Source organism: Crotalus tigris, unplaced genomic scaffold (assembly GCF_016545835.1).
Source record: "Crotalus tigris isolate CLP2741 ecotype Arizona unplaced genomic scaffold, ASM1654583v1 scf7180000017794.702064, whole genome shotgun sequence".
Taxonomy (NCBI): Eukaryota; Metazoa; Chordata; class Lepidosauria; order Squamata; family Viperidae; genus Crotalus; species Crotalus tigris.
Window position 1 is genome coordinate 579,827 of NW_024096641.1, and position 122,238 is coordinate 702,064.

The following is a 122,238-nucleotide window of genomic DNA, read 5'->3' on the forward strand; positions in this document are numbered from 1 at the left end:
CTATAATAATATGTCTCAACCTCAGTAAATTAAAGATGTATAAACTTCATGGCTGGCTGGAGAATTCTGGGAGTTGAAGTCCATACATCTTAAAGTTGCCAAGGTTGAGAAACACTGAGGAAGTGAGGAACAAAGAAGAGGGAGTCAAGCTATTCTCCAAAGGCAGGACAAGAAGCAACAGATGGAAACTAATCAAAGAGAGAAGCAACCTGGAACTAAGGAGAAACTTCCTGACAGTTAGAACAATTAACCAGTGGAACAACCTGCCTCCAGAAGCAGTAAATGCTCCAACACTGGAAGTTTTCAAGAAGAGATTGACAACCATTGGTCTGAAATGGTATAGTGCTTCTTGCCTGAGCAGGGGGGGTGGACTAGAAGACCTCCAAAGTCCCATCCAACTTTGTTACTTTGTTATTCTGAAATGCAACTTGACAATTCAGAGATGATTTTTGAAGATGTGCTCCTGAAACGGAGTAAACCTAAGCAGGATGTTTTTAAAGAGGTCTCATAAATTTGACAGTGGAATTGCAAATTCATTACCTCTTTCTCACATTCCCTCCATCTACTACCGGGAAATGAAAGGAGAATAACAACTGTGCAAGATTGTAGCGTAATGCTAGATCCAAAATGCTTCTGCGTCACGGGGCAACTATCTAGCAAATAGGCAGGAAAATAAACTTGTGCTTTTGAACAAGATTCTTAAAAAGGGACAAGTCACTCAACGAGACACCATGAAATACAGGAGGTCCTCAACGTACGACCACAGTTTAGCCCAAAACGTCTGTTCCTAAGCGACACTGTTGTTAAGTGAATTTTGCCTCATTTTATGACCTTTCTTGCCACAGTTGTTAAGGGAATCACTACAGTCGTGCAGTCAGTAACACAATTGTTAAGTGAATCTGGCTTCCCCGTTGACTTTGCTTATGAGAAGGGATCACATGACTCCGAGACACTGCGACCGTCATATATATGAGCATCTGAATTTTGATCCTGGGATCCTGGGACACAGCAACGGTCATAAATATGGGCCAGTTGTCAAGCATTTAAATTTTGATCCCATGGGGATGTTGCAACAGTCACAAGTGTGAAAAACTGTCATAAGTCACTTTTTTCAGTGCTGTCGTAACTTTGAACGGCGACTAACCAAATGGTTATAAGTCGAGGAGTGCGTGTATTCTCAGCCTGCCAGCCAAAAACGTGACTTTATGACGGTCATTTTGATTTGTTATTTTGTAAAGATGCCGAGAAGCAGTGCTTTTTTTTGTCATAGAACGCACCGGAACAGAATTCCGGCACCTTTTTTTTGATGGATTTTCTAAATTTTAAAAGTAACTTTTGAAAATTTGATGTTTGGTCCACATGGGCTTGAATCATCCTGTCGAGAGTAGCAAATCGGCGGCGAAATCATTAAAACGGACTGCTTGTGTGTAGAGTCCGATGCATGCATACTTTGTCCGCGCTGCTTGTGATGGCGCTGCTCGGCTTGTGGCACTGCTCAGCTTCTGATTGGTCGTGTGGTTGTACATTGAGTGCTTACTGCGGGCGACGACCATTATGTTTTGTTACACAACTGATGTGTGGGTGTGTGTACAGGGATTGACTACGTGTGAAAGGTAAATAATCGTTGGTGAATTGAAAATCTTTTTTGGTGTAACATTTACTATGAACATTTGCCTTAAATACAATAGTTTAAATTTATGTTAAGAGCTGAATATATTATTTTTTAATAAAAGATTAACAATATCTTAGTTCCGGCACCTTTTTTCTTACAAAAAAAGCACTGTCGAGAAGCTACTGTAAGAGCTTCTCCGGAAAAGCCATTGCCCCCCAAATCATGACTAATACTCCTATTTATGATTCTATTTATGAAATTATTTTGCTCTCTTCTGGTCTTGAGAAATTGATAGGAATTTGGACCGATGTAACCGTGCTGTAAATCCCTCTCTAGACCATTCTCCGCTAGCAAAGCCGAGATCCGAAACTTGTTTTCATGGCAAGGATAAAAATATTGTCCTCCATACCTTCAGGATCCAGCTCTTGATTTCAAGTCTGAACATTTTCCTGTCTTTGAACTGCAATCCGGGGGGGGGGGGGTGAGTCATTTTTGCAAATACATTCACCTTGCACTGAAATTGTATCTCAAAAATTTGCCTCAATAGATGGCCAAAGACACACATAACAGATACAAATATTAGGGAAAAAGATATAACGGATACAAACTTGGGGGGGGGGAATAATCTTTATTTTCAATTTTGCCCAGTGGACTAATTTTCTTTACAAATCATTGCCCTGAATATAAATATTTTTTATACGTTATATCATGACCCAACAAATTTGATATTATTTACTTTAAAAAAAAAGTTTGTAAACTGCATTGTAAAATTCAGAGAAATGTGCCTCTTGAACCTTAGATTCATGTTTACTTTTTGGGTTAAAAAAAAGAAAGAATAACTGCTATTAAATGCAAAAAAACCCCACCCACAGTATCTCTTTTTTTTATTCTTAGCCCAGCTATTATGATGGAGCGATCTTGGAGTGCAGTCCCTTACAAGGTCTCTGGAAAAAGTTCAGAGAAGAACAACTAAAATGATGAAAGGCCTGGAGACTAAAACATACGAAGAACGGTTGCAGGAATTGGGCTTGGCTAGTCTAAAGAAAAAATATATATATATGGGTGACATGAAAGCAGCATTCCAGGATCTGAGGGGCTGCCACAAAGAAGAGGGGGTCAAATTATTTTCCAAAGCACCTGAAGGCAGGACAAGAAACAATGTTTGGAAACTGACCAAAGAGAGAAGCAACCTGGAATTAAGGAGAATCTTCCTGACAGTGAGGACAATTAACCAGTGGAACAGCTTGTCTCCAGAAATCATGGACGTTCCATCACTGGAAGTTTTTAAGAAAAGTCCAGTTACTTGTCTGAATGGTATAGGTCCTCCTGCTTGAGCAGGGGGCTGGATTAGAAGATCTCCAAGGTTCCTTCCAGCTTTATTCTATTCTAAATATGAGTCAGCAGTGTGCTGCAGCTGCCAAAAAAGCCAACACAGTCCTAGGATGCCTTAATAGAGGGATAGAATCAAGATCATGTGAAGTGTTAGTATCCGTTTACAATGGCTTGATAAGACACACTTGGAATATTGCATCCAGTTTTGCTTGCCACGATGTAAAAAAGATGTTGAGACTCTAGAAAGAGTGCAGAGAAGAGCAACAAAGATGATTAGGAGACTGGAGGCTAAAACATACGAAGAACAGTTGCAGGAAATGGGTTTGTCTAGTCTAGTGAAAAGAAGGACTAGGGCAGTGATGGCGAACCTGTGGTACGGGTGCCAGAGGCGGCACTCAGAGCCCTCTCTGTAGGCACGCGCACCATCGCCCCAGTCCTAGGCCTTCAGCTGGGTTTTATAAAACCTTTTCACTTTAGGCCTCCGCCGCCGTGTGGGAAAAAAAAGCCGCCGTGTGGGAAAAAAAAAAGGTTAAATCAATCAGTCAATTTTAACTTCTCGCAGGGAAAAAAAGATCTTGAAAAGTTGGAATTGATTGTATTTTTTAGTCCTACCCAGTCTGCCGTTACCACCGCAGCCACGCCCACCCAGTGGGCCACACCCACCCAGCACCCAACAATGCATTAAGTAGGTTTTGGGTTGCAGTTTGGGCACTCGGTCTCTAAACGGTTCGCCATCAATGGACTAGGGGTTCCAATATCTCAGGGGCTGCCACAAAGAAGAGGGAGTCAAGCTCTTCTCCAAAGCACCTGAAAGCAAGACAAGAAGCAAGAATGGACACTAATCAAGGAGAGAAGCAACCTAGAACTAAAGAGAAATTTCCTAACCAGTGGAAGCACTTGCCTCCAGAAGTTGTGGTGCTCTAACACTGGAGAATTTTAAGCAGAGATTGGACAACCATTTGTCTGAATTGATACAGTGTTTCTAGCTTGAGCAGAGGGTTGGAGTAGAAGACCTCCAAAGTCCCTTCCAACTCTATTATTGTGTCAAGAGCTGACCTCCAACAACTTTTACAATTTACCCAAGTATTGTGAGGTCCTTGGTGCTCTTTGAGCTTGGTGGTTTTCTTGCAGACATTTCATGCTGGCACTGATGATATTGCCTAGTTTGGTAAAGAAATGTCTGCAAGAAAACCACCAAGCTCAAAGAGCACCAAGGACCTCACAATTTTCTTCTTCTCCTTCTCCTTCTCCTTCTCCTTCTCCTTCTCCTTCTTCTTCTTCTTCTTCTTTCTCCTCCTCCTCCTCCTCCTCCTTCCTTTCAGCGGAAACAAACGTGTCTTTTAAGAATCAATCAGGGCATGTCACTGTATGCCATTTGCCGTGATTTCATGTTGCTGCTATTTTTAGAGTGTCAAAAGAATGACACTTATTTTTTTTAGGCTCTTCAGTAGGAACTGGTGGATAGAAGATTAGGGAAGGGGGGGGGGATTGGCACGCGCGCGCGCGCGCGCGCACACACACACACACACACACACACACACATGTATCCATAAATACCATTCTCAATACATTCTTTGACTAAATCCTCTACTGTCTTTATCTGGATTTGTCTTCTTGGATGACCAGGAATAGAAAATTCCATCCAGCATTAACACAGCGATGCTGTCAACCACTTCCTGTCCTCTTGGATTCCGCTGAAATTTTCATGAAGGGCTTTTCAGAAAACCAAAAAGAGGGCTTTTTTAATTATTATTTTTTTTAAAAATCCTGGATTTCTTTAACTGGCAAATGAATCAGTTAGCCTCATCGCTTCCTGCTTTGAGAAAATGTCCCAGATAATCTCCTAAGTGACAGTCCTATGTTGTAAGCTGTTCAGAGATGTTGGACATGAGATGGGTGGCAAATATTTTTTATAAACAAGTAAATAAATTCCTACACGATGAAGGGAAAGCAAAACGCCACAAAGCAAAAACTTGAGCTGGTTTGACAACTTTTAACTTGGTTTTAACTTTTTTTTTCTTCCTGAGAGTACAAATTTCCTAATAATGCTGTGAGCTGTTAGCCACCATTTTTACTTTTTATGATTGCTGATGGAGCAAATTCAGAATTGAAATTGTGAAGACTGATGCCTATTATATTCATTTTAATTCTATTGTAGAATAGAATAGAATAGAATAGAATAAACAGATTGTAGAATAGAATAGAATAGAATAGAATAGAATAAACAGATTGTAGAATAGAATAGAATAGAATAGAATATGGAATGGAATGGAATGGAATAGAATAGAGTAAAATAGAGTAAAGTAAAGTAGAGTAAAATACAACACAACACAATACAATATAATAAATACTTTATTGGCCAAGTGTAATTAGACACACAAAGAATTTGTGTCCAGTACAGAACAACAGAGTAATAATCGTCATAATATGATACCAATAAGAAGTATGAAGTATCCTTTTATTGAGTTTTTGTTTTTCATTCCATCACCAATGAATTTGTTTGGTGTATTTTGATATCAGTTGTGCTCCACCATGAGTTTTTGGGGGACTGGCAGAGTATAGATATCACAGATAAATAGCAACCCGAAATATATTTTGCTGTGTTGGAAGGTTATGATCCATTTTTTTTTTACTTCTTTTGGGTTCCAAGAATCCAAAAAGGAGATTAAAGCTGCCTCTTGTGTTTTCATAGCTAACTTTGTGTTGGGAGACTACAGCAGAGTTTTCCCATTTCAGCAAATGTAAGATATGTAGACTTTAGCTCCCAAGATCCCCCAGCCAGCACTGGCTAGGAAATTCTGGGAGTTGAAGTTTACATATCTTCAAGTTCTGAGATTAAAAAATATTGAAAGCCTTTCTTAAACAGGAAATCAAGGCAACAAATGTTGTTGTGGTTTTTCAGGTGTTAAGTGAGCTCCTACTTTTCACAATGCCATGGACCACAGCACGCCAGCTCCCCCCCCAATCCACCACTGTCACCTAAAGTTTGCTGAAATTCATGTTCATTGCATCAATGACTTATCTAACCACCTGTCTAACCTGAAGGCAGGACAAGAATCAACAGATGGAAACTAATCAAGGAGAGAAGCAACCTAGAACAAAGGAACAAAATCCTGACAGTGAGAACAATTAACCAGTGGAACAACCTGCCTCCAGAAGTGGTGAATGCTCCAACACTGGAAGTTTTTAAGAAGAGACTGGAGGGCCATTTGTCCGAAACGGTATAGGGTTTCCTGCCTAAGCAGGAGGTTGGACTAGATGACCTCTGAGGACCCTTCCAACTCTGTTTTCTACTCTACTCTACTCTACTCTACTCTACTCTACTCTACTCTACTCTACTCTACTCCATTCTATTCTATCTTCCATTATTGTTCCATTATTGTTATTCTATTCTGTTCTGTTCTGTTCTGTTCTATTCTACTCTACTCTACTCTACTCTACTCTACTCTACTCTACTCTACTCTACTCTACTCTACTCTACTCTATATATTCTATTCTATTCTGTTCTGTTCTGTTCTGCTCTGCTCTGCTCTGCTCTGCTCTGCTCTACTCTACTCTACTCTATTCTATTCTATTCTCTGCTGTCCCTTTTCCATCTTCCCCAACGTCAGGGTCTTCTCCAAGGAGTCCTCTTTTCCCATTTGGTGGCCAAAGTATTTGAACTTCAGCTTCAGTCTCTGTCTTTCCAAAGAACAGTCAGGATTGATTTTTCTTTAGGATCAACTGATTTGATCTCCTTGCGGTCCAAGGGACACTCAAGAGACTTCTCCAGCACCACGATTCTTGCTATGATTAAAAACTTCCGTAGCCCCATGAAGTACTGCTGAAGCCGGAGAGAGAGAGATATCAGAAATATGGTGCTGCATCGTAAAAACTTAATATTCATGTTTATCAAGGAAGTAGATCTATAGTTAGAACACAACATGAAATCCTTGCTTGCTTAAGGAATAACCATATTACCTTGCAGTTTAAAATCCAAAGAGTTAATATTATTTTAATACAGGTTATTCCTCAACTTACGATCACTGTTGAGTCCAAAATTTCTGTTACTAAGAGAGAGAGTGAATTTTGCCCCCATTTTATGATCCCATTTTTTGCCACTGTTGTTAACTGAATCATTGCAGCTGTTCAGTTACCACATGATAATTTAGCTCTTCTGGATGTGTTCTTTCCGCACAGTAAGAAGAAGATCAACAAAGGCCAATAATCCTTAAAACAAATTTGATAATAGTCCCGTGGATTTGATTTTTGTGTTTGCATTTCATGATTCCCCATTAGGGAAATCTCTGCACCAGAAAAGCGGTGTAGGAGATAGCAATAGCACTTAGACTTGTAGACCGCTTGACAGTACTTTACAGCCCTCTCTAAGCGGATCAGCATATTAGCCCCAACAATCGGGATCCTCATTGTACTGACCTCGGAAGGATGGAAGGTTGAGTCAACCTTGAGCTGGTCAGGATCGAACTGCCGAACGGCTGGCAGCCGGCAGGAAGCAGAATTAGCCTGCAGTACTGCATTCTAACCACTGTGCCACCATGGCTCAAAGATGACCAGGCTGAGCCCAGAGCTGTGTGTGTCTTGAGTCCCTGCGTGCCCAGCCTCCTTGAATTCTGTTGACTCTTATCTCCCTCCAATTTGTTTGGACCATTAGTCATTCAGATCCTTGTAGAGAGCTTCAGCTTGTAGTAAACCTTTATATTAATTTGAACTGCCTGGATCTTCTGATTTCTCATGGATTATGATCGCTCAAAAGACAGGTTTCATATAATCTGTTCAAGACGTGTTACTGCTTGAGCTGGCCCGTCTGTCTGTCTGTCTGCCTGTCTGTCTGCTGCAGTCTGAAATCAACGTGGAGATTAGGCTGTCCCTTCACCTCTTTTGAAGCCCTAAGCAGTTCCACCAAGTGAGAAGAGCAATTGAAGTTAATTAGGTGATTTTTTTTATTTATTTAAAACAAGAAATATAGGCCTTTGTAGATCAACTTGGGTTGTCAGTCATGCTAAGGAATGTACAAGGTTTTGAGGCTGAAATGATATAAAACACCCATAAGCAGGAAACTAAGCAACTTTGGTGTAATGGTTAAAGATGCTGAGTTCAATTTATTTATTTGTTTGTTTGCTTGTTTCCTTCATTATTTTTATCGTTAATTCAAGGTGACGAACATACGTAATGCTCCTTCTATTTTCCCCCAACAACAGTCCTGTAAGGTGGGATGGGCTAAGAGACAGTGACTGGCCCAAAGACACCCAGCCTTCGTTTCTGCCTATAGCAGGACTAGAACTCACATTCTCCTGATGACTGGTCATCATGCCTAAAGCGGGAACTCATTGTTTCCTGGTGATTGGCCCAAAGTCACCCAGTCATCTTTCATGCCTAAGGCAAGACTACAACTCACCATCTCCTGGTGATTGGCCCAAAGTCGCTTTCATGCCTAAGGCGGGACTCGGACACCCAGTCTCCTGGTGATTGGCCCAAAGTCACCTAGCTGGCTTTCATGCCTAAGGCGGGACTAGAACGCCCAGCCTCCTGTTGATTCGCCAAAGTCACCCAGCTGGCTTTCATGCCTAAGGCGGGACCAGAACTCATAGTCTTCTGGTGATTGGCCCAAAGTCACCCAGCTGGCTTTCATGCCTAAGGCGGGACCAGAACTCATAGTCTTCTGGTGATTGGCCCAAAGTCACCCAGCTGGCTTTCATGCTTAAGACGCGACTAGAACGCCCAGCCTCCTGGTGATTGGCCCAAAGTCACCTAGCTGGCTTTCATGCCTAAGGCGGGACTAACCCGATTGTTCAGTGAATCTGGCTTCCCCATTGACTTTGCTTGTCAGAAGGTTGCAAAAGGGGATCACGTGACCCTGGATCACTGTAACCATCATAAGTATGATCTAGTTGCCAAGCATCTGAACTTGAATCACACGATCATGGAGATGCTATGGAAGTTGTAACCGTGAAAAATGGTTATAAGTCACTTTTTTCAATGCCATTGTAACTTTGAACGGTCACTAAACAGACTGTTGTAAGTCAAGGACTACCTGTAATCAGAGAAAACAGCTCCCTGGATGAAAACAGCTCTCTGCTACCTCTAATAATGACACAAATTCAGAAACATCACCAAGAGGAATTAAAAAGAGCTCCTCATGCAGTCTGAGAATACAGAAAGGCAGCAAAGCAGAAAAGCAAAGAAAAATGATTCTGTAACTGAAGTACTTCTGAAGACGCCATCCTGAGCAGGCGTCAACCGTTTCTTGAGTTTCTTAAATGCTGAAAGATTTTACCAAGTTATAAAATATAAGAAGTGGGAGAAATTGTCTTTTTTATATACTATTTTATTAATTTTCCAATTTTACATTTGCGTATTTATAAAGCAACGTGGTGACTGGGTTAATCAATAGTTCAATAACAAAATCTTTAGTGCAAATCTCAGGTTACAACATCAGATATTTGTTCTCTTTTTCTCTTAACATTTACTGTCTCGTATTCAAGCTAGTACATTTCTAATTATATCAACAATAAAAATTATGTAAAATTAATAACAGGATATGGATTGTTTATGAAGATTGAATGTAATTAAGATATGTATAAGCCAAAAATGTATTGATAAATGAGAAATTGTCTTTTCAATTTGTTATATTATAAAGGCAGTCCTGGACTTGACTTATGACCACAAGTGAGCCCCCAAATTTCTGTCACTAAGCAAGACAGATTTTAAGTGAATCTTGTCCCGTTTGATGACCTTTCTTTCCATAGAGGTTAAGTGAATCACCCAACCCTGTTTCAAACTATCTTGTCACCAGGCTCCTCTTTGTACAGATGGTCCTCGACTTACAACACAATTAAGCCCAATTTTTTTTGTTGGTAAGTGAGGCATTTGTTAAGTGAGTTTTGCCCCATTTTACAGCCTTTCTTGCCACAGTTGTTAAGCGAATCACTGAAATTGCTGCAATGGTCATAAGTGTGAAAAATGGTCATAGGTCACTTTTTTCAGTGCCGGCGTAACTTTGAATGGTCACTAAACGAACTGTTGTAAGTCGAGGACCATCTGTACCGCAAAAATCCAGACACCCCTAGAGAGCAGCAAACTGACAGTCTTCCGTGTCTCTTGCTGACCTCTAGTGGTCACTGGAAAAAATTGCAGCCCAGATCCTCACACAGTAAATGAGTCCAAGCCATGTATGCACAAACATCAATCTCAAAGGAGGAAAAATTGTGTTTTGTGTGTGTGAAAAATGGTCACAGGTCATTTGCAGCACGGTTGTAACTTTGAATGGTCACTAAATTTATGGCTGTAAGTCAATGGCTACCTGTACTAATGTTGTGAGGACAATCAACCAGCGGCACAGCTTTGCCTCCAGAAATTGTGGGCGCTCCATCACTGGAGATTTTCAAGAAGAGGCTAGAGTCTAGACAGTCACTTGTCTGAGATGGTATAGGTTTTCCTGTTTGAGCAGGGGGATGGACTAGAAGACCTCCAAGGTCCCTTCCAGCTCTATTCTATTCTATTCTATTCTATTCTATTCTATTCTATTCTATTCTATTCTATTCTATTCTATTCTATTCCATTCCATTCCATTCCATTCTATTCTATTCTATTCTATTCTATTCTATTCCATTCTATTCTATTCCATTCTATTCTATTCTATTCTACTCTACTCTACTCTACTCTGTTCCGTTCCGTTCCATTCCATTCTATATCCTATCCTATCCTATTCCATCCCAACCCACCATTATTCTATTCTATTCTATTCTATTCTATTCTATTCTATTCTATTCTATTCTATTCTATTCTATTCTATTCTATTCTATTCCATTCCATTCTATTCTATTCTATTCTATTCTATTCTATTCTATTCTATTCTATTCTACTCTACTCTACTCTACTCTGTTCCGTTCCGTTCCGTTCCATTCCATTCTATATCCTATCCTATCCTATTCCATCCCAACCCACCATTATTCTATTCTATTCTATTCTATTCTATTCTATTCTATTCTATTCTATTCTATTCCATTCCATTCCATTCCATTCTATTCTATTCCATTCTATTCTATTCTATTCTATTCTACTCTACTCTGTTCTGTTCCGTTCCGTTCCGTTCCATTCCATTCTATATCCTATCCTATCCTATTCCATCCCAACCCACCATTATTCTATTCTATTCTATTCTATTCTATTCTATTCTATTCTATTCTATTCTATTCTATTCTATTCTATTCTATTCTATTCTATTCTATTTCCTTTCATTCTATTCCATTCTATTCTATTCTATTCTATTCTATTCTATTCTATTCTATTCTATTCTATTCTATTCTATTCCTTTCAAAGGGATCCATAAAAACCAAGACTGTGAAACAGAAGAAACCACTGCTGATGTTAGAGTGGGGTCCAGAACCAATAAAGCTTAATAAAAGTTTTGCCGTGCTCTTGTGCTCAAAATACCCCGTTCTATGCATTGTTCAAGGGTGCCCCCTATAGTAATCATCACAAGATAACCGTCTTCGCCATAGGTTGATTCTTGAGTTTTAAAAAAACCCCACAAAACTCTCTCGGCTTCATCACCGCTCTGCAAAATTGACGTCTCACTTGGAAATCTCCCACCCCCACCCACCCAAAATTAAAAAAAAAAGAAAGAAAAGCAGAAAGGGAAAAAAAAAATCCTCTAAGAAAACAGAACAGTCCTTGGTTTCCTTCCTCAGATTTCAAGGATTGTGGCTCAGCTTCTTCGCACTCTCTCACCTCAAATATGCAGGAATACAAGGTCAGTGGCCAATTCTCTCTTCGCAATTTAAGGTTTTTGAAATTTGGCTTGGCGATGTGGCTTTCTGGGTCTGTGTGGGTATTTTTTTTTTTTCAGGATGCCTTGTCGATTTGGTTGGGATAGGATTAGAGTCGTGAACTCTTTTGACTCGCTGGCTTTTATCCCCGTAGGAGTGAAAGGATGGAGCTATAAAGCAAGGAAATTCATTTTTTTAAAATAATTTTTTATTTTTTCCAAACTCTCCCCCATACATATACCGTGATATTTATCAGATGTTAACATACATTCTTTTTACATTCATATATAAGATACTTTTAATAAAAAGAAATAAATACATACACATGACTTTTGGTGTTGCTCGCCCATTTCCCCTTTCATTGTATCCACACTCCTTCTTCTCTACCTTCTTTCTCCCTTTCTTCTCTTCCCTACTTCCCTCTTCTTCCTCTCTTCTTCTCTTTCCTTCACCACTTCTCCCCTCTTCTCTTCTCCTCCAATCTTCCTACTTCCTTCTCCCCTCCTTTACTCTTTTCTCTCTCCTCTCCTTTCTTCCCTCTCGTCCCTCTTCAGATACAATTCAGGGGTAATGTCCGAGCAACTCCTCTCTCCAAATTTCAGCAGGGAAATTCTTGATGGGAAAAGAATTATCTCCTTTGCTTGAAACGGGGCTGCAAACCTCCTGCAAAGCTTGTGATTTTTTATTATTATTATCGATCATCGCACAGTCAGCCAGATGTTCAGACTGGATTTGGCATTTTGTCTACCTATCGAGTCCTTACCCAGGACCTGGGATAGGCAGATGTGGATGTTTGATGGTATTACAGATATCGTCGCAGGATGGAAGCAGTTCCTAATAAGGACGCCTTTTGCAATTGACTAATAGCGAATTTGTCAATGCCAATGGTGTTCAAGTGGTGCTCCAGTTGTTTTGGGATTGCACCCAAGGAGCCTATGACTATTGGTACTACCCTTGCTTGCTTTTGCCACAGTCTTTCTATTTCTATTTGTAGGTCTTTGTATTTTGTTATCTTCTGCAGTTTTTTCTCGTCTATTCTGCTGTCTCCAGGCACTGCCACGTCCACTATCCAGAATTTTTTGTCTTTCTTATTGACAATTGTTAAGTCTGGGGTGTTGTTGTTGTTGTTATTATTATTATTATTATTATTATTATTATTATTATTATTATTATTATTATTATTACCAAGATGGTCAACGCACCTAATCTTATGGGGCTGTGGCCACAAGAAACTCTTAAAAGAGGTTTTTTTTTAAAAAAAAATCTTTTAATTTTTTGTACTGTTTTAATGGTTTTGACGGTTGTTATTGTTTTAAAACGTTTTCGAGATTTTAACTGTAACGTATGGGCTTGAATTGTGAGTGTGCTGTGTTGAGATGGGTGGCTATAGAAATCAAATAAGCAAATAATTAAGTAAGTAACCAAATCGTTAAATTAACTCTTAAGGCACGGAGGTTGTGCAAGTCCCCGTTTTATCAATCCTGGTGAGGGTTTCAAAATCTTTAAGGTACAGGTAGTCCTTGACTTAAGAATGGTTCGTTTAGTGACTGTTCAAAAATAACGGCACTGAAAAAAAGTGACTTAACGACTATTTTTCACACTTACGACCGTTGCAGCATCCCCCCCATGGTCACGTGATACAAATTCAGACTGATTCGTATTTATGATGGTTGCAATGTCCTGGGGTCATATGATCCTCTTTTGCAACCTTCTGACAAGCAAAGTCAATGGGGAAGCCAGATTCACTTAACAACCGTGTTACTAACTGAAGCAACTGCAGGGATTCCCTTAACAACTAATAATAATAAAAATAAAGTTGGAAGGGACCTTGGAGGTCATTGAGTCCAACCCTCTGCTCAGGCAGGAAACCTTATACCATTGCAGACAAATGGCTGTCCAGTCTCTTCTTAAAAACTTCCAGTGTTGGAGCATTCATCACTTCTGGAGGCAGGTTGTTTCACTGGTTAATTGTTCTAACTGTCAGGAAGTTTCTCCTTAGTTCTAGGTTGCTTCTCTCCTTGATTAGTTTCCATCCATTGCTTCTTGTCCTGCCTTCAGGTGCTTTGGAGGATAACTTGACTCCTTCTTCTTTGGGGCAGCCCCTGAGATATTGGAAGACTGCTATCATGTCCCCCCTCGTCCTTCTCTTCATTAGACTAGACATACCCAATTCCAACAACCGTTCCTCATATGTTTTAGCCTCCAGTCCCCTAATCATCTTTGTTGCTCTTCTCTGTACTCTTTCTAGAGTCTCAGCATCTTTTTTACATTGTGGTGACCAAAACTGGATGCAGTATTCCAAGTGTGGCCTTACCAAGGCATTGTAAAGTGGTATTAATACTTCACGAGATCTTGATTCTATCCCTCTGTTAATGCAGCCCAGCACTGAGTTGGCTTTTTTGGCAGCTGCAGCACACGGCTGGCTCATATTTAAGTGATTGTCCACTAGGACTCCGAGGTCCCTCTCACAGTTACTACTACTATTGAGCAAGATACCCCCTATACTATACCTGTACATTTGGGGTTTTTTTGCCTAAATGTAGAACCTTACTTTTTTCACCGTTGAATTTCATTTTGTTAGATAGCGCCCAGTGTTCAGATCTGGGCCAAGAAAGGTCATAAAATGGGGCAAAATTCGCTTAGCAAAGATCTTGCTTAGCAACTGAAGTTTTGAGCTCAATAGTGTTGTGTTCTTCATTCATTCAAGCATTTCTAATTCTTTATGATCCGATGGAGGTTTTGTTTGGCAGAGTTGTCTGCCAGTAATGGTTGCTTTGTGGTCTTGTAAGCCGCGGCTCGTATTATCAAAATATTCTGAAAGTTGCTCTGAATTTTGAGGTGGAAACTGGGAGGACAGAAAAATCCCCAGCTCTATTTAGATCAGACATGTCAAACACAAGGCCCGGGGGCCAGATGCGGCACGCAAAGTGGTTTCATGTGGCCCACGAAGCCATCCTGGAAACAGTGAGGCAATGGCCCCCGCTGCCTTGGCCCTGGCCCAGGCCGGCCGGGAGCCAATGTACAATTTTGTGGTGGCCATCTATGCTGAAACACATTCAGTCTTAGCTCCAAAAACCCCTCCCCTGCATGGCCTGAGAGGAACAGTGAGGCTCCTCCAGTGGACCATGCCTTGGCACTTGCTCCAGTCCCACCCCCTTCTGCCAGAGACCCTCAGATCTATCCCACTCCTGCCCAGGCCCCACAGGCCCCCTTGACGCGGTAGAGCTGGCCACATCCAGCCAGTAGGCCACACCCACTTCATCCACACCTACCCAGTAGGCGACACCCACCCTAGCCACACTCACCCGGCCCCCTGAGGGCAACCACAATGCTGATGCGGCCCTCAGTGAAATTGAGTTTGACACCCCTGATTTAGAGGATGAATAGGACGTGTTGACGTATGTGTGGCCATCTTTCTTAAAAGGTGCTGCTGTCCTTGAATGTGATTTAAGTGAATTAATATGGAGTGGGTTCTTTGCCAACTTCTTTCCATACTTGGCATCTTCCATAGATGGGAGCAATTTGAATTTCCTACCCAGGACAACTTAGGAGGGGGGGGGGGTCTGCAGGGGTGAAAAACCCAGGATCCTTTTGGATGTGAGTGCTTCCATGCATGTACAAAAGATTCAGAGCTTCAGTTGCGATGTTGCATCTCGCGTCTTGTGAATTATGACCGCCATCCACCCACAATGCCCCTGGAGGAACTTCTGGAGGAAGCTTGCTGAGATGGATCTAATCTGAGCATAGGTTCAGGCAATGGGTGGCGTTACAAAGCTAGGACACCATTGGTGGAGTGGGCTTTGGATATTTTTTTTTTAAATCAAAGTTGAAATTTGGGAAATTGCACGAAAAGGAATGTGTGGGGTTCCAAGAGCTCCAAGAAAAATCAACTTAATTGTCTGCTTTACCTTAGACCAGGGTAGGCAACCTTGGCTCTTTTATGACTCGTGGACTTCAACTCCCAGAATTCCTGAGCCAGCATGGCTCAGCATGGAAACCTCTCCTTTTTCCCTCAGCGTGGCTGGCTCAGGAATTCTGGGAGTTGAAGTCCACGAGTCATAAAAGAGCCAAGGTTGCCTATCCCTGCCCTATATCAGGGGTCCTCAACCGTGGCTCTTTTATGACTCGTGGACTTCAACTCCCAGAATTCCTGAGCCAGCATGGCTCAGCATGGAAACCTCTCCTTTTTCCCTCAGCGTGGCTGGCTCAGGAATTCTGGGAGTTGAAGTCCACGAGTCATAAAAGAGCCAAGGTTGCCTATCCCTGCCCTATATCAGGGGTCCTCAACCGTGGCTCTTTTATGACTCGTGGACTTCAACTCCCAGAATTCCTGAGCCAGCCACGCTGAGGGAAAAGGAAGAAGTGTCCAAGCTGAGCCATGCTGGCTCAGGAATTCTGGGAATTGGTCCATGAGTCATAAAAGAGCCAAGGTTGCCTACCCCTGGTCTAGCCTATCAAAGAGAAGGATTAGGGGAGATGGGATAGCCGTGTTCCAATATCTGAGGGGCTGCCAGAAAGAAGAGGGAGTCAAGCTATTCTCCAAAGCCCCTGAAGGCAGGACAAGAAGCAACAGAATGAAACTAATCAAGGAGAGAAGCAACCTAGAACTAAGGAGAAATTACTTGACAGTAAGAACAATCGATCAGTGAAATAGCTTACCTCTGAACATTGTGGGTGCTTCATCACTGGAGATTGTCAAGAAGAAATTGGACAGCCATTTGTCTAGAATGGTATAAGATCTCCTGCCTTGAGCTGGGGGTTGGACTAGAAGACCTCTGACGTCCCTTCCAGTCCTATGGTTTTATGTTTTATGCTTTCTCTCTCTCTCTCTAGAAGATATATAGGGGGAGAGATCTCTGGACAAATCCAGCCAGGCTCGGATTCCATGACATTTGAGAGGGATCAAATTAAGTCTGAAATTGCTGAGAAAGCAAATATTAGCTGCCTCTTGGGAGAAGCTAAATTGCAACCGATATTTATTAAATCTTTCTGACAGTCCTGGGGCAACGGTGTTAAGGAGTGAAGAAAGGCGAAAACGATGCTTGAGGGGCGACGTTTTTCTACACAACTATTTCAAACGTTTTGATAATCCCACCCCAGACCCTCCCTGCCATTCATGCCCCATCACACATGGCAGATCCAGCTCAGGCTGGATCAAGACACCTGCAGAATCTCCTTTGAGAATTGGCAGCTTGCTCTGATCTCTTAAGTCCTGTGTCAGCTGCCTGGCCAGATGAAAATTCTTTCTGTTTGAACTGATAACCTCTCCCTTTCTTGAAAGCACCAGAGGGAAACGATTTGGCAGCCCCTCTCTTTCTGCCCAGCCCACCTGACAGCGTTGTTGTTGTGGGGAAAATAGAAAGAGGAAGGAAAGAAGGAAAGGAGATGGGAGAAGGAAGGAAGGAAGGAAGGAAGGAATAAAGGAGGGAAGGAAGGGGGAAAGAAAGAAGGAAGATGGTAGAAGGAAGGGAGGGAAGGAAGGGGGAAAGAAGGAAGGGAGGAGATGGGAGAAGGAAGGAAGGAAGGAAGGAAGGAAGGAAGGAAGGAAGGAAGGGGGAAAGAAGGAAGGAAGGAAATGGGAGAAGGAAGGGAGGAAGGAGGGAGGGAAGGGGGAAAGAAGGAAGGAAGATGAGAGAAGGAAGGGAGGGAGGAAGGAAGGAAGGGAATGAAGGGGGAAAGAAGGAAGGAGATGGGAGAAGGAAGGAAGGAAGGAAGGAAGGAGGAAAGAAGGAAGGAAGAGATGGGAGAAGGAAGGAAGAAAGGGAGGGAAGAAAGATGGGAGAAGGAAGGGAGGGAGGGAGGGAGGAAGGGAGGTCAGAAAGGAAGAGGGAAAGAAGGAAAGGAGATGGGAGAAGGAAGGAAGGAAGGAATAAAGGAGGGAAGGAAGGGGGAAAGAAGGAAGGAAGGAGATGGGAGAAGGAAGGAAGGGGGAAAGAAGGAAGCAAGGAGATGGGAGAAGGAAGGGAGGAAGGAGGGAGGGAAGGGGGAAAGAAGGAAGGAAGATGAGAGAAGGAAGGGAGGGAGGAAGGAAGGAAGGGAATGAAGGGGGAAAGAAGGAAGGAGATGGGAGAAGGAAGGAAGGAAGGAAGGGGGAAAGAAGGAAGGAAGGAGATAGGAGAAGGAAGGAAGAAAGGGAGGGAAGGAAGATGGGAGAAGGAAGGGAGGGAGGGAGGAAGGGAGGTCAGAAAGGAAGAGGGAAAGAAGGAAGGAGATGGGAGAAGGAAGGAAGGGAGGGAGGGAGGGAGGGAAGGAAGGAAGGAAGGAAGGAAGGAAGGAAGGAAGGAAGGAAGGAAGGAAGGAAGGAAGGAAGGAAGGAAGGCTGATATGTTGGCTGCTTTGAGTTTATAAAAATGGTAACCACCACAGCATATAAATAAATCAAAATAATTAAATTAAAAATGAAAGCCGGCTGGGTGGTTCCACCTTAGGCATAAAAGTTAGCTGGGTGATTTTCGGTCAGTCACTCATTCTCAGCCCAGCCTACCTCACAGGGTTGTTGTGGGGAAAACAGGAGGAAGAAGGTGTACTGGACAGGTTGGCTGCCTTGAGTTATTTGTAAAGTAATAAAGGTGGGACACAAACAAGCACACAGAATCCTTTGCGTTTGTAGCTTCTCTTCTAATGGAAAGAAGATTGCAAGATGGGGACTAGCTGGGCCAGCCTGATCCAGGGCTGCCCCCTTTTATGTGTACCTGCAAAGAGGCGGGGCCTTGTGCACATCCAAAGGGGCATGAAAATATACCTGTCGGAGGGAAACTGGGCAGTTAAGAATGTCAGGAGTGTAATTCAGGGCTCCAATTCAAGTCAGGGTTGCACAAGAACAAATAAAAATGAAACTCAGAGGAAAGGAGACTTATTTATTCCCCAAAGCAAAGAGATTTATCCATGGGGGCAGCTACAAAGAAAAGGTGTACACAGAGTTTGTTTTATAGCCTTCGTCATTCTGATCCTCTCCCTTCCCTTGACCTCTGTGGCCTCTACAGATCCCAGGGGGCAAAATACTCCTTTAAGTTTGCTCTAACTAAATGCCCATTTTCTATTTATGCAGGTTGTCCCGCTGGGCCAGAATTATTTTTGGATTTCTTTCCTGGTGCTTGCAAGTTTTATCACCTTAGAGGTGTGTGCTCAAGGTAAGGAGCTCTCCCAACTTCCTGACTGAAAGTCGAACGTTGCAACAATGATAAATGGACGTGTTTGTCCAGAAGTGGGTTTGGATCGTCTCTCTGTGTCTCGTTCTTGAGTATGGTACCGTGTTGTCTCAATTGTCATGCGATATGATGATTTTAGAGTTGTGAATCTTCGCTCAAAATGGGCAGCAAACAAGGGTATGTGAAAATGTGGCATGCAGCCTTGGTAGAGAGGATTCCAGGTTAATTTAAGCTTAATTTAAAGTTATTTAAGTTTATTCAAGGCTCAGCAACAGCTGGAGTTTTTGAACAAGCGTGCTCTTCATTAAAAAAAAAATGGGTCCAGGATTATAAAAAACTTATTTGCTCCATCATCCAGTTTTATAATTTTGGGAATTGTGAACTACAGTAATTGGGTAGAGTTTCCCCATCTTCCCCCCCCACCCCCCATGTTGTGTGTTGATGGATTATACGTTTACAGCTGCTTTTAATTAATTATGGTGTGGGGTGGGGGATGCAGCAAATGAGCATTGGGGCACCAATCCTTGTCCCATTATAGAAGCCTGACCTGGAGGGGAAAACATTCTGATTGTTCTCACTGTTATTTTGCCTGACTATTTGGCCCATTTCTTTATTTAGTGATGGATGTAAAGGAAAAGGATGCAGACCATTATTTGTCCCTGTACTCAATTCTCTACATATGTATGTGTATTTCTCCTTCTGCTTATATTAGTGGTTTTCTCTACTATAATCTGTGATTCTTTCTTTCTTTCTTTCTTTCTTTCTTTCTTTCTTTCTTTCTTTCTTTCTTTCTTTCTTTCTTTCTTTCTTTCTTTCTTCCTTCCTTCCTTCCTCTCTCTCTCTCTCTCTCTTTCTTTCTACCTACCTACCTACCTACCTACCTACCTACCTACCTACCTACCTACCTACCTACCTACTTACCTACCTTGACTCTCTATCTATCTATCTATCTATCTGTCTGTCTGTCTGTCTGTCTGCCTGCCTGCCTGCCTGCCTGCCTGCCTATCTATCTATCTATCTATCTATCTATCTATCTATCTATCTATCTATCTATCTATCTATCTATCTACCTACCTACCTACCTACCTACCTACCTACCTACCTACCTACCTACCTACCTATCTTTAAGGCAGCACATTGCCGGCTCATACTTAAGTGGTGGTTTTCTAGATCCCTCTTACAGTTGCTACTACTGAATCCTGGTACCACCAGATACTACCTGGAATATTAACAAATAATAGAGAGATTTTGCTGAGAAATCCTCCTCCTCCTCCTCCTCACAAACAGGTCTGGATGTGCAGATCATCTTTTTATTTAGGAGGAACGTTCAACCAAGTCCCACCTAAAATCTAATGTAGCACAGTGTGGACAAGGCAAGGGCTACATCTTTGAGAGGGAAAAAGAGGAAAAAAAATAAATTCCAATGTACATTTCTCTGAGTGCCTTGTACTCTTTTCACCCCTACTATACCTATTAGGGGATCTTTTCTTACTATCGCAGTCAGAAAACCAGGAAAAATAATAATAATAGTAATGATGATGATGATGGAAGGGACCTTGGAGGTCATCTAGTCCAACCCCCTGCTCAGGCAGGAAACCCTATACCATTTCAGACAAATGGCTGTCTGGCCTCTTCTTAAAAATGTCCAATGTTGGAGCATTCATACCATATGATGAAAACACCTACCAAGAATGGACTTTTCGATGGGATACAGCCTATTTTAATTCCAACGCTCGGATTAATTAAAAGCTCAAATTTGGCATTCAGCCGTCAACATTCTTGTCAGGCTGTTGTGTGGCTCCTAGAGCGACCACCAAGATCTGGGATGGAGAAGAAGAGCTGAAAACAACTTCTGGCTTTATTAGCCCAATAATCCTGTCTTTGTCTCCGTGCCTTGGCCCCATGAAAAAGCCTGCCTGTTTGTGTATGTCGTCCTTCACAATCGAAGCTTCGCTCTCCAGCTTTGCTTGGTTAAAGCTGCCTCTGAATCCCCGCATTGTTTTCCCATGCAACATAATTTCCTTCCAGGAAGCTAGAAGACTATCTCCCAAAGGTTAAAGGTCACAGATGTGGAAGGGACTGTGGTCCTTTGGAGCCATTGTTGGACTCTGACGGTTGGGTCACCCTGATTGCATTTCAGGGATGACATTTCTGACATTTGGTGGCTGTGTTGTTCACTGAGGCTGGCGGTTAATGACTTGGGTCTTGCAAGTGGGCAGCCCATAAATAGTCAAGAGGAAAGCACGATCCTTCAATCAGAATAAAACAAAACAAAGTCCTTTCTCTTCCACTTTTCTCCACATCTTTCTTTCTCTTCGTTGAACTTTGGGTTGTAAGCTCCTCCAGACAGGACCAATCTCTTTCTGCTCAGTAAAGCAGCAAGGACATTCATTTTTTGGTAACCAGCTAGGTATGTGTAACTCCATGGTGGCAAACCTATGGCACGGGTGCCAGAGGCGGCACTCAGAGCCCTCTCTGTGGGCACACACGCCGTCGCCCCAGTCCTAGGCCTTCAGCTGGGTTTCATAAAACCTTTTCACTTTAGGCCTCCACCGCCGTGTGCAAAAAAAAAGAAGGTTCAATCAATCAATCAATTTCAACTTCTCGCCGGAAAAAAAATCTCACAAAGTTGGAATTGATTGATCGAACTTTTTAGTCCCACCCAGTCTGCCATTACCAGCACAGCCACGCCCACCCAATGGGCCACGCCCACTCAACGGGCCACACCCACCCAATGGGCCACGCACACCCGGCACCTGACGATATATAAGTGGGTTTTGGGTTACAGTTTGGGCACTTGGTCTCTAAAAGGTTCGCCATCACTGATATAGGATCTCCTGCTTGAGCAGGGAGTTGGACTAGAGGACCTCAAAGGTCCCTTCCAGCTTCTATTCTATTCTATTCTATTCTATTCTATTCTATTCTATTCTATTCTATTCTATTCTCTATTCTGTTCTGTTCTTTCTACAATCTATTCTGTTCTATTCTATTCTGTTCTGTTCTATATTCTATTCTGTTCTACTCTGTTCTATTCTATTCTATTCTGTTCTGTTTTATTCTACAATCTATTCTGTTCTGTTCTGTTCTGTTATGCTCTGTTCTATTCTATTCTATTCTATTCTATTCTATTCTATTCTATTCTATTCTATTCCACTCCGTTCTGTTCTGTTCCATTCCGTTCCGTTCCATTCCATTCTGCCATCCCACCAAAAAATCCATCCATGTTTTCTGCTTCCACTTGTAAAGCTAATGCTGGTTCTCTGCAGGGTCAAACCGCCTGAAGCTGACGGTCCTTTCGGAAGACAGATTACAAATGAAGTGGAAGGAATCCGAAGGAAACACCAATGGCTACAAAGTTCGTGTAAAGCCAATGGCAGGTATATACGAAAGAAATCCAGCTGAGCTTCTTCCAGAAATATACCAATCTGAAGGGGATTCATGTCACTGGTTTGTAACAAATAAAAATAATCTTCAGCTTACAACTATTCTTTTAGTGACTGTTCGAAGTTATAACAGCATGGAAAAATGTGTCTTATCGCCGTTTTTCATACTTACGATTGTCATGGCATTGCCCCGGTCATGTGAACAAAATTGGCAATTGGCTCATATTCATGACCGTTGCGATAGGTCATAAACTAGGGCCAAATTCACTTAGCCACCGTCTCGCTTAGCAGCAGAAATTTTGGGCTCAGCTGTGGTCGTAAATCGAGGACTACCTCTTTGATCTGAATAGATTCTCTAGGCCTGGATCCAGTTCCGGATCTCCGTCTTCTTATTTATTTATTTAAAGGATCCAAGTTGTCCTTGGTGACTCTCTTGCTTTAATCTAGTTCAGTGTTTCTCAAACTTGGTCCCTTTAAGACCTTTGGACTTCAACTCCCAGAATTCCTCAGCCCCCATAGCTGGTTGGGAGTTGAAGTCCACTATCTTAAAGTCACTAAGGTGGAGAGATACTAAAGCAGTTGCTGGTGAATCACGCTCAAGGATGCTAGCATAGATAGAAGCCAAGCCAATTATTATCTGACTTCCGATTTTAGATTTATTTCTCGTGTGGTCCAAAACTGAAAGTGCGGGACTAGGAGTGTTAAGGCCTAGGTTCTAGATCAGTGGTTCTCAACTTTTTTAATGCCGCGACCCCCAACCGGTTGTAAGTCGAGGACTACCCAACCAGTCGTAAGTCGAGGACTACCCAACTGGTCGTAAGTCGAGGACTTTCCCTGCCCGGGAGCACTGCGCATGCGTGGTGCCGCCTCCTGCACTGACCGAGGTGTAGCTGGCAAGTGGCAGAGACGGAGCAGGCCGACCACCGGCTGGGCCACCAGCTGGCCCAGCCCAAGGGAGGTAAGGCACCCGCCAGGCCCCACGCGCGCCAGCAACCCTCCCTGTGCCCACCAGCCTCCCACCTCCCACCCCTGGCCCTCTTTTACTTACATTTTTAGTAGTTGCTCAGCAGGGAGGGGTGGAAACTTCCAGACAGCTCACCTTCGTTGCAGACAACTTGCAACACCGTTTGCAGAATGGAATTTTTGGCGGGCTCAGCAGGGTAGAGACAGGCTGGACAATTCCTATTGGCTTTCAAAAGCCAATAGAATAAAAGGGAATAGCACAGCTAAGGAAAAGGGGGAAAAAATGGCGGACTGCGTTGTTTGGCGACCCCCGTGAAATGGTCATTTGATCCCAAATGGGGTTGCGACCCCTAGGTTGAGAACCGCTGTTCTAGATCTCCTTCAACCAGGGAAGCTTCTTGGTGGGACTTTGAGCCAATCCTTCCTCCTCAGCCGAAAAACCAGGGTGACACCCACACAAAAGAGGCAAGGCTTGGGTAGCACCAAAACCACAGCCTCACCCCTTTCTTTCCTGTATGCACTAAAGGGGTGGAGCTTCCATTGCAATGTTCCACCTACCATCCTCTGCTTAAAGAGAACCGTGCGTTTTTCAGCCTTGGCAACTTGAAGAAGGGTGGACTTCAACTCCCAGAATTCCCCAACCATCTGTGGAATTCTGGGAGTTGAAGTTCAACCATCTTAAAACTGCTACAGTTGGGAAACACCGTCAAAGGACATACAAAATACCTAAGGGAATGAGAGGAATAGACACAAAGTTTTTTTTAAAATTGCACAATTATCCAGCAATGAAAATCTGATTTTAAAGAATGAACAGCTAGATAAGTGAATATTTATAACAATAAGGTGACCAACCGTCCTCCTTTAGGAAGGACAGTCCTCCTTTTGTAAGTTCTGTCCTCCCTCAAAAAGTGTCCTCCTTCATGTCCTCCTTTTTGATATTTGAAGACTAATCTGCAGGACTTTTTTTTCCCTCATAGAACGCTCAGAACGGTGTTCCGGCACCTTTTTTTGATGGTTTTTTTTTCAACTTTTGCATGAACTGTGCTACTCCCCCTATTGGCTTTCGAAAGCCAATAGGAATTGTTGCTGAGCACGCCAAAACACCCAGCTGGCAAACTTTGCACATGCAAGTTGTCTGTATTATTGTTGCAATGGATAAAATGTTTCTTTTATTTACAATATTTTTTCTTCAATTTATTTGTGTCCTCTTTTTTATTGTAAAAAAGTTGGTCACCTTAATAACAAAACACTTTTCTTGTGGCCATCTTTATTTAAAAAAAAAACGTTGAACTTCCTTTTAGAATAAAATTAGCATTCATAGTTAAATTCTCATTTCAGATCTCTGATTCCACATCTGACCTTCGATAAATCTAAACAGACTGTTATCTCTTTTTATCTTTAATTCAGATACATTTGGAAAATATGCAGAGATATCATTCTGGATTCTTAAGCCAATTACAGATGTGCAAAATCAGATCTAAACCTACTCTGGTTATGTCCCTGAGGGTGGCTGTAGCTTTCCTATGAAGCAGATTCGATGTGAAATTTAATTCTAGTTGGTTAACCAACCAATAACACATTAGGAACTGACAAAGCAGTGAAAGGCCCTCATAGTTTACACACAAAGCTGAATTATACAAGGAGAATGAAGACAGAGTATGCCTCTATTTAATTTAATTCTAAGTCAAATGGTCACCAGATTTAATTTTAGACTAGCTACAGAGTTTCTGGAACAGGCAAGTCTCACATCCCATCCCATTTTTCTTATAATTTGCCGATTTGCAATTGTTTGGAAAACTTGTTCTCTCTGAATCTATAAACTAGGAAAGCAGTAATTGTTCTCAGTGACATAGAAATATTGAAGGAAGATTGTATAGATACGAGATAGATTCATAGCGGGAAGAGAGACATTTTAGTCTATGACAAGCAAAAATCAGAAGGAATCTAGAACAACCTAGAACAAAAGAGAAATTTCCTGACAGTGAGAACAATTAATCAGTGGAATTGCTTGCCTCAGGAAATTGTGGAAATTTTCAAGAAGAGACAGGACAGCCATTTGTCTGAAATGGTATAGGGTCTCCTGCTTGAGCAGGGGGTTGGACTAGAAGACCTTCAAAGTCCCTTCCATGTTATTCTATGTTCTATCTACTCCAATTGACAAATTGTATTAAATGGCATAGACTTTAACGAGCTCATGGACGCTTATGCCTTTTAATAAAATTATTTAGTCAGAAAATATGATACAGTACTAGTTTGGGATGGATTCATGGTGTCTACGGGTTGTCCACACTTAACCAACAGTGGCTTAGCAACTGTTTGAAGTTATAATAGACATCCAAAACATACTTACAGCCTGATTCTGGGGTTCCGATGGTGGCACACAGACACACACACATGGGCACACACACAAACCCTGTGTGATTGCATTTTGGCACTTGGCCACCAGTTTGCTTTGACAGCCAGTTGCCCCATTCCGTGATCACATGAAATAATTTACATGAAAGGAGGGAAGGAGGGCAGTGTGATCTTTTACAATGGCTGGTTGTGTGTATGTGTGTTTGTGTGAGTGTGTGTGTGTATATGTGTATGTGTGTGCTTGCTTTACCGGCTGTAAAGTACCCATTCTGTCTCCATTGTAAATCCAAGTGGTCGTTAAGCAACTGCTAGTAAGTCGAGGACTTTGATCTGAGGCCCTGACATGTAAAGTACTGTTTTGCAAATTCCTGATGGATGTTTGAGCTACTGCTAGGGCAGTGATGGCGAACCTTTAGAGACCGAGTGCCCAAACTGCAACCCAAAACCCACTTATGCATCGTCGGGTGCCAGGCGGGCATGGCCTATTGGATGGGCGTGGCCCATTGGGTGGGCGTGTCTGGGGTGGTAATAGCAGACTGGGTGGGACTAAAAAGTTCAATCAATTCCAACTTTGCAAGATCTTTTTCTTTCCCGCGAGAAGTTGAAATTTATTGATTGATTGAACCTTTTTTTTTTTACACATGGCAGTGGAGGCCTAAAGCAAAAAGGTTTTATAAAACCCAACTGAAGGCCTAGGATTGGGGCGATGGCGCACGTGCCCACAGAGCGGGCTCTGCATGCCACCTGTGGCACCCATGCCATAGGTTCGCCACCATGGTGCTAGGGTCTTGGTGACCTTGTTTTCTTGTTCCTGTCCTCCACCTATTGTAGGTGACCCTGAACAGGAAGTGATGTTGAAAACCAAGATGGCAAAAGCAACTGTGGGTGGGCTGAGTCCCACCAAAGAATACACTCTGCAGATCTACATCCTTAATGGCTCCCAGGAGGCCCTCTTTGTCAAGAGGAAATTTGTGAGTAAGTGCGGTTTCTGCTTCCTTCTGGTACGTGTAGTTTACTGTTGGCCTGGCTGGCTTTGTAGGTGTTCAGGGCTTGCTATGGGGTCCTTGGTGCAATCTGAGCTTGGTTGTTTTCTTGCAGACATTTCATTACCCAACTATGTAACATCATCAGTGGTAGAAGGGAGTTGGGGAGAAGGAGGAGGAGGATTGTGCAGACCTTGATGTGATCTGAACGAAGTTGTTTTCTTCTAGATGTTTCATTATCCAACTAGGTAACATCATCAGTGCTAGAAAGCAGTAGTGTTTGTAGGGAGGAGGAGGAGGATGAGGAGGGTTGTGTGGACCTTAATGTGATCTGAGCTTAGTTGTTTTCTTGCAGATGTTTCATTACCCAACTAGGTAACATCATCAGTGCTGGAAGGGAGTGGGATTGGATTAACCCTGTTCATATACTAACTAAAGCAGTGGTTCTCAACCTTTTTAATGCCGCGACCCCCAACCGGTCGTAAGTCGAGGACTACTCAACCGGTCGTAAGTCAAGGACTTCTCAACTGTGCAGCACCGTTTGCAGAATGGGACTTTTGGCAGGCTCAGCAGGGCAGAGACAGCCTGGACAATTCCTATTGGCTTTTGAAAGCCAATAGAATTAGACTCTATTCAAGAGAGTCTATTCTATTGGCTTTCAAAAGCCAATAGAATAAAAGGGAGTAGCACAGCTAAGGAACAGGGGGAAAAAATGGCAGACTGCGTTGTTTGGCGACCCCCGTGAAATGGTCGTTCGACCCCAAATGGGGTCCCGACCCACAGGTTGAGAACCACTGAATTAGAGGTTTGCTCTGTCAGTGTTGGTTGGGATGTTCTTGCTGATTCCTTGATCAGGCTGTTGTTTATTGTTTGTTTGTTTGTCAATAAACTGCCAAGAACACTCCCACCAACACTGACAGGGTAAGTCAGGACATCCACCTGATCTGCTTGATCTCTGGACTGTCTCCATTTTCATCTCATTTTGGCTGTTACAGTCGAAGAACTGAAAAACCAGTCCCAGGCCAGAAGCCACAGGAAGCACCCCACCAGTATGCCGGAGAAGGGAGGAATCCTCGCAGTTGAAGCCACTTCACCCACACTGGATGTAACTTCAACTTTGATAGGTACGAGCAGGAGTCACGGGAGGGGGCATATGGGAAAGAGGGTTGAGCTCATGAAGATAAAGAACCGTTTCCTATTCAGCCCCATTCCTTAAAAAAAATTTTTTTTTTTATTGAGTCTTATAGGGTTGGGGATAGAATAGGATCAGGATAAGGATTAAGGTTTAAAGTGGGGTTGGGATTAGGATTGGTGATCAAGTAGAGTTTCCTGTTTCCTGTTAGAGTTATAACAGTTGAGCAGTAGAGCACATGGTGACTGTACCCTTTGTTTGCTCTGTGGTGCTATATATAAACAGAATTTCTAACAATAGTATGTATGGAGAAGATGGATAGAATATGTTCAGAAGAAGTATGGAACTACAAAGTTTCATTTATTTTATGAGTAATAAATTTGTTTATAAACTTATGATGTTAAAGTTTGAAGAGAGTTAAGGGTTAGTATGATTTTGGTTTTTGTATAATTAGTAAACTTAAATAGATTATGTTTAGTATATTTGTATAACCCTGTACTTAGCTCTGGGAAGTCAGGGGGGGAGGGGGGTGGGGGAAGGATGGGTTGAAATTTTAGTAATTCAGATAAGTAGAAATAGTTTTTATTGTATATAATATTGAGGTTTCAATTTGGAGAGAGGAATTGCTTGGGCATTTCCCCCGGACTGCATCCGGAGTGAGAGGATAGAAGAAGGTGAGAAGTAAGTAGGAAGGTGGAGGAGAGGGGATGAGGGAGAAAGAGAAAGAAGAGGGAAAGAGGCAAGTTGGTTAGAGGGTGGATGCGGTTTGGGGGGAAATGGGTGAGCAATACTGAAAATGGTGTGTATTAATTTGTTTTATTTTTTATCTGAAGTATTTTTAAGATTGTATTGTATTGCAAAATTGAAAATAAAAATTTTTTACAAAAAAAAAAAAAAAGAATTTCTAACAATAAATACTCCTGCCTTGAGAAGGTAGTGGACTAGAAGACCTCTGATGTCCGTTCCATCCTAATGATTCCATGATTCTAAGGCTGAATCTCTTTGAATGAACACGTAGATTCAAGATTAATGTTCCTTCTCTTGATGATCTAAAATATAGGAAAAGTTGAGCCAGGGAAGAAAAGGCAAAACACTCCTCTTTTGAAGCCAGATGATTATATGCTCAACGCCGAGCCAACATTGACACTGTCAACCTTGCCAAGTGTAATAGAGTTTGAAGAGGATTTTCTGGCCCGAAGGAAAACGAGCAGCGACAGCTTCAGGAAAGGTGAGATATCTTTCGCAGAGACACTGTTAGCACCACTCTTTCTGCAAAGTTTCACAGCCTCTGTTGGCTGCTTGGTCATCATCAAAAAAAAGCTTTGGTTCTCCTAATTGCCTTATCAGCTAATCATATGTCAAGCCAGTGGTGGCGAACCTATGACACCGGTGCCAGAGGCAGCACTCAGAGCCCTCTCTGTTGGCATGCGTTCCACTGCTGCCAGCAGCAGGTCCATCAGACCGCCACCGTTGCCCAGAGCAGGAGCCCCACCCAGCACAAAGGAGCAAAGCAGCCGACTAGCAAGCTTGAGTAGAGGTGGTAGAGCAGAGGTCACCAACCATTGTCAATTGGTGGACTGGAAGAAAAGGGAGGGGGAAGCATTTTACATGCGTGCATGCACGCATGAGGCCGTGAGCCCGCATGCGCTGCAAATGGGCAGGGCTAGTGCCTGCGTAATACTCACTAGCCCTGCCCCGCTTTTGCATGGTGCAGTGCCTTGTATCTCCCCCCTGTGGTGCGGTGGCAGCCATTTTTGTGCCTTGCAGCATGGTGGCCCATTTTTGTGCCCCTGGTTTTTGCGTGCTAGAGGTGGCACTCAGAGGCGTCTCCCTGCCCCCTCCTCCAAGGGCACCACAATGCTGATGCAGCCCTGGCACTTTGTGATAAATAAGTGGGTTTTGCATTGCGGTTTGGGCACTCGGTCTCTAAAAGGTTCGCTATCACTGTGTCAGGCTGTTATGTGCTCCTGGCTACTTTCCTTCGTGACCTGAGGCAAGCTCGCCTGGCCAATAACCAGCCAAGACACAGTGAAGGCCTTTGGTTTCATTTATTGCAATAAGCGGGGAGAGAAGCTATCAAAACTTGGTTCTCTCCAAAGTTTCAACCCAAAATATTCCCTTCTTTATACAGCCCTGTCCCGCCTGCCACACCCCTCCTCTTTTCTTTTCAACTATGACCTGGATGACTAAGAATATCTATAGACACTTGATTTTTTTTGTGCAGAAATAAACTACCTAGCCAAAAGACACAATTTTCTTAACACAAATGACAACACTCAGACACCATTGGTGGACTGAGTTTTCTCCAAGCACCTTGGCAGTGAACGTGGAAAATCTGGAATTTGGCACATGTTAAACTTGTTCTGACTCGGGAGATAATCACTTTTTAACCATCTGTTGTGCACTTAAAACTATGAGTGGGATCCATCATGAACTTTTGGGGTTTCTCTCTCTCTCTCTCTCTCTCTCCTCCCCCCTCTGTGTGTGTGTGTGTGTGTGTGTGTGGAGGGGGAAGGGCTGTTGCACGGAAGCTAATCCTGCAGATAAAACAATCATATTTGCAGTGTTATATCATATATTTCTAGTGGTAGAGGGCTCAGATATTAAAAAAAGAGACACAGTGACATCTGTACAAAGCTCTTCCAGTAAATGCATTTAATTCCTAGGTCCAGGCACCAATTTTAACCTTATTACATATGACAACTGAAAAAAAAAAGATGAATGCCCCACATTAGAGACAGTGAGATGCACAAATTTGAAAGGCATATTTTGTGATGGGATCTGACCTGGAGAGATCGGGGAGATATTTTAGCCTGAAGAGACAGCCAATACGTGTTAATTTTGCATGATGGGATGTCGTTCCCTTTCTAAGGGGAAAAAAACCAGGGTGGAAATAGATTGGAACGCTGATGTAATCCTGGCATACGGGCAGGATCGTGTTCCCAAAAGACAACCTGGAGAAGCAGATAGGGCTGCTTTTAATGGATCCAGTTAAAGAGGCAGCTGCTTTAATGAGCCCATGCTTTCCAGCAATTGTGTCCTTCCAAGGCTCATCTGAAAGAAGTCTAAAATAGTTGTCAATCACCCTTCAGAAAGAAAAAAAATAAATGTTCTGGAGGTCCTCATTTTCTAGTTAGTTAGAGCCAGACTGCTTTTTAGAAGGCCAGATCCTGAAGTGGAAACTCAAGTACTTTGGCCACCTAATGAGAAGGAAGGACTCACTGGAGAAGAGCCTAATCCTGGGAAAGATGGAGGGCAAGAGAAGAAGGGGACGACAGAGAATGAGGTGGCTGGATGGAGTCACTGTAGCAGCAGGCGTGAGCTTAGATCAGGGGTAGTCTAGCTTAGCTGGCTCAGGAATTCTGGGAGTTGAAGTCCACGATCATAAAAGAGCCAAGGTTGACTACCCCTGTCTTAGATGGACTCCAGAAGATGGTAGAGGACAGGAAGGCCTGGAGGAATGTTGTCCATGGGGTTGCAATGGGTCGGACACGACTTCGCAACTAACAACAAAGGGTTTTTACAGAAGGGGAATCAAAATGGTGGGTGCAGTTGGGCAATCAAAGCCCCGCCCTTTTTTAAATAATGCCAACCACATTATAAAGAGGCAGTTTTCACCCCCCAGTCATACACTTTATCCCATCCCTCTGCTTTTTCTTTCCTGAAGAAAAGATAACAGAAATACAAAAATGGATCACCTATCAAAGTCAGCATTTTTTTTTCAGTCCTTGACTGAACCATTCATGCAGTGATTGTGCAAAGTTATGGCAGCATTGAAAAAAAGTGACTTATGACTGGTCCTCGTACTTATGACTGTGGCAGCATCCCGACAGTCAAGGGGTCAAAAATTGAGTCCTTGGCAACCGGCATGTATTTTCAGTGAGTGCAGCATCCTGAGGTCCTGGGATCACCTTTTTTGTGACCTCCCAAGTTGGCTTTTGACAAGCAAAGTCAATGGGGGGGGATCTGGATTCACTTAACAATTGCAGTGATTTGCTTAGCGACCATGGCAAAAAAGGACACAAAATTGAGTACGCCTTCATCATTCCATTACCTTTCTTAGCAACGGAAATCATTTGTGGTCATTAAGTTGAGGATTACCTGTATTTTGGACCTGGTGTTTGAATCCTCACGAATAATTTCAGAATAAGTTCTCTCCTTTTAATGCTGTAGACATTTCAGCTATATTTTTAAACAATTAAGCTAGACATGCACGTTCATCTCCTCTTCTTCTTCTTCTTCTTCTTCTTCTTCTTCTTCTTCTTCTTCTTCTTCTTCTTCTTCTTCTTCTTCTTCTTCTTCTTCTTCTTCTTCTTCTTCTTCTTCTTCTTCTTCTTCTCCTCCTCCTCCTCCTCCTTCTCCTCCTTCTCCTCCTCCTCCTCCTCCTTTTCCTCCTTCTTCTCTTCTCCTCTCCTCCTCTTCCCCTTCTTCTTCTTCCTCTTCCTCTTCTTCTTCCTCCTTTCTCCTCCTCCTCCTCCTCCTCCTCCTCCTCCTCCTCTTCTTCTTCTTCTTCTTCTTCTTCTTCTTCTTCTTCTTCTTCTTCTTCTTCTTCTTCTTCTTCTTCTTCTTCTTTCTCCTCCTTCTCCTCCTCCTCCTTCTTCTCTTTCTCCTCCTCCTCCTCCTCCTCCTCCTCCTTCTTCCTCTTCTTCTTCTTCTTCTTCCTCCTCCTCCTCCTCCTCCTCCTCTTTCCTTTTCCTCTTCTTCTTCTTCTTCTTCTTCTTCTTCTTCTTCTTCTTCTTCTTCTTCTTCTTCTTCTTCTTCTTCTTCTTCTTCTTCTTCTTCTTCTTCTTCTTCTTCTTCTTCTTCTTCTTCTTCTTCTTCTTCTTCTTCTTCTTCTTCTTCTTCTTCTCCTTCTTCTCCTTTCCCCTCCTCCTCCACTCTTTTCTTCTCTTCCTCCTCCTTTCTTCCTTTCCCCTCCTTTTCCTCCTCCTCCTCCTTTCTTCCCCCCCTCCTCCTCCCTGACTCTGCTTCTTTTCATAGTTTCCCAGTTCCAGTGTGATACCTCTGCTATGACGGATATCATCCTGCTGGTGGATGGATCTTGGAGTATTGGACGCAACAATTTTGGACTGCTTCGAGAATTCCTGGTGTCTTTGCTGGCGCCTTTCAATATTGCTGAGGATAAGATCAGAGTAGGTGAGCAGCTTCTTTTTACAGGCTTCAAATCCAGGAATGATGTTTTGGAAAAAGTAATGTTTTCTACCAATCAAAGGAAGCAGCAGCAGAGATTCTTTGGAATCTTAAACTCATTTTTTGCGCTGTTAGGATAGCAATGAATTCATTGGTAACTGCATCTCAAGAAAAAGTTGCGACAATAGAAAAAACTTAGGAGAAGAAGCAGCTGTTCAAAGACTTCAAGAACAATTCTTGTTGCTATTTTACATCCTCCATGGATGACCCAGATTGCTTCTTCTTCTTCTTTTTTAAATAATTTTACTGAAATGTTTAATAGCCATACTAAAATCTCAGTTGAAAAAAAGGAAAAGAAAAAGGCAAAAAGTGCACTGAAAAGAAATAAATTATTTTATTGACATTTTAATAAACATAGCAAAAGTAATACAAACTAAACCAGAAAGAAAACAGTGAGAGAAAAAAGAGAAAAAAGTAGAAGAAAGAATTTTGTTTGAAAAAAAAAACAATTGTATTGAAATTTTAATTAACAAAAAAACTCAAATAAACTAAACTAGAAAAGTAAAAAAAACGCCGTGGGAAAAAAACGAAACAGCAGAATTTTAAAAATGATTTTCTTGATTTTCTTGACAAAGTAGAAACTGATATAAACTAAACTGAAAAAAGTGCAGGAAAAAAAAGGGGGAAAATAATTTTATTGATTTATTTTTGTAACAAACATAGCAAATGTTCATACAAATTACACAGAGGACAGAGAAGAGCAACAAAGATGATTAGGGGACTGGAGGCCAAAGCATATGAGGAACAGTTGCTGGAATTGGGTATATTTAGTTTAACAAAGAGAAGGATGAGGGGGGACATGATAGCAGTATTCCAATATCTCTAATATAATATAGGGGTTACCTTGCTCAATAGTAGTAACTGTGAGAGGGACCTTGGAGTCCTAGTGGACAATCATTTAAATATGAGCCAACTGTGTGCTGCAGCTGCTAAAAAAGCCAGCACAGTGCTGGGCTGCATTAACAGAGGGATAGAATCAAGATCACGTGAAGTATTAATACCACTTTACAAGGCCTTAGTAAGGCCACACTTGGAATACTGCATCCAGTTTTGGTCACCACGACGTAAAAAAGATGTTGAGACTCTAGAAAGAGTACAGAGAAGACCAACAAAGATGATTAGGGGACTGGAGGCTAAAACATATAAGGAACGGTTGCTGGAATTGGGTATGTCTAGTTTAATGAAGAGAACGACGAGGGGGGACATGATAGCAGTCTTTCAGTATCTGAGGGGCTGCCCCAAAGAAGAAGGAGTCAAGCTCTTCTCCAAAGCACCCGAAGGCAGGACAAGAAGCAACGGATGGAAACTAATCAAGGAGAGAAGCAACCTAGAACTAAGGAGAAACTTCCTGAAAGTTAGAACAATTAACCAGTGGAACAACCTGCCTCCAGAAGCTTTGAATGCTCCAACACTGGAAGTTTTTAAGAGACTGGACAGCCATTTGTCCAAAATGGTGTAGGGTTTCCTGCCTGAGCAGGAGGTTGGACTAGATGACCTCCAAGGTCCCTTCCAACTTTATTATTATTATTATTATTATGGATCATCGCACAGTCAGCCAGATGTTCAGACTGGATTTGGCATTTTGTCTACCTATCGAGTCCTTACCCAGGACCTGGGATAGGCAGATGTGGATGTTTGATGGTGTTACAGATATCGTCGCAGGATGGAAGCAGTTCCTAATAAGGCTGCCTTTTGCAATTGACTAATAGCGAATTTGTCAATGCCAATGGTGTTCAACTGGTGCTCCAGTTGTTTTGGGATTGCACCCAAGGAGCCTATTACTATTGGTACTACCCTTGCTTGCTTTTGCCACAGTCTTTCTATTTCTATTTGTAGGTCTTGGTATTTTGTTATCTTCTCCAGTTCTTTCTCTTCTATTCTGCATTGAAGCTTGTTTCAAAGAAACAGCTAGCACAAGCATTAAAAGATGCAAATACTGCAATAGCAAGTATAAGCACCAATTCACTGCAAGAAACAAACCAACTAATGTACAGCACAGCTGCAGTTATAACAGAATACCTGGGATGCAAAATCAACAAAGAAGAAAAACAAACAAACAGTGCACCACAAAAATGGAAGGTTAGACTAGAAAATAAGATCAGCAAGTTAAGATCACATGCAAGCAAGCTAGAACAGATGAAAGAAAAGAAGCTGAAGAACAAGAAGACCAAAGAATACCTAATCAAGAAATACCACTTAGAAACAAGGAAGATCAAGGAAGCACTGGAAATAATAAAGCAACAAATAACAGCTATAGCCAGGAAAATCAGTAGATATGAAGCTCGAATTGCAAACTATAGGCAGAACCTCCAATTTCAATCCAATCAGAAACGTTTCTACCAATCCATCAATGGAGAAACTGCAAGGAATCAGTCAGTACCTGACAAGGAAGAAACAGTGCAGTTCTGGAAGCAGATATGGGATAACCCAAAGAAATACAACAAGGATGCGGCTTGGTTAAAAGAGGTGGATGCAAATAAAACAGAAGTTGAAATGAAAGAACTAGTAATAACAACAAAAATGGTAGAAAAAAGAGCAAAGAAAATCAAAAATTGGTCAGCACCAGGTGAAGATGAACTGCATGGGTTTTGGTTGAAACATCTAACTGTTATACACCCACTCATTGCCAAACAGTTCAACAATATACTACAAGGAGGAGAAATTGAAAAGTGGCTAACAACTGGGAAAACCTACCTAATAATGAAAAATCCAGCAAAAGGGGCAACACCAGGTAACTACAGGCCAATTACCTGCTTACCAACAACTTTCAAATTACTAACTGGTGTGGTAGCTGATGCAGTACAACAGCATCTAGTTGAAAACAATCTCTTTCCACCTGAGCAGAAAGGAAACCGCCCCAATAGCAGAGGAACAAAAGATCAACTCCTAATAGACAAAATGATCTTGGAAAACTGCAAGAGAAGGAAGACCAACCTGAATGTGGCATGGATTGACTACAAAAAGGCATTTGACTCTCTGCCACATGATTGGATAATAAAGTGCCTAGAAATAACAGGAGTCAGTAGAAACATCAGAAAATTTGTGCAAAGATCGATGGCACAATGGAAGACACAGTTGCAGATCAATGGTGAGAAGCTGGGAGAGGTTAATATCAAGAGAGGAATATTTCAAGGAGATTCATTATCACCATTACTATTTGTTATTGCACTGTTTCCTCTGTCAACAATACTGAATAACTCAGGACATGGCTATCAAACATCAAAAACATCTGCCAGACTATCCCACCTCCTTTACATGGATGATCTGAAGCTGTATGGAAAAACATCATCTGAAATAGAATCGCTGCTCAACACTGTCCGTATATATAGCCAAGATATTGTAATGGAGTTTGGCTTGGACAAATGTGCCACACTTACTATCAAACAAGGAAAAATAGTGAAAACTGAAGGAATCAAGATGCCCCACGAAAATAACATTAAGAGTCTGGATGAGGAAGAGTACTACAAATACTTGGGTATCCTTCAAGCTGACAACATCAAGCACACTGAAGTCAAGAAAAAGATTAGAGGTGAATACATCAAGAGAGTGAAGAAGATCTTAAAATCCAAACTCAATGGAGGAAATACCATAAAGGCAATCAACACCTGGGCAATCCCAGTCATTAGGTACACAGCTGGAATAGTGGACTGGACTCAAGCAGAACTAAAAGCAATGGATAGGCAGACCAGAAAAATAATGACAATGAATCATGCCCTTCATCCACGCAGTGACATTGATAGACTTTATCTACCAAGGCAAATAGGTGGGCGTGGAATGCTACAAGTACATCAGATGGTTGAAGAAGAAAAAATGGCTTTGGAAGAATATCTGAAGAACAATGATGAAGATGCACTGAAATTAGTATATCAGGAAGGCTTACTAACTACTGGAGAGACCAAACTGGCCTACAGGAAAGACCAAATGAAGAACAGAATAGAGGCATGGGAAGACAAAGCACTACATGGCCAATACATGAAAAAAATAGCTGGGAAAGCAGATTATTATTATTATTATTATTATTATTTAAAAGAAAAAGTGAAAGACAAGGAAAGGGCCTAACCTGCAGCGAAATGAAAAAAGAAAAAACAAGTAGAACAAAATAAATAAATAAATGGAAAACACGAGCTTCCTTTCTGACTCCTTCTCCTTAACATTTCTTCCAGGCTTGTCCCAGTACAGCAGTGACCCACGGACAGAGTGGGATCTGAATACTTATTCCACCTGGGATCAGGTGTCCGAAGCCATTCGGAATTTGCGCTACAAGGGAGGGAACACTTTTACAGGTAAATGAATTACCTGAACTTTCTGGAAGCAGTAGATGGATATTCCCCATGAGGTGGTGGTGGCGAAGGTGGAGGACTAGGAACGATTGGATGTTGACATAACTAGGAATGAGTTATGTCAATAACTGGGAACTAGTTATGTCAACGCCCAACCGTTATTTCGCTCCAGGGCAGCACCATAAGGCAAAATAACTGCTTAACCCACGGGGTGTGTGTGTGTGTGTGTGTGTGTGTCTTCAAACTTGGCCCTTTTATGACTTGTGGACTTCAACTCCCAGAATTCCTCAGCCAGGCACAAGTTTGAAGTCCCCTGCCTTACAGTAATCATTTGGGGTATTACTGGTGGATACTATTCTTGCCAAGCCCTCCACAGAAAAGTGGCCAACAGTGGGAAGGAGGTAGACCCCAAAGTGGGAAGCAGGTAGGCCCCAAAGGCAAGATGGCCGCTGCAACTGCCATCTTGCCTTTATGACAGCAGATGCTGCTGGTGGCCAGAATCAGAGTTTATTCCCAGAGCTTTTAAATCCATTGTCTTCTCTCTCAGCTGCTGCACCCCATCAAAACGGCCCTTCTAGATGTCCCAAAGGTGCTTTTTCAAAAGGCAACTGGCTTTTCTTGTGGGGGGGAGGGGTTCCCAAGAAAACCTGGTTTCTGAAGAACTTGAAGAAGCTTCTTGGATGGGAAGTGAAATGTTTTCAAGTAAAAAAAAGCAAGGAAATCCAGTTGCCTTTTGGAAAAGCACCTTTGGGACAACCACGACCATGCCTGGCTGAGGAATTCTGGGAGTTGAAGTCCACAAGTCATAAAAGGGCCAAGTTTGAAGACCCCTGCCTTACAGTAATCATTTGGGGTATTACTGTTGGATATTATTCTTGCCAAGGCCTCCACAGAAAAGTGGCCAACAGCAGTGTTTATGGGAAGACGGTAGGTCGGAAAGGCAAGATAGCCATCTTGCCTTTCCGACCTACCGTCTTCCCATAAACACTGCTGTTGGCCACTTTTCTGTCTTCCCATAAACACTGAGGAACTCTGGGAGTTGAAGTCCACAAGTCATAAAAGGGCCAAGTTTGAAGACGCCTGGCTTAACCACAAGGCAAGCAGGAAAAAGCAAGAGTGAAATATGTACTGTGGCTGGTATAAGAAGCATCTCTACCAACTGTGGGCATTTGGCTATCATCTGTATCCCAACGTACCATAGACTACATCCTAACACATACACACACACACACACAAAATCCTTAGTTACGGTATATCATGTTGAGAACTTTGGCAGAATTTGAGCTGTGAGGGTAGCATTAAAAACGGTGTGAACTGCGGAGCAAATATATTTCTAGGGAGGGATCTTGAACAACCCACTATTGCAAACATGAAACAGTCCTTTGTCACTGATTGATTGATTGAATGATTGATTGATTAGGTGCCATCAAGTCATTGTCAATTCTTAGCAAACATATATATTTTTTCCCCATGACAATCTGTCTCCAATCTGCACTTTCAGGACTTTTATTTATTTATTTATTTATGAGACTTATATACCGCTTTAAGTGCAAGCACTCTCTAAGCGGTGTACACCAGTAAGCAATGTATATATATATTTACATTGCCCCCAACAATCTGGGTCCTCATTTTACCTACCCCGAAAGGATGGAAGGCTGAGTCAACCTTGAGCCGGTGAGATTTGAACCGCTGACCTGCTGAACACAGTCAGCTAAAGTGGCCTGCAGTACTGCACCCTAACTGCTGCGCTCACCTCGGTGTAACCTTCCAGCTGGCTGCTGTCATTTTATTTTTTCTCTTTTCTTTCACATTTACCCGCATTAGAGCTTTCTCCAAAGAGGGAGGTCTTGATAAACTGTCCAAAACACGATTTGATTTATTATTGTTAATATAATAATAATAATAATAATAATAGTAGTGGTAGTAGTAGTAGTAGTAGTAACAACAAAACAACAACAACAACAATAATAATAAAGTTGGAAGGACCTTGGAGGTCATCTAGTCCAACCCCCTGGCACCTGCAACATAACACCCCGGACTTAACAATTGTCAATAAGAAAGACAAAAAAGTCTGGATAGTGGACGTGGCAGTGCCTGGAGACAGCAGCCTGTCTGAACTGGGCGCGCGAAGCATGCGCTGCCATTTAAAACAAACTTAAAGAGAGACGACAAGCAGTTTGCCTTCTGGGAGGCGTCCAGTGTTAAAGCAGTGGCCATGTTGCTTATTTATCCCCGGCTTGGATGAACCAGGATGAAGACTTGACTTCTGACACTTTCTAAGTATAATATTTTTCCCCTTCCCTTCTTTCTCCATCCAAGGTTCAGCGCTGACTCACGTCCTGGAGCAGAACCTGAAGGAAGAAGTTGGCGCTAGGCCTGAAGCGTCTAAACTGCTCATCCTTTTGACCGATGGCAAATCTCAGGATGATGCCAGCCCACCCGCCCAGATCTTGAAGAATATGGGAATCAAGATATTTGCTGTTGGTGAGTCCCCCAGACCCAGAGTCAACCTGGGGAACTCTGGGAGTTGACGTCCACACGTCTTCCAAACCAGTGGTTCTTAGCCTTTTTGAACGAATCGCCCCCTTGAGCCAATGAGAAAGTTGTCATTGCCCCCCTCCCCCAACATAACCTCTCAATCACAACATAGGAAATAATTCTTCAATTTATGCAAACACTTGTTTTGTTTTCTTTAAAATTGTCATCAGGACATATCGATGCAAATAATTTATTTCCAGTCTTTTCCCCATATCTCAACTGTGTGAAAAATGTTGGTGCCACCCATCACTTTATTCTCAAACTTCGTGATACATGTATTTATTTATTCAAGACACTTAAATGTAATGACCACTGAAAACAAAATTCAATGGCAAGAAAGTGAAATGCCCGAAAAGAAAAACAGTAACATTTAATAATTGAATTACAAGTAAAATTTAAGACGCAAAAAGAAATATAAAAAGAGTAGAGGCTGCTGCGTAACGCGCATGAAGATAAGCGATGCGTATTCACATATGTACGGCGTTCTGTACTGAAGCTAGCTGGAGGAACATTTGAAAACACAATTCAATCCACTAATTGAGCGATCTGATGTTTTTGTACGACAGATATACAGCGATTCACTGTATGAAAAAAGTCTCAAAAGTGTCCCCAAAACCTCTCGCTCCATCGCCCCCATATCCCCCCCCTTTTCATTCCTTCGCCCCCGCGTCACCTCTTTTCATTCCATCGCCCCCCTGAAAAACGAAATCACCCCCTGGGGGGCCATATCGCCCAGGTTAAGAACCACTGGTCCAAACCTTCAGAATTCTGTCTCATGTCAATACCAAGATCTGACCACCAGATGGTGCTGCCTCTCTACTCAAGCTGAAATATTTGGCCTGCCAAGCCGTTATTATATCCCAGCCTTTTCCCAGAAATAGTTTGGACTACAGATTCCATTATCCCTGGCTGCATTGGCCATGATGAATGCTGACTGGACTGCTGTGAACTGTAGTCCCTTGGGTTTGAAAGACATCTGGTTGGGTATAAATATTGAGGGGCTTCACAGGCATCAAATCTACTAAATGAAGTCGGTCCTTGTGTTAGATTTACACATTCTGCTGGGCTGAACTGAAACGGAGTGGGGTTGTTTATGGGTATGGGAACCCTTCGTGCCAGGGAGTTTGACTCAGGCTTTCCCCTTGTGCCACAACAGAGTTGGTGAGTTCAGGACACAGCATGCCACGAGAAGGCAGGAATTGGGCTTTCGTAGATTGTGCTTAAATGTGTGGCTTGTGGAGAAGTCACCCACATTCAAGAGGGAGAATTCTGTAGCACAAAATATCTCCAGGGAAAAGAGTTGTAAAGGAGGAGGAGACGGAGAGGAGAAGGGAGGGGGGGAGAAGGGATGAGGAGAAGACAAAGAGGAAAGAGAAGAGGGAAGGAGAAAGAGAAGAGGAGGAAGAGGAGGAGAAGGAGGAGAGAGGAGAAAGAGATGGAGACGTAGAAGGACAAGGAGGAAGAGAAGAGAAGGAGGAAGAGGAGGTCATGGAGGATGGAGAGGGGAAGGAGGAGGAGGAGAAGGAAGAAAGATGGAAATAGGGAAGAGGAGGAGAGGAAGAAGGAAGGAGAAGGGACAAGTGAAGACAAAGGAGAAGAAGAAGAAGAAAAAGAAGAAGAAGAAGAAGAGGAGGAGGAGGAGGAGAAGAAGGAGAAGAGGAGGAAGAGGAAGAAAGAGGAGGAGCTCAAGGAGAAGGAGAGGGAAAGGAAATGGAGATGAAGAGGAGGAGGAAGAAGAGGAGGAGGAGGAAGAGGAGGAGGAGGAAGAAGGAGGAGCTGAAGGAGAAGGAGAGGAAAGGAAATGGAGACAAGGAGGAGGAAGACAAGGAGGAGCAGGTGGAAGGGGAGGAGGAAGAGGAGGAGGAAGAAGAGGAGGAAGAAGAGGAGGAGGAGGAAGAAGGAGCTGAAGGAGAAGGAGGGAAAGGAAATGGAGTCAAGGAGGAGGAGGAGGAAGACAAGGAGGAGCAGGTGGAAGGGGAGGAGGAAGAGGAGGAGGAGGAAGAGGAGGAGGAAGAAGGAGGAGCTGAAGGAGAAGGAGAGGAAAGGAAATGGAGACGAGGAAGAGGAGGAAGACGAGGAGGAGCAGGTGGAAGGGGAGGAGGAAGAGGAGGAGGAGGAAGAAGAGGAGGAAGAAGAGGAGGAAGAAGGAGCTGAAGGAGAATGAGGGAAAGGAAATGGAGTCAAGGAGGAGGAGGAGGAAGACAAGGAGGAGCAGGTGGAAGGGGAGGAGGAAGAGGAGGAGGAGGAAGAGGAGGAGGAGGAAGAAGGAGGAGCTGAAGGAGAAGGAGAGGAAAGGAAATGGAGACGAGGAAGAGGAGGAAGACGAGGAGGAACAGGTGGAGGGGGAGGAGGAAGAGGAGAAGGAGGAGGAGGAAGAAAAAGGAGGAGCTGAAGGGGAGAAGAAGAGGGAAAGGAAATGGAGGCGAGGAGGAGGAGGAAGAGGAAATGGACAAGAGGAAAAACCAGGAGGAAGAGAAGGGGAGAAAGAGAAGGAAAAGGAAGGGAAAAGATGACAGGGAGGAGGAGGAGGAGGAGGAGAAAAGGAAGGACTGGGAGAAGGAAGGGAGATGGAGAAGAAGGAGAAGAGGAGCAGAAAAGAGAAGGATGAGAAGAAATTGAATAAAGTGGAATAATAACTGAACACAATGGACAAGAATATTTTTTTGCAAAAAACAAAACCACAACCCAAACTGAGAGAAAATGGGTATCAAATGGAGAGGCATTCTCCTAAAAGCATGGCTGGTGAGATGATTTGAAGGGTCCTTGGTGCCCTCTGAGCTTGCTTGTTTTCTGGCTGACGTTGCGTTACGCAAACTAGCTAACATCATCAGGGCTAGTCATGGTTGGATGGTTCCGACGGACGATTGATTGGGGCCCCAGATCAGGATAGTCCTTACAGCGGGGGTCTTCAAACATGGTCCTTTTATGACTTGTGGACTTCAACTCCCAGAATTCGTGCCTGGCTGAGGAATTCTGGGAGTTGAAGTCCACAAGTCATAAAAGGGTCATGTTTGAAGACCCCTGCCTTACAGTAATCATTTGGGGTATTACTGGTGGATATTATTCTTGCCAAGCCCTCCACAGAAAAGTGGCCAACAGTGGGAAGGAGGTAGACCCCAAAGTGGGAAGGAGGTAGGCCCCAAAGGCAAGATGGCCGCTGCAACCGCCATCTTGCCTTTATGACAGCAGGTGCTGCTGGTGGCCAGAATCAGAGTTTATTCCCAGAGCTTTTAAATCCATTGTCTTCTCTCTCAGCCGCTGCACCCCATCAAAACAGCCCTTCTAGATGTCCCAAAGGTGCTTTTTCAAAAGGCAACTAGGTTTTCTTGGGGGGGGGGTTCCCAAGGAAACCTGGTTTCTGAAGAACTTGAAGAAGCTCCTTGGATGGGAAGTGAAATGTTTTCAAGGAAAAAAAACTTTTGGAAAAGCAACTTTGGGACAACCACGACCTGGATGATTGAGAATCTCCATAGACATCCTACCAGATGGGTTCCTGCAGGCATCACATTTTCCATCCATGATACCTCCAGATTGTCACGTTCCTTTTTTTGGATTTTGTTCTAGGGGTGAAAAATGCCGATGAAGCAGAGCTGCGTCAAGTGGCGTCCGAACCCCTTGAGATGACCGTCTACAATGTGGTGGACTTTCCTCTGCTCCGTTCTCTGGTCAGCCGGCTCACTTGGATCTTATGTGCTTGGATCAAGGAGAAGAACCAGAAGAACATAGGTGATACCAATAAAGGAGAATATTTGGAGTTCAGGGTTGAATAATAATAATAATAATAATGATAAAGTTGGAAGGGACCTTAGAGATCATCTAGTCCAACCCCCTGCTCAGGCAGGAAACCCTATACCATTTCGGACAAATGGCTGTCCAGTTTCTTCTTAAAAACTTCCAGCATTGGAGCATTCACCGCTTCTGGAGGCAGGTTGTTCCACTGGTTAATAGTTCTAACTGTCAGGAAGTTTCTCCTTAGTTCTAGGTTGCTTCTCTCTTTAGTTAGTTTCCACCCATTGCTTCTTGTCCTGCCTTCAGGCACTTTGGAAAATAGCTTGACTTCCTCTTCTTTGGAGCAGCCCCTGAGATATTGGAACACTGCTATCATGTCCCCCCTCGTCCTTCTCTTCTTTAAATGAGACATACCCAATTCCAGCAACCGTCCCTTATATGTTTTAGCCTCCAGTCCCCTAATCATCTTTGTTGCTCTTCTCTGCACTCTTTCTAGAGTCTCAACATCTTTTTTACATCGTAGTGACCAAAACTGGATGCAGTATTCCAAGTGTGGCCTTACCAAGGCATTGTAAAGTGGTATTAATACTTCAGTGATCTTGATTCTATCCCTCTGTTAATGCAGCCTAGCACTGTGTTGGCCTTTTTGGCAGCTGCAGCACACGGCTGGCTCATATTTAAGTGATTGTCCACTAGGACTCTGAGGTCCCTCTCACAGTTACTACTATTGAGCAAGGTACCCCCTATACTATACCTGTGCATTTGGTTTTTTCTTGCCTAAATATAGAATTGAATTTCATTGAAATTCAATGTAGAATTTCAATTTCATTGAAATTCCATTGAATTTCATTTTGTTAGATAGCACCCAGTGTTCAAGTCTGTCCAGATCCTGCTGTATCCTAAGCCTGTCTTCTGGAGAGTTGGCTATTCCTGCCAGCTTGGTGTCATCTGCAAATTTGATGAGTTCCCCATCTATCCCCTCGTCCAGATCATTGATGAAGATGTTGAAGAGCATTGGGTCCAGAACAAAGCCCTGGGTCACCCCACTACACACTTCCCTCCATGTAGATGCGGTACTATTGAGGACCACACGCTGAGTACGGCCGGTCAGCCAGCTACAGATCCATCTGGTGGTGATGCTGTCTACCCCACATTTTTCTATCTTCTTCTATCTTGTGGGGTCCTTGTTGCTCCCTGAGCTTAGTAAGTTGCTTGCAGACGTTTCATTACCCAGCTAGGTAACCTCATCAGTGCTAGATGACTAGATGTTGTTACCTAGTTTGGGTAATGAAATGTCTGCAAGAAAAGCTCAGAGGACACCAAGGACTTCCTTGAATATAGGTGAGGCTGACACCATTTCTTTAACATCCTTACCTGCCTGAGTTTGGAGTTCACCCCCTGTAGACTCACTCAGCTGGTCCCAGAGGCACCAGGTCAAAAAAGTCAAGATGGCGGGTGGGGCTATGATGCTGCATATAAAAAGGGGTGGGGCTTAGCCATGCATTTACAACCCCTCCCCCTCCCAAGAATGCCCTATGGGCCTCTTATGCAGAAGTACAATCCACATATTTTTTAATATTGATGCGTTTAGGAATAAAAGTGGCTTTTCATAGCCTGATCATTTTTCAATAATGAGATTCGCTTTTCTCGGAAAAACTTCATTTCTGGCGCCAAAATGGGAACCGTTTTGCATTTTTGCAGCCTACGAACAATTCTTGATGCAGGAGATGTGAAATCAAATTCTAATGTAAAGAGAGAAATAAAGAAAGTTATCATTTACATGAAGTCGTTTTTCACTGGGGGAAAAACACGATGCCATTCTTAACCAATATTTTAGCCTCACTTCAAGCTGTGAATAGGTATTATTCATAGCCATGACGATAAACAGATGCAGCTACCTTGCTTTACTGCTTTGATTTTTTTTAAATGTATATTTTTCTTCCCGTTGTTTTAATCTCTGACTAAGACCTTAGGTTTGAACAGCGTAATTTGTCAACTCATCTAATCAGCTTTACCTTAGGGCCAGTGTTTCTCAACCTTGACAATTTTAAGGCATGTGGACTTCAACTCCCAGAATTCCACAGCCAGCAATGCTGGCTGTGGAATTCTGGGAGTTGAAGTCCACATGCCTTAAAATTGTCAAGGTTGAGAAACACTGCCTTAGGCATATCCAGAACATTTTAAACCACTTCAAATTAAAAATGCCTTGTGCTAAGTGTCAAATCTTTTTTATGAGTTCACTTCAACCCATTTGGGGAACTCTGTCAAGCTTGAAATAGTTTAAACGTTCTCCAAAATGGCCCAAGGAATCCACTGTAGATGGGAAAAAGACAGTTTAGAAGACAAGAAAACAGCTTCAGACTTATATATTTCATATTCAGGGCAAGATGATTTTTTGATTCACTTTGACTTAACAGAATAACAGAGTTGAAAGGGGCCTTGAAGGTCTTCTAGTCCAACCCCTGCTCAAGCAGGAGACCGTAGACCATTTCAGACACACGGCTGTCTAGTCTCTTCTTGAAAACCTCCAGTGCTGGAGCACCCACAACTTCTGGAGGCAAATTATTCCACTGATTAATTGTTCCAACTGTTCAAGAAATTTCTCCTTGGTTCCAGGTTGTCTCTCTCCTTGATTAGTTTCCATCCATTGCTATAGAATAGAATAGAATAGAATAGAATAGAATAGAACAGAATAGAGATACAGAACAGACTAGACTAGACTAGAATAGAACAGAACAGAACAGAACAGAATAGAATAGACAGAGTTGGAAAGGACCTTGGAGGTCATCTAGTCCAACCCCCTGCTCAGGCAGGAAACCCTATATCATTTCAGACAAATGGCTGTCCAATCTCTTCTTAAAAACTTCCAGTGTTGGAGCACCCACAACCTGGAGGCAAGCTGTTCCACTGATTAATTGTTCTGTCAGGAAATTTCTTCTTAGCTCTAGGTTGATTAATTTCCATCCATTGCTTCTTGTCCTGTCTTCAGGTGCTTTGCAGAGTAGGTTGACCCCCCCCCTCCTTGTGGCAGGCCCTTAGATCAGTGGTTCTCAATCTTTTTAATGCCGCGACCCCCAACCGGTCATAAGTCGAGGACTACTCAACCGGTCGTAAGTCGAGAACTACCCAACCGCTCGTAAGTCAAGGATTTTCCCTGCCCGGGAGTGCCGCACATGCATGGTGCCGCCCCCTGTGCTGGCTAAGGTGTAACTGGCAAGGGGCAGCGATGGCGTAGGGCGACCACCGGCTGGGCCACCAGCTGGCCCAGCCCAAGGGAGGTAAGGCACCCGCCAGGCCCCACCCGTGCCAGCAACCCTCTCTGTGCCCGCTGGCCTCCCACCTCCCACCCCTGGCCTGCTTTTACTTACATTTTTAGTAGTTGCTCAGCAGGGAGGGGTGGAAGCTTCCAGACAGCTCGCCTTCGCTGCAGACAACTTGCAGCACCGTTTGCAGACTGGGGCTTTTGGCGGGCTCAGCAGGGCAGAGACAGCCTGGACAATTCCTATTGGCTTTTGAAAGCCAATAGACTTAGACTCTATTCAAGAGAGTCTATTCTATTGGCTTTCCAAAGCCAATAGAATAAAAGGGAGTAGCACAGCTAAGGAAAAGGGGAAAAAAATGGCGGACTGCATTGTTTGGCGACCCCCGTGAAATGGTCGTTTGACCCCAAATGGGGTCCCGACCCACAGGTTGAGAACCACTGCCTTAGATATTGGAAGACCGCTATCGTGTCATATCCTGGTCCTTCTCTTCATTAGACCAGGGGTAGGCAACCTTGGCTCTTTTATGACTCGTGGACTTCAGCTCCCAGAATTCCTGAGCCAGCAGGGCTCAGCTTGGAAACCTCTCCCTTTCCCCTCAGCATGGCTGGCTCAGGAATTCTGGGAGTTGAAGTCCACCAGTCATAAAAGAGCCAAGGTTGCCTACCCCTGGACTAGACATACCGAGTTCCTGCAACCATAGAGTACACCCATAGAGTATAGGTGAATTTGGGGCAGTAGATAAGTTGAGGAAAGCGAACACATAAGTGAAGGAATCCAGTTTTCCCCAACCCTAAATAAAATCGTGCCCATTGCTTGAATGTTGCAGGGGACCCTTTGAAAACCATGCCAGCGAATTCCGGGATCCACTTGAGTCCAACTAATCTCCTATTAAAAGATGTCACTTCCAGAAGTATGCATCTCATCTGGAACTCACCAGTCATAATACCCCAAAGATACAGAGTGGTCTATTATCCTTCTCGAGGTGGCATTCCCAAAGAGGTAGGTTGTCTTATGGTTGACATCTTCAGCTGACCCATCCAAATGGATACTGAGTGATCAATCATAGGTGACCTAGATCAACTTCCTCCAGAATTATCTGTCCCAGCCAAATTTTTTCAACACTTCTGTATTTTCATCCCTCTTGTTGCTGGTAATCCTCTTCTTATGGGGTCCTTTGATGCTCTCTGAGCTTGTGTTTTTCTTGCAACATTTCATGCTGGCACTGATGATGTTACCTAGTTTGGTAAAGAAATGTCTGCAAGAAAACCACCAAGCTCAAAGGGCACCAAGGACGTCACAGTTCTTCTTCTTCTCCTCCTCCTCCTCCTCCTCCTCCTCCTCCTCCTCCTCCTCCTCCTCCTCCTCCTCCTCCTCCTCCTCCTCCTCCTTCTTCTTCTTCCTCTTCCTCTTCCTCTTCTTCTTCTTCTTCCTCTTCCTCCTCTTTCTTTTTCCCTCCTCCTCTTTCTTTCTCCTCCTCCTTCCTCCCTCCTGTCTAGTACTGATGATGTTATCTAGTTTGATAATGAAACATCTGTAAGAAAGTCACCCAGCTCAGAGAGCATTAAGGACTCCACAGTTCAACCCTGAGTTACAAATATTGTCTTCTATTCATCCTCTTCTTTTCTTCCATTCAATTGTTCACACCCTTACGGGCTTCTCAAAGGAGCCATAAGCAATGTGTCCAAAGCATAATTGTCTGAGCCTGGTTATTTGCACCTTGAGTGAGAACTCGGTTGACTTGTTCTGGGATCCATTTTGTTTACTTTCTTGGCTATCCATGTTCTTCTCGGGCATCATCTTCAGAATCAAAGCTATTTAAGTTAAATAATAAAGTTTTGGACCACCACCACTAGAAGGAGATCTGAGGACTGGGTTTTTACTCGGAGTGGTTGTATATTTGGTATATTCTTGTATATTTTCAGGTTATTCTGGATGGAGCCACCTCGAGTGTAGAGCTCCTCAATTTGACACCGCAGACAGAATATCTGGTTTCAGTCTTCCCTATTTACGAGAATGCTGTAGGAGATGGTCTGAGGGGCATCAGTTCTACACGTAAGTCTTGAAGTCCCTTCTTCAATGTTTTTACAATATCGAGCAAAAGCCAAACAGAAACCAAAAACCAGAAAGCCAGCACCATCTTAGGCTGCATCAACAGAGGGATAGTGTCAGGATCATGAGAAGGGACAGCATTGCTTTATAGTGCACTAATAAGACCACACTTGGAATACTGAGTCCAGTTCTGGTCACCAAGCTGGAAAAAAGATGTTACAACTCTAGAAAAAGTGCAGAGAAGAGTAATAAAGATGATTAGGGGGCTGGTGGTTAAACTGTACAATGAATGATTGAGGGAACTCATTATGCCTAGTCTAATGAAGAGAAGGACCAGGGGTGCTGAGATAGCTATCTTCTAGTACTTGAGGGGCTGTCACAGAGGAAGGAAGGAAGGAAGGAAGGAAGGAAGGAAGGAAGGAAGGAAGGAAGGAAGGGAGGGAGGGAGGGAGGGAGGGAGGGAGGGAGGGAACCGACCTAGAATTAAGGAGGAATTTCCTGACAGTGAGAATAATCATCAGTGAAATGGCTTTGCCTTCAGAAGTTGTGAATGCTCCATCACTGGAGGTTTTAGACAGGCATTTGTCTGGAATGGTATAGGGCTTTTCAACCTTTTCACCCATTTTACCACTTTTAGGATATGGCAATATCCGAGTACCACCAGTCACCTAGCAAGGTGTCAAAAACTCCCTCCAAAGGTTTCCATTGTTGTGAGCATTTCTGTTGAGGATTGGCAGTGGGGGTGGGGTGGGGGGGTGTTTGGTTTTTATTTTCCCCGTCTGCTGGGTGGTTGCAGCAAGTTTTGGTCACTTCACATTACCCTGGGACACTGTGACCGTCATAAATATGAATCAGTTGCCAGGCATCTGAATGTAAATCACAAGACCCTGGTGATGCTGCAACATTCCAGCTGATCAGCGCTTCTTCTGGGCTCAGCGGAAGCACCAAGATCAGTGCTGCTTTCCAGCTGATTGGTGCTTCAGGGCTCAGCCTGGCACTGATCCTGGCACTTCCACTGAGCCCTGCAGCTCCAGTCATTTCTTGCTCAGGCTTGTGCGGTGCTGCCACCAGTTCAGCTCATTCCCCTCCCTTGCTACCACTTTTCTAGGATGGTTGCGTACCACCTGCCAGGTGCCAATGTACCACAGGTGGTACCCGTACCACTGGTTGAAAAGCCCTGGTATAGGGTAGAGGTAGGCAACCTTGGCTCTTTTATGACTCGTGGACTTCAACTCCCAGAATTCCTGAGCCAGCATAACTGGCATAACTGGCTCGGGAATTCTGGGAGTTGAAGTCCACGAGTCATAAAAGAGCCAAGGTTGCCTACCCCTGGTATAAGGTCTCCTGCTTGAGCAGGGGTTAGACTAGAAGACCTCCAAGATACTTTCCAACTCTGTTATTCTGAATATACTACCTCAGGCTCAAAAAGATCTGTTTGCTGGCTAGGGAATTCTTGGGAACTGAAGTCCACCCATCTTAAAGTTGCCATGTTTGAAAAACACTGGTCTGGGGTATATATACTCCTGTGATTCTGGTACCCTAAGAACTGTAGCAAGTGTTCCTCACAACAGAATAATTTATTACGATATAAGGCTGTAGATCTCCTCCTTTTGAAACTCTCAGGAAGAAATGAATTGTTTTATGTAACTTACGGTCTCGCAGACACAAACCCGTATTATACCTAAGACCATTTTGATTAGCACTGTTATCACTGCAAAGGCAAGACATCATTGATGGTGTAACTACACTGACTTAGTTAAGCTATTTTTGTTTATTTTGAAAAGTGTGGGGTTTATTGATTGGCTGAAGGCCGTAATAAAAATTCATTACTTCAGGATTTGGTGATTGATTTCTGGTATACGTGCCTCTTCAGCTCTGCTAGAGTACAGAGCCAGGATTTGTCTACTCCCATCGGTTTAAAAATTAGTTTGCAATAGTGGCGAATATCTGTAGCTTGTGTGTTGTTCTGTCCCAGCCTACATGAGCCCTTGCTATGCTCACAAGGAGAATCCCCTCTTCCAAACAAGAAGGCAGGAATCGCAAGAAAAACCAACCCCTTTTATTATTCACAGACCTGAGTCAATGCCCAAGGCAAACAAACACAGGTCACAGAAACTCAATTCCTCAACACGAACGGTTGCCTTCGGCAACTAGCACCTCCCACACCTTCCCCTTTATTATGCAGCCAAGGCGTAGCTTTCCTAATGCTTTCTCCTTTGCCTTTGGAGTCACCTCATTGCATTCCTCTGTCCTACTCGCTTCTCTTGCCTGCGCTTTTGTGCATCCAGGATTTGTCCCAGCTGTTCTTCATCACTGTCCAACTCAGGCTCCCAGCACAGCTGTGTCTCAGCCTGGGTGCGAGTAGAGGGGCCAGGCTCCTCATCAGACTGTAATTCTTGGAGCTCCTCAGAGCCTTCCTTTGACTTTGATGTCACTCCAGGCCCCTCCTCCTCCTCCTCTGATTCCTCAGACTCCGCTGCCAGGTCCACTGGCTGGCGAGGAATCACAACAGGTGTAGGATGAGGGTGAAGGCCTGTTCTCCAAACTCGTGGGTTGGTTTCCAAACATTTCATTACCAGGCTAGGTAACATCTTCAGCCTAGTTTAGGGGATGTCAGTGTTGGTGGTCTTCTGTTTATAAGGGCTTCAGGTGTGGGTGTGTCAAGTGTGGGTCTTGTGATGGGTCAGGTGTGAGTCATCAATGAGTCTCTTTTTTATATAATATTTTTATTAATTTTCTATTTTTACCAATCATAAGTGCTTAGTAAACAGCGTGTTGTCTGGGTCCATTTTTTTTTACTTAACAATACACATTAATTTCCTAATCTCTACCCCTTTTTTTCCGGCCAATGATAAACTACATCCTATATTTGAAATTATTCTATGTCTTCTTTTTCTTTATCCTTCAATATCGATCCGCCCATGTCTACATAGTCCGATATTTTCTTGATCCTCTCTTCTTCAGGTCATTCTTACTGCTATTAATACACACAACATTAAATATATACTTCATCATATTTTTAAAAATATTACACCTAATAAAATAGTTCCAATTTATAGCAGTCTTGTGATTGGTCTGGCATGCCCTAGTAACGTCTGTGGAAAAATGGGAGCATCATATTAGGGCACGCACATTTTGAAAACTATTCCATAAAGCAGCTTTGGACCAGCTCTTTCTCTTCTGCTCATTAAAACAGCCCATTTTTTTCAGACTTCTACATGACTGTACAGGTAGTCCTCGACTTATTTGAGATCTTTCTTGCCATTGTTGTTAAGTGAATCCATGCAGTTTTGAAGTTAGTAACACGGTTGTTAAGTGAATCTGGCTTCCCCACTGACTTTGCCTGTCAGAACACGTGACCCCAGGACACTAAAACGGTCATAAAGGTGAGTCAGTTGCCAAGCATCTGAATTTTGGTCACGTGACCATGGGGATGCTGCAATGGTTATAAGTGTGAAAAATGATTATGTCACTTTTTTCAGTGCTGTTGTAACTTTGAACAGTCACTAAATGAACTGTTGTAAGTCAAGGACTATCTGTATTGGTGTCTCACTGTTGAGCTTGGTCGCTCAACAGTGAGACACTGGTGAAGCGGGCACAGCAGCGCCTGCATTTTCTGCCTTGCATAAGAAAAGCACATCTTCCTTCCCCTGTCCTGACCACTTTCTACGGAGGGACGATCGAGAGCATCCTGTCATACAGCATCACAGTCTGGTTTGGAAGCATCCCTGCTTCAGACAGGAAGGCGGTGCAGAGAGTGGTGAGGACGGCAGAAAAGTTTATTGGCAGTTCCCTCCCTTCCATCCAGGACATAGCACAGAAGCGTTGCTTGAGCAGAGTCCGTAAGATTGTCTAGGACACCACACATGTTCTTCACAACCTGTTTTCCTTGTTACCTTCTGGGAGGAGGGGGGTTCATGGCATCCGGAACAGAACATCCTGATTCAGTCACAGTTCCGTTCCATACAGTATTAACCTTGTAAATTCTCAAGTTTCCTCTTTCTGCTATGTGTTCAAAATGGACATAGATCTCTCTCTCCCCCCCTCTCTCTCTGTGTGTTTGTGTGTGTGTATAGCATGTGTATATGTGTGTTATGTATGTGTATGGATAGATATATACTTTCTTTTGAGAACAGGCAACAGAATTTCATTTTTAACGTGGGCCAGTATGCTCACAATAAAAAAAAATGACAATAAAGGTTATTTTATCTTATCTTATGCGTGAATGGCCTTGGGAGACAGAGGGCAGAGCTGCAGACAGGACAACCTGCATATAAAATATGTCTCAGCCAATAGCAGAAAGGGAGATGTGTGGGAAACATTTAGAGAAGTGACCCTCCATAGTTTTCTGAAGAGTAAAAGGAGGGGAAGGGGAAAAGACACTCAGTCCTGCAACAATCTGTTAATGTAGCCTTACAATTAGGGTGGACCTAATATTCTTGGTTGTGCTTCTCATTGGGACTACCTGGCAGGACTAACAGCGACCTCGTCAAAAGATGTAGCTGCTTTAAAGGGTCAGTTAGCTGCAGTTAATGAGATTGTTAAAGTGGCAGGAAACAATAAGGCTGTCTTAGTAATGCAGTTTGGCATTCATATAAGTCAGTGGTTCTCAACCTTTTTAATGCCGCGACCCCCAACCGGTCGTAAGTTGAGGACTACTCAACCAGTCATAAGTCGAGGACTACTCAACTGGTACAGCACCATTTGCAGAATGGGACTTTTGGCAGGCTCAGCAGGGCAGAGACAGCCTGGACAATTCCTATGGGCTTTTGAAAGCCAATAGAATTAGACTCTATTCAAGAGAGTCTATTCTATTGGCTTTCAAAAGCCAATAGAATAAAAGGGAGCAGCACAGCTAAGGAAAAGGGGGGGGGGGGGAAATGGCGGACTGCGTTGTCTGGCGACCCCCGTGAAATGGTCGTTCGACCCCAAACGGGGTCCCGACCCACAGGTTGAGAACCACTGATATAAGTGCTTCTTCTCACCCAGTTCAAAATATCCATGGACCTTGTCAACCTCACACATACGTTTACGTGTAAGAAACCTACATCAAAAAACTGTTCAAAATTCTTTTCTTTGTAGGGGTAGAAACAAAAAAAACCCCCACATTACCTCCTAAAAACACTTAGAAGTCATTTGTCTATGGAGATTCTCAATCATCCATGTCATGGTTGTCCCAAAAGTGCTTTTTTTAGGAGGCAACTGGACTTTCTTATTTTTCTTTGAAGACATTTTGCTTCTCATCCAAGAAGCTTCTTCAGTTCTTGCATAGCTCTTGCACCACTATGGCAGTGGTGGCAAACCTATGGCACACGTGCCACAGGTGGCACTCAAAGCCCTCTCTGTTGGCATGCATGCCGCCACCCCCACCAGCAGCAGGTCCATCAAGCCACCACCGCTGCTCGGAGCAGGAGCCCCGCCCACCACAAAGGAGGTGAAGCAGCTGACTAGCAAGTTCGAGTAGAGGTAGTAGAGCAGAGGTCACTGACCATTGTCGATTGGTGGACTGGAAGAAAAGGGAGGGGGAAGCATTTTACATATGTGCATGCACGCATGGGGCCACAAGCACGCACGTGCTGCAAATGGGGCGGGGCTAGTGCTTGCATGATACTCACTATTCCTGCCCTGTTCTTGCATGGTGCAGTACTTTGTATCTGCATCTCGCAGCACGGCAGTGACCATTTTTGCCCCTTGCAGCACAGTGGCCCATTTTTGCACCCCCGGTTTTTGCGTGCCAGAGGCGGCACTCAGAGGCAACTCCCTGCCCCCCCCCCCCCCCGAGGGCACCACAATGCTGATGCAGCCCTGGCACTTTGCAATAAAGAAGTGGGTTTTGGCTTGTGGTTTGGGCACTCGGTCTCTAAAAGATTCGCCATCACTGGTCTATGGAGACTTTTTTTTTCTCATTAAACTGAATCGGAATGGCAGAAAAGAAGGATGAAGAATGGAATAAGTTTGAATGAAAAAAGCAGAATGTTTGCATTAAGTTTGGGAAAAAATTAAGTGGGGTCTTTGGCGCTCTTTTGTTTTCTTGTTGACATTTCATTACCCAACTAGGTAACATCATCAGGGCTAGAAAGGGAGGAGGAAGACTGGGGGGTCCTTGGTCCTCTCTGAGCTTGGTTGTTTTTTGCCAGATGTTTAATTACCCAACTAGGTAACATCATCAGGGCTAGCCTTCAGTTTAAGTTTAAAATTGAAAGACTTAAAAGTTTTTGGACAATGACCTCAGCTCTTGTAACCTACATGTGTATCATTTGTATGTTGTGTTCTAGTACCTTTGTCTGCGCCCAGATCTCTCAGAACATCTGAGATTAACCACAACAGTATCAAGCTCACGTGGGAACCAGTTGAAGGGGCCACGCAGTATCTTATCCTGTCTTCGTCAACACCCAACGGTGCTGAAGACGATACAAAAGAGGTAAAGAACTTTTGTTTCAGTCACCTTCACACTGTGCTTTGTGGCATCTTTTGCAGAGCTCTGTGGTGGAATGTTATCAGGAATCCCAGGAGTGGGGAGAGGCTGCCTTCCAGAGTGCAAAGAGACAGTGGAGTGTGGAATATCTGGTGGGCAGAAAGAGGGCAAAGATGACCCCTCGCTAGAAGTTCACAGAGTAGATTTATAGTTATGCAGATAGCTGTTTTAGTCGGGAAGATTCTGTCTGTAGGTGAATGAAGAAACAACTTGGAAGTAAACCCACTGTCGGTCTTGGTTCTTGGGCCTGGGGAACAATAAAGAAGCTACTGGGAAGTAACTCCATCTGCTGTTCTTGGTTCTTGGGCCTGAGGAACAATGAAGAAACTACTCAGAAGTAACTCCATGTGTCATTCCTGGTTGTTGAATCTCGTGAACAATAAAGAAGCTACTCAGAAGTAACTCCACCTGTTGTTCTTGGTTCTTTGGCCTGGGGACAAAGAAGAAACTACTCAGAAGTAACCCCACATGTCATTCTGGGGCCTGGTGAACAATAAAGAAGCTACTCAGAAGTAACTCCATGTGTCATTCTTGGTTCTTGAGCATGGTGAACAATAAAAAAACCCTATTTGGAAGTAACTCCACCCATTGTTCTTGGTTCTTTGGCCTGGGGAATAATGAAGAAACTACTCAGAAGTAACTCCATGTGTCATTCTTGGTTCTCAGACTTGGTAAACAGTAAAGAAACCACTTGCAAGTAACTGTACATGTCCTTCCTGGGCCTGACATCAATCTTGCCAGACTAAAGCAACTATCTGTGTAACTACAGATCTACTCTGTGATCTGCTAGGGATAGTCCACCTTCATCCTCTTCTTGCCTCCTACACATTCCACTCTGTTTGCCCTCTGAGAAGCGACCCTCCCCTCCCTCCTAACTACAGTCCACCACAATCCAGAGACGTAAGACGGAAAATGTACAAGCATGGTAGGATTTTGATACAGGGATAAATTTCAACATTTTCTATGGTGCACATTAAACAGAGTGCAGTCTTATGAAAAGCTCTACTGGATGAAGACCAAGAGATGCTTTCCTTAGTCCAGAGGTCCCCAACCTTTTGGCACCAGGGACCGGTTCTGTGAAGAGAAGTTTTTCCGCAAACTGGAGGGTGTGTTGTTTTGTGTGCTGCCTGCATCTCACAGATGGGGCTTTGCTTGTTTGTGCAGCCCATTTTCTGGTATCCTGCGGCCGGTACTAGTCCATGACCCAGGGGTTGGGGACCCCTGCCTTAGTCTTACAAATGTTGAAAGAAAAGTCTTCATCGTGGTTCAGTCCAAGCTGGGAATAAACATGGCGACTGCTTTAGAAAGAAGGTTGCAGTTTATTAAAGAGGAGAGCCAGACAGAAAGATGGCTCTGGCAGAAAAGAGAGTGAGCACATGCAAGGAGTGGGTTTTATACCCTCTGGAGCCTTTTGTTTGGAGTTGTTTCCTGTTCCTGTTTGATTCCCTGTATCATGATTTTGACCTGAGTCTGAGTGTGCCCTTTGGCATCTGTGGGTTAATCCTATTATGTCCTGTCTTAGAGTTTGGATGGAGTATGTAGATCTTAAGTGTCTTTGTCTTCCTAAGCTTCTAGCTTCAACCTTTCTGATAGTTTACATCTGCATATCTACAGAGCTGGTTTCTGCTTGGGGAAGGGAGACGTGGGGCTATTAAGAAAAACTGGGCATGCTTTTCTGCCAGAGCCATCCTTCTGTCTGCAACCTTCTTTCTAAAGCAGTCACCATGTTTATTCCCAGCTTGGACTGAACCACGATGAAGACTTTTCTTTCAACACAAGACGGGACGATCCATTAAAGTCAGATAGCATGGTTGAAAAATTGCTCTTTATTCCCTGAGATTTTGTAGCCCCATTAGAGACAGTCCTCAATTTACAACCACAACTGAGCCCAAAATTTCCACTGCTAAGCAAAACAATTATTAAGTGAGTTGTGTCCATTTCACAACCTGTCTTGCCACAGTTGCTAAGTGAATCGCTGCAGCTAGTAAGCGAATAACACAGCTGTTAAGTGAATCTGCCTTTCTCTTTGACTTTGCTTGTCAGAAGGTCACCATAGGCAATCACATGACTCTGGGATGCTTGCCAGTTGCCAAGTGTCCAAATTTTTCATCACATGACAACGGGGACGGTGCAATGGCCATAAGTGTGAAGAAAAGCCACAAGCTAATTTTTCAGTGCTGTTGTAACCACGAACGGTCACTAAACGAAGGGTTATAAGTCCAGTACTGTATGTCTGAGTTGCAATGATTCATGTGACCCCATGGTGGGGTTAAAGAGATGCAGAAAATTCGGACTCTGCTTCCATCTGGTGGTCATCTAAATGTTTGCAGCCCAGATGTGCTTATTCTAAGGTTCCAACAGGAGAGAAGCTATGAAACTTGGGAGTTCAACTGTACCAAGGACTCCCCAGTACTCTCAAGATTGGCAAAACACGTTTGTTTCTGAGAACAACAAGTTAAGGAAATGATTCCCTTGTCAAGTTAAACAGCAGTTCACCGAATGCGCAACTAGACAGATAAAACAGTTTGAGATGGGAACAAAATAGAAATGTCAGCTTGTTTCTTCCATCCTCCAGATGTGTTGCTACAAATGCACTTAAGGCAGACTGCACGTAACAGTGTTGCTGGGGTGTTACTGCGGTACATTGCAGAAGATGCTGAAGGAAGCTCGCTTCCTGTGGACCTTTTTTAATGGATCTGGAAAGCTAAGATAGGATCCCCTCCGGCTTTGTTTTCCTCATGAAAACATTAAGATGAAGTCTCTGTGAAGTCACAGAATCTTTTCTTTTCCCCAAAGTTTTCTTGATAAAGTTAGAATCTCTTTATTTGCAGTCTGTAGAGGGATTGCCCATCTGCTCGTGGTTATGCTGATAAATGCGTATTTTTCTTTTTCAATTTCTCAACAATCTCATAGAGAGGCAGGTACACAATGGACAGGTCGTGCACCTTCTGTAGGTTGGATTATCCTTCCTTCCTTCCTTCCTTCCTTCCTTCCTTCCTTCCTTCCTTCCTTCCTTCCTTCCTTCCTTCCTTCCTTCCTTCTTTCCTTCCTTCCTCACTCTCCTCCCTCCATCACTCCCCCTTCCCTTCAATCCTTCCATCCTTCTTTCCTTCCTCTCATGTCCCTCCCTCCTTCCCTTCCTCCCTCCCTTCTTTCCCTCATTTTTCTCCCATTCTTCTTTTCATCCTCTGATCTCCCTCCCTCTCTCCCTCTCTCCCTCCCTCCCTCCCTCCCTCCCTTCCCTTATTTTTCTCCTTCCATCCTTTTTTCCTTCCTCTCATCTCCCTCCCTCCCTCCCTTCTTCCGTCCCTCCCTCCCTCCCTCCCTCCCTTCCTTCCTCCCTCCTCCCTTCCTTTCCTCCTCCCTCCTCCCTCCCTCCCTCCCTTCCTCCCTCCCTCCTTCCCTTCCTTCCCTCATTTTTCTCCTGCCATCCTTCTTTTCATCCTCTGATCTCCCTCCCTCCCTCTCCCTCCCTCTCTTCCCTCATTTTTCTCCTTCCATTCTTTTTCCTTCCTCTCATCTCCCTCCCTCCCTTCCTCCCTCCCTCCCTTCCTTCTTTCTTTCCTCACTCTCCCCTCCCTCCCCCTTCCCTTCAATCCTTTCTTTCTTCCTTTCTTCTCTCTCCCCTTCCTTCCTTCCTTCCTTCCTTCCTTCCTTCCTTCCTTCCTTCCTTCCTTCCTTCCTTCCTTCCCTCCCTCCTTCCTCTTTCTTTCTTTCTTTCTTTCTTTCTTTCTTTCTTTCTTTCTTTCTTTCTTTCTTTCTCCCTCCCTCCCTCCCTCCCTCCCTCCCTCCCTCCCTCGCATCATCCACCAACTATTTCACTCTTTCTTTTCAGCTGAAAGTAGAACAGCCGGAAGTATGGATCAGGGGCTTGACTCCCAGCACTGAATACTCACTAGCAGTTTATGCCATGTATGGAGAAGATGCTAGCAACCCAGCAAGTATTCAGGAAACTACTTGTAAGTCATGTGACATGTTTCTCTGGCTCACAGCTTCACACATAAGAATCTAAGGAAGTCTTGACAGCTTTGATTTGAAGCTTTCTGGTTAGAAAGAAATTGTGTCATCAGGTCCCAACAATCTGTAACTGGAGTCATAAAGAGAGAGAGAGAGAGAGAACAAACCTAGTCTTGCTCAGGAAATTACCCTGAACTGATCTGAAAGGAAATGTTCACACAACATGCTGTTAAAAGGCAAGTCATTACACAGCAGATGCATCTGTAAAAAAAAAACAAAACGTAAAAAGGGTTTAGCATTAACCTTGGTTAATGTGATGGTGGTTTTGAGCATTATGCAAATTCAGTCTAGTTGGTTTCTTTCTAGTTCCCTGAATTGTAGCAAACTCAGAATAGAGAATTGATTCAGTGGGTTTTGTAAACCCAGTTTAAGTGCAGTAACTTGAGAAATGGTAAGCATTTGTATGCAGGGGTGGGTGGTGGATGTTTATGAGAATTATTTAGAAGAGACACAGAGCCTCTTTTCTGAATGATGTCCCATTCACTGACCTTCTTGCCTGAGTTAGATTTATTTATTTATGAGACTTATATACCACTTTAAGTGCAAGCACTCTCTAAGCGGTGTACATCAGTAAGCAATGTATATATATATATATTTACATTGCCCCCAACAATCTGGGTCCTCATTTTACCTACCCCAGAAGGATGGAAGACTGAGTCAACCTTGAGCCGGTGAGATTTGAACCGCTGACCTGCTGAACACAGTCAGCTAAAGTGGCCTGCAGTACTGCACCCTAACTGCTGCGCCACCTCAGCTCTTCTAGATTGGCAATGAATCATCATAACTGGAACTTAATGTGTGGTCCTGATTCTTCACACCTGACAACATGCACCCTTTCTTCCAGTGGCCCTGAGCCCTCCAAGGTATTTGCATTTCTCCAACATCAGCCATATGTCGACCTGCGTCAACTGGGAGGCAGCTTCACAACCTGTGAAAAGTCACCGAGTTATGTATTCCTCCAGTAGAGGAAGCAACGTGGGTGAGGTAAGTGATCATGAGAAGTTAGTTTTGCTCTTACCAACTTAGAGCAAGATCCTTTGTCCGATATATTGTTTTCAAACCCAGGGGATAGTTTATAGTAATAAGACGTATATATCGCTTTATAGCCCTGTCTAAGCGGTTTACCAAGTCAGCTTATTTATTGCCCCCAACAATCTGGCCCCTCATTTTACCGACCTCGAAAGGCTGGAAGGCCGAGTCAACTTTGAGCCGGTGAGAATCAAACTGCAGGCAGTCGGCAGAGTCAGCCTGCAAAACTGCATTGTAACCACTGCACCATCACGGCTCTGAAATATTTTTACTTATAACTTATAAGTAAATAACTAATCAGCAAACAAACATCTTCCAGCTTCCTGCAGTGTCTACCTCCGTGGTGGTGAACCTATGGCACGCGTGCCACAGGTGCATGTAGAGCCCTCTCTGTAGGCATGTGTGCCATCACCCCAGTCCTAGTCCTTCAGTTGAGTTTTATAAAACCTTTTCGCTTTGGACCTCTGCCGCCATGTGCAAAAAAAAAAAAGGTTCAATCCATCAATCAATTTCAATTTCTCACGGGAAAAATAAGATCTTGCAAAGTTGGAATTGATTGATTGAACTTTTTAGTCCCACCCAGTCTGCTGTTACCACCACAGCCACGCCCACCCAATGGGCCACACCCACCCAATGAGCCACACCCACCCGGCACCCAATGATACATAAGTGGTTTTTGGGTTGCAATTTGGGCACTCAGTCTCTAAAAGATTCTCCATCAGTGGTCTACCTCTTCCATTTCAGGTGGAGGTCTCTGGAAATGTCTCCTTTGCTGTGCTGAAGCCCCTCTCCTCACTGACACAATACTTTGTCCGTGTGGTCTCTGTTTATGATGAAGGCAACTCGTTTCCAATAATGGGCAATTTTACGACATGTAAGTACAGAATGTCCCAATCCTAGGCTGCATTCACAGAGGTATAGAGTCAAGAACAGGTGAAATGTTAGTACCGCTTTATAATGTCTTGGTAAGATGTCACTTGGAATATTGCCATGCAGTTTTGGTCACCACAATACAAAAAAAGGTGTTGAGACTCTAGAAAGAAAGCAAAGAGAAACAAAGATGATTAGGAGACTAGATGTTGGAACATATGATCAAACAGTTTCAGGAACTGGGTATGTCTAGTCCAGGGGTAGGCAACCTTGGCTCTTTTATGACTCGTGGACTTCAACTCCCAGAATTCCTGAGCCAGCATGGCTCAACTTGGAAACCTCTCCCTTTTCCCTCAGCATGGCTGGCTCAGGAATTCTGGGAATTGAAGTCCACGAGTCATAAAAGAGCCAAGGTTGCCTACCCCTGGTCTAGTCTAATGAAGAGAAGGACTAGGGGTGACATGATAGGAGACTTCCAGAACTTGTAAGGGTACCACAAAGAAGAGGGGATTGACTTATTTTCCAAAGCACCTGAAGTCAGAAGAAAAAGCAACGGATGGAAACTAATCAAGGAGAGAACCAAGCTAGAACTATGGAAAAATTTCCTGACAGTGGGAACAATTAATCACCTGCCTCCAGAAGCCGTGAATGCTCCAACACTGGAAGTTTTTAAGAAAAGACTGAACAGCCATTTGTCTGAAATGGTATAGGGTTTCCTGCCTGAGGAGGGAGTTGGACTAGAAGACCTCCAAGGTCCCTTCCAACTTTTCCTTCTTTTATTTTGATGGGTTTTGTTGAAACATTGAGGATCGAACCTTAAGTTCAATTGCTTTAGGACAGTGGTTCTCAACCTGTGGTTCGGGACCCCATTTGGGGCCGAACGACCATTTCATGGGGGTTGCCAAACAACGCAGTCCGCCATTTTTTCCCCCTTTTCCTTAGCTGTGCTACTCCCTTTTATTCTAATTGGCTTTTGAAAGCCAATAGAATAGACTCTCTTGAATAGAGTCTAATTCTATTGGCTTTCAAAAGCCAATAGGAATTGTCCAGGCTATCTCTGCCCTGCTGAGCCCGCCAAAAGTCCCATTCTTCAAACGGTGCTGCACCAGTTGAGTAGTCCTCGACTTACGATCGGTTGGGGGTCGCGGCATTAAAAAGGTCGAGAACCACTGCTTTAGGATGATCACTGGAGTATAATACAAAGTATAGAAGCATTCCAATATCATTTAGAATTTGGGCAATTCAAACACCACGGATGTTTTTACCTCCTTCCAGATCCCTGATAGGATAACAGCTGTTGTTTCTTCCTGTATCACCTGATGAAACGTTCTTTTCTTATCCTTCCAGTTTTAAATGGTGACTGATAAATATAGCAAAATAACCAAAATGAATAAAATAACCCTTAGTCCCAATAGTAACACAATGCAAGCCATCAGTATGTAGGACAGTATGTAGGACAGACAGGCTGAAGTCTAACAGAGCATAACCTGATACAGGCACCAGCAGTCAGAAGGCACAATGAAAACTCTTACAATAATAATAAAGTTGGAAGGGACCTTGGAGGTCATCTAGTCCAACCCCCTGCTCAGGCAAGTAACCCTATACCATTCCGGACAAATGGCTGTCCAGTCTCTTCTTAAAAACTTCCAGTGTTGGAGCATTCACCGCTTCTGGAGGCAGGTTGTTCCACTGTTTAATTGTTCTAACTATCAACTGTCTTTGATCTCACAACCCTTGGACATTTTCAACTGAGAAACTGTCTCTTAGTCCAAGCCAAATCCAAAATGCTAGGAGGCTTGGCATTCAGACAAATCAGCCATTAAAAGACACAAAGATATACACAACATATATACAGGGAGGGAGGGAAGGAAGGAAGGACAGATGGAAGGAAAGAAAGAGAAGGAAGGGAAGGAAGGAAGGAAGGATACATATTTTTCATTAAGTACCTGCCAGTTGCCAAGTGTGTGAATTTTGATCACATGACCATGGGGATGCTGCCACAGTCATAAGTATGAAGAATGGTCATAAGTCATTTTTTTTAGTGCCGTTGTAACTTCAAACGGACACTGCCATAACTCAAGGATTATCCATGCCTCTTTCCTTTGGAAAATTAAAAAAAGGTTTTTTTATTTATGTTATTTATTAAATTTATATGCTGCCCACCTCATCACTGTCAGGCGACTCTCTTTTTAATCTCCTTCCTGGAAGTTTTCTTTCTTAGTTTAGACTGTAATTCTGAAACCTTGAATGTATCTGGAGAAACCTATTTCTCCTCGACTTACTGCTTCTTTGAATACCTCACCTGGATTTTCACTTTGTCTGGAAAGGCCAGCTTGAACAGGCCTTGCTAAAGTGAAATAATGAGGCTTTAATTTATGGCTGTACAATATTACACACCGGGCTTTCCCTTCCCGACAAAATAAGCTTGAATCGTTCGGGGTCTGGAGAAGATGCTGGGGAAAGAGGCTGAGACTCCCTCACCATCTGCTCTGCTGCTGAGCTTTTGAGTAGAAGAGAAACGTAGGGCTAAACCTAATATAGTCTTTGCTTGTTCCTCCCTTTCCCCCCCCCCAGTAAAGGTGCCCCCACCGAGCCAGCTGAAGGTCACCGAGCTCTCCAGAAATGAGGTCCAACTGGAATGGGAAGCATCCACCGCTTCTGACGTGGTCCTTTACCAGATCAAATGGAACGTGCTTGGAGAAGACACAGAACAGGAGGTACGAAGCCCCTGGGAGACATCTGGGGAGGGGGTGCTTGAGGGCCTTGCGGATTTTACAGGACATTTGTCAACGCTGCTAACATCGGATGTTCTTGCTTTGACAACATATGGAGTTGCAGCCTTTTTCTTTCTTATGTTTTACTCTTAGAATTAGATGATGCTGGGGCAGGGGGAGGAATGTGATGGGAGTTAGTTAGACATACAATATTGTAATAAGAGATGATAAGGCATGGCGGGATGAAGAACTGGGAGGAAAGCCACCATTTCAAACTAATTGGAGAATGGATTTATGACTGTTAGTTGTAGGAGGGAATTGTGCTTTGATCTATGTGCTGAGGGGAGGGGAAGTCAGATTTTGGCTTGAACTATGTAAGTGCCCAAACGTGTTTGCTGCTCAAAGAGATTCTTTAAGGTAAACAATGCCTCGAAGTTCTTTGAAGAGTTTCATATGTTGGAACTATAACATTATTTCCATATGAGGATTTTCAATTTGAGCCATCCCTGCAGTTCCTTTTCACAGGCTAATCAAGGAACGACCTAATGAATAACCAAGAACTCTCCCCTCAGCACTGATAAGGCGAGTGCTTGTATATAAAAAGAGAGTAAACCCCCCCTTCTAGCACTGATGATGTTGCCTAGTTGGGTCGTGAAACGTCTGCAAGCAAGCAACCAAGCTCAGAGAGTACCAAGGACCCCTCATTTCAATCCTGAACTACAAATACTGGATTGATAGAAGAGAATATTTGTAGATCAGAGCTAAACTGTGGGGGTTTTTTTTTGGTGCTCTCTGAGCTTGGTTGTTTGCTTGCAGACATTTCATGACCAAACTAGGTAACATCATCAGTGCTAGAAAGGAGTGGAGTTGGATTAACACTAGACTAGATCAACAACCAAACCATAAACAACACCCAGTCAAGGAACTACCCCCCAAAAATCCTCCCAGCAGCATTGAGTGGGCAAGCCACTATATATAAACAGAGCAAACCCCACTTCCTTCTAGCACTGATGATGTTACCTAGGTGAGTCATGAAATGTCTGTAAAGAAACCAAGCTCAGAGAGCACCAGGGACCCCACAGTTGTCCTCCTCCTGCTCCTCCTGCTCCTCCTGCTCCTCAAACACCCCATTCCCTTCTAGCACTGATGATGTTACCTAGTTGGGTCATGAAATATCTCTAAGAAATCTAAGCTGAGAGAGTACCAAGGACCTCAGAGTTCTCCTGCTCCTCCTGCTCCTGCTCCTCCTCCTCCTCCTCCTCAAACACCCCATTCCCTTCTAGCACTGATGATGTTACCTAGTTGGTCATGAAATATCTCTAAGAAATCTAAGCTGAGAGAGTACCAAGGACCTCAGAGTTCTCCTGCTCCTCCTGCTCCTCCTCCTGCTCCTCCTCCTCAAACACCCCATTCCCTTCTAGCACTGATGATGTTACCTAGTTGGTCATGAAATATCTCTAAGAAATCTAAGCTGAGAGAGCACCAAGGACCTCACAGTTCTCCTCCTCCTCCTGCTCCTCCTGCTCCTCCTCCTCCTCACACACCCCATTCCCTTCTAGCACTGATGATGTTACCTAGTTGGGTCATGAAATATCTCTAAGAAATCTAAGCTGAGAGAGCACCAAGGACCCCACAGTTTCTTCTTCCTCCTCCTCCTCCTCCTCACACCTCCTCCTCCTCCTCCTCCTCCTCTTCCCCCTCCTCCTCCTCCCAACAAACACACCTTCTTTCTAGTATGGATGCTGTTACCTAGCTGAGTCAAGAAATGTCCACAAAAAAGCCACCAAGGTCAAAGACCACCAAGAGCCCCATAGTTGAACCCTGAGCTACAAATATTCTCTTTGTTAATTTCTTTTTTAAAATAACCCTTTCGTAGAGCAGCCTGAAAACACCTGCCATTCTGCACATCCCATCCAATCTTCTGCTTCACGTTTTAGTATCTGACCTTATCAAGGTAGCTCAATTTCTCCTCCTAAGGCAGGGGTTCCCAACTGGGGGGGGGGGTGCTCGCAAGATGGTGCAAGATGATATTCCAGGGGGTGCAAAAACTTGGGTTTTCAAAATTATAGTGTGTATGCATAATTCGTTGCCATTATTTCAAACTTTTGTAAGGGGTGCGAGAATATATGAGAAGCGTTCTAGGGGTGCAGGGTATAGAAAAGGTTGGGAACCACAGTCCGAAGGCCTGGTGCACAATTCCAAGATGTCAGATGGGCTGTTTAAAATGCCGGATGCTTTGGAAAGAAGGAATTTTTAATCATTTGTAGACAGAAGCATGTGGGAAAAATCCAGAGAAAGAAATATTTTGGGGAATATTAAATAAGGCAGAATATATTTCCCCAAAGGAATAATGGAGAAGATCTTTAAAAAGACAGAAATCAGCCCCCAGAAACTAGCCCCAGCCCCCCTCCCCCAAGCAGAAACTAGGCAGATGCCAGCTTTTAGAAATGCAGATGTAATAATCCATTCAGGAAAGTTAGAGCCAGGAAGCTATTAGGAAGACAAAGACACCTAAAATCTACATACCCCCACCCAAATTCTAAGGACAGGAGACATAATAGAATTAACCCACCAATACCAAAAGGGCACACTCAGACTCTGATCGAAGTACATGACACAGGAAATACAAAGTCTCAAACCGGAACAGGAAACAACCTCAAAAGCCCCAGAAGGTATAAAAACCCACTATTCCCAGCTACATGTGCCCAGTTTTCCCAGAGCCATCTTTCTGTCTGGCTCTCCTCTTCAATAAACTGCCATCTTCTTTCTAAAGCAGTCTCCATTTTGATTATTCCCGGCTTGGACTGGACCCTGATGAAGATTTTTCTCTCAACAAGCATTTGCTGAGGATGGGGCAGGCAAAAGAGCCTTTTGTAGGAGCCCCCCTTTCAGACAATCCTATTTGCAGAGCTGAGGTTCTGCTGCACATATTCCCTCCCCCCCTTTACATTGTTCCATCTGCTTATTTGATGCAATCTCTGGAAAGCACCCAAAGATTGAATGCAATCTTTAGCCAAACAAATCATAGGAAATGATAGATGAAAGTGACAGATCTTGATTTCTATTGGAAAATTACCTGTCAGGAAGGGTTTGTTTTTCTTTGATTTTTTTTCCCCCCAGTCTAAATTTATACTGCCACAGAAGACCCAATTAAGACACGATACAATTTTTTTTAAATACTAATAAAGAACTACGCAACTAAAACATGATTTATCTGTTTTCCTAAAATATTATGCTATTCACAGTCTAAATTTATACTGCCACAGAAGACCCAATTAAGACACGATACAGTTTTTTAAAAAATATTAATAAAGAACTAGGCAACTAAAACGTGATGTATCTGTTTTTCTAAAATATTATGCTATTCATAATAATTGTGTTAGATCAAAAGAATCAGGTAGCAATTTAGTTCTAAAAAATTGCAAAAGCAAAAGGAAAAACAAGGGTCCTCTCTGTCCAAAATGTGGACTTTGCTGTCTTTCAAATGTAGATGCTGAATCTTGTTCTGGTGGGTTTGTTCTCCTGTGTTGTGCCATGTGTTTATGAAGTGGTCTTTTTGTTTCCCCAATGTACAGATCTGCACATGGCTCACTGCATTGTACTGCATATACCACATTGCTCAGTTTGTGTCTGTGTGTTTTGTCTGGGGGGGGGGGGAAACAAGCTTCTGCCTTAGTGTATTCTTGGGTTTGAAGTATGTAGCTGATACTATTTCTTTTTTCCACAGATACCCGTTGCTGGAAACTTGGCATCTTCTGTTTTGCCTGGTTTGAAAGAAAATACCGAATATAAGATTTCCATCTGGGCCTACTACAAAGATGGCGCTCAAAGTGACACCGTTTCCATTTGGCACAGAATCTGTAAGTGAGCAGGGATATACAGCATGCATAATCTAAACAACTGGGGTTGGCTTGTTGTGTAAAGTTCTTAGATGCCACAAAACCAGTACTCTCGGTAGTCCCCCAGTTATGACTGTAATGGATCTGCCAATTACGATTGGGAACTTTAATTTGTGTAAAACAGTTTTACATTTTTTTTTGTAGTGGTTGTTACGTGAACAAGGCAGTTGTAAAATGAATGCCATTGTCATTAAGTGAACACTGCACTCCTTAAGCGAACCCATTTTTCACTATGCTATGGTTTTGCCCAAAGGCAGAAGTAAACACCAGTTTTCGGCAAACATGTTGTCAGTCATGGGCATGTGACGGCAGGAGGCTGCAAATGGCAGTAAATGCAGCCATGTTGAAAAAAGGACGAAGGACAGTCACGTGACTGTCTGAGTGGGCGGAGCAACTGTTGGAACTTCCGATCCATGCTGTCTCGTTTCCCAGGGAGATTGTAACGTCAAATGGTCCCTAAGCAACCGATCATAAGTTAAGGATCTACCTTTATCGAAATGAAAGTTACAGGTAGTCCTTGACTTACGACCACAATTGAGTCCAAAACTTCTGTTGCTAAACAAGACAGTTGTTAAGTGATTGAAACCCACAGTCAAAGTTTCATTTTTTCCCCCCAACTCCAGCACAAAATCCAGAAGCGCTTTCCAAGTAGAAACAAAGTCCATTTAGCTATCTCTGCTCAGTCCATCAATTTTTCCAGCCATTCATCCATTGCTGAAGATACCTTTCCATATATATATATATATATATATATATATATATATATATATATATATATATATATATATATAAATGGAATGAATAAAGCGCGTTCACCAGGAGAGTTTAAAGTTAAAATACTTTAATTAAAGTATTTTACTATATTAAAAGGTTGCCAAGCTTTCGTTGGGAAAACTCCCCAACATCTTCAGGGCTGAGAGACCGTTTCTAACAAGGTGATTCAAACGGGTTCCATAGACGTCTGCACGTGGTTCCTAGACTGTGCTAGCATTCCCTGCTGAATTTTCACCATCATTATTGAATATAATATATATATATATATATTATATATATATATATATATATAATATATATGTAGGTCTTTGGTTGTTCGGGTTTTCTCCCACGTAAAATTGGAAGTGTCTGGCAACGTTTCGACGAAGTCCCATTCGTCATCTTCAGGCTGGTGTTTTCAGCTTCGTGCTTCGAGCTGCTCGAAGCACGAAGCTGAAAACACCAGCCTGAAGATGACGAATGGGACTTCATCGAAACGTCGCCAAGACACTTCCAATTTTACGCGGGAGAAAACCTGAACAACCAAAGACCTACATACAAATACCCGCGAAAACCTCAGAAAAATATATATATATATATATATATATATATATATATATATATATATATATATATATATATATATATATATATATATATAACAGCAAAGTTCAATGAAGATACCTTTCCATATATATATATATATATATATATATAACAGCAAAGTTCCAGAATAATAACAGAATCTTCACAGAGTTCCTCTCTGCCTTGTGTCATACCAAACAGATTCAAGCTGCAGTTATTTTTAGATTTTTTTCTCTCTTATACTTTTCACTTTCCCCAATTGAGTTGCCTTTTCATCTCCTTTAATCGGTCCTCCATCCCAAAGTCATTTCCACATTCTTTTACAGCTGTCAGTAAATTGGACTTGATTAAATCCCCGGTCTTTTGTTCTTATGGATCAGCCTATGAACTGATGGGAAATCCCTTCTGCTTATAACATACAACTCCAGTTTAAAAGCTGCTTTAATTTACTGTGCCATTAATCCTGGAAAAAGCAATTGGTTTAAATTTGTTCCATGCTGTGATGGGATCAACCCATTGTTCCTCCAGCGTGTTCAAGAGCCAAAGATACATCTTGGAAGATTGTTATGTAGGGTATGGAGTTGTTGAGAGCTAATCAAGGAGAATATTTCTAGCTCAGGGTTGAAATGAGGGGTCCTTGCTGTTCTCTGAGGTTGGTTGTTTTCCCTTGCAGACATTTTATTACCCAGCTAGGGAACATCATCAGGGTTAGTAAGGAGTGGGTTTGCTCTCAGTTTATATTCTAGTGGCTTGCCCTGGGATGGTTTTAGAAGTCCTTTGGTTGGGCTGCTTTCTGTTGGCTTCTTTGGCAGTTCCTTGATTGGGGTTATTGTTTACTTGATTGTTGGTCTCATGTTAATCTTTGGAGTTAATCTATGCTGATCTGGGTGCTGATTGTTGGGGGAGAGCGGCTAGGGTCTTTTTTGTTCCTTTTTTGGTTTGTTGAGTGGCTCATTTGCACAGCATATAGATATTGTTTATGTGAGGGTGAAGGTTTGTTCTCCAAGCTTGTGGTTTGGTTTCCGAATGTTTCGTTACTAGGCTGGGTAACAACTTCAGCAGACTTTAGGGCAGGGGTAGGCAACCTTGGCTCTTTTATGACTCGTGGACTTCAACTCCCAGAATTCCTGAGCCAGCCATGCTGAGGGGAAAGGGAGAGGTTTCCAAGCTGAGCCATGCTGGCTCAGGAATTCTGGGAGTTGAAGTCCACGAGTCAAAAAAGAGCCAAGGTTGCCTACCCCTGCTTTGGGGGATGTCACAGTGTCCGTTTTCTTCTGTTTATAGGCGCCTCAGGTATGGGTGTGTCCAGTAAGGGTCTTGTGATGGGTCTTGTGATGGGGAAGTTACATCAGGTCGGGGTCCTTGGGAGGTGAACTGCTGGTGGGAGGGAGGGGGGCTTGCATGGGCTGGTTGAGGGTTGATGCTATCTATGGTTGTCTGTGTGGTTGATTTGGATCCCAAGGAGTTCGTAGGCTGGTTGTAGGTCAATGTATCTGTGGATGGAATTGCTTTGGAGTGCCAGGCTTCAATGAGATGGTAGTGTGGCTGATGATTTTAGTGCTGCTCCAGTCACACTGGTGCTGTTTGGTGTCAGTGTGGGTAGCGACGAGGGATTTGACTGCCAGCCTGTGTTCGTGGATCCTGGTTTTTAATTGACATGATGTTTGCCCCACGTAGAATTGGTTGCAATCCTTACAGTTGATTTTGTAGATTATATTATTTCTTTCATCCTCCTGTATCTTATCTTATTGTTAATGTGTACATGTCATTTGATGGCTAATTTATCGGAGTGCCAGACTTAACATAAATTCCCTAGCGTTTTTGAACTGGGCTTGGTCTAGGAGGGTCACAGTTTCCCAATAGAAACTATGGTTAGGTCTGTCCATATGTTGTGAAATTAAAAGGGTTTTCATCATGTTTTTTGACTGCTAATCGATGTTCATGAAGGCGTTCTGTCAGTCTGCTGCCTGTTTGTCTTATGTAATGGTTGTGGCAGCCATTACACTGTAGTTGTAGGTCACTGGTGGCGAACCTATGGCATGGGTGCCAGAGGCGGCACTCAGAGCCCTCTGTGTGGGCACATGCGCCTTCACCCCAGTCCTAGGCCTTCAGCTGGATTTTATAAAATCTTTTTGCTTTAGGCCGCCACCGCCGTGTCCCCCCCCCAAAAAGGGTCAATCAATCAGTCAATTTCAACTTCTCGCAGGGAAAAGAAAAAATCTTGCAAAAGTTGGAATTGATTGATTGAACTTTTTAGTCCCACCCAGTCTGCCGTTACCACCGCACCCATGCCCACCCAATGGGCCATGCCCACCCAATGGGCCACATCCACCCGGCACCCGACGATGCATAAGTGGGTTTTGGGTTGCAGTTTGGGCACTCGGTCTCTAAAAGGTTCGCCATCACTATTGTAGGTGATTCCTGTTTTTTTATTCTGGGTGTTTTGGTTGTTGATAGTTTCCAAGCCAAGTTCATTAAGCTGGTAGCCAGATGTGGTGATATAATGGCATGTGGAAATGACCTTGGGAGACAGAAGGAAGAATCACAAACTAGACCAGGGGTAGGCAACCTTGGCTCTTTTATGACTCGTGGACTTCAACTCCCAGAATTCCTGGGCCAGCCATGCTTGAGGCTATTCACAAGTGATTCTGGTTGCTCAAGGCTGACAATAGTGATGGAGCTCCTTGCTCTGGAACAGGGGTCTTCAAACTTGGCCCTTTTATGACTTGTGGACCAACTCCCAGGCACGCTGGCTGAGGAATTCTGGGCGTTGAGGTCCACAAATCATAAAAGGGCCAACTTTGAAGACCCCCCCCCTTGCTCTGGAATGATCCGTTTAAAGCAGTGGTTCTCAACCTGTGGGTCGGGACCCCATTTGGGGTCGAACGACCATTTCACGGGGGTCGCCAAACAACGCAGTCCACCATTTTTCCCCCTTTTCCTTAGCTGTGCTTTTGAAAGCCAATAGAATAGACTCTCTTGAATAGAGTCTAATTCTATTGGCTTTGAAAAGCCAATAGGAATTGTCCAGGCTGTCTCTGCCCTGCTGAGCCCGCCAAAAGTCCCATTCTACAAACGGTGCTGCACCAGTTGAGTAGTCCTCGACTTACGACCGGTTGAGTAGTCCTCGACTTACGACCGGTTGGGGGGTCGCAGCATTAAAAAGGTTGAGAACCACTGGTTTAAAGAGACTTTACCTTGCTATGGCCAACATCTCAATTGCAATGGCCCTTTGATCCTTGATCCCAGGGATAGAAGCAGCTGAATGCGTGCAAAGGACTGGCTTTATCCTTCAGGAAAGGACATTTGCAAAAATGAGAGGACAGCTGCCAGCCAGCTTCTATCACACAGCAGAAGCTGTGTTTTTTATAAGGAGGTGAGGGTAGGAAACAGCCTTCCGCCAAGCTTCTTTCTTAATTAATAGCTCCTGACTAATTGGTCTGCTGGCAGGACATGAAATACCTTCCATTTAATAGGCATCTCGGTGCCTCTTGCTTAATCAGGATTGACCCCCCTCCCTCCCATTTTTGTGAACCTGAAACAAGGAGCTGTTCTAAAACCAACAATCCACAATCTGAGACAGCTCTGGTTCGTCAAACCAGTCTCCAGAAATGCCAGGCGAGACAGCAGTTACTCTGGGGAAAGCGAAAAACAAATTAAAGACCAAGTTAAAAGAAGGGGATTCAAGTCAAACCTTCTTCCCGGCAGTAAGAGGCTGTCTAGTTTGCCTAAAACAGCAAAGGTTTTAAGTGGACTGGACTGTTTCCTGATGGGGCTTGTATAGTGGATGCCTGCACTAAGAAAGGGGTTAGACCAGGGGTCTTCAAACTTGGCCCTTTTATGACTTGTGGACTTCAACTCCCAGAATTCCTCAGCCAGGCACGCTGGCTGAGGAATTCTGGGAGTTGAAGTCCACAAGTCATAAAAGGACCAAGTTTGAAGACCCCTGGGTTAGACTACATGACCTGGGAGGTCACTTCCAACCCCCATATCCTATCACTGTAGGGTTTTAATCTGTGCCTATAATGGAACTGTTGGGAAGCCCCCCCCCAAAAAAGATGAAAAAATTTCGTTCAAATGGTCAGGATTGTAGGAAACAAAATTACAAAGGATTTCCCCACTTTTTGGAAGAAATCCATATCACCCAGAATCATATGATTGCTGTGGTATAAAGAAGAGGGAATTAAGCACCTGAAGGCAGGACAAGAAGCAAAGGGTGGAAACTAATCAAGGAGAGAAGCAACCTAGAACGAAGGAGAAACTTCCTGACAGTGAGAATAATTAATCAGTGGAACAGCCTGCCTCCAGAAGCAGTAAATGCTCCAACACTGGAAGTTTTTAAGAAGAGACTGGACAGCCATTTGTCCAAAGTGGTATAGGGTTTCCTGCCTGAGCAGGGGGTTGGACTAGATGACCTCCAAGGTCCCTTCCAACTTTACTACTATCCTGCAAATAGACAGATGTATGTTAGATACATAAATGATAGATAGATAGATAGATAGATAGATAGATAGATAGATAGATAGATAGATAGACAGACAGACAGACAGACAGACAGACAGACAGACAGACAGACAGACAGACAGTGATGTGGTTCCGGCTAATGAAACATTCCAAAGAACTTCCAGGCATTCATTTTCCTAAAAGTCTTTTATTGTTACAAAATGTCGGCATAGGCACAACGGAGGGATGCTAGGATCTAAGTTCTCTTCCTCTGAGCAGTTAAATTATCAGCATCTTCCTTCCCTAAATTAGCCGTCATATCTCACATTATCCAATTAGTGTGAAGGTCAAAGGTTTCCTTCCTCTTTCTTTCCCAGGCTTTACCCCCAACACCCCTTCTGCTCTTTATTAACCCCATATTCACCAGACAATTCTGCATATTGTCAAAAGCAAGAATATATAATATTTGCAGCGTTGACAGTTAGATAGATAGATAGATAGATAGATAGATAGATAGATAGATAGATAGTTAGATAGATAGATAGATAGATAGATAGATAGATAGATAGATAGATAGATGATAGATAAGCTATAGAAAGTCTACACATTCCTGTTTAAAAAGGTCTTTAAGATGTAAAAAAAAATCAGGTCAAGAGAAATCACTGCAGAATTTTTTCCACTTTTAATATAACACAAAAGCTGTACAATTCAACTGAAAATCTTTTAGGGGAAAAATAACACTTAAAATTAGAATAATGTGGCTGCATAAAGGTGCACACTTGTACTTTGTTGAAGTATCTTTTGATTTTATGACAGTATTCAACCTTTTGAGATAGTCAATCTTCTTCAAGCCTGGAAATCTAGATCTGGGGTGTCCAACTTTGGCAACGTTAAGACCTGTGTTCTTCAACTCCCAGAATTCCTTCGCTAGCTATGCTGGAAGTTGAAGTCCCCAAGTCTGAAACCCAAAGATTCTTTGTCACAAGGCAACTGGAGTTTCTTGTTTTTCTTTGAAGACGTTTCACTTCTAAACCAAGAAGCTTCTTCAGCTCTGACTGAATGGTGGGGAACGGAAGGATTTATACTCCTTGCAGACAGCTGGTCATTTGCCTTCTTTTAGAGAGTTGTTGAGGCCACCTGGACGTTTATCTGTGTCATCAGAGTTATCCAGTCAGAGCTGAAGAAGCTTCTTGGATGAGAAGCAAAACATCTTCAAAGAAAAACAAGGAAGTCCAGTTGCCTCCTGAAAAAACACCTTTGGAATAACTATGACCTGGATGATTGAGAATCTTCTTAGCTACAAGTCTCAAAGTTGCCAAGGTTGAACACCCCAGATCATTAGCTATCACAAACAACACTTCTTGGGTTGTTTTTTTTTTTTTTAAAAAAAAACCATTTTATTGAATTGTAGAGTAAAATACAAAATACAAAGCAAATAGCAGGACACAATGGGGAGGAAAAAAGGAGTAGAAAGTGAGGAAAAGAGGGGGGGAAGACACTGACTTCTGACTTCCTCTGTTGCAGTATAGTAAAGCATTAATGTTGAGCTACAACTTTTTACTTTTTCACAATAGTATAAACTAGCCATTTCTGTAACATCAAATCAATCTAATCAGTGAAACCCCAAATCAAAGTTTCATTTTTTTTCCACCTCAAGCACAAAGTCCAGAAGTGGAAAACACTTCTTGGGTTGAAGATCAGATCTGCAAGTTTTCTAGCCTTGAGTCTTTTCAGATCAGTTCTTCTCTTATTGCCTGGTAGATGCTAAGTTGATTTAGTGTTTCATTTCATTGCAGATGCTGGCAGCAAAGTGTTATATATGAGTAGTAAAGGTTATTTTATTCGGGGAAAGTGTGTAGTTTGCTTCTGTCGAAAGAGAACATTCAACGAACTATAAATTATGGTTTTACATCTTGAAATGATTATTATTTTCTGCTGTGAAGGGACACCCCAGCAATTCAAACCACATCACAGAAATCCTTTACATCTGTGAGCCAACTAACCTTTTTGAAATCTTGGTTTGTAGCTCTATAATTATCAATTCCCATCAAGATTGTTGGTCATAACAAAACAAAAACATTATCAGCTTCTGTTTTGGCAGCCTTTGAAAAATGGCAGAGAATCTATCCAAAACTGGGTGAAAGGTTTTTTTTATATATATATAAAAATTGCCTATGGAGATTCTCAGTCATCCAGGTCATGGTTCTCAAAGGCAACTGGACTTTTCTTTGTTTTTTTTTTCCTTGAAGACATTTCACCTCATCCAAGAAGCTTCTTCAGTTCTGACTGAACTGTGGAGGATAGAAGGATTTGTATTCCTCACAGAATTATTATGCAAAATATTTTTATAAAATGATTCTAGAAACCTGACACTCAGCAGGAGGCAGTGCAATTTCAAATTTCTTTTCACGGTTTTTCCCAGGAGAAAGCATGGTTGTTGAAGGTACTCAATAAAAATGAAGCTTGTGAGCATGCTTATTACTCCTTTGTCCTATTTTTCCCACAACAACAACCCCGTGAGGTAGGTGGGAGGATCTGACCCCAAGTCACCCAGCTGGCTTTCATGCCTAAAGCAGGGCTAGAATTTACAGTTTCCTGGTGATTGGCTTCCATGCCTAAGACAGGGCTAGAGTTTACAGTCTCCTGATGATTGGGCTAACTGGCTTTCATGCCTAAGACAGGGCTAGAATTCACAGTCTCCTGGTGATTGGGCTAACTGGCTTTCATGCCTGACAGGGCTAGAATTCACAGTCCCCTGGTGATTGGGCTAACTGGCTTTCATACCTGACAGGGCTAGAATTCACAGTCTCCTGGTGATTGGGCTAACTGGCTTTCATGCCTAAAACAGGGCTAGAATTCACAGTCTCCTGGTGATTGGGCTAACTGGCTTTCACGTCTAAGACAGGGCTAGAATTCACAGTCTCCTGGTGATTGGGCTAATTGGCTTTCATGCCTGACAGGGCTAGAATTCACAGTCTCCTGGTGATTGGGCTAACTGGCTTTCCTGCCTAAGACAGGGCTAGAATTCACAGTCTCCTGGTGATTGGGCTAACTGGCTTTCATGCCTGACAGGGCTAGAATTCACAGTCCCCTGGTGATTGGGCTAACTGGCTTTCATGCCTGACAGGGCTAGAATTCACAGTCTCCTGGTGATTGGGCTAACTGGCTTTCATGCCTAAGACAGGGCTAGAATTCACAGTCTCCTGGTGATTGGGCTAACTGGCTTTCACGTCTAAGACAGGGCTAGAATTCACAGTCTCCTAGTGATATATACTGTATTTAATTTCTGATCTTCAGTTGACTTCTGCTTCAACCTTTAGACTCATTAGAAATTTCTGAATAATACTTTATTCCTTTCGTGTCTATTAAAAAATGGTTGGATCTTGGAGAGCGATCTGAATATTGATTTATTCATCAATCTTGTATGCTGCTCCTCATCAAAGATGACTCTAGGCTGCTTATTTATTGATGGATCAAACTTTATTTATTCAACTTTATTTATCTTATCAAAATATTTTCCCACCAGGACAGAAGTACTGCACTCCTTCTTTCTGCCTTCTTCCTGCTCTTCTGCTCATTCTTGAGCTTCGAAATAGTTTCATGGGTGTGCTTCGCAACCAATTCTCGTTAGCAGTTTTGGACTGGATTGCTTTGAAAGCTGTTCTGATCGCTAGTAAATATTTCTACCACCTGGCTGGAAATATATGTGGTATAGATAAATTAAACCAAGTGGGAAACTCCCTGTGGTGGCAGAAGGAGGGTGGGGGAAGGAGATGTTGTTGGATTTATTGAACTAGCAAGCAAAACCGATCAGCTCATGAAGGACTCTGCAGGTGTGTTTTGAGGGTTTATTACAGTGGTTACAAAACAGAAGTACTGACATTTAAAAATAAAGGATCCTAGCTTCAGAGGTGTTCTGGAAAAAACAAAGAAAGTTTCAGCTACTTGGAGATGACTAACATACCTACTCTATGTAATGGACTTTTCAAAGCTTGGGGTAGAGAATGAATTTGGACTGCAAGGAGAGCCAATCAGCCGATCCTAAAGGAAATCAACCCTGGCAGATCCTGAAGCTAAAGGCTCAAATACTTTGGCCACCATTTAATAAGAAGAGAGGTTTCCTTGGAGAAGACCCTGATGATGGGGAAGACGGAAGGCAAAAAAAAGAAGGGGACAGCAGAGGAGGAAATGGTCAGATAAACAATGAACATGAATTTGGGAAAACTCTTGAGAGACAAAGGAGGACAGAGGTGGGGGGAGCGGCTGGCATGCTATGATCCATTGGGCCATGAGGAATCAGAACAACAAGAGAATGAAGGCTTGCAAAAGGCTGCAGGATAAGAACAGAGGATCTCCTTTATTTATTATTTTATTTTATTTTATTATTTTATTTTATTTTATTTTAATAATAATAATAATAAAGTTGGAAGGGATCTTGGAGGTCATTTAGTCCAACCTCCTGCTCAGGCAGGAAACCCTATACCATTTCAGACAAATGGCTGTCCAGTCTCTTCTTAAAAGCCTCCAGTGCTGGAGCATTCACAACTTCCGGAGGCAGGTAGTTCCACTGGTTAATTGTTCTCACTGTCAGGAAGTTTCTCCTTAGTTCGAGGTTGCTTCTCTCCTTGATAGTTTCCACCCGTTGCTTCTTGTCCTGCCTTCAGGCGCTTTGGAGAATAGCTTGACTCCCTTTTCTTTGGGGCAGCCCCTGAGATATTGGAACACAGCTATCATGTCCCCCCTCATCCTTCTCTTCGTTAAACTAGATATAAAAAATATTTTATTTTTTATTTTATTATTTTATTTTATTTATTTATTTTATTATTTTATTTTATTATTTCATTTCATTTCATTTTATTTTATTATTATTTTATTTTATTATTTTATTTTATTTTATATTTTATTTTATTATTTTATTTTATTTTATTTTATTTTATTTTCTGGGCTGATAACCTGGAAAAGTTGTGGAACTCTGCTATGGGGTCTCCTGCTTGAGCAGGGGATCGGGCTAGAAGACTTCCAAGATCCCTTCCAATTCTATTATTTCATGTTATACTATAGCTTCTAATATCAGCTACTCGGTAAGAGGTCATCTTGCTAAGAAAGAAGTCATGTAAACACAGAAGCCACCCTCTTTCTAACGATTTCTCCTTAATAATGGAAAGTTACTGTTATATTCGGGAGACTGGACAGGATCGATGCAAGGATGCAGAATTCTGTGGCAAGAGACCGCTGCTCCTATCAGAGAGATCAAATATTATGTAACTTTGATGCATAATATTTTGCATCGTCTCAGCAACCCTACGACAGATCATTTTTGCTCCTAGCCACTCTGTGCATAGAAGAACAGGAATAGGAGAAGATTCTAGAAAGACTACAGAGAAGAGCAACAATGATGATCAGGGGACTGGAGGCTAAAACATATGAGGAACGGTTGCTGGAATTGGATATGTCTAGTTTAATGAAGAGAAGGACGAGAGCTGACACGATAGCAGTCTTCCAGTATCTCAGGGGCTGCCCCAAAGAAGAGGGAGTCAAGCTATTCTCCAAAATGCCTGAAGGCAGGACAAGAAGCAACGGGTGGAAACTAATCAAGGAGAGAAGCAACCTAGAATATAAGGAGGAATTTCCTGACAGAAAAATTAGCCGGTGGAACAACCTGCCTCCAGAAGTGGTGAATGCTCCAACACTGGAAGTTTTTAAGAAGAGACTGGACAGCCATCTGTCCGAAATGGTGTAGGGTTTCCTGCCTGAGCAGGGGGTTGGACTAGATGACTTCCAAGATACCTTCCAACTTTATTATTATTATTAAGAGCCCTGCTGGATCAGATTAGGGACAGTTATCCAGCATTGTATCTTGAGTGGTGGCCCGCCAGATGTGTCTAGGAAGCTCTCAGTAGGAGACCAAAGTTGTCTTTTTCTGACACTGTTTCCATGTACCTGGTATCCAATCTAGAACTAAGATCTAACCTAGATCCAATTAGATCCAATCTAGAACTAAGGAGAAATTTCTTGACAGTGAAAACAATTAATCAGTGGAACTGCTTGCTTCAGAAGTTGTGAGTGCTCCATCACTGGAGGCTTTTAAGAAGAGACTGGATAGTCATTGGTCCAGAATGGTATAGGGACTCCTGTTTGAGCAGAGGGTTGGACTAGAAGACCTCCAAGATCCCTTCCAACTAGCTTATTTTGTATTCTGGTACGTAGAATTATGCTGCCATCTGCCTGAAGGCTAGTGGCCATTCAAAGACATATTCTGCAGGAATTGATCCAGCTTCCTTTCAAAGCCACTTACACCAGAAGCCAACATCTTGGGGCAGCATATTACACAAACTGGTGCACTGATGATGCTACCTAATTTGGTAAGGAAACATCTGCAAGAAAACCTCCAAGCTCAGAGAGCATCAAGGACCCCACGGTTGTGACATGTCACATGAAGAAAAAATGTTTCCTTCTATGCCAGACATGTCAAACACAAGACCCGGGGGCCGGATGCAGCCCGCGAAGTGGTTTCATGTGGCCCACGAAGCCATCCTGGAAACAGTGAGGGAATGGCCCCTGCTGCCTTGGCCCTGGCCCAGGCCGGCCAGGAGCCAATGTACAATTTTGTGGTGGCCATCTTGGCACTTGCCCCAAGGCCATGCCTTGGCACTTGCCCCGGTTCCCCCCCTTCTGCCAGAGACCCTCAGATCTGTCCCACTCCTGCCCAGGCCCCCACAGGCACCCTTGACGCGAACAATGTAGAACTGGGCACACCGACCCAGTAGGCCACACCCACTCCATCCACGCCCACCCAGTAGGCTGCACCCACTCTGGCCACACACCCCCAGCCCCCCCCCCCAGGGCAACCGCAATGCTGATGCGGCCCTCAGTGAAATTGAGTTTGACACCCCTGTTCTATGCAGTTAAAAACTTTTGGGAGACATTTGGATAGTTTTGCTATTGTGGGAAATGAGGAAGACTGCTTCCTGTTCACAATATCTTCCCCATGTATTTTCACCCTAGCATCAATCATATTTAAGCAAGTTTTCTCTAAGCTAAAGAGTCCCCACGGTTACATCCTCTCCTCCTACAGAAGATGTCCAAGATATAGACGGATCTGAATCACTGTCTCCATCTCCACATTTCCCATCTAAGGGGGGGGGAGAGAAATGTACCCACTTTTTATTTATGTTCCTGAATTAAAAAAGAAGAAGCAAAGAACTCTGTTTTTTTTTATATAGCCTGCATGGCATCTAAAATATACGATCTAAGAAGAATGGATATAAGGTTCTGAGAAATTCTTTTGCAGGAGGTTAGGGCTCTTTACAGAACTTCAATTTAACAAAATGAAATTCAATGGAGAGAAAAGTAAGGCTAAATTTACACGTGGGCAAGAAAAACCAAATGTACAGGTATATAGATTAGGTGAAACCTGGCTCAGTAGCAGTAACTGTGAGAAAGACTTTGGAGTCCTAGTAGACAATCACTTAAATACGAGCCAGCAGTGTGTGGCAGAAGCCAAAAAAAAAAAAAAAAAAAGCTAGTGGAATCCGAGGTTGCATTAACAGAAGGATAGAATCAAGATCATGTGAAGTATTAGTACCACTTTATAATGCCTTGGTAAGATCAGACTTGGAATACTGCATCCAGTTTTGTGGATCTCCACAATGTAAAAAAGATGTTGAGACTCTAGAAAAAGCGCAGAGAAGAGCAACAAATATGATTAGGAGACTGGAGGGTAAAACATATAAAGAACAGTTATTGGAATTGGGTATACTGTATGTCTAGTTTAATAAAAAGGACTGGGGGTGACATGATAGCAATGTTCCAATATCTCAGGGCTGTCACAAAGAAGAGGGAGTCAAGCTATTCTCCAAAGCACCTGAAGACAGGACAAGAAGCAATGGGTGGAAACTAACCAAGGAGACAAGCAACCTAGAACTAAGGAGAAACTTCCTGATACTTAGAACAGTTAATCAGTGGAACAGCTTGCCTTCAGAAGTTCTGGGTGCTCCATTACTGGAGGTTTCTAAGAGGAGACTGGATATCCACTTCTCTGAAATGTCTCCTGCTTGAACAGGGGGTTGGACTAGAAGACCTCCATGGTCCCTTCCAACTCTGTTATTGTCTTATTCTGTTATTTTCCAAGGCGCCTGAAGGCAGGACAAGAAGCAACGGATGGAAACTAATCAAGGAGAGAACCACTCTAGAACTAAGGAGGAATTTCCTGACACTGAGAACAATTAATCAGTGGAAGGACTTGCTTCCAGCAGTTGTGGGGGCGCCCTTACTAGAGGTTTTTAAGAAGAGATTGGAAAAGCATTTGTCTGAAATGGTGTAGGGTCTCCTGCTTGAGCAGAGGGCTGGACTAGAAGACCTCCAAAATCTCTTCCAACTCTGTTATTCTGTATTCATACTTTATAGATGAAATAAACTCTTGTAAAGAAAAAAAAATCTACCAAGAACATTAAAAATGTTAGGAACACTGGCTGCTGACGTAATATGTGGACCTCCTACGTGGTAGTAGAATGAGTAGATCAGCTGTAATCCTTTGCTTCTCCATGGTGTCCTGGAAAGTATCCATGGCCTGGAGGAAAATATGCTCAATAAACTTTTGGTTTGGCTCCAGTGAAACAGAAACTTCGCACGCAAAAGGAGAGGGACCAGTCAGGTTCAACACAACAGTCTAAGATTTCTCTCAGCTAGGCTGAAAACCAAAAAAGGAAACACCGATGTTTCTATTGTGGGTAAATGTTATCTGAGTGAAGTATCTCCTCTTGGGAAGTGTGTGTGATATGCCTTGTCGGAACGCAAAGTGTAATGGTCATCTTTTCCAAAATTAGACCTAAAAACATTTTGATTCATTGCCCGATTGGATGTACTTTGCCACCCAAGTATTGGTTGTCGTTGTTCAGTTGGTAAGTCATGTCTGACTCTTCGCCACAGCATGCCAGGCCCCCTATTCTCCACAGTCTTCTGCAGTTTGCCCAAATTCATGTTTAATGTGTCAATGACACTTTCTAAACAAGCACAGTTACAGGAACTGGGCATGGCTAGTCTAGCGAACAGAAGGTTCAGGAGAGACATGATAGCAGTCTTCCAATATTTGAGGGGGTCTCACAGAGAGGGAGACCTGCTCCTGGGCAAAAAAGCTATGACAAATCTAGACAGCATACTAAAAAGCAGAGACATCACCTTGCCAACAAAAGTACGTATAGTTAAGGCCATGGTTTCCCCAGTTGCAATGTATGGCTGTGAAAGCTGGACCATAAGAAAGGCTGAGCGCCAAAGAATTGAGGCCTTTGAACTATGGTGCTGGAGAAGACTCCCGCAAGTCCCTTGGACTGCAAGGCGATCAAATCGGTCAGTCCTAGAGGAGATCAACCCTGACTGCTCTTTAGAAGGCCAGATCCTGAAGTTGAAACTCAAATACTTTGACCACCTAATGAGAAGGAAGGACCCACTGGAGGAGAACCTGATGCTGGGAAAGATTGAAGGCAATAGAACAGCGGTTCTCAACCTATGGGTCGCGACCCCATTTGGGGTCGATCGACCATTTCTCAGGGGTCGCCAAACAAGGCGATCCGCCATTTTTCCCCCTCGGGGGGCGGTGCCGCACATGCGCGCTGCGCTTGTGTGCGGCACCGCGCCGCGCATGGGGCAGCACCGCGCGTGGGGCGGCACCACGCATGCACGGCGCGTTTGTGTGACGGGGGTCGCCGTCACACAAACGTTGAGAAGCACTGCAATAGAAGAAGGGGATGACAGAGAAGGAGGTGGCTGGATGGAGTCACTGAAGCAGTAGGCGTTTAGCTTAAATGGACTCCAGAAGATGGTAGAGGACAGGAAGGCCTGGAGGAACATTGTCCATGGGGTTGCAATGGGTTGGACATGACTTCGCAACTAACAACAACAACACAGAGAGGAGGGGGTCAACCTATTTTCCAAAGCACCCAAAAGCCAGAGAAGGAATAACGGATGGAAACTGATCGAGGAGAGGTTCAACCTAGAAATAAGGAGACATGTTCTGACAGTGAGAACAATCAAGCAATGAAACTGCATGCTTTCAGGTGTTGTGGGAACTCCATCACTGGAACCTTTTAAGAAGAGACTGGATTGTCATCTGTCAGAAATGGTGTTGGGGCTTCTGCTTGGGTGTGGGGGGTTCACTATCGATTTTCTCCGTGATAATCTGTAAAAAAAAATAAAATATAAAAAGTAGTTTGTTTTTTTAAGTGCCAAGGAATTTTCACTTGTCCCATTTGTATGCCTCAGTTTCTCCCCTGTCCCATTTCACACAAGATCCTCATATTTTTGTCCCACATTTGATAGTTCATACCAGTTTATTACTTGTTTCCTGCATTTATTTGGAAATTATCCTAGTTGCCTCTTCAAAATGGTGGTGCTGATTGCATTTATGCCCCATCTTTCTGCTTTTCTGCGTGACTTCCAACCTCAAGACAAAATGCAAACATAAAGCATGAGCATAAAATTCATGCAATTACCATGAAAATTATTATCAATATAATTAAAATCAGAAGAGCCACAGGAACAGAACTTCATCTCCAGAGTGCAAGATAGCTGAGTTTCTGGCTGTGCGAAATCCCACAGTGTTCCTTCTCTGAATATTTTTTGGGGGAGTTTATCACTTTCTCATTTGACATTCTGCGCTCCTTGCAAAACCCTTTTTCTATTTTCCAAGGTTCCGGAGGGAGCTCGTAACATTATCCAAGAGAGTATAAATTTTGTTTCACATTTTCCGTGGGGTTATTTTTAATCAGTAGAACATCAATAAAAATGATTTGTATTATTTATCTGGGTCTGAATGTCTTACTGGCTGCACAGTTAATCAGCAAACGTATATTGTCTCCAAACAGATAATGGAAATGGGTCTTTGACCAAAGATCTCTGCTGACGGAGATTAGTAGGAAATATTCTTATATTCATTTCCTGCAACTGGAAAATGTAGCATTTTCAACCACAGAGGGTCAGTGGGAAGAGTAAAAGAGGAATTGCAGAAGGCTTAGGACAGAGATCCCCAACCTTTTGGGCACCAGGGACCGGTTCCGTGAAGAGAGGTTTTTCCGCGGATCACAGGGTGTATGGTTTTGTGTGCTGCCTGCATCCCGTGGATGGGGCTTTGCTTGTTTGTGCAGCCTGGTTGCTGATGTGCTGTGGACCGGTACTGAGCCATGGACTGGGTGTTGGGGACCCCTGGCTTAGGATAAATGAAGGGCTTGTGTCAGATGTGAAGAATCCAAATCATACACTAGCTTCTAATTAAGCTGCCTATACACAAGAACCTAGTTAACTAACAGTCAGGACTAAACTGGCATTACAGGTAGTCCTCAACTTACAACAGTTTATTTAATGACTGTTTGAAGTTACAACTGCATTGATCTCCCTCCGGCCAGATTAGCCAAAATGTATAACGGATATTCGTCTATGTGTTGAAAATGTAAAAAAGAAAAGGCACCTTTTTTCATGTATGGTGGACGTGTAGAGAAGCACAGGTGTACTGGCGTATCGTCTGGGAATGGGCAATAGAAATGACTAGGCAAAACATTCAATACAAACCTGAGACGTTACTGTTGAGTCCTTGGCGAAAAGCAGACGCGAGAAGCAGTTGTAGTTCTCAGGTTTCCTTTTATTCTGTGTTCAGCTTACAAGTGAAGGCTTCAGCAACGCCCAAAAGCTCCTAGCCTCTTATATAGGCAGTTCCCGGGTCAATGTGTTACTTTTCCCGCGCCAGCACCCGCGCATGCGCACAGGCGCTGGCGACAGCCTGTCTGGTCCCGGGCAGCTTGCACCTGCCCGGGACTGCCTGCAAACGCCCCGAGCCCATTTGCAAGGCTCGGGACATAACACCCCTTTCCCCCGGGGTAAGACTACTACCAACATACAATTATTTCTTGATGCAGTGTTCTACTCCCCAGTGCTCCTACTGTTTACTGGCTTTTGTTTGGCCAGCAATGTTATGTAATCCTCTAAGTATTTAGGAGATTTCCTTGCTCTCTGTGACTTTCTCAGCTCTGGGTTTCTGACAGGTGTTCCCTGACTGAGGGGAGACGTGAGCCTGTTCTCCTTATCATGCCTTGGTGCCTTCCGAGGACTGTGCCCCGATGCCTGGCCTGCTTGCTCGCCCACCGGGCTTGTCAGGCCAGGGCTTCTGTCACTTTGTGACCTGGTTGACCTGCCTAGCTGTAGGCCCTCAGGCCCCTTGAAGTGATAGCCACTGCTGGGCGTCTCTATAGAACCTCCTAGGTCCGTCCAAGACCTGTCAGGAGGCTGTCCAATCCCTAAGCCCCGTTCTGTGTCCGGGCTCGTGTGGGTCTCTGTACCTTCCCAAAACTCAGTTACTCCCTGATGTGGGCTAGAGGTGTTGCGGTCGGGACTTGGTTCCTCGACCACCTCCCTGTAAGTTTGACCCCCTGTAGGACTTGGGGTAAGGTCAGGCCAACTCTGGGGATTATGTGCCAGCTCTCTTGCGGGGTATGATTTATTGGGATGCTCCCGGGTATCCTCCCTGACTGGAGTACTGTGCTGTGCAGGTGAATAGTGATTGTACCTCCGGGGTGACTCCCTGGCTGGAGTAGGCGTGAATGCCTGGTAGTTGGATAGGCTCTTAGAATTCCTGTTTGGGGCACTCGTGGAATCTTGGAATGGGCCGTTTGTGGCTCCATGATTGGAGGTGGGCAGCAGCTCGTGCCCCTCCCTTTGCTCTAAAGGGTCCCCCTCCCCCCTGGAAAAGACCCAGGAGTCTCATCTGAAAGGTCCCGCCTAGGGCGGAGTTGGTCGATGTGCCGACACAGGACACGACCGTTGTCCAGGGCTACCTCGTAGGAGAGAGGACCTGTGACCCTGGAAATAGAAGCGGGGACCCATGTATGACCAGGCCCGTAATTGCGAGTCCAAACCGGGGCACCCACAAGTAGTTGTCTAGGTGCCCTAGGATGTGAGGTAGATGAAGGCAGTCTGTCCGGATGCAACCGGTCAAGCTTCGTAGTAAGTTTGCGACCCCCAGCGAAGTTCAGCTGGGCTTCTCCCTGTAGAAGTGGACGGTGTGGTGCGGTAAGAAAGGAGAAAGTCAGCCAACCTGTGATGCCAGTCCCCATAGGTGAGTCTTTTCAAGGCGTCCTTTGTGATGCGGACCATGCGTTCAGCCATACCGTTGGTGGACGGGTGGAAGGGTGCAGACGTGGCATGACGAATCATGTTAGCCTGTAAGAAAGCTTGGAATTCGGAGGAAATAAATTGAGGGCCGTTGTCAGAGACGATGACATCTGGGAGCCCGTGTGCAGCAAAAATCCCCCTCAGTACCTGAATAGTCTTTGCAGTGGTGGTGGATGAGACAGGTACAACCTCAAGCCATTTTGAATGACTGTCAACGAGGACCAAGAAGAACTGGCCCTGAAAGGGCCCAGCGTAATCAATGTGCACCCTAGACCATGGGGACTGTGTTTCCTCCCATCTATGCACAGGAGCTTGGGGCATCTCTGGGCGAGAGCGCTGGCACAGGTGGCATGCATGCACCTTAGCCTCAATGTCCTTATCTAAACCAGGCCACCACAAGTGGCTGCGCGCAAGGGCCTTCATGCGAACAATGCCAGGATGACCCTCGTGGAGGGACTCTAAGATCCTAGTCCTCATTGAGGTGGGAATGACAACTCTGTTTCCCCAAAGCAGACAACCCTGAGAAGTGGACAACTCGTTCCTTTTGGACCAGAAACTCTGAAACTCAGGACTAGGGCAGTGCTCAGGCCATCCAGACAAAACCCAAGAAAGGACACGTGAAAGTGTGTGATCTGTGCCTGTTTCAGCGGCGACATCCCTGGCATTCAGAGGGGACTCGGGCAAGGCTTGGATGGATAGAATGTTGACAGCTGGCGCAGGGTCAGCTTCTACTACTGGCAGGGGCAATCTACTGAGGCCATCAGCATGGCCCATTTCTTTCCCAGGCTTGTGGAGTAAGGAAAAATCATATGCAGACAGAAAAATAGACCACCTAAGCATTCTAGGGGAAAGGATTTGGGGAGTTTGTTTACGTGTGGTAAACAGTCCCAGCAGAGGCTTATGGTCAGTGAAGACCATGAAATGCCTGCCATACAAGAAATCATGGAATTTTTTAATTCCAGCAACAACAGCCAGAGCCTCCCTGTCTATCTGAGCGTAGTTGCGCTCAGCAGAAGACAGTGTTCTGGATTAATATGCAACAGGAACCTGAGTTCCATCAGACCTGAGGTGGCTCAGGACGGCTCCTACCCCGTAAGGGGAAGCATCACAAGCGATGCACACAGGAAGGGACTCATTGAAGTGTGCAAATACACTGTTAGAAGTGAGTAAAGCCTTGACCTCATTGAAACTAGCCTCATGTGTTTGTGACCAGTGCCACACTGCTTGCTTGTCTAGTAGCCTGTGAAGAGGCTCAGCTACACTGGCTTTATGTGGAAGAAAAGAATTGTAGAAATTCAGGAGGCCCAGGAAGGCCTGAAGTTCGGCCTTGGACTTTGGCCTAGGTGCTTCTAAAATGGCAGTTAGTTTGGATTCAGCAGGGTGAATCCCAGCAGCATCAATTTTGAACCCCAGAAATTCAGTAGAAGGCACCCCAATTTTGCATTTGTCTTTTTTGAGCTTGAGGCCTGTTTTCCTGAATCTTAACAGAACAGCCCTTAGCCTTTCAGCTAGAATGTGTGTGGAGTCTCCTGCAATTAAGACATCATCAAAGTAGGGGCAAACCCCCGGTATGCCCCGTAGTGTGTTTTCCATTACGCTTTGGAAAATCCCAGGAGCGACATTCACTCCAAACTGTAGCCTTTTTACCTTAAAGGCTCCCCTGTGGGTCACAATAGTCTGAGCTATAGCAGCATCATCATCAACAGGCAGCTGTTGATACGCTTGAGCTAGGTCAAGCTTTGCAAAAACGCGCCCCCCCTTGAGGAGGCCAGAATATGACTGACCACAGGAACAGGATAGGCATGTTGCTGCAATGCCTTATTAAGAGTGCATTTGTAGTCAGCACAAATGCGAATGTCCCCATTTGCCTTTAGAGGTGTGACAATGGGGGTCTCCCAAGGACTGGAATCAACAGGTTCTAGGATTCCCTGTTGGATCAGTTTGTCTAACTCAGTGTCAATTTTACTCTTTAAAGCAAAAGGGACCCTTCTTGCTTTAATTCTAATGGGCGTGACAGTGGGGTCTAGTTTTAAGGACACAGGAGGTCCCTTGAATGTGCCCAGCTGGGGGCTGAAGACATCTGCAAATTCTTTGCAGACTTCCTGTAGGTCGAGTGTTTGTAAGCTGTTGAGCCCCGTGACGTGTATCCCCAAGGCTTCAAACCAATCGAGTCCTATGAGACTCGTTCGTTCACCCCCTACTACTAATATGTCTAGTGGACCTTCAAAATTCTTATACTGTACGTTAAGGGTGGCCTCCCCCTTAACACACACTCTCGAATTTTGAAAGTCTGTTAACACAATGTCAGAAGGCCTTAATTTAGCCTGAGTTCCACTGCCGGAACAAATCTTCCTAAATGTATGTAAGGATATGATTGAAAGGGCAGACCCCGTGTCTAGTTCCATAGTTAATGGAACCCCTTGTAGCTTCACCTTGAGTGACAGCTTTTTCTTGATGGGCTTGTGTGTGCCTGTCCTGAAGATGCTTCTTCGCGAAGCGCAAAAACCTACCCTATTCTGGCTGGGGACCCTGGTACCTTTCAGGCACAGTTCTTCCTGAGGTTGTACCTTTCGTCGGCCCAGACACACAGCTGCAATATGTCCTTGTTTCCCGCACGCCCGGCAGATAGCGGAGCGGAACTTGCAGTCGATTCTCCTGTGGCGACCTCCACAGCGATGCACTTGAGGGGAACTGCAAGAGCTTCCTTTCTGATTCCCTTCCTTCGTGGGGTGGAGACGGTCGACTTCCTCATCCGGATCCTCCTCGGAGTTCCCTTGGATGTCCTCTTGGTGCACGGATGCAACATCTGGACTGTTCCTGATCGGCGGCATGTTTTTGACGGCGCCGCCTGCTGCTTCTTCTGCGGTGACCTCTCTTAAGGCATCTTGGAAGGACAATTCTTCTTTGGCGAAAAGCCTCTGTTGTAGATCTCGATGCCTTAAGCCGCACACGAATCGGTCCCTCAGTCGTTCTTCGAGGTCCTTGAACTCGCAGTGCTTGGCGGCCTTCCTCAATGCGGCGATGTATTCTTTGGCCGACTCTCCGGATCGTTGATCCCTCTGCTCGAAGGTGTGGCGCCATGCGATGACGGACATCTTGGGCTGGAAGTGCTCCTTCAATAGCTTCTTTAGATCTGCGTAGCTGACAGACTCTAATGGGACAGGTGCTGCAAGGTTCTCTGCGATTTCGAAGGCGTCTTGACCGCAGACACAAAGCAGGGTGGCAGCCTTCAAGCTATCTTCCCTCACTTGGTTCACCTTGAGGTAATTTTCCACCCTGGCTACGTAGGACTCCCACCACTCTGGATGTGAGACATCGAACTCCGAAAGCCTTCCAACCTTTGCCATTTCAGGAGACGGGTCTATCAGCCAGCCTACCCCCGAATGCGCACTGGATTGGTGGGTAGCTGCCGAGTCAACGCCGTTCCGTCGTTCCACCGCTCAGGACTCACTTGGGTAAGCTTACACCTCTTTCTTTCCAGGCGATGTAAGGCATCCCACCCTCGTCGCCAGTGTTGAGTCCTTGGCGAAAAGCAGACGCGAGAAGCAGTTGTAGTTCTCAGGTTTCCTTTTATTCTGTGTTCAGCTTACAAGTGAAGGCTTCAGCAACGCCAAAAGCTCCTAGCCTCTTATATAGGCAGTTCCCGGGTCAATGTGTTACTTTTCCCACGCCAGCACCCGCGCATGTGCACAGGCGCTGGCGACAGCCTGTCTGGTCCCGGGCAGCTTGCACCTGCCCGGGACTGCCTGCAAACGCCCCGAGCCCGTTTGCAAGGCTCGGGACATAACAGTTACTATTAGGAATACTAGAGAAAAATGTAAATAAAGAGGACATATATTTAATTATCCATGTGGTCACAACAGCAAGGATACTATTTGCTCAAAAGTGGAAAGCAATGGAAGTACTGAGTGGGGAAGCACTAATAAAGAAAATCATGTATTGCGCAGAACTAGATAGGATAACTAAAAGATTTAAAAAATTAGGAAGAAACAGAATTTTATCGAATATGGAATAAATTTTATAGATGGAGGGGGAAAAATGGAGGTCACAGTAAAGAGATAAACTGAGATAGAAACTAGAAATGTATAGTTGTATACAGGTATATTATATGTAATTAATGTACAATATGGACTGAGATGTCAGTCAAAGACGATTTACCATGTTCAGTGTTTTTAATCTTTTTTTTTCTTTGTACTTAATAAACATTTTAAAAAAAAGAAGTTACAACTGCATTGAAAAGAGTGACTTATGACCATTTTTCACACTTATGATCATGGTCGTGATCAGAATTCAGACACTTGGCAACTGACTCATATTTATGATGGTTACAGTGTCCTTGGTCATCTAATCCAGAGGTCCCCCACCCCTAGGTGGCAGTCCACTACTGGACCCCGGCTTGTTCAAAATCAGGCCACAGGAGAAACGGGCAAGGGTGGGCATGCAAAGCTCCACTTGAGCAAACAGAGGGCTTCTTCCGTGTGAAGCTCCACTCACAGGAGCCCCCTCCACTCACATGAGTGGAGCTTCATGCGTGAGCACAAGCACCCTTCAACCTGCCCCTTACATGCCCACCTCCCCACACACACATTGGTCCTGGCCATTAAGCTGGAAAGGTTGGGGACTGCTGATGTAAACCCCCTTTGCAACTTTCTGACAAGCAAAGTCAACGCAGAAGCCAGATTCACTTAACAAGGGTGTTACTAACTTAACACCTCAGTGATTCACTTAAAAGCGGTGGCAAGAAAATGGAGACAATTCACTTAACAAATGTCTCACTTAGCAACAGAAATTTTGGGCTCAGTTGTGGTCATAAGTTGAGGACTACCCGTATTTAAGGTGTAATGGGATTCAAGAAGGGTTGGACTTAGACTGTTTGTGGGATTGTAATAATTCCAGGCTAATTCCTCTCTTGACTCCACCACCCCCAGGCTTTGCCGATCCTTCTCATACAGCTCCGTTTTCACTTCCATGAGATCGCTCTCCAGGGTTTTCTTTCTTTTCAGCTGCCAAGAACCCACCCACAAATCTCTATGTGGATTCGGAAACCCCCAGCAGCCTTCGGGTTCACTGGACTCCTCCTGACGCAGCAGTCCAGCACTACAGAATCAGCTACAGCCCAGAACGGAGTCACAGCAAGCAGCAGGACACGGTATGCAGAATGGACAGGCAAGACCCTCTTCCCATCACCTGGGTTCAAGGTTTGGTATTAAATGGAAGTAAAGATTTAGACTGAAAATTTCCTTGGGCAAAATCATGGCGAAATCTAGCAATGAGAGCTATGTGTGGTGACTTGATGGTTTGCTTGCTTACTTGCTTGCTTGATTCGTTCCTTCCTTCCTTCCTTCCTTCCTCCCTCCCTCCCTCCCTCCCTCCCTCCCTCCCTCCTTCCTTCCTTCCTTCCTTCCTGTGGTTGGATTCAGCCAGTTTGCACCACTTCGGAAGAACCAGTTGGACTTTTGGAAGCGGCATCCACACGGAAAACCAGTTGTTCACATATTTGAATCCCACCACTCCTTCCTTCCTTCCTTCCTTCCTTCCTTCCTTCCTTCCTTCCTTCCTTCCTTCCTTCCTGCCTGCCTGCCTGCCTGCCTGCCTTCCTTCCTTCCATATAGCTGCCAGTCTCACATGTATGAGTCTGGGCAGTTTACAGTAATTAACACATCAATAAAACCAACAAAATGCAAGTGAAAGAAGCCAAAATACCTACCGTGAAAGCATGTTAAAACCATAACATATTAGCTGAGCTACCAGAAACATCCATAGCTCTCAGCATAATCATTCAATGGGCTCTGCACCACAACTGGATCGTCAATCCAGATGGCAAAACTGTGTCTTCAAAACCTTCTGTAAGGTGAATAGGGTCGGGACCAATCTAATCTCTGTTGAATGTCTGGTTAGCAGAGGGATAGATCAAGATCATATGAAGTGTTAATATCACTTTATAATGCCTTGGTAAGAGCCCATTTTGTCTGGGTCAACATATTCTCCAAAGCAACGGTCCTATGTCACTTTTTTCAGTGTCATTGTAACTTTAAACAGTCACTAAATGAATGTTCATAAGTCGAAGACTACCTGTATTAATACACATGAACTGTTTGAATGGAAATGCAGCCTCCATTCTATATTTTTAAGACACAAGGTGTCTTATCTGAAGGACTTCCATTTTATTTCCACCGCCTATAAGAAAAGATAAACAGAGAGATACAGATTCAAGGTCAACCTTTAGCTTTTACAGCTGAAGATTTTTTTAAAAAAATAGTCCTCTACAATCTCATCTCTTACTGATCTGACATACCCTTGATAGCATAATAAATTTCAATCAAGGAGAATTGGATTTCAATTTCTGCGTAACCCTTCCCCTTGCTGGATAATTATGGATCAGACACAGTGTCTCAGCTAAGCTACTGCACAATTGTCTTGTGCCGGAGACAAAAGTAGGGATAGCTCCCTGATAAAATTTGATACATGAAGTCCTCGACTTACGATCATTTCATTTAGTGACAATTTGAAGTTACAATAAAACTGAAAAAAGTGACTTATAACTGCCTACCTACTTACAACCACATGGTCATGTGATCTCAATGTGGGAGTCTTAGAAACTGGCACGTATTTACAATGGCTTATGTGTCCTGCCATGGTTGTGCAATCTTTGTGACCTTCCTTGTCAGCTTCCAACAAGCCAAGTCATCAGGGGATTTGAGTAACAATCAGATGATTTGCTTAACAACTGCAGTGATTCACTTAACAACTGTGGCAGTAAAGATGGTAAAACTGGATGGGATCCATTTAATAACCCCCTTGCTTAGCAATGGAAATTCTCGTCCCGGCTAGTTGTAGTGAGGAATCCGAGGTCTGTTAAACTTAGTTTTTGTTATTTACAATCACTATACTTGGGGTATTAATACCAAGATCATGGTATCCGGCCCTCTCAATTCCTGGCAAATATATGAGGAAGAAATAGGAGGTAGTGACAGATTTTATCTTCCTGGGCTCCAAGATCACCGCAGATGGAGACTGCAGCCAAGAAATTAAAAGACGCTTGCTCCTAAGGAGGAAAGCTATGCAAATCTAGACAGCATACTAAAAAGCAGAGAAATCACCCTGCCGACAAAAGTACGTATAGCAGTGGTTCTCAACCTTTCTAATGCCGCGACCCCATAATACAGTTCCCCATGTTGTGGTGACCCCCAACCACCGGGTGCCAGGGGCGTGGCGAAAGAAAAGGGGAAAAAAATGGCGGACAGCCTTGTTTGGCGACCCCCATGAAATGGTCGTTCGACCTCAAATGGGGTCCCGACCCACAGGTTGAGAACCACTGACATATAGTCAAGGCCATGGTTTTCCCAGTTGCAATGTATGGCTGTGAAAGTTGGACCATAAGAAAGGCTGAGTGCCTAGGAATTGAGGCCTTTAAACTATGTTGCTGAAGAAGACTCCTGCAAGTCCCCTGGACTGCAAGGCAATCAAATCGGTCAGTCCTAGAGGAGATCAACCCTGACTGCTCTTTAGAAGGTCAGATCCTGAAGCTGAAACTCAAGGACTTTGGCCACCTAATGAGAAGGAAGGACTCACTGGAGAAGAGCCTAATGCTGGGAAAGATGGAGGGCAATAGAAGAAGGGGATGACAGAGAATGAGGTGGCTGGATGGAGTCACTGAAGCAGTAGGCGTGAGCTTAAATGGACTCCAGAAGATGGTAGAGGACAGGAAGGCCTGGAGGAACGTTGTCCATGGGGTTGCGATGGGTCAGACACAACTTTGCAACTAACAACAGCAACAAAGGAAAAGGGGGACATTTCCAAGCGTCATCAGTTATGTGGGGTCCTTGGTGCTCTCTCAGCTTGGTAGTTTTCTTGCAGATATTTCATTATCACACCAGGTAACAACATCAGTGATAATTATAGGTAGTCCTCGACTTATGACCTTAATTGAGTCCAGGATTTATGTTGCTAAGTGCGATATTTGTTAAGTGAGTTTTGCCCCATTTTTCTTGGCTTTTCTTGCCACAATTGTTCAGTCAATCACTGCGGTTGTTAAATGAGTAACACAGCTGTTAAGTGAGTCTGGCTTCCCCATTGACTTTGCTTGTCAGAAAGTTGCAAAAGGGGATCGCGTGACCCCTGAGGATGCGGCAACCGTCATAAATATGAACCCATTGTCAAGCATCTGAATGCAAATTATGTGACCACAGGGATGCTGCAACGGTCATAAGCATATAAAAAATGGTCCTAAGTCACTTTTTTCAGGGCGGTTGTAACTTTGAATGGTCACTAAATGAACTATTTTCAAGTTGAGGACTACCTGTATGAGCTCAGAGAGCACCAAAGTCTCCACAGTTGACTTCTGAGCTACAAATATTGTCTTTTATCAATATCAGCACTTAACAATATAATGCAGTTGTAAGGGACCTTGGGGATCTTCTAGTCCAGTGGTTCTCAACCTGTGGGTCAGGACCCCATTTGGGGTCGAATGACCATTTCACGGGGGTCGCCAAACAATGCAGTCCGCCATTTTTTCCCCCTTTTTCTTAGCTGTGCTACTCCCTTTTATTCTATTGGCTTTTGAAAGCCAATAGAATAGACTCTCTTGAATAGAGTCTATTTCTATTGGCTTTCAAAAGCCAATAGGAATTGTCCAGGCTGTCTCTGCCCTGCTGAGCCCGCCAAAAGTTCCATTCTGCAAACGGTGCTGCACCAGTTGAGTAATCCTTGACTTATGACCGGTTGAGTAGTCCTCGACTTACGACCGGTTGGGGGTTGCGGCATTAAAAAGGTTGAGAACCACTGTTCTAGTCCAAGGGTAGGTAACCTTGGCTCTTTTATGACTCGTGGACTTCAACTCCCAGAATTCCTGAGGCAGCATGAGTCAGCATGGAAACCTCTCCCTTTTCCCTCAGCGTGGCTGGCTCAGGAATTCTGGGAGTTGAAATCCACCAGTCATAAAAGAGCCAAGGTTGCCTACCCCTGGGCTAGCCCAACCCCCTGCTCAAGCAGGAGACCTTATACCATTTCAGACAAATGCTTGTCCAATCTCTTCTTAAAAAGCTCCAGTGCTGGAGCATCCATAACTTCTAGCGGCAAGCAGTTCCACTGATGGATATTCTCACTGTCGTGAAATTTCTCCTTAGTTCTGGAGTGGTTCTCTCCTTGATTAGTTTCCATCCATTCTTCTTCAGTCCTGTCTCCAATTATTCATTTGTTACAGTATTTGTCCTGTTGAGTCTTAAAATCACATTGCTAGGTTGTAAAAAAAATCTTATATTCTCCTTTCTACAGATAACAGTGTCTGGTAGGATCCAGTCCATTGTTCTCCATTCTCTTCTGCCTGCTAGAGTCTATACAGTGACCGTAATTGCAGTCTATGTTACAGGAGAGAGTGACCCTGTGTCTGTCATTGGCCGGACAGGTGAGTCCATCCATCATTTGGTTCTTTTCCTTTGCACCATCTCTCATTTCTTGGTCTCCTTTTAAGCTTTATACTGTTTGCTGCGGATACTCCACTAATTGTGAGGAGCAAGAAATGGTGGTATTAGAGTGAAATAAGGTCATTTTTTTTTGCTGGGGGAGATCTATAGATATATTTCAAGCTCTCTCTCTAAACTTACATCATCTTACTGGTAGTCCTTGACTTAGGACCACAGCTAAGCCCCAAATTTCTGTTGTTAAGCAAGACAGTTGGCAAGTGGATAGGTCCCTCTTGTGTGATGGGCGATTCATCTTCCTGTCTTCTCCTTTTAAAAGAGGCCTCAGATGATTGTTTTCTACTGATGCAGAGCTTGCTATAATTCACCAGTGGTCTTCTGGCTGGTGGACAGATGAGACCGGTGGCAGCTCAGGGTTGAACTGTGGGGTCCTTGGTGTTCTCTGAGCTCATTTGTTTTCTTGCAGACATTTCATTATCCAATTAGGTAACATCAACAATGCAAATCTACTCCCTTCAAGTACTGATGATGCTACCTAGTTGGGTAATGAAAGGTTTGCAAGAAAACAACCAAGTTCAGAGAACACCAAGGACCCCACAGTTGTCCTCCTCCTCCTCCTCCTCCTGTTTTTCCTCTACTCCACAAACACCTCTCCCTTCTAGCACTGATGATGTTATCTTGTTGGGTAATGAAATGTCTGCAAGAAAACAACCAAGCTCAGAGAGCACCAAGGATCCCACAGTGTCCTGGTTCCAACAGATGAAACTCTTCAAAGAACTTTGAGGCATTGTTTACCTTAAAGAATCTTTACTGGAGTAGCATAGCATCGGCACTAACATAGTTGAAGCCAAAAACTGGATTCCCGTTCCCTGAGCCCATAGTATCAAAGCACAATTCCCTCCTCCAATTAACAGTCATACATCACATTCTCTAATTAGTTTGAAATGCAGGCTTCCCCTCCAGTTCTCCAGCTCCAGTTCTTATCATCTCTTATTTCATTAACCTTGGCTCATACACTTAAGTCCAGTGTTATTATGTCTATCTAAACTCTCATGCACAATCCTTCCCACCATCTAACTCTTGTCAAAACAAAAACATCCGATGTTGTCTTCCTCCTCCTCCTCCTCCTCCTCCTCCTCCTCCTCCTCCTCCTCCTCCTCCTCCTTTCCATAAGCATCTCTCCTTTCTAGCACTCACGATGTTACCTAGTTGGGTAATGAAAGTCCTACCAAAAACCAACTAAATTCAGAGAGCACCAAGGATCTCACAGTTCCACCCCGATTTACAAATCTTCTCTTCTATTGGATTACAAACTGTATTTAGATGTCTTCTCGCCTAAAATTATACAGAGATAACAAAAGATAAAACATCCTACTGTTATGGTATTGATTTGCAGATTGGATTGCATATTGACCTTCGAGCCGTTGGGTTTCAGCACAATCTTTTATTTTGCTTCTTATAGCTTCTGTCTTGGCTCGATTGCCCAGCGTGAAAGAATCTCAGTTCTTCAAAACACAGGGTAAGATTTCACCTCGAGAATTTTCAATAGTGATTGCTTTTTGGCTGATGGATGATGGAGGGAACTAGGTCTGTCTTGTCTAATGAAGAGAAGGGTTAAGTGGAACATGATAAGTGTCCTATTCTCCAAAGTACCAGAGGGCAGGATAAGAAGTAATGGGTGGAAAATCATTAAAGAGAGAAGCAACCTAGAACTATGAAGAAATTTCCTGACAGTGAGAACAATTAACCAGTGGAACAACCTGCCTCCAGAAGCGGTGAATGCTCCAACACTGGAAGTTTTTAAGAAGAGACTGGACAGCCATTTGTCTGAAATGGTATAGGGCAGTGGTTCTCAGCTTGCGAGTCGGGACCCCATTTGGGGTCGAACGACCATTTCACGGGGGTCGCCAAACAAGGCTGTCCGCCATTTTTCCCCCTTTTTCTTTGGCCAGGCCCCTGGCACCCGGTGATGTATAAGTGGTTGGGGGTCACCACAACATGGGGAACTGTATTATGGGGTCGCGGCATTAGAAAGGTTGAGAACCACTGATATAGGGTTTCCTGCCTGAGCAGGGGGTTGGACTAGATCACCTCCAAGGTCCCTTCCAACCTTTTTATTCTATTTTCTGTTCTTGAGAATTATGTCAGGGAGCGATGTTCTTCCTTTATAAGTCCAGTATCAACTTTTCGGTGGCTAGAATCCGAAATTCTTTCTCCCGTGTTTTCTCTCTTTGCCTCTCTCTTTCTCTCATTTGCCTGGAATCAGCACAATTTTCTCTCAGTTCTGAAGTCCCAAATATTTCTTTTTCTCCAGTTCAACTCTAAGTAAAACAAATGCAAACTCACATGCTGTGGAGTTATTAGAGTGGTTACAAATGCCTGGCATTATTCAGTGGTGCATTTTTTTATTCTTCCGCCCTTGGCAGAAGAGAAAACGATGAATGTATTTCAGAACCCCTTCCAATTAAATCCCTCCGCCTCCTGGAAATTGTGCTATTAGTGGAAGTGGGGGGTTTCCATAAAGCAGTGTTTCTCAACCTTGACAATTTTAAGGCATGTGGACTTCAACTCCCAGAATTCCACAGCCAGCATTGCTGGCTGTGGAATTCTGGGAGTTGAAGTCCACATGCCTTAAAATTGTCAAGGTTGAGAAACACTGCATAAAGACTGGGAATGAAATATACTGGAGAGCTCATTTGGAGCAAATATTCTGTAAGATGGGCTATCTATCTGTCTGCCTGCCTGTCTATCTATCTATCTGTGGAAGTAAATTGTAAAATGCAGATGGCTGGCAGGAGAATTCTGGGAGTTGAAGTCCACAAAAAAGATGTGGAGAGATTAGAAAAAGTTCAGAGAAGAGCAACTAAGATGATCAAAGGCCTGGAGACTAAAACATACGGAGAACGGCTGCGCGGCTTGGATGTGGCTAGTCTAAAGAAAAGAAGAAATAGGGGAGACATGATAGCAGTGTTCCAGTATGTGAGGGGCTGCCACAAAGAAGAGAGGGTCCTGTTATTCTCCAAAGCACCAGAGAGCGGGACAAGAAACAATGGTTGGAAACTGACCAGAGAGAGAAGCAACCTGGAATTAAGGAGAAACTTCCTGACAGTGAGGACAATTAACCAGTGGAACAGCTTTCCTCCAGAAATTATGGGCACTCCATCACTGGAGGTTTTTAAGAGACTGGACAATCACCTCTCTGAGATGATATAGGTTCTCCTGCATGAGCAGGGGGCTGGACTAGAAGACCTCCAAGGTCCCTTCCAGCTCTTGTTGTTGTTAACTGCGAAGTCGTGTCCGACCCATCGCAACCCCATGGACAACGTTCCTCCAGGTCTTCCTGTCCTCTACCATCTTCTGGAGTCCATTTAAGTTCACACCTACTGCTTCAGTGACTCCATCCAGCCATCTCCTTCTCTGTCGTCCCCTTCTTCTATTGCCCTCAATCTTTCCCAGCATCAGGCTCTTCTCCCGTGATCCTTCCTTCTCATTAGGTGGCCAAAGTCCTTGAGTTTCAACTTCAGGATCTGGCCTTCTAAAGAGCAGTCGGGGCTGATCTCTTCTAGGACTGACCGGTTTGAACGCCTTGCAGTCCAAGGGACTCGCAGGAGTCTTCTCCAGCACCATAGTTCAAAGGCCTCAATTCCAGCTCTATTCTATTCTAAGTCTTAAAGTTGCCAAGGTTGAAAACCCTGTTCTGGACTGCCTACGGGTACTCCTCAACTTATGACCACAACGGAGCTCAACATTTCTATTGCTAAGCGAGACAGTTGTTAAGTCAGCTTTGCCCCATTTTAACAACCTTTCTTGTCAAGTTGTTAAGTGAACCACTGCAGATGTTAAGTCGGTAACACCCTTGTTAAGTGAATCTGGCTTTCCCTTCAACTTTGCTTGTCAGAAGGTCGCAAAAGGGGATCACATGACCCCGGGAACACTGCAACCGTCATAAACCCATGCCAGTTGCCAAGCACTGGAATTATGATCATGTGACCACTGGAGGGCCGAAACGGCCGTAAGTGTCAAAAGCAGTCATAAGTCACTTTTTTCCGGTGCTGTTGTAAATGCTGAATGGTTGCTAAATGAACTGTTGTAAGCTGAGGACTACCTGTATTTCCTGTAGAAAGTGGAAGATCCTGGCTCAGGCAGTTGTTTCTGTTCATTCATGGGGGTAGTCTCCACTGCCTTCTCCTTCTCTGCCAGAGAGCTCAAACAGCGGTTAGGGAGGTGACCAGTTAGAGATGCTGTATTACACTGTTCCCAAACCATGGCAACCTCCAGCTGTATGGACTCAAATCCCAGAATTCCACAGCCAGCATGGCCACGGATGGGAATTGTGGAAGTTGAAGTCCATACACATGAAGAATGGTTGAAGAAACTGGGTATGTCTGGTCTGACAAAGAGAAGGACGAGGGGTGACATGATAGCAGGGTTCCAGTATCTCAGGGGCTGCCCCAAAGAAGAGGGAGTCAAGCTATTCTCCAAAGCGCCTGAAGGCAGGACAAGAAGCAACGGATGGAAACTAATCAAGGAGAGAAGCAACCTAGAACTAAGGAGAAACTTCCTGACAGTGAGAACAATTAACCAGTGGAACAACCTGCCTCCAGAAGCGGTGACTGCGCCAACACGGGAAGTTTTTAAGAGACTGGACAGCCATTTGTCCGAAATGGTATAGGTCTCCTGCTTGAGCAGGGGGTTGGACTAGAAGACCTCTAGGGTCCCTTCCAACTCTGTTATTCTGTTATTCTATCACTAAGTTTAGGAAACCCTGCTCTCATGGGTCATGCATCAAATAAAGAGTTGGGCTAAAACTGATCTCTGAGATACCTCCCAATTCTATGATTCTGTGTTCACTGTTAGATTTAAAGAAGTTAAATGCTCTTTTGAAATGACAGCAGTGATGATATGCTTGAAGCAGAGTCAATGTGGACTTCGCAAACGGAAATATTCTCTCAGGTACTTTCCTTTTCTTCAGAGCTATCTCTGATTTTTCAAATAAGCACCACTTTTTTCCGCCTTTGGGCATAGCCCTTGGACTGATTGAGAAGCAAACACAGGTATTACCCAACTCACAACCATTCATTTAGTGATTGTTCAAGTTACAACCTCACTAGGAAAAATGGACTTATGACCATTTTCCCACTTACAACCGCTGGAGCATCCCTGTGATCATGTGATCAAAATTTGGACACTTAAGGAAAGATGGATGGAATTGGGGCTGTCTAGCTTAATGAAGAGTAAGACGAGGGGGGACAAGATAGCAGTGTTCCAGTATCTCAGGGGCTGCCACAAAGAAGAGGGAGTCAAGCTATTCTCCAAAGCCGCCTGAAGACAGAACAAGAAGCAACGGATGGAAACTAATCAAGGAGAGAAGCAACCTGGAACTAAGGAGAAACTTCCTGACAGGTAGAACAATTAACCAGTGGAACAACCTGCCTCCAGAAGCGGTGAATGCTTCAACACTGGAAGTGTTTAAGAAGAGATTGGATAAGCATTTGTCTGAAATGGTACAGGGTTTCCTGCCTGAGCAGGGGGTTGGATTTGATGACCTCCAAGGTCCCTTCCAACTTTGTTGTTGTTGTTATTATTATTATTATTATTATTATTATTATTATTATTACTACTACTACTACTACTACTACTATTATTATTATTATTATTATTATTATTATTATTATTATTATTATTATTATTATTATTTCTTCTCCTCAACATACTAACTGGGGCATTCTGGGAGTTGAAGTCTACCCATGAGTTCTGAGGTTGAGAAACCCTGCTTTAGAGGTGGATAAGATTTGAGGTAGAGGAAAGCAGGGCTAGATATATTAGAAGAATAAGTTGAGGTTCCAACTGAAGCCAGGGTTGTGTAAGAATAAATCAAAATGAAATCCAGACAGCTGTGACAAAAGGACATTTATTTATTCCCCAAAACATTTGCCTGTTTGCCTGTGGGGATAGCTACAGTGAATATGACCCTGACCTGGGTATGGGTCTTGAGGGGTGTGGAAATGTATATGTGCTTGTTCTAGGGCAGGGCTAGGCAACCTTGGCTCTTTTATGACTTGTGGACTTCAACTCCCAGAATTCCTGAGCCAGCATGGCTCAGCATGGAAACCTCTCCTTTTCCCCTCAGCATGGCTGGCTCAGGAATTCTGGAAGTTGAAGTCCACGAGTCATAAAAGAGTCAATAGAATAAAAGGGAGAAGCACAGCTAAGGAAAAGGGGAAAAAAATGGTGGACTGTGTTGTTTGGCGACCCCCATGAAATGGTCGTTCGACCTCTAATGGGGTCCCAACCCACAGGTTGAGAACCACTGCCTTAGATATTGGAAGACTGCTATTGTGTCATATCCTGGTCCTTCTCTTCATTAGACTAGACCAGGGGTAGGCAACCTTGGCTCTTTTATGACTCATGGACTTCAGCTCCCAGAATTCCTGAGCCAGCAGGGCTCAGCTTGGAAACCTCTCCCTTTCCCCTCAGCCTGGCTGGCTCAGGAATTCTGGGACTTGAAGTCCACGAGTCATAAAAGAGCCAAGGTTGCCTACCCCTGTTCTGGGGTAACACTTGGAGCAGTGTGGGATTCAAATATGTGAACAACCGGTTCTCTGTGTGGATGCCGCTTCCAGAAGTCAATTCTGGGCCTGGGCAACAAAAAATTAGCTACCGGTTCTGCTGAAGTGGTGTGAATCAGCTGAATCCCACCACTGACTTGAAAGATTTGGATGTGTGTATGTGTAGACCTGGAGAAGCAGTTGATTAAATCAAGTGATGTGGATTGGGTCTCTTCATTTGAGCTGTGAACAATGTCTCCATTGTGTTACTTGAGTTTTGTATGTTTGCTTGTGTGTACAATTTGTAATAAGTGTTTAATTAATTCTTATTTTTGCTGTAGGTTTAAAGGAGTTTGGAGGCTGTTAATCTGTAACTTTGTTGGATACCTGGGTTAGTTAACCTGTGATTCCCTATATAATATTTCCAACGTAGTTATATAAATGTATACATTCTTCCCACAGATAGGAGAAAATCTTCGTAGTTCAGGGTTGAGTTGTGGAGTCCTTGGTGGTCTCTGAGCTTGGAGGTTTTCCTGCAGATGTTTCTTTACCAAAATACATAACAATGTTCCACGTGAAAGATGCTTTTATTACACACCACTCTTCGCTGCAGATTTCAAATATCTGTCGATTGTTTCCTTGCCTCTTCATCCTTCCCTGTTCTCTGTCCTTCTGTAGGCTGCCCTTCGCTTCGGTCCACGGATGGCCCCCTACAAGGTAGGCCTACCAGCTTTTTCTTTGATTACAAAGAATTGGATCTTCCTGTTTGCGTGCTCAAAGAGCTAGAACGGTGGTTCTCAATCTGTGGTCTGTGGATCCCTGGAGGGCTTGAAGAAATGTTATGATTTAAATCTTGAGTTAAGTCATGGGGGTCCGTGGTCATGATTGGTGGCCACAAAAGGTATGTAAAGAGGGTCTGTGGTCGGGAAAAGGTTGAGAATCACTGATCTAGCTGCTGTAGATATTAAAACACCAATGAGAGCATCCTTAGTTAATAAAGTGTCTCAATAAGTAGACTATGTTGGGAATGTGGCAAGCATCATATTGTTTTAGAACTGGAGGAGGCTTAATGTAGCCAAAGCAATTTTTTATTCCTCGATCCAAAATCCTGCTACGTATGTGTGTTTTCATGAATGTGTCTGTGTGTGTATTTCTGGAAGGGATTAACTAAGAACAAATGGTTTAAAAATTTGACAAATAAATAAATAACAAAGTGTGTGCCAAGAGTACTGTTTATAATTCTAGCAGTGTTGCCCAACCCTTGAAAGTTATCCCAGCTCTGTGGCTAAAGCAAGCAGAGTTTGATGTATATGCTGGTTAATATGCTGGCTTAGAAACTAGGAGATTGTGAGGTCTAGTCCCGCCTTAGCCATGAAAGCAGGCTGGGTGACTTTGGGCCAATTATCAGGAGATTGTGAGTTCTAATTCTGCTTTAGGCATGAAAGCCGACTGGGTGGTCTTTAGACCAGTCATTCTCTCTCAGCCCAACCCACCTCACATACTTGTTATTGTGGGGAAAACATGAGGAAGAAGGAGTATTAGGTATGTGTCACATGTTCCGACTAATGAAGTACTTCAAAGAACTTTCAGGCATGTTTCCTAAAATCTTTATTGCAGAGCTACAGTTTTGCCGGTCGCCATGATGGACTGGTTGATGCCAGAATCTGAACTTCCTTTCGCTGGCATCAAGCTTTCCTTGCTAAACCCCTCCCTTCTCATGCAGTCACAGGTCACATTATCCAATTAGTGAGAAGGTCAAAAGTTTGCTTCCTCTTTCTTTCCCGGGCTTTCCCCCCCCCCCGCCCAGTCTAAGCTAAGTATTAACCCAATAAATGCCAGACAGTTTTGCATATTGTCAAAGCAAGAATATACGGTATTTGCAGCATTGACAGTATGTTTACCATCTTGAATTACTTATAAAGTAATAAAGGTGGGATAAAAAAAATCAAATAAATGTATAGAGCAACAGTAATATATGAAGATGCTGGAAGTGGAAGATCCCTTTAGTCATATTGACAAAAGGATCCTTTCATCCTGTGCAGAAGGAAACAATGGTAAACCACTTCTGTGTTTTATGAAGGAAACCACAAGGATAGATAAAATAAAGTGATTGACAGTATAGTACCGAATGACAGTCCTTCAGGTCACATGATACCCAACATATCAATAGCACTTATATACCACTTCACGGTGCTTTACAGCTCTCTCTAAGCGGTTTACAGAGTCAGCATTATTGCCCCCCAACAATCTGGGTCCTCATTTTACCGACCTCAGAAGGATGGAAGGCTGAGTCAACCTTGAGCCAGTCAGGATCGAACTCCTGGCAGTCGGCAGAGTTAGCCTGCAATACTGCATTCTAACCACTGCGCTACCATGGCTCCTTACTCTAACTTACTTAACTGCAGCAATTTGCTTAACAGCTGTTTCAAAAAAAGATGGGGAAAAACTGACTGAACACCTGCGGTGGAAATTTTGGGGTCCTTTATCCAGGACTTCCTCTAAACCAATATAGCTTGTTTATGCTGTAAAGCAGTGTGGGTTGGTATATAAGCCTAATTGCTATCACTGTGGCTTCCTCCAAGTCAGAACAAAGCTTATTACAGACTTGCAACTCCCGTTCTAGGTTAGCTTCATCCACTTGCTATCTCATAAACTTCTTTATAAGCTATATTTTTTATATACTGTATATATAAAAATGTCACAGATAATTAGAGCTTCCAGCACTACTTTGAAGATTCCTTGAGGAATTTGTTTTCCCCTCCTTAAAACCCTTTGATTGCACCAAAATATCTGGTTAAAAATACTTGATTCAGTCGTTGCACTGACCTCTCGCTGGGTATGTCAACTTACCTGGAAATCCAACGGAAACGTTACTCTAGTGAATATGCCTTTTTCTTTTTTTCTTTGAGTGGAAAGAAAAAAAATAAAACCCAGAAAGTTCATCCAGAACTGGCTGTTGCAACTACAGATAGTCCTCAATTTACAACAGTTCAGTTAGGGACGGTTCAAAGTTACAATGACACCGAAAAAAGTCATTTTTGACCCTTTCCCCCAGTTACGACCTTTGTAGTATTCCCACGATCAGACGATCGTAATTCAGACGCTCGAAAACCGGTTCATACTTATGACCGTTGCTGTGTCCCAAGGTCACGTGATTGTCTTTTGCAGGCCTTTGGAGAAGCAAAGTCAATGGGGAAGCCAAATTCACTTAACAGGCATGTTACTATAAGTATGTTCACCTGCAGTGCCCCACTCATTTTTGCATGGTTTTTATTATAATTTGGTTCAAATGAAATTGAGATGAAGAGATTTCATGGCTGGGAACATTTACTAAATTGAACTCAGCCAGCGTTTGAATTAATCCGAAGTAGGGTATCCCTCCTTCGGTTGGCTTCGGTCCTCAGGATAATAATCGGAAACGGAGCTATAGAGATCAAGCTGGCAGATGAAACATATTGATTGAAACGTTTGGAAACATGCCTGTCTCACGATTTTTCCTCCTTTCTTGCTCGTCCCCAGCCTCAACTTTTCCATAAATTCAGATAGATAAACAAAGGAGAGGACAAAGATCTTCCTTCCCTTCCCTTTTCCCTTCCCCTTCTCCTTTTATGGAAGAATATGTATTCCTTTTTCTTTCTTTCTTTCTTTCTTTCTTTCTTTCTTTCTTTCTTTCTTTCTTTCTTTCTTTCTTTCTTTCTTTCTTTCTTTTTTCTCTTTGTTTTTCTTCCTACCTGTCAGCCTTGCTTCTCTCTCTTCTCCCTCCCTCCCTCCTTCCCTCCCTTCTTTCTTTCTTTCTTTCTTTCCTTCCTTCCTTCCTTCCTTCCTTCCTTCTTCCTTTCTTTCCTTTCCGCTTTCTTTCTTTCTTTCTTTCTTTCTTTCTTTCTTTCTTTTTTCTCTTTGTTTTTCTTCCTACCTGTCAGCCTTGCTTCTCTCTCTTCTCCCTCCCTCGTTTCTTTCTTTCTTTCTTTCTTTCTTTCTTTCTTTCTTTCTTTCTTTCTTTCTTTCTTTCTTTCTTTCTTTCTTTCCTTCCTTCCTTCCTTCCTTCCTTCCTTCTTCCTTTCTTTCCTTTCCTCCTTCTTTCTTTCTTTCCTTCTTTCTCTCCTTCTTTCCTCTTTCTTTTTCATCTCTTCTTTCTTCTTCTTCTCCTCCTCCTTTTTTGGAAGAATATGTATTCACCAAAGTCAACCCTGCTTAGCAATTTAAAAAGAGAAAGAGGCAGATGGTGTGTAAAAATGGGGCAGCAGGCAACCAACCTTGTTCATTGCCGTGCGCGATCTGGTGCACTTTAATAGCAAGGAAGTTTGTGGCTGACTCATCCACAGTCTCCCGAGGGCAAACCTGAACATTTTGCTAAGGTCTAGGATGATCTGCAGAGCCACAGAGCTAATCTCTGTGTGCAGACCTGTTCTTTTTTTCTCCTGAGAAGTGCTACTTTTAGTGCAGATGAGACAGATGGCTTTTCATCTGTAGTGTCAGAAAAATCCAGACTGGGCTACCTGTAGGATCAAGGGTCCTCTTTGTCAATGGCTCTTTAAAGGGTTATCAGATGAAGCAATAGATCCCCTGCCTCCTCCTAGAAACAGGGGTACAACTTTCTAAAGTCCCTCCCCCAATTGCCTTTGCAATATTTACACTAGTGTTTCTCAACCTTAGTAACCTTAAGATGTCTGGACTTCAACTCCCAGAATTCCCCAGCAAGCATGCTGGGAGTTAAAGTCCAGACATCTTAAAGTTGCCAGGGTTCAGGTGGTACCTGGTTCAATAGTAGTAACTGCAAGAGGGATCTAAGAATTATCATGGAGAACCATTTAAATATGAGCCAGCCGTGTGCTGCACCTCCCAAAAAAACCAATGCAGTTCTAGGCTGCATTAACAGAGGGATAGAAACAAGATCACATGAAGTGTTAATACCACTTTACAATACCTTGGTAAAGCCACACTTGGAATACTGCATCCAGTTTTGGTCAACACAATGTAAAACAGATGTTGAGACTCTTGAAAGAATATAGAGAAGAGCAACAAAGATGATTAGGGGACTGGAGGCTTAAACATATGAAGAACAGTTGCAGAAATTGGGTATGTCTAGTTTAATGAAAAGAAGGGATGACATGATAGCAGTGTTCCAAAGTCTAAGGGGCTGCCACAAGGAAAATGGTGTCAACCTATTCTCCAAAGCACCTGAAGGCAGGACAAGAAGCAACAGATGGAAACTAATCAAGGGGAGATCCAACCTAGAAATAAGGAGAAATTTCCTGACAGTGAGAACAATCAACCAGTGGAACAGCTTGCTTCCAGAAGTTGTGGGTGCTCCAAACACTGGAGGTTTTTCAAGAAGAGATTGGACAATGATTGCCTGAAATGGCTTAGGATTTCCTGCTTGAGCAAGGGGTTGGACTAGAAGATCTCCAAGGTCCCTTTCAACTATGTATCTGTTATTGTGGTTGAGAAACACTGGAATTTTCAGGTAGAATGTCAGGAAACAAGGAATCAAGGAAGGAGCATTGGATTCAGAGATGATTCCTTGAAATAGGAATGTCCCTACTCATGAGGCTATCATTAGTTATCCTACTGATAGCACCTTGGAGTTGAGCAAGCATAGAAAATCTATTCCTTCCATTGCACGCTGGCTGGAGAATTCTGGGAGTTGAAGTCCACACGTCTTAAAGTTACTGTGGTTAGGAACCACTGGTTTACATGATCAATATGTTCTACTTTTCACAGGTTTTGACATGATGGAGGCATTTGGACTGATGGACAAGGAATATGCCTCCATTAAGGGGATTGCTATGGAACCTTACATCTTCTTGGGAACTCACACCTACACCCTCTACAGAGATATCCAGCTAACCCGGAAAACAAGGTAGCAAGAGAAAATAATTAAGGAAGCTTGACTGTAAATCAGTGGTTCTCAACCTTTTTAATGCCGCGACCCCCAACCGGTCATAAGTCAAGGACTACTCAACCGGTTGTAAGTCGAGGACTATCAACTGGTGCAGCACTGTTTGCAGAATGGGACTTTTGGCGGGCTCAGCAGGGCAGAGACAGCCTGGACAATTCCTATTGGCTTTTGAAAGCCAATAGAATTAGATTCTATTCAAGAGAGTCTATTCTATTGGCTTTCAAAAGCCAATAGAATAAAAAGGAGTAGCACAGCTAAGGAAAAGGGGGAAAAAATGGCAGACTGCGTTGTTTGGCGACCCCTGTGAAATGGTTGTTCGACCCCAAATGGGGTCCCGACCCATCTGGTTGAGAACCACTGCTGTAAATGGATTACCTTTCCATAGGCATTCTGTTATGTGCTTGCACTATGACGTGTTCTTATCAGATTAATCCATTGAGATGGGCGGTTGACAGAATTCACAGAATCCTATATTAACCCACCAGGCTACAGTATATTAACCCAACTTGAGGACATCAAAAGACTAAGCAAAACACAGCAGGAAACAAGACTTTCAGAAGAGAATATTTATAGCTCAGGGTTGTACTGTGGGGTTCTTGGTGCTCTCTAATAATAATAATAATAAAGTTGGAAGGGACCTTGGAGGTCATCTAGTCCAACCCCCTGCTCAGGCAGGAAACCCTATACCATTTCGGACAAATGGCTGTCCAATCTCTTCTTAAAAACTTCCAGTGTTGGAGCATTCACCGCTTCTGGAGGCAGGTTGTTCCACTGGTAAATTGTTCTAACTGTCAGGAAATTTCTCCTTAGTTCTAGCTTGTTTCTCTCCTTGATTAGTTTCCACTCATTGCTTCTTGTCCTGCCTTCAGGCGCTTTGGAAAATAGCTTGACTCTCTCTTCTTTGTGGCAGCCCCTGAGATATTGGAACACAGCTATCATGCCCCCCCCCTCGTCCTTCTCTTCGTTAAACTAGACATACCCAATTCCAGCAACCGTTCCTTATATGTTTTAGCCTCCAGTCCCCTAATCATCTTTGTTGCTCTTCTCTGTACTCTTTCTAGAGTCTCAACATCTTTTTTGCATCGTGGTGACCCAAACTGGATGCAGTATTCCAAGTGTGGCCTTACCAAGGCCTTGTAAAGTGGTATTAACACTTCACGTGATCTTGATTCTATCCCTCTGTTAATGCAGCCTAGCACTGTGTTGGCCTTTTTGGCAGCTGCAGCACAGCTGAGCTTGATTGTTTTCTTGCAGACATTTCATTACCATACTAGGTAACATAATCAATGTTTCATTTGGTAATGAAAGCTCTGCAAGAAAACAACCCAGCTCCGAGAGCACCAAGGTGCCCCCAAACAGGGGGCAATGGGACTCATTTGGATAGCTCCAAATGAGTCCCATTGCTTGACAGTTTCTCTACTGTATTAAGACAGTAGAAGGGTGTTGTCTCACAAATACTTCAATATTCCCCTACATCAGTGATGGTGAACCTTTTAGAGACCGAGTGCCCAAAAACTGGCCCCGCCCCCACTCCCCCCTGCCCCGCCCTCCCATCCCCCACCTCGCCTGCCTGCAGGACCACTCACCGCCTCCAGGGCCCGCTGCAGATCACCCAGGCAGCCCAGCAGTGCTATGGCGGCCACACCCTCTGCCCGCGCCCTGCAGCATCAACTGTGCATGATGGGGTGTGAGGGCAGAGTCTTGTCTACGCTGTCTGGCTACCATGTCCTTGGCTGCACTGCTCCATGTGGGCCATGCTCGGGGGCGACTCTCCTTCAGGGGGGCTGCTGGAGAGGAGGGGGTCACGGGAGGAGGCGAGGCTGGGGCAACGGCACATGTGCCCAAAGAGAGGGCTCCGAGTGCTACCTCTAGCACCCGTGCCATAGGTTCACCACCACTGCCCTACATGCTTATTAAATTCTCTAAAATGATTAAAAAAAAAAATCTAGAGCTCTGAGGCCTGCCAATATGCTTTCTTACTTCTCATACAGTTTGCAACTTTCCCTTAGGATGGAAAAGGAAATTAAAAATCCAATCAGCATTTTTAGAGATGTTCAGATTAAAGGAACTGCGGGCATTTAGTATGTATATTCATGATCTCTGTTCATTGTGCCATCAAGGACTAGCAGCACCAGCAAAAGGGACAAAAGCAGCGTTGCAAACCTCACCCGTTTTCTATATGCGTGTCTGTGGGTCACAATACTGCAGGCATGATTCAAAGTGGTGAAGATTGAAGCCCAATGCGCAATATTAATTTTGCTGTTTTGATGGAACGCCTTCTAGATGTCATGGTTAAGCTTTCAAACAGAGATAATTCCAGCATTGTACAATTCCAAAATTTTGGAATTGTATAATTTTCTAAAGACACACTTAAAGACACACTTAAAGACTTTGCTTTTTAGAAGCTGCAGTTCAGCAATAGTTCAATGGATGGGTGGATGGAGACAGACAAGTAGACAGACAGACAGACTGACAGGCAGACAGACAGATAGATTCATAGATACATAGATACATAGATGGATGGATGGATGGATGGATGGATAGAGGAAGGATAGATGGATAGATGGATGGATGGATGGATAGATGGAGATAGACAGACAGACAGACAGACAGACAGACAGATACATAGATACAGATGGATGGATGGATGGATAGATGGATGGATGGATGGATAATGATGGATAGATGGATGGATGGATGGATGGAGATAGACAGACAGACAGACACATAGATACATAGATGGATGGATAGATTGATGGATGGATGGATAGATGATGGATAGATAGATGGATGAATGAATGGATGGATGGATGGATAGATGGATGGATGGATGGATAAAAAAGAAGAGCAACAAAGATTATCAGGGTTTAAAGGCTAAACCATATGATGAATGATTGAGGGAATTAGATAGGTCTAGTCTAACAAACAAGGTCCAGGGATGATATGATAGTCTTTGTACTTGAGGGGCTCTCACAGACAAATGGAAGTCAGCCTATTCTCCATGGCTCCTTAGAGCAGGATGAGAAGCAAAGGATGGAGACCAGGAACCAAGGAGAAATTTCCTGACAGTGAGAACAATTAATCAGTAGAATAGCTTATCTGGGGAAGTTGTGGGAGCTCCATCACTGGAGGTTTTCAAACAGAGACTGGACAGCCACTTATCTGGAACGATTAATGTCTCATGTGATCCATGATGCAGGCCAGAACACCAACAAAAACAACAAAAAATGATACCATTGAAAAAGCAACAAACAAACAAACAAATGCAGCCCAGGGTTATAAGCAAATTGCATAACCTACTCTGGAGCATAATAATATAATGCACAAAATACATTCATGTAAAGAGAGGGGTGGGGCTTCAATCACCCAATTGCAGCCATGCATCCTTCCCTCCCTCCATTCATTTTCATAATCCATCTATCCATCTTCATCATCCATCCATCCATCTTCATCATCCATCCACCCTTCATCATCCCTCCCTCCCTCCCTAGCTCTATCCATCCATTCATCCCTTCATCCATCCTTCCATCCATCCATCCATCCACCATCATCCCTCCCTCCCTCCCTAGCTCTATCCATCCATTCATCCCTTCATCCATCCATCCATCCACCCTTCATCATCCCTCCCTCCCTCCCTAGCTCTATCCATCCATTCATCCCTCCATCCATCCAACCTTCATCGTCCCTCCCTCTCTCCCTAGCTCTATCCATCCATTCATCCCTCTCTCCATCCATCCATCCATCCACCCTTCATCATCCCTCCCTCCCTCCCTAGCTGTATCCATCTATTCATCCCTCCATCCATCCATCCATCCATCCATCCATCCATCCATCCACCCTTTATCATCCCTCCCTAGTTCTATCCATCCCTTCATCCCTCCCTCCCTCCCTCCATCCATCCTTCATACTGCACTTTAATTATAAATCTTTATAATCCACATGTTTTTCTAATTCCAATTCTAAACATTCTACTGCTTAATTACAAGTCTCTCTAATGCACATGCTCTCTTCACGTTGCATAGCAGGTAGGTAGATTTCCAGTAATTGGGAATATGACTTAGTATGTTGGTGAGTTCCTCAGTCCTCTTTGCAATCCGAGCTTCATAATAATTCAGCATACATGCCATTTGATTCTGTTATAGCTAACAACTTAGCAAATTGAAACAGACTGGCTTATTGCAAAGCAATTGTAACTTCCTTTTTAAGTTTAATTGCTGAAAAGTAAGGATAATTGTAATCTTGTTGAAAGAAGCTAAGCCTTTTCATAGTGAATTGTGAGATTCCCCCGGGGTGCCCTTCGTTAAAATGCTCAGATTAGTTTCTTCTTACATCCGGAACTTGTGGAAGTTTAAAACAAACAAATAGGAAAGCCTCCCTAGCTGAATTTTAAGGACATTTGAATGTTGTTCCAAAGAGGAAAAAAAAAAAAATCCTGAATATCATTTCTTTAGTTTGTGATTATCTGGTCATTAAAAAGGAGCAATCAACATGGACCAAAGCAAAAATATGTGGGTTTCTTTGACTAATCAAAAACTAACCGGCCTTCTCAAGCTGTTATCCTTCAGAAAAAAAATGGGTTAGGAATTATGGGTATTATAATCCAATGGTTCAGGAGAAAGCTGGATTAATAATAATAATAATAATAATAATAATAATAATAATAATAATAATAATAATAATAATAATGAGGCACTACCTTGACGTGGTTGTGGGGCTTGTGTACTCTGAGGAAGATGAGAGCTATGCTAGAGGTTCAACCATACTGGACAGGTCTCATCAGAGGAGTCAGACAAAGAGTGTCTCTCCCATAAAAAATATGGTGAGACGTAAATTTCAGAATGCCATACCGGCTCGGACGTCGCCCGGGTTAACAAGGTCCGCACTAGATATTGGAGTTCCTGGATATCTGGTGAAAAATGGGTTACAGGACTCAGGACTGTTGGCTGAGCAACCAGGGCCAGCAGCTGCAGAACTACTGGAAGAAAAGGTGTTTACCCGTCGCAGATACACAGTGATGGAAAACAAAGAAGTCAATTGCAAAAGGCAGCCTTATTAGGAACTGCTTCCATCCTGCGACGATATCTGTATACCATCAAACATCCACATCTGCCTATCCCAGGTCCTGGGAAGGACTTCGATAGGTAGACAAAATGCCAAATCCAGTCTGAACATCTGGCTGACTGTGCGATGATCGATAATAATAATAATAAAGTTGGAAGGGACCTCGGAAGTCATCAAGTCCAACCCCCTGCTCAGGCAGGTAACCCTATACCATTTCAGACAAATGGCTGTCCAGTCTCTTCTTAAAAACTTCCAGTGTTGGGACATTCACCGCTTCTGGAGGCAGGTTGTTCCACTGGTTAATTGTTCTCACTGCCAGGAAGCTTCTCCTTAGTTCTAGGTTGCTTCTCTCCTTTATTAGTTTCCATCTGTTGCTTCTTGTCCTGCCTTCAGGGGCTTTGGGGAATAGCTTGACTCCCTCTTCTTTGTGGCAGCCCCTGAGATATTGGAAGACTGCTATCATGTCCCCCCTTGTCCTTCTCTTCGTTAAACTAGACATACCCAATTCTAGCAACCGTTCCTTATATGTTTTAGCCTCCAGTCCCCTAGTCATCTTTGTTACTCTTCTCTGTACTCTTTCTAGAGTCTCAACATCTTTTTTACATCGTGGTGACCAAAACTGGATGCAGTATTCCAAGTGTGGCCTTAATAGAACAAAGGATTGTCATGCTTTAGCTCAGCAAGTCTAAATGTGTTGTTTTTTTTTAAGACTCTTGATTCTGAAATTGATTTATTCAGTGCTAGACATATGGACACAATTGAGTTAGAGTAGATGGAATACTCCAAGCAAAAATGAAGCCAACTTTGATGGAAGAGTGGTCTCCTTCAGGACAAGGCAATCAAAGCATTTATACAGGTTTTAGCGGAATAACAGAATAACAGAGTTGAACAGGACCTTGGAGGTTTCTGGCTAAGAAATGGAGATAAGCATTGCCCCCTAGAGTTGGACACTACTGGACAGGGGAAACCTTTACCTTCACATTTACTAAGGATGTAGTAGCCTAGCCTAGATAGCCTTTAGATCAGTGGTTCTCAACCTTTTTAATGCCGTGACCCCCAACTGGTCGTAAGTTGAGGACTACTCAACCGGTCGTAAGTCAAGGACTACTCAACTGGTGCAGCACCGTTTGCAGAATGGGACTTTTGGCGGGCTCAGCAGGGCAGAGACAGCCTGGACAATTCCTATTGGCTTTTGAAAGCCAATAAAATTAGACTCTATTCAAGAGAGTCTATTCTATTGGCTTTCAAAAGCCAATAGAATAAAAGGGAGTAGCACAGCTAAGGAAAAGGGGGAAAAAATGGCGGACTGCATTGTTTGGCGACCCCCGTGAAATGGTCGTTCGACCCCAAATGGGGTCCCGACCCACAGGTTGAGAACCACTGCTTTAGATCTTGGAATCCAACAATGCAACTGCCTGGTCACTATGAATGGACTATGGTGCAATCCAATTCAATGGCATTGGGTTTACTGTTCCTAAAGTCCAAAGGTCAAAATGGTTTGGAATTCTTGGAGGTCAATCAATCAGAATAGAGCTGGAAGGGACCCTGGAGGTCTTGTAGTCCAGCCCCCTGCTCAAGCAGGAGACCCTGTACCATCTTGGACAAGTGGCTGTTCAATCTCTTCTTAAAAACCTCAAGTGATAAAGCACCCACAACATCTGAAGGCAGACTGTTCCACTGGTTAATTGTCCTCACTTTTGGAAGTTTCTCCTTAATTCCAGGTTGCTTCTCTCCTTGATTAATTCCCATCGTTTCTTGTCTTGCTTTCTGTTGCTTTGGAGAATAAGTTGACCCCCTCTTCTTTGTGGCAGCCCCTCAAATACTGGAATACTGCTATCATGTCACCCCTAGTCTTTTTTTTCTCTAGACTGGCCATACCCAATTCCTGCAACCGTTCTTCATATGTTTTTGCCTCCAGGCCTTTAATTATCTTAGTTGCTCTTCTTTGTACTTTTCCCCCCAAAGTCTCAACATCTTTTTTGTAATGTGGTGACCAAAACTGGATGCATAATTCTAGTTGTGGTCTTACTAAGGATTTATAAAGGTTCATGATGTCACCTCGATGAATACATTTAAAAACCACATAAGCCATTTAATGGTGGTGCGCTGTGAGCCATATCCAAACAGAAAGGTTGCTTCTATTAAGATAAGCCAAAATTTTATATTACGGTACCAATTTTGAATCTGTACAGGTAGCCCTCAACTTACAATCACAATTTAGCCCAAAGTGAATTTTGTCCAATTTTATGACAATTTGTTGCCACATTTGTTAAGTGAATCACTGGCTTCATGGAGTTTTCTTGTTGGAAGCCAACTGGGAAGGTTACAAACAGTGATCACAAGAGTGCAGCTGTCATAAATGCATAAATACCAGTTGCCACGCATCGAAATTTTGTTGATGTGACCATGGATATGCTGCACTGGTCGTAAGTGTGAAAAACTGGTCATAAGTCACTTTTTTCAGGGCTGCTGTAACTTTGAACCATCAGTAAACAAATGGCTGTAAGTCTAAATTGACTGGAATTTGCCTCTGGCATTTTCATCCAAGTGCTGTTTTGGCATTTCATGATTTTTTTTTTTTTACTCAGCCTATTTGGAGCTTATTTTTTTTTAACCCTTTGCCTCAGCTCCCTTCACATGTTCTCTATGAAGATCCTCACAATAATTCTGTAATATAGAACATTATGATTAATCTTACATTACCTGCATCCATCAGAATGACTTGATTAAAATTGGTATGAGGACGGAAGGGGTGAAATTCAATCAAAGGACTGTTCCGTAGCTCTATTTCTTAACCACAAGACTGCACCAGCTATCAAATGCACCAGCTGTCATCTACTTTCAAATAGCATTATTTTTCATGCCAGCCAGCGTAGAGGAGCAAAATTTAAATTGCTGTGGCAAACCAACTTTCCGATCAATTATTAAAATAAGACATCAAAGAAGATATTTATTGCATTTCTTCCTTAGTCGAGCAGCATTTGAGGTGAACTTTGGATTATATCCTACTTTTCAGTTTATTGACACCAATACATTTATATTAAGTAAAAAACTAGCAAGAACTACATTAAGAAAGTTCTAGATAGCTCCCTTGTCCTTAGCCACGTTGCAGGTTGGTTTATGGTCACCACTGAGCCCAAATTTTGCTTTGCTAAGTCAGAGAATTGTGAAGTGAGATTTGCCCCATTTATGACCTTGCTTGCCACAGCTCTTAAGCGACTCACTGCAGTTGTTCAGTTAGTAACATGGTTGTTAAATGAATCCCATTGACTTTGTAAAAGGGGATCACGTGACACCAAGACACGGTAACCAATCATAAATAGGAGTCAGTCTGAATTTTGATCACAGGACCGTGGGGAGGCTGCAACGGTCGTAAATGTGAAAAACAATCATCCGCCACTTTTTTTTCAGTGTCATTGTAACTTTGAAAGGTCACTAAATGAACTGTTGTAAGTTGAACTACTTGTATTTGGATATCTAGCTCAGTTTTGTCAGCAAGAAAACTAAAGTGTTCAGGCCCCAAAGTTTATGTGTAGAAGTGAGATATCAGAAAGAAGCTATCTGTTGTCACTGTGCTAAAAACGGAAGATCCTAACCATAAACTCAGTTTGACAATGGAACCGATGTCCCAAGAGGTGATGGGAACACATCTTAATAATAATAATAATAAAGTTGGAAGGGGCCTTGGAGGTCATCTAGTCCAACCCCCTGCTCAGGCAGGAAACCCAATACCATTTCAGACAAATGGCTGTCCAGTCTCTTCTTAAAAACTTCCAGTGTTGGAGCATTCACTGCTTCTGGAGGCAGGTCGTTCCACCGGTTAATTGTTCTAACTATCAGGAAGTTTCTCCTTAGTTCTAGGTTGCTTTTCTCCTTTATTAGTTTCCATCTGTTGCTTCTTGTCCTGCCTTCAGGGGCTTTGGGGAATAGCTTGACTCCCTCTTCTTCGGGGCAGCCCCTGAGAAGCACAACTTGCCTCAAATGTTTTGGTATGTACACTGTATGTACGTATCTTATATGTATGTATAGATGTGTGTATGAAGGTACATTTCTTGTATGTATATACAAGATGTGTACATATACTGTGTGTACATATCTTATATCGGTGGTGGCGAACCTATGGCACGGGTGCCCGAGGCGGCACTCAGACCCCTCTCTGTGGGCACGCGTGCCGTCGCCCCAGTCCTAGGCCTTCAGCTGGGTTTTATAAAACCTTTTCTCTTTAGGCCTCCGGCGCCGTGTACCAAAAAAAAAAAAAGTTTCCATCAATCAGTCAATTTCAACTTCTCATGGGAAAAAAAAAATCTTGCAAAGTTGGAATTGATTGATAGAACTTTTTAGTCCCATCCAGTCTGCTGTTACCACTGCAGCCACGCCCACCCAATGGGCCACACCCACCCAATGGGCCACACCCACCCGGCACCCAACGATGCATAAGTGGGTTTTGTGTTGCAGTTTGGGCACTCGGTCTCTAAAAGGTTCACCATCACTGCCTTATATGTGCAATGAGAGCTTATGCAAAGAGCTTTCTTTATTTTTTTTTCCTTGAAGGCATTTCACTTCTCATCCAAGAAGCTTCTTCAGCTCTGACTGTCAGTTTTTTGTCTTCAAGTTAAAAAACAAAGACAGTGCATTTGCCTTTTCAAAAAGCACCTTTGGGACAAGCAACTTACAATCTTCTGTCACAGTGCTAACAATAGCCTATAGAAGCCATACAGTAGGAGACAGTGGTCAGTTCTTCCTTGGAGGACTTCAGGTGAAGCTGGATGATCCTCTGTCAGAGATGTTCTCCTGCACCGAGCAAGGGGTTGGACTAAGTAACACCTGCCATCATTTCCACCTCCATGGTTCCATACATAACATTGAAATAAAGCAGGGTGCTATACTTTATATCAAGGCTTTTCAACCTTTTCACCCATTATGCCACTTTTAGCATATGGCAATATCCGAGTACCACCAGTCGCCTAGCAAGGTGTCAAAAACTTGATGACCAAAACAAAAAAGGAAAAAAGTGATAAAGTACAGGTAGTCCTCGACTTACAACAGTTCGCTTAGTGACTGTTCAAAGTTACAATGGCACTGAAAAAAGTGCCCCCCAAGCCACCACCGAGCAAGACACCTGCCTGCTCACCCAGTGGCGCTCTTCCTCCTGTCCAAGGTTTTCATTGTTGTGAGCATTTCTGTTGAGGATTGGCAGTGGGGGTGGGGTGGGGGGTGTTCCCCCTGTCTTCTGGGTGGTTGCAGCAGGTTTTGGTCACTTCACATGACCCTGGGACACTGTGACCGTCATAAATATGAATCAGTGGCCAAGCATCTGAATGTAAATCACAAGACCCTGGAGATGCTGCAACATTCCAGCTGATCGGCACTTCTTCTGGGCTCAGCGGAAGCGCCAGGATCAGTGCTGCTTTCCAGCTGATCGGCGCTTCTTCTGGGCTCAGCGGAAGCACCAGGATCAGTGCTGCTTTCCAGCTAATTGGTGCTTCTTCTGGGCTCACAGAAGCGCCAGGATCAGTGCTGCTTTCCAGCTGGAGCCTGTCGCTGATCCTGTCGCTTCCGCTGAGCCCTGACAGCCCTGCAGCTCCAGCCATCTCTCGCTCAGGCTTGTGTGGTGCTGCCACCGGTTCAGCTCATTCCCCTCCCGCACTACCCCTTTTCTAGGATAGTCGCCTACCACCTGCCAGGTGCCAATGTACCACAGGTGGTACCCGTACCACGGGTTGAAAAGCCCTGGCTTTATATAATCCCGTGATGACCTTATGATCTTCACCATGAGATATTTCACAGAAGGATCTCTATGTTGCTTCCACAGTGAGGTGTTACCGTTTGGACTTCCAACTGAATATACCATTGCTTTCCTACTCCGCCTCCTGCCAGAAAGTCCCCGGGAGGCCTTTTCTATCTGGCAGATCACAGATGAGGACTTCCAGCCACTTCTCAGCATCATTCTTGATCGTAAGTAGAGATGTAACCTCCGGGGAGAGTATTCTGTAGCTCCTACGTGGGAAGCCCTTAAGGCAGTGATGGCGAACCTTTTAGAGACCGAGTGCCCAAACTGCAACCCAAAACCCACTTATGTATCGCCAGGTGCCAGGTGGGCGTGGCCCATGGGGTGGGCGTGGTTGTGGTGGTCATGGCAGACTGGGTGGGTGTGGCCAAAGTAGGCGTGATCACCTTGATGCTGCCCGTGGGGAGGGACGCCTGTGGGGCTGGACAGGGTTGTGGGAGATCCAGGGGGTCTCTGGCAGATGGGTGGTGGGGTGAGGGGTGAGGCAAGGCAAGGCAGGGCGGGGGTGCTATTGATGCAAGGCAAGGCAGGGGCCAGGACGGCTGCTGCCTGACACTATTGGCCCCCGCACACAGAGGCCAGCGAGCGCATGGGGGCTGACAGTGTCCGTCAGCAGCCACAGCCTGCTGGCCCCTTGACTGGCGCACTCTGGGGCTCCGCAGCGCGCCACCAGCAGTTCAGAGAAGCTGCCTATGAGCTGGATGCCAGCCGACAGCTGAGGAGGTGATGCAGTGGGTCGTGCCAAGGAAAAGGAGAGCATGCGAGGCCAGGAGGGATGGGATGTGGGGGGGAGGGAAACCAGCCATGCTGGGATGCATCCAGCCACATGGGACCTCGGTGAGTTACCCGTTGGCTGGTTGAAGAGGGACGGTTGTGTTGTGGTTCCAGCTAATGAAACATTCCAAAGAACTTCCAGGCATTTATTTTCCTAAAAGTCTTTTATTGTTACAAAATGTCGGCACAGGCACAACAGAGGGATGCTAGGATCTAAGTTCTCTTCCTTTGAGCAGTTAAATTATCAGCATGTTCCCTCCCTAAATTAGCCGTCATATCTCACATTATCCAATTAGTATGAAGGTCAAATGTTTTCTTCCTCTTTCTTTCCCGGGCTTTACCCCCAACCCCCCTTCTGCTCTATATTAACCCCATAATTACCAAACAATTCTACATATTGTCAAAAGCAAGAATATACAATATTTGCAGCGTTGACAGGTTGCCATCTTTGGGGCATGGCACGTATGCCCACAGAGAGGGCTCTGAGTGCCGCCTCTGGCACATGTGCCATAGGTTCGCCACCACTGCCTTAAGGCCTCCCAGCTATGGAATGTCTTCTCCAAAATTATCACTATGATGCCTGGTTTGATGATGACAGTTGGTTTGGTTCTCCTTAATTCTTTTTAACGTTGCTGGTTGAAAGACCTGGTTTTGTGTGGTATTTTAATTGGGTTTTATTCTTAGCTTGTTGTTGTTGTTTTATACTCCATCAGCAGTTCTCCAGTGTCTCAGTTTGAGAAGTTCTTCAGAACTTTACCTGGGGAAGATTTTTCTGTCAATGCCTCTCTGAAGGCTGGAGTTAGAGTCATCTGCATCCAAAGCCCTCTGCCATTAAGCTGCGGCTGATGATAAACATTATATAATATTATATAATAGCAGTGTTCCAGTATCTGAGGGGATGCCACAAGGTAGAGGGGGCCAGGTTGCTCACCAAAGCACCAGAGGGAAGGATGAGAAACAATGGTTTGTCACCTCACGTTTGGACTACTGCAACACGCTCTACATGGGGCTACCCTTGAAAAGTATTCGGAGACTACAGTTGGTCCAGAATGCAGCCGCGCGAGTGATAGTGGGTGCTCCTCGATACACCCACGTTATACCTATCCTCCGTGAGCTGCACTGGTTGCCTATTGGTCTCCGGGTCCAATCAAGGTGTTGGTCATTACCTTTAAAGCCCTATATGGCTCAGGGCCAGGCTATTTGCGAGACCACCTACTACCTCATAGTTCCCTACGTCCGGTTAGATCCCACAGGCTGGGCCTCCTTCAGGCCCCGTCGGCCAAGCAGTGCCATTTGGCGGGGCTGCGGAGGAGGGCCTTCTCTGTGATGGCGCCCACGCTTTGGAATCAGCTCCCCCCGGAGATTAGGACTGCTCCCACCCTGTTGGTCTTCTGTAAGCTACTTAAGACCTGGCTTTTCCGGCAGGCCTGGGGTTTATAAAACCTTACCCCTGGATGATTGTTTTTGTATTGTTGTTTTGTTATGTTTTATGTGTTTTTTATTGTTAGCCGCCCAGAGTCCTTCGGGAGTGGGGCGGCTTATAAATTTTAAAAATAAAATAAAAATAAACTGACCAAAGAGAGAAGCAACCTGGAATTAATGAGAAACTTCCTGACAGTGAGGACAATTAACCAGTGGAACAGCTTGCCTCCAAAAATCGTGGGCACTCCTTCACTGGAGATTTTCAAGAAGAAACTAGACAGTCATCTGTCTGAGATGGTATAGGTTCTTCTGATTGAGTAGAGGGCTGGACTCGAAGACCTCCAAGGTCCCTTCCAGCTCTATTCTATTCTATTCTATTCTATTCTATTCTATTCTATTCTATTCTATTCTATTCTATTCTATTCTATTCTATTCTCCTGACCTTGAAGCATTTATTTCTGCCTTCACTTGGGACTAAAGTCCTCAGTGAAATCTGACACATCAAAGCCCCATTGAAAGGCACATTGATCTGTGATGGCTTGTATAAATTCCTTTTTCATGCTTTGCTGACTATCATGTGTCCACTCATTGCAACACGGGTTCTATGAAACTAAATGCCAATGGCATATGTCAGATGCAAAAGACCAGGTCCACTCATGAGG

The 122,238-nt window shown here is 43.8% G+C and overlaps 2 protein-coding genes across 5 annotated transcripts in view; both read left to right on the forward strand.

Annotated features, from left to right (window-relative positions):
- The window catches only part of LOC120307621 (DEP domain-containing mTOR-interacting protein-like), a 37,005-nt gene extending 36,834 nt beyond the window's left edge, over positions 1-171 (forward strand). For all 4 annotated transcript variants that reach the window (XM_039342545.1, XM_039342547.1, XM_039342548.1 and 1 more), the window contains one exon: positions 1-171. This exon is cut by the window's left edge and continues 251 nt beyond it. The gene's annotated coding sequence lies outside the window, so the exon portion shown is untranslated.
- Positions 172-11,681: 11,510 nt separating this feature from the next.
- On the forward strand, positions 11,682-119,547 carry COL20A1 (collagen type XX alpha 1 chain; the record flags this gene model as incomplete). Its single annotated transcript, XM_039342549.1, has 24 exons — positions 11,682-11,696; positions 18,761-18,842; positions 22,127-22,237; positions 26,393-26,536; positions 27,540-27,593; positions 28,737-28,904; positions 32,657-32,812; positions 37,030-37,149; positions 39,466-39,630; positions 43,249-43,410; positions 47,503-47,675; positions 48,599-48,728; positions 55,001-55,146; positions 59,036-59,159; positions 60,062-60,201; positions 60,991-61,120; positions 63,691-63,833; positions 67,558-67,690; positions 91,669-91,814; positions 95,939-96,068; positions 97,547-97,603; positions 103,311-103,349; positions 108,354-108,492; positions 119,405-119,547. Coding segments are annotated over exons 1-24 (2,950 nt in total), but the record flags the coding sequence as incomplete, so codon positions are not given.
- Positions 119,548-122,238: the final 2,691 nt, after the last annotated feature.